Source organism: Peromyscus californicus, unplaced genomic scaffold, assembly GCF_007827085.1.
Source record: "Peromyscus californicus insignis strain IS unplaced genomic scaffold, ASM782708v3 Scaffold_6__1_contigs__length_162567912, whole genome shotgun sequence".
In the NCBI taxonomy this organism is placed as follows: Eukaryota; Metazoa; Chordata; class Mammalia; order Rodentia; family Cricetidae; genus Peromyscus; species Peromyscus californicus.
This window is the reverse complement of record NW_026294584.1, coordinates 81,604,612-81,726,507: the sequence shown is the minus strand read 5'-3', so window position 1 is coordinate 81,726,507 and position 121,896 is coordinate 81,604,612. Positions and strand designations below refer to the sequence as shown.

General features: G+C 40.1%; 1 protein-coding gene and 1 long non-coding RNA gene across 6 annotated transcripts; one reads left to right on the top strand and one right to left on the bottom strand.

Annotated features, from left to right (window-relative positions):
• Positions 1–15,914: 15,914 nt before the first annotated feature.
• Positions 15,915–53,160, top strand: LOC128098631 (uncharacterized). Of its 3 annotated transcripts, XR_008214299.1 has the most exons (5): positions 15,915–21,316; positions 22,043–22,215; positions 36,277–36,332; positions 50,722–50,801; positions 51,727–53,160. It is a non-coding gene; the product is annotated as an uncharacterized LOC128098631 (long non-coding RNA). The 3 variants fall into 3 exon arrangements; XR_008214298.1 differs by having other exon boundaries at positions 15,915–22,215; XR_008214297.1 differs by lacking the exons at positions 15,915–21,316; positions 22,043–22,215; positions 36,277–36,332 and having other exon boundaries at positions 36,345–50,801.
• A 1,501-nt stretch (positions 53,161–54,661) lies between these two features.
• Positions 54,662–104,671, bottom strand: Ndnf (neuron derived neurotrophic factor). Of its 3 annotated transcripts, none has more exons than XM_052719926.1 (4): positions 104,514–104,671; positions 71,474–71,662; positions 65,979–66,103; positions 54,662–63,995 (listed from the first exon to the last, which is right to left on the bottom strand). In XM_052719926.1, the coding sequence occupies exons 2-4, from the start codon at positions 71,659–71,661 to the stop codon at positions 62,602–62,604; spliced, it is 1,707 nt and encodes a 568-aa protein (XP_052575886.1). In that variant the 5' UTR covers position 71,662; positions 104,514–104,671; the 3' UTR covers positions 54,662–62,601. The 3 variants fall into 3 exon arrangements, with proteins under 3 accessions (XP_052575886.1, XP_052575885.1, XP_052575888.1); XM_052719925.1 differs by lacking the exon at positions 104,514–104,671 and adding an exon at positions 103,675–104,186; XM_052719928.1 differs by lacking the exon at positions 104,514–104,671 and adding an exon at positions 102,750–102,888.
• Between the last annotated feature and the right edge of the window lie 17,225 nt (positions 104,672–121,896).

Below are 121,896 nucleotides of genomic sequence, written 5' to 3'. Positions count from 1 at the left end.
TTCCAGGGAAAATAGTAATGAATCCTGACAGATAGACATCTGAGCACAAAATCAGGACAATGTCCCTTAACAAGCAAAGCCTAAAACCATGACCTACATATTGTAGCCTTCCTACTCCATGCTATGTTACCAGCATCATGGCCACAATAGTCTTCCCAGTCCCTTCCTGCTCCATGCTGTTACACCAGCATCATGGCCACAAGTCTTCCCAGTTTAGGGACTATAGACCTCAGGGTCTGTAGGCATCTAAGGACCACAGGATGCAGTGATGCTACAGAGCCCTCACACTCTCCCAACCTGATCTGACTGTACCTCTGCTTCAGGGGCCTCTGGGGTTATCCCCAACAGAAATGTCTTCCTCCTACTACTATACAGACCAATTTTGCTCCTCATTTTAATCTCAAATTAAGGCAAAACACAGGGAAAAACCCCACAGACAAACTGCTTCATTGAGTCTTCTGTAATAAACCCAGAAAAGAGATTGCTGGGAAATTCCTATTTCTCGGGGTCTATTATTTGAATAGTCTGATAGACTGAGGGACACTCTTTGGAGACATTTGCAACTATTACACTGCAACAAGTTTAAGTTTATAAATAGGAATTATCTTTGCATCAAAGAAGTTAAGATACCATTTTCTTTTTTTGTTTTTTTAAAATACATTATCAGTCTTTTAATGGGCAGGTATGTGCAATCTTGTCTTCAGGATGTTCTTAAGGCTGTGGAGAGTCAGAAGGGATAGACAATTTACTGAGATAATTCAGTTGGTGTGGCAAAGCCTCTATGCCATCTTGATAGGGAAGCACTTGAGTAAAATACAATTGTCAGTCTTTGTCTCAGAATATGCTTCTTGTCCTCTCTACTAAGTGGAGAAAAGATGACAACTTAGTTCCAATTCCTTGGTAATTACAGAGAGAGATCATGCAAGTCTGCCTTTTTAAACAGTTTTTTTTTTTAAATTGAAACTATAATTCATTTTACCAAAAGGTAGGTTACTAGGACAGTTAATGAGATATTTTCTGTCTTTCCAGGTAACATGAATCATAAGCTCACTAATAAATATTTTTTGTCTGCTTGGAGCAACAGAATCTTCCATTCCAGAGTCTGTTTTCATTTGGTCAGTATCCTTGCTGAACAGCCTAGTCTCCTGAAACAGAGAAATTAGACCCTTACCTGCAGTCAGTCAGCTGGAACTGTTGTAGATTTGCAGTTTACTAGTTGTTTAGCTAGCTAAGGAAAGCTTCTGTAGAAACCATACCCTACACTGAACCCTTTTCAAGGCCAAGAGAAAGGCCAATCCAGCTGTTTTATCAGACCATGGTCACTCACATTTGGTTCCAGACTTAACCATCTCTTCCCCACTGAAATGTTTTATATTTGATTAATATTTGTAACACTAATATTTCAAATACTATATTTATAGACCCAGGTTACCACGAGTTCCACACTCCAACATGGTAACAGTTTAATGAAGTTCTTGCAAAACACCTTGGTGGAAACTCAGGTAGGTGAGATTCAGAAATGTGGGGGACATCTCTGCTATAGCCTCACATGGTGTCTGACCACATTCTTAGCCTTTTCTTTGGTGGCAGCCAGTGCTCTGTTTGTACATCCTAAAAGACTTACCTAACAGTCACACGATGTTAGGTCACACACACAGGAAGGCAATAAATTGCTATCAAGAGGCTAAACGGTAATTTGGCTCCGGACCTGCAGCATTCCAACCTCACAACAGCTGATATTTGAATCAGTTAAGCAGCCTTGCATCAAATTTACACTTTGTAATAAGTCCTGACACAATAAGGAAAAGAAGAAAGCCACAGTATTGGGGGGAAATCAACACGTTTACTTGCCAGGCAGTTACCTAAGGCTCCTTCAGCTTCTTCACTTGCTTGGATTTTCAAAGGTATGAAATATCAAGCAACCTCACTCTTCAAAGACAGACAGACATCAGCACATTAAAGGAGCATGGAAGACCCACGACCTCATTATGGGGATACTATTTCCCTCTGGCCAAGAGAGTAGAATCTTTGGGTAGACCTAACATTCTAGTTGATCAGATCAAGCACCTACCTAAGAGACAACCAATCCCTCAGGAACCAACCTCTCAGGAAGGCATCCATCTTTTTGTTCTTTAAAAGTTGTTTTTGTTTTGTTTTGTTTTTTCCAAGTCGGGCGGTGGTGGTGCACACCATTAATCCCAGCACTCAGGAGGCAGAGCCAGGCAGATCTCTGTGAGTTCTAGGCCAGAGTGGTCTACAGAGCGAGATCCAGGACAGGCACCAAAACTACACAGAGAAATGCTGTCTCAAAAAACAACAACAACAAAAACAAAAAAAAAAAAAAAAAAAAAAATTTAAAAAAAACCCAAAGTTTTTTTTCCATTTTACATACCAACCACAGTCCTCCCCGCCCCCCGCCTCCCCCCCCCCCCCCACATCCACTCCTCAAAGATGATAAGGCCTCCCATGGTAAGTCAACAAAGTCTGGAATATCAAGTTGAGGGAGGACCAAGTCCCTCCCCGCTGCATCAAGGCTGAGCATGGTATCCCTCCATAGGGAATGGGCTCCAAATAGCCAATTCATGCACTAGGGATAAATCCTGGTCCCACTGCCAGGGACCCAACAAACTGCCCAAGCCACACAACTGTCACCCTTTTTTAGAGGGCCTGTTCGGTCCCATGAAGGTTCCTCAGCTGTCAGTTCAGAGTCAGTGAGCTCCCACTAGCTCTGGTCAGCTGTCTCTGTGGGTTTCCCCATCATAATCTTGACCCCTCCTTGCTCATATAATCTCCCTTCCCTCTCTTCCACCAGACCCCAGGAGCTCAGCCCAGTGCTTTGCTGTGGATTCCTGCATCTGCTTCCATCTGTTATTGGATAAAGGTTCTGTGACGACAATTAGGGTAGTCACCAATCTGATTACAGGGCAAGGCCAGTTCAGGCACCTCTCCACTATTGCTTGGAGTCTTAGCTGGGGTCATCCTTGTGGATTACTGGCAATTTCCTTAGCACCAGGTTCCTTCTTAACCCTATAATGGCTCCCTCTATCAAGACATCTCTTGTTCTTCCTCTCTGTCCCTCTCCCAAGTCAACCATCCTGTTCCCTCATGTTCTTACCCCCATCCTTCCTTCCCTTCCCTCTACCCCTCCCAGTTTACTCAGGAGATCTTATCTATTTCCCCTCCTTAGGGCTATCCATGCATGTCCCTCTTAGGTTCCTCCTAGTTACCTAGCTTTTCTGGGGTTATGGATTGTAGCCTGGTTATCCTTTGCTTTATGTTTAATATCCACTTCTGAGTGAGTACATACTATGTTTGTCTTTCTGGGTTTGGGTTACCTCACTAAGGATGTTTTCTAGTTCTCTCCATTTGCTTGCAAATTTCATGATGTCAGTGTTTTTTTAACCTCTGAGTAATATTCCATTGTGTTAATGTATCACATTTTCTTTATCCATTCTTCAGTTGAGGGGCATCTAGGTTCTTTTCAGGTTCTGGCTACTACAAATAATTCTGCTATGAATGTAGTTGAGCAAATGCCCTTGTGGTATGATTGAGCATCCTTTGGGTATATGCCCAAGAGTGGTATCACTGGGTCTTGAGGTAGATTGAGTCCCAATTTTCTGAAATACCGACATACTGATTTCCAAAGTGGATGTACAAGTTTGCATTCCCACCAGCAGTGGAAGAGTGTTTCCCTTGCTCCACATCCTCTCCAACATAAGCTGTCCTCAGTGTTTTTAATCTTAGCTATTCTAACAGGTGTAAGATGGTATCTCCGAGTCATTTTGGTTTGCATTTCCCTGATGACTAAGGATGCTGAGCAATTCTTTAAATATCTTTTGGCCATTTGAGAGTCTCCTGTTGAGGATTCTCTATTTAGATCTGTAGCCCATTTTTAAGTGAGTTATTTAGTATTTTGATGTCTAGTTTCTTGAGTTATATTTTGGATATCAGCCCTCTGTCAGATGTGGTGTTGGTGAAGATCTTTTCTCATTCTGTAGGCTGTCGTTTTGTCTTATTTACCATGTCGTTTGCCTTACAGAAGCTTCTCAGTCTCAGGAGGTCCCATTTACTAATTGTTGCTCTTGATGTCTGTGCTACTGGTGTGATATTTAGGAAGCGTTCTCCTGTGCCAATGCGTTCAAGGCTACTTCCCACTTTCTCTCCCATCAGGTTCAGTGTAATTGGATTTATGTGGAGGTCTTTGATCCATTTGCACTTGAGTTTTTTGCATGTCTACAGATATGGATCTATTTGCATTCTTCTCCATGTTGGCATCCAGTTAGCAGGCATCCATCTTAAGCCACGCTAAGTAGATAGGAGAATAATTAGCCTTTAAACAAGATAAGATACTTTTATTTACCGGAGGTCCAACCACTGCCCCCAGGGCAGCCACTGCAGAAATTCTGATGCGACAGCCTACCTTTCTGAATGACTCAAAAGGTGTAATCTCTTACCACCACCACCCCTTTTTTTTCTTGTTTCTTTCATGTAGATGCTGGCCAAAGCCTGACTATGTCTTTTCTGGCACTCCAGGCTTTCTTATTCTTTCTTTGAAGCTCTGCTTCCTGAAGCTCTCCCCCCTGCTCTGTGGGCGTTTGTCTACCATGTGGCTGACTTCTATGCCACCTTAGCTCAGATAACATGGTTTTCTCTATTTCTCTTTTAAATCTTCCTCCTCCAGGCAACCGCCAAGATTTACATCTTATTGCCCCAGAATAAAATTATTCTTGAGTTTCTGTTTTTTGTCAATTCTTAAATTCTTTTCTAAATGAGACTGAGAATCCCAGGGGGATGGGGGAGAATCCTATTTCCTTGCTATCATGTGATGACTGCAGTCAGACTCCCCAAAATTTCCTTTAACTATTGCCACTGAAGTCCTGTCCTTCCTACAGAAGGTGAGACACCCTCTCTAAAATGATTCCTTCTGGTGGAGAGGGCAAAGGTCTGTTTTTCTAGAACTTCACTGAAGGTAGCTCTACCAAGACTCTGGCTCCTGCAGCAAGTGTTGTCTTTCAGATTCCTCTTCCTATTTGTTTAGCAAATGTATTGTTCCTAAGAAGTGCGGCTATCAATGGGACTTAACGTATCCCTGTGCCTAGAGTCATTACCCCTGGTTGTTTGGAGCTGTCTCTGTTTTGTCTCTGTAGAAAACACCAAAAGCCTATTGTAAAAGTTAACTTAAATGTCTGGAGTCTCTTGGATTGCTCTTGAAGATTTCTCCTATCCGGAGCAGATTGACTGATGCAGTAAGAATCCGACACTCCGCAGAGCCATGGTGCCTGCACATGGTTCAAGCTGCTCTTAGCTCAGTCTGGTGCTTCCAACCTTCCTCCTTGCCAGCTTGTTTTCCTTACATGCTAATTACCCAGCATTTGTGTAAGTCCTGCTAGTCCTCTCTCTGCTCTGCTTCCTGCCTCACTTCCCCCATTATCTGCCCTTGAAAGGGCCCCCTCTGTGTCTGGTGCACCTCTTTCCTGACCACAGTCATAAATCAGGACTTTTACTTCCAGAATCTTTGTCTGAGTCTGTAAGGTGCCAGTTCTGACCTTTATCCCTGGGAGGAACGTGGGTATGGAGCCAAGAGGCATTGTTCAGTGGCTGAAAAGAAGCCCCAGTCACCACCAATTCCCCACAAGCTCAACTGCTGGACTCTTAACAGTTTACAGATGGCCAAACAGAATGTCAATGCCCGACCCATGTAGACGACAAGTAGGACAAGCTACCATCTCAGAACCTAGGTGTAATGGTTAACTGTTAAATTCAAGCTAGGAGCGGTGGCGTACACCTGTGATACCAATTTTCAGGATGATTAGGAGTTCAATGCTAGTCTCTGCTTTTTACAGCATTTGAGGCTAGTCTGGACTACAATGAGACCACCACTTACCTCAAAACAACAAAAACCAACTGAACTGAATCAAGGTTTTAAATGTAAATTTTAGTGCTATCTAATGTTAATTGGTTCAAAACAATGCTTTTGAAAAAGTAGAGTTGCTGTAGTAGGCACCCTATACATATAGCCTAGTTAAAAACAGTAACAAATCTTTGTAAAAGTGCATCAATCCTGTCAGATACACAGCTAGCTAAGAGTATTCTCCCATTCTAAAATCTGTCCTGATGTAACTACCTCCTTTGTTGTCCAGCTTTTTAATTCCATGAGGTTTCATCTGCCAATTGGAGATGGAGACCTATCCAGAAAGTCTGTGCCTAGACCTTAAAATTTTTTCTTTCCTTTATCTTCTAACAGTTTCAGAGTTTCAGGTCCTACATTATAATATTGAATCCAGAGCTGAGAGATGGCTCAGTGGATAAAAGTCCTGCTAGTAAGCTGATGACCTAAGTTCAATCCTCAGAAACCACATGGTAGAAAGAGAGAACTGACTCCTGTGGGCTCTCCTGGGACCTACACACACACACACACACACACACACACACACACACACACACACACACACACTCATACAAAAAAGAATAAATAACTAAAATATTTTTTAAATGTTTGATCCACTGGAAGTTGTATGGGGAAGAGACTGGAGCCTAGCTTCATTCTACATGTGTGGATCCAGTTTCCCAGCACTCTTTACTAAAGAGGGGTATCTTTTCTCTAATGTATATTGTGACAACTTTGTCAAAAGTCAGGGGGCTGGATCTGTCTGGATCATAGCTAGGTGCTCTGTTATTTATTTTTTTTGTACTGGTAACATATATTTTGGTCGCTATGGATGTATATATCATAGCTTAATATGATGTGATACCTCCAGCATTATTCTCTTGACTCAAGATTGCTTTGGTTACCCAGAGTCTTTTGTGCCTGAGACCCTCAAAAGCTGGGGGCAGATTCACATGCTTAATAGATAAACTAAAGAGCAAGTGGAAAACAGCCAAGTAGTTATGCATTTAATGTGGCCACTTTGGGAAGATGAACGGATGAGAGCTTCCCATATCCATCTTTAGAGATTTAGATTTAAATAGAGAGCAAAAGGTATGTAGAACTAAGTAGTACTGGTCAAGGGCAGTACTGGTCAAGATGTGGTCCTACCCATCAGGATTGTCTCTGCAGCGTGATCTGAAAAGCTGTTAGATCTGTGGGGAATCTTTTTGTTTTTTTCAAGACAGGGCTTCTCTGTGTAGTTTTAGTTCCTGTCCTGTATCTCACTCTGTAGAACAGGCTGGCCTTGAACTCACAGAGATCCACCTGGCTCTGCCTCCTGAGTGCTGGGATTAAAGGCCTGTACCACCTGTGGGGAATCTTTCCTGAAACAATTCCTCCTCTGGCTGGCAATCAGAAAAGCTTAAGGCTTTCTGTTTCTCAGCGTGAGATTCCTGGGGAAATGCCAGTGGACCACGGTTTGAATATCAAAGGGCACAGGTGGCTCTTAGAGAATCTTCATTCCTGCCAGAGTGGTTCCACCTTCACAGTCTGTTTTTTCCTTTCAATCTTGAGGTGACGGGTGGTGGTGGCACATGCCTTTAATCCCAGCACTTGGGAGGCAGAGCCAGGCAGATCTCTGTGAGTTCAAGGCCAGCCTGGGCTACAGAGTGAGTTCCAGGACAGGCGCAAAGCTACACAGAGAAACCCTGTCTCAAAAAAAAAGAAAAAAAAGAACTCAATCTTGAGGTGAAAGACACCTGTGTTTGAAACCAATATCATAATAGGAATAGAAGAAGAATACAAGTAGGAGCCAATGCCAGAAGACACTGTCAATACTAAGTAACCATATGTAAGAAGCTTTTCCCCATAATCACATGGCTCTAGTTACTTTTAGAAAGGCTAGCATGAAGGACTCCATTTTTGTCTTGCTATGAAACATAGACTGGCCTCAACTTATGGTCCTTCTGTTTAAGCCTTAAAGGCAAGTTCTACCATTCCCAGATAGACTCGATACTGATTCTTACAACTTCTCCCCTTGACTCTGAATATTATTGTTTGAAGATGTTGGTGCCTGACCTTCTCTGCTTGTCCCTCATTATTTGGATGATACCTGTCTCAGTTGGTCTGGTCTTAGTCCACACTAGGGGAGGAATGGAATAATTAATAGATGTTAATGCCTTAGTAGAAGTAAAACTCTTTATGACCAATTTTAAACAACAAAGAGTTTTAGAAGTAGTAGCTCTTCGGGTGGACAAACCTAAGTCCATTCTTGAGTTTTAAGTTACTTGTACTGTGGATAATGTACTGGCATCTCGAAAATACTCCTCAGGTTCTTTTGTCAGAAATTGTATTTCTGCAGCATGTTAACAGACAACAGTCATAAACCTTTAAAGAAAAGTAGACAGTAAGAGCAAATGTTAAAACTAACTTTAAAATTATGTATTTGTTTGTTTATACGTATAGTGTTATATCTCTTTGGCGGCTTAAGGAGACAACACTCAGGAAGTTAGAGGTGTCTGACCTTAGACAGGCAGGACCGTGTTTATCCACAGCAAGGGGGCATATTCCCACCAACATGGGTAGTTGAGAGAGCCCGTGGAAAAAGATGGCTAGGACCCTTTATGGGTGCAGAAATGACTGCAGCATATTTTGTTCCATATTCCCTCCTTTCCAGGGTTGCCTGGCCTGGCCACAAGAGAAGCAGGGAAGTGTAGTCTTTTAGCAGGACACTATCATATACTTCTGAAGTGACTAATGTCTAATACTTTTTCATTGATAGGAGCACTGTTTAGGGTAAAGAGTGTTAGGATATGCATCTCTGCATGGAGAGAATCACCAGGATCCAGTCCGGAACATATGAGCACAAACAGAAAAGGTTAGCACTACTTACAACTCGGCTTAGTGCCCACCCACTTGCCAAAGGCTTCTAAGCTTGTCATCTTGGAAGGTTTATGTAATACAACAGGCGTGTAAATACACATAAGATATAAGGGAGCCCATTAGCATCATTACACAGAAGAAGCACACAGAAACCTTTTATGTAGTAACTTAGCTTCTACATTTGGAGCAAAACTTAGACTCTTTAGGTGGCAGCATACCAGTGTACAACACTGATTAAAATCAAAATATCAGCCATGTCAATTACAAATTTAATGCTAATGACCACAACACACTCAGTTTCTGATATGTAAGTGCATCTCATATATGCGATAACAAAATATTTACTTTATCAAAGTAAATCTTTGTGGACAAGGGTTTCAAACATCAGGATTGACCTGTCCCGCGGGCCAGGTTATTGGGGAGACCCGAGGAGGCACCTCCTGAAAGATCAATGGGGGCGTGAGAGAAAGGAGACCAGGCGCATAAAAGGAAGACAGAGTCAGTCTGAGTCGCGTCAAGGTCTCGTTTATTGACTGGGTATTGAGGCTTATAAGCAGGGCTTCAGGCAGGGAGGGGGAGCAGAGGAAGCAAAAGGAGAGAAGAATGGAAAATTCCTAAGGAAGGGTGAGGTCGCCTTGGTCCCAGGCCCCTGCAGCTGGCTGATTAGCACGTACTCCAGGAAGTTGTACAGCCCGCGGTTAGGCCAGGAACCTGTTTTTTGCAAGGTTTGATAAAGTAAGGAAGGTCACACAAAATTCAAGACACAGCTGTCCGGAGTCGGTATCCAACACAGGATTACCCCACAAAGGCCAGATTTTCACCTAATGGCTCTGTTCAAACAGGAACTGGAGAGGAAGTTCAGCTGGTAAAGGACTTGCACACTAAGCACAGGTATCCAAGCTCAGTCCCTAGCACTCTGTCCAAAGTTGTGCATGATATACACATTCATTATTCCACTGCCAGGGAAACAGAAAAAGGAGGACCATTGGGACTTGCTGGCTAGACAGTGACAGACTCTTCCCCACCCCCAAAAAAAGGGGATGGCCTCTGGGGAAGGACAGCCAAGGGTTGACCTCTGGTCTCAACATGCATGTCCACACATACTTATCCATACTTGCATCGGTGTGTGTATATATGCACATGTCCACATACACATATAAATAACATATGTTCAAAGAATGCCATTGGCCATTTTATTTGTCAACAGTTCAGAAACAAAGCATTTGTCATTACACACAAAGAGCACTCAGCAGTCACTTTGCACGTACTATGCTTAAAGGTCTTTAAATCTATAAACTTTCAAAGAACATATAAATTCAGATAGAAAGATCTACATATTTCTAAACACAGATATATAGGGTATTTATTGTAGTAAAACCACTTTAAAATACTTGTTTATAAAGTGGTCACTTAAAAGATAAATATAAGCAGATATTTAAAAGATGATGCTTTGTTTAGTCAAAAGTCCAACAAAATAATCAGAAAACATATTAAAAATTAATATTGGTATTGTAATATTAACAAATTATTAAATTTGAAAAGATAATGAATTATTAAATGTAATAAGAAAATCTTGATAATTTTACAATGTACATATATAGCAAATTAGGTCTGAAAATACGCTAATGTAAGTTATTTACAACAAAATGCTATATCTATTAACAAGAACTATAGCAGCAAAATTACCCCACCTCAATACTGACAAAAGACAAGGTTGATGCAAGGTGTGTTCCTTGATCACTCTCCACTTTATATATTGAGGCAGGATCTCTCACTGAATCCAGAACTCACCATTTCATCAAATCAACAGGGCTCCAAAAAGACAAAGCCAGTCACCAAATAGTCATCTCAGAAATGGTAAAAACAAAACAAAACAAAAAACAGTTCAAAGGAACCCAGGAATAAAAGGGAGGCAAAATCTGATGTGCTCTTATCACAAAGAAATTTGCTGTGATGGCTAAACTTGCTTGTCAGCTGGATTGGATTTAGAACCAGCTTAAACAAGCCTCTGAGTGTGTCTGTGAGGGTATTTCCTGGAAGGATTAGCTGTGTGGGAGAGACCTTCTTTGAGAGGGTGCAGTACCATCTGATTTACTGCCCAACTGGCCAAAAGATCAACTGCCATAGACAAGCAAGTCAGTAGCAAAAATAAAATAAATATCGGAATAAAACTTAGCACTCCCCTGACTTACGCTTTCCTTTTATTTTGGTGATTAATATAATATGAGTAAGAAAAGTGGGAAAACAGGGCTGGGGAGACAGCGCAGTGGGTAAACATGCTTGATGCACAATATGTCAATCAAGTCCAATCCCTGGATCCCAAAGGGAAGGGGCGACCCGATACTGGATGGTACATGTGCACCACCACTCACACATGTACATGGGGCGGGGCGAGAAAAAAATCAATAAAACCAAACATTTTCAAACCCAGGGAAACATGATTTGACTACCACGCATTTCTTTTAAACACATAATTACAGCCCCCCTGAGTTGTGAAGGTGTAGGTTCTTATTTAGAAGCCCCATAATCCACTTAGCAAATATGAACACAAGTCGTGCTTCTACTCACTGCTGATGAAAACAACAAAGCGAATGAATGAAGTGATGTCAAGAAAACCACGAAACCGGAAGGAACTCCCTCACGGGAGATTTCAGTTAATGTTCAAAAGACCAATACTGGGGTCAAAAGTTTTGCAAGACAGCCCCTAGCATCATGAAGGGCACAGAGCTTCCGCCTATGCAAAGGAGTGTGTGAAGCTATGGGGCCGGTGTCTGGTTAGACCTCAGGGTCAAGGTCTGCATGTTGACAACCTAATTTAGAAAAATTGCTCCTGACAGGCCTGTAGGTCCACTGTAACTTCTCAATGCCAAAGGAGTCAGTCCCCTTGTGACATTACGAGGGATAAAGATTAAGGCATGGACAGGGCATCACTGCAGGGCACAAGCGAGGTTCCCTGATGTCCTGTTTACTGCAGTCTGCTTTTGAAACACAGACTTCGACTCCCTCTTTTCTTCCCAGTCTGGTGTTAGCAACAGGACAGTTGGGGATATAAGGCCTGGATCGAATCACATTGACATGAACTCAACACAAAACACATGTTCACTACTGATTTCGAACTTTGTGTTTCTCAAAAGAAATTCAAGACACAACCTATTTTCTTAATCAATTAACTAGGCCTTTCGTCAATACTTAAAAAAGCCTTTTCTACCCTTAAGGAAAATGTTGCCTGTTCACCCACTTCACCCCCAGTTCTAAAGAATGTCATTTTTCCTTGCTGACACTTTTGATAATTTAAAGAACACATTTTTTTCTTGTAATACATTTTAATTTGCTACAATCAAGTGATTTATAAAAATAAAAGTTGGTAACAGTTGCTTCTAGAAGTTATTTCAAAACTATTTGGCTTTAATCCTTTTTCAGTTTAGCCTATTATTTCCCAAACCTCAGAAATCATGAGCCCTACCCTTACATCAACACAATTATGTTGAATTTAAGAAATATTTTCTTGGTTAGCAGACAGATGCTTAGCAAAGTGCCATTTCCCTGTTCACTTGCTATTGACCCTAGGAAGACAAGGAAAACTAAGGGGCAAGAGCAGGTAAGGAATCCTTCACCCTGGGACATTGTTTACCCTCATTACTGACTGAGACTCCAGAAGTTAGAACACAACAGAGAAAGCCAAAATTCTAAACAGAGATAATGTGTGTTTTCCTAAAAACATCTCAGTGAAACAAACTACAAAAAAAAACTCCAAACATGACCACCAAAACAAAAAACAAACAAACAAATAAAAACAACAACCATTCAAACAAACATGTGAAATATGCTTATCTAGGGCCAGAGTGCTTGTCCCCTTGAATTTTACCATGGACATACTGTACCCTCATCCCTAATTCTAAACAATGCACCTTTTAATTCCATTGACAAGAGAGATTTGTGTAAAAGAGTAGATCCATTCTGATTTTTTTTAAATTTAATTTGTAAACTGTCCCAATATTTTAAACTCTGCTTGCTTAGCCTTGTGAATTACATTCTTATGTTGATGAATCTCTCTCTCTCTCTCTCTCTCTCTCTCTCTCTCTCTCTCTCTCTCTCTCTCTCTCTCTCTCTCTCTCTCTCTCTTTCACACACACACACACACACACACACACACACACACACACACACACGCATGCAAGCACCCGCATGCACACCTGTGTATGCCCTGGAGCAACCTGCATCTACTTCTTGCACACTGTCTTTTATGACTGTCTAAATACTTTAAAAACTCCCCAGCTTGTATCCATTCTGCCTCTTCCCAAATCTTGTCTGTAACAGCAGAGGACCCAGGCTTCCCTGGGCTGCTGGTGGCTGGGTTGGGTCTTCTGTGTCTTCTGCTGCTGCTGACAATGCCACAGGTGAGAGAGGCTTTGACTCAAATAATTGCTCAATTTGCTGGTGTGTTTTCTTCCCTCCAATTCACATTGGAAGTAATATTTCCTGTGATGTTGTATTTTCCGCCACATTAAATTCCCTAGACCTTGATCCGCAAACAAATAAACAAGTGGGATTTCTAAAGGAAACAACTGGTGACTCCTAGGAAAGGACACACTGCTCCTCCACCTGGCTATTATTTTCAAACACATTGTTCTCAGTCATCAAGCTCTTCTGCCTCCTTTCCAAATCTTAGTTACATACGTTGTAAAGAAGTTCTTTCTGTTACTGTGTGAGCAGGCACTGAGAAAAGTAATTACCATCCTCATTATTGCCTTAAATAATATCAAAAATTAAAAGTATTAAGACCCAGACTCAACTGAAATGCTTAACAAACTTAAGCTACTTTTCTATTGTATGTCTTCAAGAAAGGCTATTATCCATGCTTTACAAAGGGAAGCTAGGAGCCTAAGAGATGAGCTGACGGCTGCTGAATAAGTCAATGGCACATCTGTAGGAGATCACAGGGATACTAGGTCCCTGCCTGGATCTGCAATTAGAAGCCCAAGTTCTTAAGAATGGCTTACAGCAAAGTCTGAATGGTATACATTTTACTCAAGGCTCTTTAAAAACAATCACTTGAAACATGTATCTGAGATAGCTAGTCCTTAAGTTTGCTTTGTTGTTGTTATGGTTTCTTTGTTTTTTCTGAAAGCAGGAATACACGAAATATAAAGAAATACATGAAGAATAGCAGAAACACCAGAGTCATGGGACATCATTTAGATAATCATTATTAAAATGTCGTTGAGGGGTATGCTTTTGAAATTTGCTCTGTGTTACTAATCTGAGCATATTCATGAGTTAAGATTTGTAAACTAGTTTTTACAGATGTATCAGAATCAAAAACACAACTTGAAGACGACAGTGACAACAGTAAACATTTGGGTAAAAGGGAATTCAGAATCAGAAAAAAAAAAAAAAAAAAAAACCTGAAGGCTTTGACCATTGAGGAAAGGAGTTTTGAATCTAGTCAATGAAGCTTTTGCTCTCAGATTTGAAGAGCTCTAACCCTGAGGGCAGCTTTCCACTTAATGTTAAGATGCTGGAAACAGGAGGACAGCAAAGGGTGCCCTCGCTGGGGTCCAGGGTTCCTCCACGTGGCTTCAGGTTCTGTGGGGCCTGCTGCTTAGATAGTTGAGGTAGTAACCTCTGGGTAATGGACAAAAAATTAAATAAGAAAGTGAGACATTATTTAAAACAAGAAAAAAAAACTAACTCTTAAGCAGCTAGAAAAAAAAGACATGTTCATTTGGGGGTATAAATTATAACTCAAAATAAAATTTTTTTTTTTTTTTTGGTTTTTCGAGACAGGGTTTCTCTGTGTAGCTTTGCGCCTTTCCTGGAACTCACTTGGTAGCCCAGGCTGGCCTTGAACTCACAGAGATCCGCCTGCCTCTGCCTCCCGAGTGCTGGGATTAAAGGCGTGCGCCACCACCGCCCGGCCAAAATAAAAATTTTAAATGCCACTATAGCCACAAACATCCAGAATGTCAGAAAAACTACAATGTAGTAGACAGCCTTTTAGAGTCCTCTTCTTGCTTCACCCCTTTTGGTGGTTGCTTTCAGTGAAGATTTAGTTATTGCTTTGCACAGAGACAAGAGACAGGGCATTTGATGATCTGGACAAGCAGGTCATTCTCCAATGACAGAGTCATGAGAAGGAAAGTCTAGAGGATCCGAGAGGACAGTCCATGGGATCGGAGATAAACAAGACAGGACAAGTGGGCTCAGGAGGTCTTGCACAAGTTACGTTTTGCGCCAAGCAAGCTTAATGAGAAGCACAGCATCTTACGTACTATTTCCAGGGAGGAAACAGGACAGAGTTATCAGAAGCTGTTGTACAATGGGATGAAATCACCAGGAAGCTAATAAATCAATGTTGTACAAAGGGAACATAAGTTATCTCCGAGCATTACAGGTAACACACAGTGGCCTTGGGACTGAAAGCCATAGCCCCATATGGTGGGAAGAGTTGGGCTTTCAAGATCTGAAGCTGCAGCTCTCATAGACTCCAAACCCAGGCCATTACTAGCTCTGCCAGGCATATTCTTGATTTTAGAGAAGGAACCATGTTCCCTCTACATACATCATAGCCTCAGGGAACACCTTGTATCATCCCAGTTCTCAGCAATTCAGTCCTTCCTCCAGCACTATTGCTACAAATTTACGTATGTTATGTCAGGAACCAAACTTGAACACATTTAGCTAAACAATCGCATTGACTTTGGTTAGTGATTCATGAGTCAATCAGTATCTTTTCTAAGATAGAGAAGGCTCTTTTCAGAAGGCAGAACAGTGACTTTTGTAAGGAAGTTTGAACAGGAATAAAGAAATCACAGAGTAAAAAAAGGGAATTGGTCAACATCAGGTTACCCCAATTTTTCTTCTTCCTAGTGACTAAGCAAGGGAACGTCTTTCTTTTAATTACTTTTTAAATTTTGAGACTATAATAGCATCTCTCCCTCCCTTTCCTCCTTCCAAATGCTCCCATATACCCATCTTGCTCTCTTTCAAGTTTGTGGCCTCTATTTTCATTAATTCTTGTTACACACACACACATACACACACACACACACACACACACACACACACACACACACACACACTCACACACACACACAAACACACACGCACACACACACACACACACACAAATACAATCTGCTTAGAATGTATAATGTCACTTGTATGTATGTGTTTCAGGGCTGATCATTTGGTATTGGATAGCCAGTTGGTGTGCTCTTCACTGGGGAATAATATTCCTTCCACTCTCAACATTCCTTAGTGACTATAATATTTTGTGTCCGGTTGAGGCCTCATTAGCTTGTCCCATCCACTTTGGAATGTCTGTTGTTCCTATTCAGCTCATGTTTAAACAGTCATGTTGATGAGAATCATGGATGTAACTTCTGACATTCCTAGGAGACACAGTTGCACAGCAAAGTCCATGTTCCTTTGGCTCTTACGTTCTTTCTGCCCCAACCTTTCCAGAATGATCCCTGAGCCTTAGGTTCAGGACCTGAGGTGTAGATCTTATCAGTTGGGACTGGGTTCCACAACTGCATTTTGATTGATTGTGGTTTTCTAAAATGATTGCTGCGAAAAGAAATTTCCTTGATGAGGGGTGAGGATGATACTTAACTATGGGTTCTTATCATTTCAGCTCAGATAGAAGAGGTCACTACATATTGGCTGCTGTGAATCACTTATGTTTTGGGACACTGGTCCATTTTCATGTTCAGTTTGATTATATGGTTGGCCTGTCACTGAATTTCATCTAGATTGTTGACCCTATTATAGAATCTTAGCACAAAAAAACCCTCCAAAAGCCAAAACAAATAAACAAACAAACAAAAACCTACAAATCAGACAACATAGTATATTCATGAAATGCTAACATTAAGAAGATAAGACAGGAGGCTATGAAGTTCAAGGCCAGCCTGGACTACACAGCAAAACTCTGTTGCACATAGCCAAAATGGAGAAATAGATGCATAAATAAGTAAAAGACTTTCTGTAGATTTAACTTATTAGTTGTTAATAGTTTCTAAAAGCACTTTTTAGCAATGATGTTATACTAGCATGACATATAAATATTTAGGATTTTTGTCAACTTTAAAAAAGACTCATAGCTATGTGTACTGGAGTAGCCTTGAATTCACAGAGATCCATAGTTTTTACAGAAAACTTTAAAGTATCTTAAACTTCACATGCACACACACATGCACAAACATACGATAGTCAAGATAATCTTAAACAATAAAAGAACTGCTGGAGATACCACCCACTTTAACTTTGAGTTACATACATAGCTATTGTCTTAGTTTGTCTTCTATTACTAAGATAAAACTCCATGCCCAAAAGCAACTTGGGGAGGAAAGGGTTTTTTTTACCTTATTCTATCATCCAAAGAAGTCAAGACAGAAACTCAAAGCAAGAACCTAGAATCTGGAACTGAAGCAGAGGCTGTGGAGGAGCATTTCCTTACTGATGTGGTCCCCATGGCTTACTTCAGCCTACTTTCTTTTCTTTTCTTCTTTTTTTAATAGATTTTTTCTTTCATATAATATATTCTGATTATAATTTCACTCTCTCCTACTTATCCCAGTACCTCCCCAACTACTGTCCTGTTTGGATCCATATCCTATCTCTTATTAGAAAACAAACAGACATCTAAGGAATAATAATACAATGCAATACAATACAGTACAATACAATACATTTAGATAAAACAAAAACAAATCAGGATAGGATGAAACAAACAGGAAAAAAAAAGAGCTGAAGAAAAAGCACAAGAAACACATATAGAGGCAGAGATACATTTGAATACACAGGATTCCCATAGAAAACACAAATCTGGAAGCCATAATACATATCCAAAGGACCTGTAAGGTAAAAAGAAAGAGAGAGAGAGAGAGAGAGAGGGAGGGAGGGAGAGAGAGAGAGAGAGAGAGAGAGAGAGAGAGAGAGAGAGAGAGAGAGAGAGAGAGAGAGAGAAAGGAAGCAAGGAAGGAAGCAGGCAAGCAGAGAGATCACATCTCATCCACACACAGAAAGCAGAGAGGTCACATCGTATCTGCCCACAAGAAGCAAAGAAAGGTGAGCAGCAGTGAGGCCAGGATATGACACCTCAAAGCTTGGTACTTGTGACTACCTCCAACAAGGCTGTACTTCCTAAAGGTTCCATAACTTTCCCAGATAGCACCCCCAACTGGAGACCAAGTGTTCAATTACACGAGCCTATGGGGGACATTTCTAATTCAAACCACAGTAGGCAAATTATTTCATTTTAGTTTTTGCAATGACAAAATTGAATCTAGGGTCCTATGCTAGGCAAGCTCTCCTCCATCACCAAGCTGCAGCACAACTAATTTTGGACATAGATGCCAAAAACCTAGATTGAGTGGGGGAAAAAAAGACAATCTCTTCAGAAAATGGTACTTGGGATACTGTATGCCAACATGTAGAAGAACAAAACCAGACCCATATCCCTCACTCTGTAGAAAAATCAATTCAAAATCGATGGAAGCTCTTACTTCAAGAACTGAAACTTTCAAACTGCTCTAGGAAAACCTGGTTAGGGGAGGATCTTCAAGACATAGGCACAGGCAAAAAGATTCTGACATAGAATTGGATAGCTAAGAAGATTAAACCGGGCTAGAGAGATGGCTCAGAGGTTAAGAGCACTGGCTGCTCTTCCAGAGGTCCTGAGTTCAATTCCCAGCAACCACGTGGTGGCTCACAACCATCTGTAATGAGATCTGGTGCCCTCTTCTGGCTTGCAGGCATACATGCAGACAGAACATTGTATAAATAATAAATAAAAATCTTTAAAAAAAAAAGAAGAAGATTAAACCAACTGTTGACAAATGGGGTTTCATGAAACTAAGGAGGCTTCTGTAAAGCAAAGGAAGCAGTTGGGTGGAGAGGCAGTCTCCAGAATGGGAGAGAAATTGATGCTAGCTATGCAATTGATCAACATCTAAATATATAAAGGAGTCAAAGACTAAGTTCTAAGAAATCAAATAATCTAATAAATAAAATGATTGAGAAAATGAACACAGAATGTTTAAAAGCTGAACTGTGGATGCTAAAAGCCACTAGGGAAATAAAAACTGAAGCAATATTGAGATTTCATACCATGCTAGTCAGTGTGACTACCATCAAGAAAATAAATACGGAGGAAATAGGAGGTTGGGAAGGAGAGGGAAATATGATTAGGCTGGGAAAATAATTAATTAGTTAATAAAAATTTTAAAAGAAAATAAATAGCAAGTTCTGATGAGAATGTGGGGAAAGAAATGTGGTAGGAGAAACAACTTCATCAAGCAGAATGGAAATCAGGGAGGTTCTTTCAAAGGCTAGAAACAGAACTACTATATTATACAGCTATAGCATTCTTAAGTATAAAAACAGAACACTTCTCTGTAAGAATATCACAAAATTATAGCACATCTATTTTTATTGTAATACTATTCACAATAGTCAAATTATACAATAATTCTAAGCATCCATCAGATGTAACTGAAAGTTTTCCTGTGTCCTGCCTGGCCTGTGTTCAGGACAAATCTTTCTCACTCGCAGGTCCTGCAGCTGTTCTGACCCAAGTAAATACACACAGGCTTATATTAATTAAAACTGTTTGGCCATTAGCTCAGGCTTACTACTGACTAGCTCTTACACTTAAACTTAGCCCTTTTCTGTTAATCTGTATGTTGCCACGTGTTCCATGGCTTTACCTGTGTGCCATTAAATGCTGCTCCCTGGACAGTGGGCTGGTGTCTCCTGACTCAACCTTCCTTTTCCCAGAATTCCCCTGGTTTGCTTACCCCGCCTATACTTCCTGCCTGGCTACTGGCCAATCAGCATTTTATTAAACCAGTGTACAAAAGCATTATACCACAGCAATCAATAGATAAATTGATAAAGAAAATGTGGTATGTAGACATAAAGGTGTTTTAGTGATCCACAAAGAAAAAAAATCTATTATTTGTAGGAAAGTGGCTACAATTGGAAATCATATACTAAAAGAAATACATTAAAAAACAAATTACATGAACTTTTAATCATTATTGCATTCTAGATTTTATATAGATGCACAAAATCTTATGACATGAAAGGTAGCAACGACAATAGAAGTAAGAATATCTGGGGGGTGGGGATGGGGAGAAACGAGAGGACAAGAATGATCAAAGCAAATGATACAGCTGTATATCTTTATTATTCCCTTCACTGTGTACTAAATACATGTAGTCAAACTTTGCATTAAAAAAGAAAGATGATGCAAAGCTACAGAGGGTAACTGTAATTTTTAAGACACCATGTTCAGTTAAATCACTAGGTATCCAACATGTTAACATGGAAAGGCAAGTAACACTCACACCCCCACCCAAGAAAATCATATGAACATTTTTGGTTTCTTTGCTAGAACCATCTGAATTAAGGAATACTTTTTTCCCTGCCTCTTTTTTTTTTAACAAAGAGAGAATGAGAATCAGGTCTTTGAGTTTACTTGGTGATAAATGACAGACAAATTCTAGTACTGAAAGTAATGCCATTTCTGTTTCCCAAGTCTGAACACTGAAGACTGATATGGCCTTTCCCCTATCCTATTGTATTAAATTCCCTTCAGGGACAAAACACCTCATTAATCAGATGCAACACCCATTAAAAACCCAGTCTGAGTCCTCTGAAGAATCATTCATCTTGGGATTTTTATCCCTGGCAGTCAAAGTATTTTTTTCAAGAATCCGAAATTTAGTTCAATTTTAAATCCTCATGATTTGATCTCTTCAAATTCCCAGGGCAATACATTCATGGTTTCTAACTGTCTACTGTGGCATTACATTCATCAAGCCTTACCACTGACAAAAGAGATGGAAATGGCATGGCTGTTGTGTGACAGACTTCCTGGCAATACACACCCCACACACATCCATTCACCCCAGACTGGGAACCCACAGCATACACAAGTACAGATACCGCCAAAGTCAAAATTGGTAAACCCCAGAGTTATATTGGGGTGACTTACAGGAATATGGGTGGGGGGTTACTTACAGGAGCAGCAATTACCCAAAGAAAGCATAACCAGGACCAACTCAGCCTGAGTGACAGCTCACAAAAGCTGGGAACTTGGGAGTACACTGCACAGAGTTCAGGCAGCTCAACAAGTTGGAGAGTATCCTTTCCATGTGGTTTAATTGGCCAGAGCCTCTTCTAGGCAGCCCTGCCAGTCTTTGCCTCTTCCAGGCTGTTCAGCTGGTTTCTCTGCAGCTTTGCCCATCTGAGAGTGGCTCAGTGCGATTTGCTGGTTATGTACTCTTGGAGAGAGAGGTACCTAAAGAATCCTGTCAGTTTCAGCTGAAGCTATTTTTCGTTGTTTATTTCCTGTTATGATGTGTCCCTGGAGTGTTTACACCTCATCCTAGAACATCCTGTTGTTTCACCTCCTTGTAAACATTCTATTGTTTCACTTTTCTTTTATAGTCTGTGTCTCAAGACATTTCCCTCCAAGATGGAAAGTTTTAATCATGGAAGAAACTGTTGCATAGCAACGGTCCATCAAAGACTTTGAGGAACGTAAAAGTGACAGTAAGAATGTACTCCGAAAGCATTTAAATTATTTTATGTATCACAATTAGTCACACATGATAAGTAATCTAGTTAGATAAAAAGAAATTGAGAAATTTGCACACAGTGCAGCTATGATGCTGCAGCACAAACTAAAATTTCTTCTTTAAACCATCATTCTTCAAAACTTCTACTCTTATAGAAGGCCATACACTTGAGATGGAGTGAGGGGGAAACATGAAGGGGGTTGGAGAGAAGACAGGGAAGGGAGAGTGATGTAATTGCATTTTAATTAGAAATTTTTTAATAAGAAAAATTTGCTCTTAAAGAAAACCTGCTCATGGCCAGCTGGACACTAATGGCAGCACATGGCTACAGGCTCAGCACTTGGTCCTGCCTGGGCTGCATAGAGAGTTCCAGGCAGTCAGGGTTGAAGAGACCCTATGTCAAACTAAAGAGCAAGCAACAAACAAACAGACCAACCTAAACAAACAGCAAGAAAAAGGCTTACTCATTTTCTTTTATATTTCTTTCTTTCTTTTTTTCTTTTAAGGTTCACAGTAGGTCAAGTTTAAACTATGAAACTGCCAATGAGGCAAACTGAGTTTATGCAAAGTAACTAAGGGTAGTCTCTGAATCATATTTGGTGCTGCATCAGGGCATCGTTAACTTTGCTCCCAGTCTTAAAGAAGAAAAGTTTTTTTTTTTTTTCTCCACATTACAAATTTGACCTTCTGTTCTTGTTAGGGTCCTGGAGAAGTCCCAAAAAGACCATCATCTACATATGCAATCAGCAAATGCAAGAGCATTTATTATTCCAGCATGCTGGGGCCAACCATCCTACACAAAGGCAAAATAGTGACGACCCTAGAGAAGCTCATAGGCTCCTTCTAAGCACATCCAAAGGGAGTTCCTAGCAGGTAGGTCATTTCAGATATGATTGGCTTATGCAAGTGGCAATTATATCAGTATGTTCTAATTGGCTTGGGCTAGCAAGGGTTGGTTAAGGTTACAGTTTTTCCATTTTGGGGCAAGTCTGGACAAGTTCCAGGCTTTGTCCCTATTTGGTTATTACCCTGAACTGCTGTGATTCAGGCCTGGTACTGCACATACCAGGCCTCCTCGTCCTTGCTGTTGGGTGTGTTGGAAATTAACTTTCCTTTGTTCATGGCTTCCTCAGAAACTGCCTGCTTAGTTCCAAGAAGCAGGGACAGAGGCCTAGTTCTTAATTGAGTTATTAGGACAGGCTATCATGATATTTGCCTGGCCCTCTTATGCTGACTATGTGATAGGGCAAGACAGTACAGAGGTTACCCCTTCATGTATTCTTGCTGAGATCATTTTAGGTTTAACTAGAATTTGTTGGAGAATCTTGGGGGAAATTACCCAATATCAGAAACCCAAGGTCAAGATATTCCAGCTAATTTATCTTGGCTTCTATTAAACTGCCTACTTGTGCAGACAAGCTAACAGCTTATCTTAGCTTCTGTTAATCTGCTTGCTTGTACAAACCTCCCCCTGTAACTGCTAAGTGAAATACAGGATGTGGTTTTTGCTTTCAAAAGCTTCTTCCTCTAAATACTAAGAGCTACACTTCATTCCTGAATACCTGAGTATGGTTCCAGCCAGCTGGAATGAAGACTTTCAATTGGGTATAGACTGTGTCTGAGTGGTCTTATCTGGTGGGCTCTCTATAGCAATTATTAGAAATAAATTCATAGTGAATACCCCAGTAATAGAAAACACACTCTTAAAATACCCCCTCCAAATCCTATTATTCTACTTTGTATTTCTTTTTTTTTAAAGTTTTTTTTTAAATGTATATTTGGGTTTTCCCTGCATGTATGTCTATGTGAGGAAGTCGCATCCCTAGAAAAGGAGTTACAGACAGTTGTGAACTGCCATGTGGGTGCTGGGAATTGAACCTGGGTTCTTTGGAAGAGCCGCCAGAATGGCCAGTGCTCTTAACCACTGAGCCATCTCTCCAGATCCCTACTTTGTATTTCTAACTCACTTTCCACCACATAATATTTCCCCCCACCTATATCCCTAGTCCCAGCTGATAAGCTTCCACCATCCCGGGACTTCTTTTGTGTATACTACACTTGAAGCAGAATAGAGAAGAAAACACAATAAAACACATCTTTTGCAAATTGGAAAGCACCATGAAACTTGAGACGGGCGGCAGAGACCTTTGGCACAACTAGTGAAGCAGTTGACTTAATGGTTACTTATTTGGGGCACATTCCTGCCTTGAAGTACCAAAGGCTAGCTTGCAGGACTTTGTGTACTAGAGATACATGTAAATTTTGTCTGGAGGACAAGGTACCCCCAAAGTTAGTCATCCTGTACAAGATATTAAACAGTTTAATATCTCACTGATTAATTTAGCTTTACATTTCTTTTTAAAAAATAGAGAAATTATATATACATATATAAATAGATGTAACACATATATTTCATAAGTATTTGTTTGAACTCATCATAATATCAGTTTCTCACATCTTAATAAGCTAAATACTTGATTGTGTTCATTTTATATTTGCCTATAGTCAAAATTAAGCTATTTGATAAATATATTTAATATATCCTAAATTGTAATTTTATGATAATAACCACAGACAATAACAAGCTATTAGTACATAATTTTAACATTCCAAAATAATGCAATTTTAGGGCTATAAGGCACCAGTAATTTCCTGTTTTTCTTTCCCTAATCTCAGCTGATGTTCTTTTCCTTGTTACCAAAATGCATCATTTAAGATATTTTGTTACATTATTTATTTATTGTGTGTGTGTATCCTATTATTTTGCCATGACTGTTTATAAGTTCCAAGAATTTTCTGGAGTCATTAGGGTGTTTTAAGTATAATGTAATCTTCAAATGGGTTTATTTTAACATCTTCCTTTCCTATTTGTATCCCTTTCATGTCTTTCTGCTCTCTTAGCCAAATGTTCAATATCAAATTAGAGGGGTGAGAGTGGGCACCCTTGCCTCATTCCTGATATTACAGAAATTGTTTTTAGTTTTTTTTCTCATTGAAAGTTCTTTCCTCTGCCAATGAGTTCAAACTTATTTCTTACTTTCTCCTTTATCATACTCATGGTATCAGGTCCTACACTGAGATCCTTGATCCAGTTGGAGTTGGGTTTTATGCAAGGTTAGAGATAAGGATTATGTTTCATTCTTCTACATGTTTGTCTTAGTTTGGGTTTTCATTATTGCTGTGAAGAGACACCATGACCACGGCAACTCTTATAAAGAAAACATTTAATTGAGGTGGCTTGCTTACAGTTTCAGAGGTTCAACCAGTTATCATCATGGCAGGGATCATGCCTATATGCAGGCAGAGGTGTTGCTGGAGCTGAGAGTCCCACATCTTACAGGAATAGGAAGCAACTAACACAGTGGGGGGTGTCCTGAATATATGAAACCTCAAAGCCCACCCCCATAGTGATACACTTCCTCCAGAAGGTGTAATCCAGATTAAAGGTGTGCCCTCCATTAAAGGAGTGTGTCATCTAGCCTTCTCCAACAAGAGGACACTTTCTCCAACAAGGCCACACCTCCTAATGGTGCCACTCCCTGAGTTTAGGGGGGTCAAACACATTCAAACTACCACAATGTTGCTATTCAGTTTGTCCAGCACCATTTGTGGAAGATGTTATCTTTTTTCCCCCCAAAGTGTACTGTTGGTATCTTTGTCAAGAAATAGGTAGATATACGAGTGTGGGGTTATACATGGGTCACAGTTCTATTCTATTGATCAATGTGTTTTTGTGCCAGTACCATGCTGTTATTACTATAGGTCTGTGATACAATTTAAAAGATGGAATGGTGATACTTGCAGCATATCTTTTATTGTTCACATTGTTTTTGGCTACCTTGGGTCTCTTTTATTTCCAAATGAAATGTAAGAACATTTTTTTCAATTTCTGTGAAGAATTGCACTAGTTGCATTGAATCTGTACAACGACTTTGCTCAGTGGGATGGACATTTTCATGACTGTCCTACTAATCCACGAGCATGGGAGTTTTTTCCATCTTCTCATGTATTCTTCGATTTGCTCCTTGATTAGCTTACATTTTTCAATGTGCCAATCTTCTACTTTCCTGGTTTGATTCATTCCAAGTTGTTTGTTTGTTTGTTTGGGGGCTATTATGAACAAAATTGTTTCCTGATTTCACTCTCAGTGTGTGCGTTGTTTTTGCATAGGAAAGCTGCTAATTTTTGTGTGTTGCTACTAGGTTGATGAATCTATTCATCAGTTCTGGTGCAGTCATTAGGTTTTTTATGTAAAGAATCATCTCATTTACAAGTGAGGATGTTTTGGTTTCCTTCCTATTTGTATCTCCTGACTCATTTGTCTGATTGTTCTAGGTAAGACTTCAAGTTCTATATTGGACAAGAATGAAGAGAGTGGATGTGTTTGTTTTGTTCCTGACCTTAGTGGAACATTTCTGCTTTGTTTTGTTTTGTTCTTGTTTTTTTCCACTTAGCATGATGTTGGCTGTGAATTTGGGGTGTGATGTCTTTATCAAGTTAAGATATATTTTTAGGTTCTCTAGTACTTTTATCATGGAGGGATTTTTGTCAAAGTCCTTTTCTGTATCTGATAAGATGAATGGGTGATTTCTGTCCTTGAGTATATTTATGCTAATAAATATTTAACATTTTTTTTTTGTTTTTTTGGGTTTTTTTTTGTGTGTGTGTCTGTCTGTAAAAAGTTGAATGGGGGAGTTGAATATCTATTCTATTGACTAGTCTGATGTTGAATGCTCAATTCCACTCCACTGAGTGATGAAAAAGAAATTTATTTCAGTAAAATTATCAAACTGCACACATATGAAATACACTAAGAATTGATATATCCCACTAATAAACCACCAATGACCATAAAATGGGGAAAAATAATATAGAATACACCATGAAACCATAATTTAGTTACAAGAAATATAGAAATACTAAATGAGTGGAAAATTGGAGGTAGAATGGAAAAGAGAAAATGGAGGGAAGCAAGGATAAATAAATGAAAAGGAAAAGAAGAATGGAAAAGAATTTTATAGGGAAGCAGAGTGGACTAAGAGATTAGAATGTATGAAAAATAAAACAAAGATTTCTCAATAATAATAAATCACAAAATTGAAAAATATGAAAAAGGGAATAGAAAATAAAAGCACGTATTTAAGAAAAATCAAACCAAACCAAACCAAATAATCCATTATAATAAAAATTGAAATATTACTAATAAATAACAGGAAAAAAGAATGCCCAATAATGAACAATATGTAAACAAAATTATATGACTGGAAACAAGAAATAAAACATAAATTAAGCCGGGCGGTGGTGGTGCACGCCTTTAATCCTAGCACTTGGGAGGCAGAGGCAGGCGGATCTCTGTGAGTTCGAGGCCAGCCTGGTCTCCAAAGTGAGTTCCAGGAAAGGCGCAAAGCTACACAGAGAAACCCTGTCTCGAAAAAAAAAAAACAAAACATAAATTAAAAAATAGAGTAAAGTTAAAATACTGTAATACGGTCAAAAGTGCAACAAAAAAAGAAAAATGCAAGGACAAAAGAAAAACGATGAAATGATGGGGCAACTTCTTTCTGTGTCTTCAAAAGCTGAGATTGGCACTTTTAACACGGCACAGGAAAGGCTGCAGAGCTGTCTTTCCTACGACTGATGCTGATGGATTGGACACAGGTCCGATGTGCACTAAAATTATCTTGGCCTTTCTTGATTTTCTGAGGTCCTGTCCTGGACACACTCAGTTTTGCAATCTGTGAACTGGGCAATTCCTCTCACTTTCAGCAACTTCAGCTTATAGGGACGACTGTGTTCTAGCTATGATTTATAGAGCTCATTTCCACACATCACCGTTCAACTCCTCTGAACTTTTCGGAGATCCTATCACTACCTTTGGGAATTTCTGGGGCTCTTTCTCTCTTGGGAATAAAAACTATTGATGATGATGATGATGATGATGATGATGATGATGACAACGACGAGGACGGCAGTTCCTTACCCAGTCACGCAGAGGCAGCATATAGCTTGCCAGATTTCAGAAATACTCTATTTTCACATGAAGTAATATTTGAAAGGCTACCATGACTAAATGCCAGTCACTCGTGGGCAAATCTAGTCCTTTGGAAATGATGGCTTCTTGTATTCATATTTAAAACAAATGCTAGATTTTCACATGGGCAACAGAATGGTAGCCACTTATGAGAGAGACACAAGAATGGAATGCTGTTTTGGCTTTTATGCAGAATACAAAACTGTTCTGACAATGCTAGAACAAAAACTTCAGCCATTTATTTTTTTTAAGTTGTAACAATCAATGCACCCTGGAAGGTCAAGTTTCTTTTTATGGTAGTCCACACGAAGTTGACAATTTATCTCAAAGGGCTCAAAGCTGAAGGTTTGATAAATCATGGCAAAAGCCCAGGGTCATGTATACTTTGCTAGACAAGAGAAGGTTTGCCTCCATAGAAACCATGAGGGCATTATGCAGGAGGAAAGGAAGTGAGAAGAGCAGATGGTTTTAACAAAAGGCTATAGGGACCGATGGCCCTGTGATTGACATTTAAGGCCCCACCAAATATAAAAGCTTTCTCATCTCTCCCACTCCTCTGAGACACCCCTTTAGTAGTCTCCTTTTCTTCTTAGTTGGCATTATGGAGCATTCCTTTTAAACAAGTTTAACTTCTACATGTTTTAAAAGGAAAATATAGTGTGAGTTTCCCTGGTCCTCTGGATTTCCCAAGTCAGTGTTACCCTGATCCACTCATTTCTACTTATAATCTATTAGAAACTTGTTGTGGGCTCTTATATGAGTTTGTGTTTTAGCCTGCTCATTTATTCCCCACTCAATACATAATGCTACCACCAACCTCTTACCAGTGTGTGTGAAATGAGATTTAATGTGTATGTGTGTGTGGGAGAGAGAGAGAGAGAGAGAGAGAGAGAGAGAGAGAGAGAGAGAGAGAGAGAGAGAGAGAGAGAGAGAGACAGACAGAGACAGAGACAGACAGAGACAGAGACAGAGAGACAGAGAGAGACAGAAAGACAGAGAGACAGAGAGACAGAGAGAGGCAGAATGTTCAGCAGCATCTCCCCACGTTCACTTCAACTAGGACAGCACACAGCATACAGCAGAACCCCACACCTAGGAGGTCCTCACAATCAAATATGTTTAGAGCTTTTGCATAGTTACTCATTATTTTAATTATCTTCCTATATCTGAACCCTGTTTTGTCATCTATTGAGAATGATCATCTTTCTTTTTTCTTTTCTATTTTGCAAGTTGGGACCAAGGTTAATTCAGAAAATATGATGCTTGTTAGATGACCTTAATGTGCCTTTTCTGCATTTTAAGCTGATTTTTAATGATTTATTTATTTTTAAAGATAAAAAATACTACTATGTATTACTATGTGTATGCTCATGAGTTTATGTATATGCCCACATGCCTGCAGGTGCCCTTGGAGGCCAGAAGAAGGTGTCATCTGACACTGGAACCACAAAGTACATAAATGTTAGAAATTGAACACTGATTCTCAGGAAGAGAAGAAAGTGTTCGGGACCACTGAGACATTCCTCCAGCTCCCATTTTATTCTTATTATGTGGATATGGTTATACATGTACAAGTGCATCCAAGTGCTCATGGAGGTTGTATGAGGAACTCTGATCCCTGGAGATACAGGCAGTTGTGAGCTGGTTGGCAGGGGTCGAAGGCCAGTCCTCTGTAAGAAAAGCAAGCATTCTTAACTGCTGAGCCATCTCTCCAGTCCCTCTTTTAGCCATTTTAATTCATATTAGCAACAGGTATGTTATTCACAATTTTTATATTCAAAATTCTGTTAGATAGGTAGATAGATAGATAGATAGATAGATAGATAGATAGATAGATAGATAGACAGATAGGTAGATAGATAGATAGATAGATTTGTAGGGTTGCAACGTAGCTCATAAAGGAACACATATTTGGTATGCACAAAAATCTAGGTTTCATCCTAGTAGAGCAAGAAAAAAATGTAGAAAAAAATCTCTCTTCTGACCTTGTAGTTCAAGTAATTCCCTTTTGGAGATCAGTTTGTATTAGTTTGTACGTGTGCCTCTAACTTTTATGTTCATGTGTGTTCTCAGGTGTTGACATGCAAGGCAACATCTGATAACTTACCTCTCTACTTTCTTCTTTTCACTAACAATGTATCTTAAAAACTTCCCATATCAGTAAAAATAAGGGAACTGCTGTTTCTCCCTCCACCATCCCTCTCTCTGTCCCCTTTTCTTCCTTTCCTCTTCTGCCTTCTTGGTGAGATTGTGTATGGTTTCATTCTGTGATTGAACATAATTTATCAGTGCTCTGTTGATGGACTCTAGGGAGGTTTGTGCTTTTAAAAAATCATGATGAGAACTTCCACATTCTGTGCCATTTTCTGAGAGTTCAGGTAACTCAGTATTGTACATTACCTGTGATAGGCTTGCTGACTTAAATGACAGGGGAGTTTATAATTTTAGTAAAGTCCAACAAATGCTTTCCATTGCAGCAACATTTTGTAGCCCACCAGCAATTTCTCAATGTTTTCATTTCCCTTTACAAACTCATGAATTTTACTAAAAACTGTATGTTACCACAGCATCATTTTAATGTTCCCTAGCTCTGTGAGTAAAACCCTATAATGCCTTTTCTTAAAAACTGAAATCAAGTTGATCTCATTTTTTTTTTTCTTTTTGGTTTTTCAAGACAGGGTTTTTCTGTGTAACAGTACTGGCTGTCCTGGAACTTGCTTTGTAGACCAGGCTGGCCTCGAACTCACAGGGATCCACCTGCCTCTGCCTCCCAAGTGCTGGGATTAAAGGCATGCACCACCACCTCCCAGCCTTAAAATAATTTATTTAACTTTATTTTGTGCACATTGGTGTAAGGGTGTCAGATCCCCTAGAACAGTAATTACAGACAGTTGTGAACTGCCATGTGGGTGATGGAAATTGAACCTGGATCCTCTGGAAGAACAGCCAGTGCTCTTGACCACTGAGCCATCTCTCCAGTCCCTGATCTCATTTTTTTTTCATTTTTTTTATTAAGAAATTTTCTACTTACCCTACATACCACCCACAGATCCCACCTCCTCCTTTCTCCCAGGCCCCCAGCCTTCCCTCCCAGGCCACCCCTCATCCCCACATCCTCCAAATCAAGGTCTCCCATGGGGAGTCAGCAGAGCCCAGCACATGAGCCAAGGCAGGTCCAAGCCCCTCCCCACTGCACCAAGGCTGCACAAGGTGCCACACCACAGGCATCAGGCTCCCAAAAGCCTGCCCATACACCAAGGATGGATCCTGATCCCACCCCCCCAACCCCCCAAACAGCTCGGGGTAAACAACTGTCTCCCATATCTAGAGGGCCTACTCTAGTCCCATGGTGGCTCCACAGCCACTAGTCCACAGTTCATGGGTCTCCACCAGTGTGGCCGGTCTTCTCTGCACGTCTTCCCATCATGATCTCCACGTCTCTGGCCCATAAGGGATCCTCTCTCCCATCTACTGGATTCCCGGAGCTTAGCCTAGGGCCTAGCTGAGGATCCCTGATTCTGCCTCCATCAGTCACTGGATGAAGGTTCTATGATGACAGTTAGGGTATTCACTACACCGGTCACTAGAGTAGACCAGTCCAGGCACCTCCTTGATTACTGCCAGCAGTCCAAGGTGGGGTCATCCCTGTGGATTCCTGAGAGCGAGCCCGGCACCCTGCGCCTTCCCACTCCCATGATGTCTTCATCTATCATAGTATCTCCTTCTCTGCTCTCCCACTCCGTCCCTGCTCCAGCTCGACCCTCCCATTTCCCTAGGTTCTCACATCCCCAATTCTTGCCCTCTACCACCCCCCCTACCCCCAGACCACTCATGCAGATCCCATCCACTTCTACTCCCAGGGTCTCTCCTTATCAGCTAGCTTCTCGGGAGCCGTGGGCTGCAGTCCAGCCATCCCTTGCCCTACATCTAGTTTCCACTTATGAGTGAGTACATACCATGTTTGTCCTTCTGAGTTTGGGTTACCTCACTAAGGATGATATTTTCTAGTTCCATCCATTTGCCTGCAAATTTCATGATACCATTGTTTTTTACTGCTGAGTAGTATTCCATTGTGTATATGTGACACATTTTCTTTATCCATTCTTCAGTTGAGAGGCATCTAGGTTGTTTCCAGGTTCTGGCTATTACAGATAATGCTGATATGAACATAGTTGAGCATGTGTCCTTGTGTTAAGATTGAACATTCCTTGGGTATATGCCCAAGAGTGGTATGGCTGGGTCTTGAGGTAGATCAATTCCCAATTTTCTGAGAAACCACCATACTGATTTCCAGAGTGGCTGTACAAGTTTGTATTCCCACCAACAGTGGAGGAGTGTTCCCCTTGCTCCACATCCTCTCCAACATAAGCTGTCTTCAGTGTTTTTGATCTTAGCCATTCCTGACAGGTGTAGGATGGTCCTGATCTTCATTTTTATATGTTTTCTTTAACTACAGATTTTGGATTTTGAGTCAAGGAAATATCTTAGTAAAATTGGAAATTCATCAATAAATATATAGGAAATTCTGAAATTTCATATTTATATGTAAAATTCATTTAGAATTAATTGTATAGAATCAGACCCAAACTTCATTTCTGCAACTGTACCAATGCCATGACCATCATTGCCTTGATAAAAGGTAATACCTTTGATATCCTAGCCACCTGTATTCATTTGAGTCTATTTATAATTTTTTGTTTGGCATTTTTTTCAGTAATCAATCCATCTGTTTCTTTCTTAGTATTAGGCTGTTTTATTTATGAAAGTACTGTATTTTGTTTCATCATTGTTGACTTTAGTGCTGGAGGTGTAACTCAGAGACTTATACATGCTTGGTACATTCTGTAGCTTTACACCTTGTTATAATAACTAATGGGGTTATTCATGTTTTTCAATTTTCCTAGTCACTTTTACTTTGTTTATTCCTGAATAATGACCTCAGGATTAAAATAGAATAAGTCTCAAAATAATAAGTATATACCTCTGAAATTTTTTAAAGTAATTTTATTTTGTATTACATAAATTTATAAGTTAAGCATGGAATAATATCAGATGTTGAAATTTTTCCTACAAGGAACATGACTTTTTAAAATTTATTTGGAGTTATCTGATCTTCTTCAGGAGTCATCTGAAGTTTTCCTCCTAAAATACTCATGTAGCCTTTTACTCCCCTTGCTTCTGGGTAGTACCTTGTTGCAGATATTACAGGTATCAGTTATATATTTAGAGATATATCTTAACATTCTGATGCAGAAGGAGAAAAACAGTTCTTTTCACCCCATAAGCTCGTCAAGTTCTGTAAACAGGTTAACAAGAGAAGAGTGTAAGTTTATTCAGTTTTCTATGACATTAGCCCATTCCTAAGGAAATGACTAAATATTTTGTATACTAGATTTAGTGAAGGTTGGAAACTTGTAGGAAACAAGAGCTATGGGAACTTAGAAAACTCCTCAGAGGGCCCCCATCTTTGGAGATAATGATGCTCTTTCACTCTAGGGATAGAGATGTTAACTGTCACACGAAATATTTTCTCTCAAATTCTCTCTGCCTCACCTCAAGAAAAAAGTCTTAAAATATTCCTTAGCAGTCATAATCCATGGATCCATGAAAAGAATTATATATATATATATATATATATATATATATATATATATATATATATATATATATATATATATAGTATATGAGTATTTTTCCTGCATGTATATATGTGAACAATGTATGTTTTATGCCAACAGAGGCCAGAAGACACTGTTGGATCCCCCTGTAACTCGAATTACAGATGATTCTGAGACAGCATGTGGGTGCTGGAAACCAAACTCAGATCCCTTGCAAAAGCAACAAGTGTTCTCAACCACTGAGCCATCTCTCCAACCCCTTTTGTGAAATTCTTATGATTCCTCCAGGGAAGGTGCAAAGCTCTCTCTAAACCTACCATTTCTCAGAGTCTCTCCCCTTAAAACATTTTGTGTACCAAGTTAGCATATTTTGGGATGCCTTGTTTTTTGTTCCAAGACCAATAAAATAGTTTTATTTTAAGTTGAAAGCTCAGGGACTTTTTGGTTTATATCTGATGGTCTACAAGAAGGAACAGGTCAGCTCCTCCTGTTTTGTATTGCTAATTGGTTTCTCTAGTTTATCTACATTGGCTAATAGCATCAGTATAACAGTAAGCAGTGCTGATGTTACAAAACATCCTTTCCACTAAATTTAACAAATTTACTCTTTGTACAAATACCTTATCATGATACATGCAAAACGTAGTAAGGAAGGGCCCATCAATTTTTATTTAAAATTATTATATTATTGAAGCTCTCTTTTAAAACTCAAAACCTAACATTAAATAATTGTCTTTAAATACAGAAGTGATTTCTTGCAAGTTGCATGATACACTTTATTAATGTATTTCATTGCCAAACGTTTTTTATAGTCTTGAGTGAAATGGTTTAGAATACAATGGCTGCAAATTATTCTTCTCCTGGATCCGTGGATTCTGACTGCTAATGAATATTTTAAGTTTTTTTTCCAGTGATAGCAGTAGGCATAAAATACAATTTCTTTTTTCTGTACTTTTGTGAGGTTTCAGGGAGTATTAGTATACTTATGTCTTTAAAACACATAAAAATGTGCACATTAAAAGAAACAAGAGATTGAAGAGATAGCAACCCATGGGGCGGGAGAGGAGTGTTTACCAGTTGTTTATCTGACAAGGCATTTGTATCTAGGCTATATAAAGATCTCAAAAGTTAACAACAAAGGAACAACTAATCTAAACAATAAACAGACCCTTTTCTAAAGAAATATGAAAGGCAAAAATATATGAAAAAATGCTCTCAACGTCTTTAGTCATTAAGGACATGCAAATCTAAATTGTAGTAAGACTACAGAAATGTGATCATGGGGCCTATAATTCTCAGGAGACAAAGGAAGAGGGAGTTCAAGGCCAGTGTGGGCTCCACAGCACCGCAAATGAAGCTCTTTGTCTTGGCCTGGTTCATGCAGTGCCATAGATTTGATCCACAGGACCAGAGCAAACAAGTGATGAAAGAAACAAAACACCTCCACTGAGATCCCATCTCACCCAAGCCAGAGTGGTTCTCTTCGGAGAAACAAGAATGCACACATGCTGCTGAGGATACATAGAAGAAGGAACCTATGACCACCTTGGTTGGAATGTAATATAGTTCAACCACTGTGGAAATCATCATGGAGATTCCTTATAAAACTAAAAATAGATTTGCCATATTAATCAAAGTCAGACAATACAGACACATCCTGCACATCCATGATTCTTGCCCAGTTATCTTCCTATGTGAGAAAAGTCGACCAGAGCAGAGACTATCAGGGAAGGGGAGGTGCTGGGGGAAGGGAGGATGGATGTGAGAGAGGACAGGGGCAGTGAATACAATCACACTACATTTTCTGTGCATATGAAAAAGTCATGATGAAACCCTTGTTCTGTGCTATTAAAGAGACTATTAAGAACAGAATAATAATCAAGCAGCTTTTTTTCTGTTCTGAAACATTCAAAACAAACTGAAATCACCTTTCCCATAAAGGCTTGATAGCATTTTTCTGAGAAATCATCAAGGATTAATGCTTTTTCAGCAGATAGGACAGATGGATTAAAATTTCATAACCTTCATGGAAGTGTTTTTAATGTTTTTTCATCATCTATGAGAAAATTGGTGATGAATTTTTAATATTTTCCTTCAAGGTATTTTCGGAAAAAAATCTGTGCTTCCAGTCCCATTTCAGTATTCTTGTTAGCAGCAATTTCTGGCGGAGGGGAAAGGGAGGCAGGCAGTAATCCGGAGCTCCAGGCTCAAGGGCTCTCCTTTCCATTGTCAAATATCCCCAGAGGGTGAAATTGCCCCTAGTGGACATCACTATGTTCTTAGGACAAGCTCGCTTGCTTACTTTTTCTTTCTTTCTTTCTTTCTTTCTTTCTTTCTTTCTTTCTTTCTTTCTTTCTTTCTTTCTTTCTTTCTTTCTTTCTTTCTTTCTTTCCTTCCTTCCTTCCTTCCTTCCTTCCTTCCTTCCTTCCTTCCTTCTCTCTCTCTCTCTCTCTCTCTCTCTCTCTCTCTCTCTCTCTCTCCCTCTCCCTCTCCCTCTCCCTCTCCCTCTCCCTCTTTCTTTCTTCTTTTTTTGTGGGATCCTTCTGGGTAACTATCTCTCTCTGGTCTCCAAGTTCAGAGTTTCTATTGCTGTGAAAATACACTGTGACAAATAGCAACTTGGGGAGGAAAGAGTTTAGTTTACAGTTTAATAGCCCACTATGAGGGGAAGTCAGAGCAGAAACTCAAGGTAGGAACCTGAAGGCAGAGGCTGAAGGAGCACTGTTCACTGGCTTTATCCCCATGATTTTCTCAGCTTGCTTTTTAAATACAACTCAGGATCATCTTCCCTAGGCTGACACCACCCATGGTGGCCTGTGCCTTTCCATATCAATCATTAATGGAGAACATGCCCTACAGACATTCCCATAGGCCAATATAATAGAGACATTTTTTGAACATAATTTCCCTCTTCCCAGATATATCTGCATTTGTGGCAAGTTGAAAAAACTAACCAGCTCAAGGGCCATATCTGAGTCAGAAGGAAATTTGCCTCCAACCCTATCCCAGAGGCCTCCTGTTGGCCTCTATCAAAGAGACAGCACATCAGTTTCCAAGATGCCATTTGAGTGCTCAGAATTTATTTTGCTAGATCTTCTAAGTTTTTGGAGTCCCAGTTTTTTTCAGTTTTATAGGAAATGCAGTCTGTTGGAATATTTATTTATTTATTTGCATTTTTCATCTGTTTTGTTTTATTTAGAGGAAATAGTAGACTGAGTATTATGTTATCTATACTCTTATTAAAACTGGAGTCCTAAACATGTCCTACAATGCTTACTTTTATAGAACAAAATCTTCTGTAATGGACACAGCAGATGGATATCCGTCTGAAGCTCTATCTGGTGAGTCTCCCATATTCCTGACAGCCTTGCCCAATGGCTTTGGATGCTGGCTTGAGGTCTTGAAGTCTTGGCTTTCAGAAATAGTCATGCAGAAAGGAGACTGTCAGAGGCAGAACACCTGCAGGCAGGCTGAGCAATTGTGGTGATGGACTATCAGGGTTAGAATGTGAAATGAAAGGATTTGATGGTGAGCTTGCTCTTCTCATTTCTACAGAGATATAAAGACAGAAGTAGAAGGCTCAGAATTAATGCCCTTAATTCAGTTAAGGGCAGAGAGCCAGAGATCTGTTCTGAATGGCTGAAAAAGGAAAACTAACTTAAAGAACTTGAGATCTGCTAAGACCCAAATCAGACACAGAGATCAATTCCATATAGTCAGTTGAATCCATGCTTTTTCTGACAAACAATAGTTTTACTATGTTTAGATGTTCTCTGCTCTTAATGACCTCTTTTTTTATGATGCCATTAGTTTAGTTGATCAGGAGGATGGATAGCCTCTACCAGTTAACTTCCCATGGCTGTGACAAAATACTTAACCAACACAACTTGAAAGATGAAAAATTGCTATTGGCTTATGACTTGATAGGTTTTCGCTATGGTCATTTGGATGGGTTGTTCCAAGTCTGTGGCAAAGCTGTTCATTATGGCAGGAGTACAGGAAAGCTGCTCACTTGGCCGTGGCCAGGAAACAAGGAAAATGAGGGCAAGGAGCTGGGTCCTGTCTTAGTTATTTCTCTATTGCTGAGATAAGACATTATGGCTAAGGACACCTATAAAAGAAAGAGTTGAATTTGGGCTTACAGTTTCAGGGGGTTAATTAGAGTCCATAATGGAGAAACAAAGGCATGGTGGTAGTAACAGCAGAAATTTTACACCATGATCTGTAAGTAAGAGTGAGAGAGACACTGGGAATAAAGGTCTTTTTGAAACCTCAAATCCCACCACCAGTGACACACCTCCTCCAACAAGGCCATACCTCCTAATCCTTCCCAAACAGTTCTATTCACTGGCAATCACATATTTAAACAGAGGAGCTTTTGGAGGACATTCTCATTCAAACCCCCAGTCTTAATAGTCTTTTCAAGGGCACATTTCCAAATTACCTACTTCCTCTACCTAGGCCCCACCTCTAAAAAGTTCTGCCACCTTCCAAGTACACAGTCATCTATGAGCAAGTCTTGAACATGCAGGTTTTCATGAGACACTTATGATCTATAACATCCTTTTGGGCTGGTTGTTTTATTAAAATGGAATCTAAATTTTAGTGTGCATAAAACAAATGATGTTTTATTTTTGTTCAATATCTCAAATGCTTAGAACTTTTCTTATACATAATAAGTACTCATGAAAAAAAGATGTAGTGAGAGCAAGGCAGAGACAGAGAAGAGGTGAGGAGCAGCTAACATCTAGAAAACAAATTATTACAAAATCCAGTGTATGATTAACCCTTGTACTAAGACAGGAGTGACAAGATGGTTATATTGGTTACCTTTTTGTTGACAAAAAATCCTTCTTTTCTCAGATTCTCATGGTTTTTATCATGAAGTATTGGACTTTGTTAGAGGCCTTTCCTACTTCCATTGAGATGATCATATGATTTTTATTGTTTTTCCTATGTTGGATCACACTTTCATTCCTAGAATAAAGCCCATCTAGTCATTCTGAGTTAACTTTGTATGTGTAGTTAACTTGGTGTGGTAGTTTGAAAGAAAATGACCACCCCCAAAGGGAGTGACATTATTAGGAGGTATGGCCTTATTGGAGGAAGTGGGTCACTGTGGGGGTGAGCTTTGAGGTCTCCTATGCTCAACCTATTCCCAGTGTCACAGTTCACTTCCTGTTGCCTGTGGATCAAAATGTGGAATTCTCATCTTCTACAGCACCATGTCTGCCTGCATGCTGTAGGATGCAGCATGATGATAATGGACTAACCCTCTGAAACTGTAAGCCACCCCAATTAAATGTTTTCCTTTATAAGAGTTGCCATGATCATGGTATCTCTTCACAGCAGTAGAAAGCCTAACTATGATACTTTGGTTTGAGAGTATTTTATTAAGAAATTTTTAGCCTATGTTAATAAGAAAGATAATCAGATAATTTTCTTTGTAAGGGTATGTGCCCATGTCTGGCTTTGTAATACTTCCTTCATAAAAAGAGTTTTGTAGCTATCATTCTTGGTTCTCTGTTGCTGTGATAGAACACTGACCAACAGCAAGTTTGGGGCATAATTTTACTTTACACCTCCTCCAGGTAACAGTCCTTTACTGAGAGAAGTCAGGGCAGGAACTCAAGACAGAAAGCTGGAAACAGAAACCTTGAAGCAATGCTACTTACTGGCTTGTTCACTTGCTCACTCAGCTAGCATTCTCATGTAGACCAGGCCCACCTGTCTAGGGATGGTGTTGCCTACAGTAGACTGGGCCCTCCCATATTATCACCTATCAAGTCAGTCCTTCACAGACATGGTCACAAGACAATCTGACCTGGACAATCCATTAACAGAGACTCACTCAGATGACTCTAGACTGTGTCTAGTTGACAGCTGAAGCTAACTATGACTATGACAGTAGCTTTCTTTCCTTTTCTGTTTTAGATAATTGTTTGGGAAATATTGGTATTTGTTATTCTTTTAAGGTAGGCAGAATTCAGCAGTGAATTCTTCAAGATCTGATCTTTCTTGTTTGATTGATTAGAAGACTTTATTATTGCTTTAATGTCACTGTTTGATATTAGACTATCAGGACATTAACAATTATAGTTATCATTGAATGGGTATTATTAATTCTATTTATTTCTTTAGTTTTGTACTATTCAGCACTTCCCCAATTCTCACTGCATATTTATATTTATATTGAGGTTCATTCTTTCCTGAGCCCAGGGTGTGTTTATCTTTTTCTCAGTGTTTAGGGTCATTTAAGCATCTTCTACAATGCCTGCTTAGTGGGAATGAATTTCTTTAGCTTGTACTTATCATTTCTCAGGTCAATTATGAAGAACAGTTTTGCTGTACATAGTAATCTAAGTTGACAACTAATTTCCTTCCAGGGATTGAAATGCATAATCTCACCTCTTGGACTTGAGAGCTTGCCTTAAGAAACCCGTTTTTCTGATAGGTTTGTCATTGTATGAGACTTCGTGTTTCTCTCTTACAACTTCAATTTTACTCCCTTTTTTTTTTAACCACAGTATGAAATATGGAGGTTTTTTTTTTCTTTTCTTTTCTGTCTTGAATGTTTGATGTTCTAAATGCTTGGCATCCAACAGTCATCTCTTTCTCTAGTTTTGGGACTATTTTCTGTGAATTTCTTGAATATAGATTTTGTGCCTTTAGCTTCTCTTTTTATGACCACAGTGGAAAGATTTGATAGTTTTGTGTGTCCCACAAACTTCATACGTTCTGTTCATACGTTCTTAGTACTTGTCATTGTCTGAAACTTCTGATACTTTAGGTTGTCATCAGGTCCAATAGTCTGTCTCCTACTGATCCTTTCTACCAGAGACATTCCACTGGGTTTTCATTTGTCTAGTTCAGCTTTTTGTTTCCAAACTTTCATTTGAGTTTTTAAATGCATTTATATCTCTTTATTGAATTCAAATTTATTCAGATCTTTTATTGACTTATTTCCCTCAGATCATTGAATTCATTTATAACTTCTGTGTCCTTTTTAAAATTGTCATTGAACATTTTATAATCAATCTTTTAAATTTCCTGTCAGGTATTTCATTCAATTACCATTCTTTGGAGTCCTTTACTGTGGATTTAGTCATTTTCAGAGGAGTCAAATTCCTTTAAATCTTCATATTTCTTGTGTTTTTGCTTCAGTACTTGAACATCTGGGATTAACTTGTTGATTGAATTTCAGAGGAAGTAATTGCAGTGCTCAGATGGGATTATTTGCAGTAGCTATCCCTAAACCTTCTTCAAAAAATCATTTTTTTCCAAAACATAAAATTATTGTACAAGTGAACATACATGGTTAAAATGTCATGTAAATTATCACTAGTCTGGTAACATACTATTTACAAGTTAAGTTATAATCCATTAGTGGTCAGTAAGTTTACTGTGTTATGCCTAGTATTTTCAAAGTAAATGAAATATGATTTAAAAGTATGACAAAGTTAATGTGAATCATGCATCTGAAGTATAAATATTATTTAATAGACTGATTTTTCAGAAGTGCAAATGTGTATACTAGAGTACTCTCTAAACATACTCCCTAATATGGCCAGAATTTTCAAATAAAAAAAAATAAAAACTTTTATTTTGATGTCTAGACAGCAGACTCCACATTTTAACTTTAGTTGTTCCTTATTAATAACATGAAGATAACTATAAGCCAAAAAGGGAAAGGTAGCGTCCTTTGTGTAGCACTTTCACAGAATATCCAGAAAAAAAAAATAGTAGTTTGGATAGGAGAGACAGCACAGTTTATAAAGTGCTTGAGTTTGATTTTCCGAAGCCATGTAAACAAGAAAAGAAGAGCTAAGTGTGATGACATGCACTTATTCCAGTGTTGGGGAGGCAGAGATAGGCAAGATAGGCAGACCCATAGGGCTTTCCACCCAGCCAGCCTCATCCACTCTGTAAGTTCTGGTTCATGGCAAGCCCAGCTCAAAAAAAAAAGTTGTCAGCATTTGATGAATGAGAATGACACATGAACTTGTCTTTGGGCCTCCAAGGACATATACACACACATATGTATTTGCACCAATTTGCATCTGTACATATAAACATGCATACACACACGTACAAGAATTGGTATCATAATAATGCGCAAATTAGCATAATTAGAGTGAGTTGTTTATTGGTCTCTTACACTAGCTTGCTGATCTCTTGAATATAATTAAGTAAGTTCTACAAAGCACTCTACAGAATATTAATAAAAACATTAACAGAATGATTTCTGCTACGGGAAAAGATAGCCTTATGTCTATTTTTAACTCTGGCTATGACTTGAACACATCTACTCAAGTTTTGAGGGCTGCTAATCAGATAGCATGAAGGGGGGCTTCAAAGATAAAGGAGGACATCCCCCTTGTAGGTAAGGCTGTGTGGCTTGCCCGGCTTCCAACGAGCTCTCTCTTGTCCATCCTGCTCCTGCCAGCATGCAGCAAGTAAGCCTTTATTAGGCACCAGATGTCACTTTGCTTCCAGGGCTTTGAGGGGAAAAAAATCCTCATGTTTGTGAGTTACCCACTCTGTGGGATTCTATTATGGAACATAAAATGGATTAAGACAACCTCAAAGTCAAGGCCACTGACATGTCCATATGCATTTCAACGTGCTTACTGGTTAGTTTTGGAAAGAAAAAAAAAGCTGAAGATAGACTTTATGATGAGAATAAATTTCATGTGCTTGAAAAGGGTATCTGAGTGAAGTGTCTTCTCATGGCTTAGCTGGATAGCTGTTGAGCCTTACTTGCAGGATCCGCTTGGGCACCAAGTCCAATAACTTGTTAGATTTTCTTTCTTTTGGCAGTAGAGAAAAGAATTTTTACCTTTCAAAATTATAGTGTGCATAAAAAAATACTGATGAATATTTGGGAGGAAAGTTATACAGGCCATTAAGAATACAAGAGCAAATAAAATTAGCAATAAAGAAAGATAAATAGGAAAACATTGGTTCCAGAAAAATAAACACATGGTATCATCTTTGATCCACTTTGTTATTAGCTGGAATTAAAGAACTGTGGTTGGCAAGTCTGTTTTGAATACTGGCTTTTGGGAAAAGTCTTAAGAATCGTTGCTTGCTTAAGGTCTTCTGACGATGTTGAACAGGGTCTAGGCATCAGAGGCTAGAGCTTGCCATGGTGCTAACATCAGCAGTACCTGCTGCTCTCTATCAAGGCTGGAGGGCAGTGTTCCTCCAGCAGCTGAGATCTTTGGACTGAGTCTTGGTGTCTGCACCGTAGGATGTGGTGATGAGAATGTTCATATGTTCTAAGACTGCATATGTGCTTGAATTCATTACAGTGCTTGATCCTATCAACTTGCATGGGGAATTGAAGGTGAAATCCTTAAGTACTTGGAGTTACCCACTATTTATAAGATGGAAGCTGATGAGTCCAGGTGATTATATTGTTAAAATCATGACATAACCAGCTTCCGGGGACTGGAAGCATTACTCATTCCAGTCTTAAAGTTTCATCAATTTTTTTCACTTTTAATGAAGATGGCAGATAAAATTTTTGTTAGTAAAAGCCTTTGAAAGGGGCTTTGAAAATTTACCAGTAAGAGTTGCTGTGAAATTTGTGTCCTGCCATAGTGAGGTATGTGTTCAATTTCCCCATACCAGGGACAAAATAAACAAGACAACAACAATCAAACATTTTTTCCACTACCACAAGAGCCCTTTTTCTTAGCAAGAAAATGTCTCATTTAATCCTGAGTAAACAATGGCAAAATATATTTATTGTCCAATTTTAGGGCAGCAAGGGTTGGAAGTGTCTAAAAGGACTTTGCAATTTGATGGTTTCCATTCCCCTCTTTACAGTTTTGCCAGGATTGTGCTGTTGGCAAGTGTATCCTGGACATGACCTTAGCAGTCCTCTTTGAGATAGATACATAGCCAGTGATGTTTCAACAGCATGTTCCACTTAAGAATGTGCCTGTGGATAGCACACTGAAGCGTTTTGCTAACCCCAGATTAGTTGGTCCATGTACCAGTTCATGAAGAGCACAGTTATTTTTAAGTAATGTATTTTCTGAATGCCCCCATGGGTTTCTATTTGTTTGTTTTTAATGAGCGTGCGTGCGTGCGTGCGTGCGTGCGTGTGTGTGTGTGTGTGTGTGTGTGTGTGTCTGTGTGTGTGTGTGTGTGTCTGTGTGTGTGTGTGCCTGTGTGTGAGAGTTTGGAGGACAGAGGCCACATCGGAAGTCTTCCCTTTATCACGGTTTGTGGTAACATATTGTGCACCCCAATAAAGCTTACCTGGGGATCAGAAGACAGAGCCAGCCACTAAATTAGACACAGAGGTCAGAGAGTGATGGCACACACCCTTAATCCTATCACTCGGGAGGCAGAGATCCATCCAGATCTCTGTGAGTTCAAGGCCACACTGGAAACAGAGCCAGGCAGTGGTGGCATACACCTTTAATCCTAGTACTTGGAAGCACACACACCTTTCATCCCAGGAAGTGACGGAAGGGCAGAGAAAGGTATGTAAAGCATGAGGAAACAGGAACTCCATCTCTTGCGGCTGAGGATTTCAAAGAGGTAAGCTAGTGGCTGACTATTCTGCTTCTCTGATCTTTCAGCTTTCACCCCAATATCTGGCTCTGGGTTTTTGTTATAAGGTTCGTGTTACAACTGTCCACCTTGTTCCTTTTAAACAGAGTCTCACTGAACCTGGATCTCACTGTTTCAGCTATACTGGCTGATCAGCAAGCCCCAGGACCCACTTGTTCCTGCCCTTCCTCATGACCCCCACACCCTCCCCAGTGCTGGTGTGACAGCCACACACCACTGCCCCCAACTAATTATTTTATGTAGGTACTGGACATCAGACTTCAGGTCTTCTCTCTCTGAGTCACCTCCCCAGTTCCTCCTGTTTTTTGTTTGTTTGTTTTTCTCATGTATTAAGGCCTATCTCTGGCTACTAATGATATCATTTTTTAAAAAAAATCTCTCCAAGGATCTTCCTCTTGAAGTGCTATGAGTGCAATCATTTCAGGGGATGCCGCTTGACTAGCATGGCAACAGTGAGATCATTATGCTGGAATTTGGGATCATTAGACTTTAAATGAGGCTCCACTGTTATGGTGTAAAGTTTAATTTGTTTCCATCTTTCAAGCAAGTTTCTGTCGAGATCAGGATGTGCATTTGATTGTAAAGCATTAGCAAGGCAGGGGCCAGCCAACAAACACACTTGCTGTCTGCACAGACTGTTCGCAGCTTCACCCTTGTTACTTGGTGGTTTCAGCAGGGATTAATTTAGTGATAATTTTGGCTGGTTTTAGTTTTGGTTGAAGTTCATATTCTAAAAGCAAATTCAGATCAGTGATTGAAATAAATATAACCTGCTTAATATTTTGATGTCCTATCCTGTGTGTGTGTGTGTGTGTGTGTGTGTGTTGTGTGTATGTGCTTTATGTGTATGTGTGCACATGCCTTTGCCTGGGCAGGCTTATTTAGAAGTGGAGGTTAATGTCTGTTGTCTTCCTAAATTGCTTTTTCTACCATTTTTTTTTCTTGGAGACAGGGTCTCTCACTGAACCTAAAACTTTCCATTTTGCCTAGATTGGCTGGACATCAAGTCCTCAGGATCTGCCTGTCTCTGCCTTAATCCCCAAGATGTAGGTGCACACTTCCATATTAAGCTCTTATGTAAGTGCCGAGTATCAAACTCAGGTCCTCAAGCTTGTGCAGCAAGGACTTGGCCCACTGAGCCATGTCCGCAACCCTATATTTCTAATTCTTAGGCACAAACAAAATTAAATCAGAATTGTCAAAGGAAGAAGTTTCAAAGGGCATTTTTTTTTTTTTTTTGCAGAGCTCAATTAAGAGATTGCTTTCCTTTCTTGGGTAGAGAAAGGAGAGTTCTAGAATATTAGCAATGGGTAGATGAAATATTTGAAAATACCTGGGTTTTTTATTATAAAACATTTTAAGATTCATGTTACAACTGTCCATCTTGTTCCTTTTAAACAGTCTCACTGAACCTGGATCTCACTGTTTCAGCTATAGTGGCTGATCGGCAAGCCCCAGGACCCACCTGTTCCTGTCCTTCCTCATGTCCCCCATGCCCTGCCCAGTTGCCCCCAACTACTTTTTGTGTGGGTACTGGACATCAGACTTCAGGTCTTCACTCTCTGAGTCACCTCCCCAGTTCCTCCTCCTGAACCCAGATATTCAGCAGGAAATAGGGTATTGCCCTATTAGAGCTCACAGTCCACCTGTGATGGGGAATCATATGTGGAGACAATAGAGTATATCAACTGACAGTTTTCCAAGCTCTACCACTGCAGCTTTTACAGAGGGTAGATGATACTGCCCAGTGGATGGAAATAAGCAGCAGGTTTCTCATCCTCTGCTTGTGCTTAAATTGTTATCACGATGCCTGCCCAGAAGATTTATAGCTAAAGAACCACAATTGTAGCTGAAAGTTTTCCTGTGTCCCACCTGGTCCACAGTCCCGTAGCTGCTCCATCCCAAATAAACACACACAGGCTAATATTATTTTTAAACTATGGCCGTGACAGGCTTCTTGTTATCTAGTTCTTATATTTTAAATTAACCCATTTCTATAAATCTATACTTTGCCATGAGGCTTGTGGCTTATCAGTATCTTTACATCTTGCTTCTCATGGCTGCAGCTGGCAGTGTCTCCCCTGCTCTGTCTTCCTCCTTCCTCTCTCTCTCTTTAGAATGTCCCGCCTAACCTTATTCTGCCTCACCATTGGCCAAACAGCCTTATTTATCAACCAATCAGAGCAACACATTTTCACAGCAAACAGAATGACATCACCTATCACAAAATGTTTGTAATTAGCAGGTGTATCTGAGCTTGATGGGTCTGTTCATAGAATAATGTGCTATGTAATTCTCTTACAATTTTTTCATCACTGTGACCAAATACTTGGGAGAAAAAGAACCTGTCTAGAAAATTCAATATCTATGGTTTTACGACTTTCAAGAAATTACTATGTGTGGAGGGGTGAGATTGTTTCCATTCTGCTTTTAAATTAAGGAGTCATCTTGTTTCTTTCATCATGTGAACCCATGTGTTTCACAACACTGCAGATTTACAGGCAGTTTCAACAGCACTGGTCTTATCTGTCTTACAAATGTGGATGGTCACAGAAGATTTTGAATGCATTAAGACTGAAACAATGGAGCATTGCATAAGCATCCCAGAAGAGGCATGTGTTAAAGAGACTAATCACAGAAGTGTGACTTATATTAAGCAGAACCAAAAGAGTGGTATTTACACTCTGTTGCAAAGAGGCATTCTCAGTGGTAGATGTAATGCTTGGATAACAAGTTAAAGGGCAGCATTTGCCGGCTCCTGGTGCATGAGCAGTTTTGTTAGCACACACTTTTTCTTCTTTTATCAAGTGATGACATTTCTCCATGATTATTTTGTGATGTAGTCAAGGGAAGTCATCGAATTTGTACAGATTTAAAGTACTTATACTTCCCAGACTCTGCTACATCTGTGTTTCCCAGACTCCATCCTGGTTTATAATTAAGCAAAGCCAATGCAAAAAGAAGCTTGAGGGGCAACATCAACACAAAGGAAAGCCTTTGGAGGCTGAGGATGTCTTTTATCTGAAATCACGTTTCATTTTAATGGAATTTCTTCTTTTGATCTTGCTGTCTGCACTGGTGTTAGCAACCTTGAGTTTATTTATGGCCTGTGTCTGTGATGTATTTATGTGCCGAAGCCTGGTACGAGGGTTCCCTAAATATGTTCTTGCTAAGGGTCAGCCCAGAGCAGAATTGTGAAGGATACAGCTAGTTTCCTTGCTCCAGTCTGGTTTAGCAATCATTGGGCCTCCAGAAAAGAGGAGCTGTTGGATGTGGATTAGTGAATTTGTCTTTCCTAGTCATGCTCATAAGCTGGCATTATGAGCATTCAAATGGTCCAGTAAGGAGATGGCTGGGGTTAAAATGTAAGGACATAGGATTGCAGGGTTCTTCCAAATGGCAATTTTGGTTTTAGCTTTAGTCCTACCACCAAGGCTGACGCTCTTACTGATGGATGGAAGTCATCAACACTGCAAGGGCCTCTGCCTTCTTGAGATTCTGACATCTTAGAATCTATACCTAGTAATTAAATTCAGTGATTCCATTAAATTTTAACACTCATGGGAATTTCTTAAATGATACGTCTCCTAAATGGGAAGACCACATATCTGAGCAGTTTAAACTGTGTTGATAGTCACATCTCCTTTTGATCCATGGAAAATGATAAAAAGGTATTTGTTTGCGTTTCCAAATTCCCTTTGCTCTGTTAAAACAACACTGCAGCCAAAAGACTCTAATGAAAGCTTTGCTGTGACAAGCCTGAACAGTGAACCAATGGGAACGAAAAACCCAGCTAATGAGAAAATGGTGTAAAGGCCAGATTTCTGCCTTCCCAGAAAGCTTTTAATTACAGAGAAATCAACAGATGTGCCAGGGGTAGCACAAGAGTGCTGGCCATGCAAAATAACACCTTGGAGTGGAATGAATTTGGAGTAAATGGACTGGAAATATTGGCTTTCCAAGCAATCAACAACACATGAGAGAGAACACAGGGCCCTTAATTTGGGTAAGTGTACTGATCCCAAACTTCTCTATAGTATCTGAACACGTGTGTGTGTGTGTGTGTGTGTGTGTGTGTGTGTGTGTGTGTGTGTCTATGTGTCTGTGTGTGAGTATATGTGGGGATGCATGTTTGTGTGCATGTGTATCTGTGTGTGAGTATATGTGTGTGTGTGTGTGCATGCATGTCAGTGTGTCTGTATGTGAATATGCGTGGGGATGCATGTGTGTTGTACTTGTGTGTGAGAGAGTTTCTATGTGTGATTGCATGTGTTTCTGGGAGGGAGGCTCTGTGTGTCTATGTTCACAGACACTTCTGATCCTTAATTAACTAAAAAGGAATATTGGCCATGAACTCCTAGTCATGGTTTGAGAAATCAAGGTGATGTCTAGTCCAGAAACTCGTACATTTTTTTCACATATGAAAGTAAATGGTCCCTTGAAACTATGAATCATTACAGGAATACACTATTCTTTATTGTTTCATTTTGTATATCTCACTTTACACAGAATATTTTCAACAAACATTTTTTTCCATTTCTCTAGAAAGTTTTTTTTTAATCTTCCTATTCCTTTCTCTGTGAAGATTATGGTTCAAGAACCTAAAATATACTTTTATTAATCAGCACAAGGGTACGTTTTAGTTATCTGCAATATTGTTGTATGGGCCAGTAGAGTCAACTAAGAGCCAGTTTCTAATGTGCCCAGGACAGTAAAATAATGGAAAATCCAAAGCAAGAGAGTGTGATGATTAGAAAATAACCTAATATCCTTGGAAGCTGACTCTTACTTTTCTTCTTCTTTTAAGAAGTGTAAGGCAGTTGTGACTTAAGGGTGGTTCTCACTGCAAACTGACAGAGTCCCTTATAGTGAGGTAATGGGATAACATTTTATTTCACCAAGATGCAGCCCTCTATGCCCACTCTCACGATTTCCCCCATGGTAACAAGGAAGAATCCCTGATTGTGAGGAATGGCACAGCTCAGTCCCTTGGAGCTCTGCTCAGAAAGGAGGTTTGGGAAGCTTGACAGAAACTGGGATTAGAGTCCCCCTTAAATTCAAAGTTCAGCTTTGGTGTGTGAACTCTGCAATTTGTCTTAACCTTTTTGGAGCCTTGATTTTCTAAATAAAGCAATTCACTCGAGGTGACACTGTCATTGCTAGTGGGCAGAGGCATCCATTGTGGAACTTCAGGCTATCTGACTGTAAGCCTGTACTAATTTAGCTTTTGATTTATTGGTGAAAATGCATGTCTCACATATAAAGAACTCGGCTGGCATAGACACTGACTTCACCTGCTTCCTTCTGAAATGTTTCTCAAAGGCTGGCTCCTTCTCATGTCTTACTAAGACAGCTATACCTGGAGTGCATGGTTCTGACCTCCAGCACTTGTGGCTGTGTCCTCTCTGTACGTGACTTCTCTATTTACGTGACCCAGGTTGTGCTGTTGCTGTATGTTGGCTGATGCAAGAATCCAAGGAGGGAAAGAGTCTCCTGAAGTTAGGGTGTCAGAGCCTCAAAGATGGTGGGCCTATGAAAAACAGGACTGTGCCCTGAGACCTTCTGCTCTCTTCTAATGTTAGCATAATTTTTTAAATTATTTATTTATTTATTTATTTATTTATTTATTTATTTATTTATTTATTTATTTATTTATTTTTAATCAATGATTGAAACTTCTTCTAAAGACTTGGGTGCCTCCTCCTTTCCTCACCATGAGAAAATTCTCTGCTCTGCATTGCTATTGCTGGGTCACCTCATCAGGTACTTGATTCCTCTTGGATATCAACAGAAAGTAGTTTTGTATTCAATTGATTCTACTATTGGTGAAGGGAGTGGCTATGCCCAGTTTTCCCTATTAGATACTCAACAGCTGGCACGGGGCTCAGTTCTTGGAGGCTACTCAGCTGATGTTTACTTTGAGGAAATAAGTCTTCTAGTTTGCTTTTAGTTGCTGTTATAAACATCATAAGCAAAAGCAATTTGAGTGGAAAGGGTTTATTTCTGATTACAAGTTACAGTCTGTCAGCCAAGGCCAGCACTCAAGGTAGGAACCTGGGGGCAGGAACTGAGGCAAGGACATGGAGGAAATCTGTTTACTAGTTTTCTCCTCTGGCTTGCTCAACAACCCTGCCTGTACAGCCCAGGCCCACCTGTCTAAGGATGGCACACCCTCCCCCTGGAGTGGGCTAAGCCCCCCTACATCAATTAGCAGTTAAGAAGGTGCCTTACTGACTTGCCCATAGGCAAATCTGAGGGAGGCAATTCATTAGTTGAGGGTCCCTCTTCACAGGTGTTCCTAATTGACAACTAAAGCTAATGATATGACAAATCTTTCTATAACTGAAGGCTCAAGTATCTGTATTAGTCTTTCTAAAGTCAGTAACCTCATGTGATACACAACATTTTTCTAGATGCTTAGCGCATTCATATATAAAACTTTCTGGTGAATTCACTAGAAAATGTGTATTTTTAGTCTTAGAATGTTAGGTGATATTTATGATTTTTTTTCCCTAAGGACACGGGAAACACGTATTTTCTAAAGTTTACTTTTAAACTTTATATATTTTTAGAACAGCTCACAGGAGAAAAACCATTATAAAAAGTATTAGATTGGAGTTGATGGAAATGAAAGAAGGGAGTAGGAAAATGTCTCCGTCTTTTAAAGGAAAAGGATCCACATAAATTATTTGAAATTCTGCCTGGAAGATTTGTCTCTCATCCCCAGCCTGGAAATTCGTTCAGCCCTTTATCCTTCTTATCAGAATTCAGAATGATGATAGAAATCACTGCGTTGGTTCATTTCCTCCCTATTCCCAGCAGTCACAGTATGGAACCTATCAGTGTGTCCACCAACAGACAAATGGGTAAAGAAAATGCAGTTCATACACACCATGGAAAAAAGAATGAAGTTATGACATTCCCAGGAAAAATAGATGGAACTAGCCATCATTTATTAAGCAGAATAAGCTAGACTCAAGAAAACAAAAATAATGCTTTATTGTATTTATAGTGTGTGTGTGTGTGTGTGTGTGTGTGTGTGTGTGTGTAACAAAAGGAGGGTCACATTGCATTCAAGCCAAGAAGGAGAGAGAGAGAGAGAAATAATGCTGCTCAGCTTACATCCTTCTTTTTATTCAGACCTTGACACAGCCTATGAATGATGTCTCCCACATTCAGGATATCCAGCCTATGAATGATGCCGCCCACATTCAGGATAGGTAGGCATTCCCACAACAGTTCAAGCTCTCTGTAAATGCTCTCACAAGTGTGCCTAGAGGAGATCAGTCTCTTAAGATACTCTACACCCTCTGTCCTATCTTTTTCTTTCCTTGTAAATCTAACAATAAATGAGGAACTCAAAAGGGTGGTGGAATATATATGTTATGAAAACAGGGAGAGAAGTGTTTGTGAGATGAAGGTACATAAAGGCAGAACTGACTACATAAAGCTGTTCTCCACTTACCACATGTTAGTCACATAACCCCCCCCACACATAATTTTGAAAAGCCTTGGGGACTATAGAGATAGCTCAGTGGGTAAGAGCACTGGCTGTTTGCCCAGAGAAACCTGGTTCGATTCCCAGCACCCACATGGCAGCTGACTAACATCTGTACTTACAGTTCCAGTGAATTTCATCCTCTTCTCTGGCCCCAGTGGGTACCAGGCAACACACGGGGTGAGTGCATGGACATACATGTAGGCAGAATATTGATACATAAAATAATAAAAATACTATAAAAGGCTAAGTTCACAAAGATATACTAAAGTGAAAAATTACAAAAAATAAGTAATAGAAACACAACTTTATAATGTAAATATATATTTATAATATAGAACTAAATGTAAAGCCAAATTAATGGAGTAATTGTGTATTTGATAAATCTACCACCATTGAGAATTTTAATATACTACTCTCAGAACTTATTGAACTAAACAGAACAAAAAATTTAAAAAGGCGTATGCAATGTTTGAAATACATAATTTGCCAACTGTATGTATAGGCATTCTATCTACGGAAATTCAGTAGCCTGAGGCTACCCATTCTCAAAAAGCCTCAGAGAGCATTTACAGAAATTGAAGATGAACCAGTCACAAAGCAAATCTTCATTGTTAAAAAAAAAGTCTCTCTCTTTCCCTTTCTAGAAAGCAGTACACAGAGGGTTAGAGCTTCACGGTGATTTGAAGATAAAGACATTTTCACTGATAACAGAATTATTTGCCAAAAAAGGGTGCAAAGGAAAATCTCTTTTCTTCCTTCACTCGTCAACCCTAACAGAAGATGTTCAAACTCTTCAGGTTGTCTGAATATGGCTCAAATGCTTGTAGATTTGCCCTATGGGAGCATCAGCTGCAGAGTTGCCTTATGGGAGTATCAGCAGAACATCACAGCATGGGAAACACAGGAAGATGTAAACACTAAGATCACGGGAAAGGGGAGCCACACTTTCTACAGCAAAGGATGCTATCAGAAATCAAAAAGTGACCTCCAGGGTTCCTATTACAGAGCAAGAACCCATGAAGATGCAGACTCTAAGATACACTCAGAACTCCACCAACACAGCAGGCAAAAACCAAGGACAAGATTAATGATGGGCTATGGACTTGGATAAACCTTTCTCTCTGGACGTCATGGAAATAGTCAAAGAAACCTGAAAGCATGCTTGCATCACTAGTCATCAGGGAGATGCAAGTCGGCCCCACCTCACATGGCTATTGTGAAAATAAAAGGTGAGTGTACATGTTTGTGAGGAAGTGGAGAAACTGGAATCCTAGCATACTTGATGAAAATGTAAAACAATTTAGCCAGTGTGAAAAACCATGCAAGTTATTAAAATACTTTAAAGTACTATGTAAATCACCAATCCTACTTTGGTGTTTTTATCCTATTGATTCAAATCAGGGCTTTGAAAGGATGTTAGGGGGAAGGGAGACTCCTCTCAAGCTTGGTGACCTGAGTTGGATCACTGGGACCTGCATGGTAGAAGGAGAAAACTAACTCCGGCAAGTTGTCCTCTGGCTTCCTCATGCATACTTGGCACACTTGTGCCCCACACCCAATGAAGAAATGTAGTTTTAAAATTACAAAAAGAAAGAAAAGATGGTAATAGTCTCCTGCTTGTTTAGGATACTGAAGCAGCTGAGCCATTGAGACAACCCGAGTGTCGATGAACAGATGGCTGGAGAAACCAAGGTGTAGCAAGTGTGTATGATGGAATAGGATTAAAATTCAGAAGAACAAGTAAATTCTTCAATGTACAGCAACATGAATGAACTTTGTGGGAATTATGTTAAGTGAAAAAAAACCACCACCACCCCCCAAAAAAGAAGAGAGATTTTCAAGAGCAGAATAGAGGGGTGCTCGGGACTGTAGAATGGAACATTAGGGGGATTCTCAACCATCGCTAAGTTTTCAGTTGAGCAAGACAGATTCAACTCTAGAGATTTGCTGCACAAACTGTACAAATAGTTAACAATAATATTGTTAGCATAAAAAGTCATTAAGAGTCTAGATCTCATGTTGAATGTTTTACCACAATGAAATAAAATGGAAAAATAAAATGCTTGGTTTTGCCCTTACTGGAATGTATTTGGGGGTAAGTCACAGGTTCTGTGGATGACAAATGAGAAGCCAGGGGATAGCCTGCTTTTAATTCAACTACTAAGTCCAATGCATACAGGAGAAATTGGTACCAAGAGTGTCAACTTTACATTCCAAATGCTGACTTGATCAGTATGAACAAGAGATAAGGGATCAGTCCAGACAGTAAAATAATGTAAACGTTAAAGTAAAAATCACTGAACTGGGGCTTTGAAGTAATTTTCTTAGAATTGATGTCTGAACATAGGAGTCTGATTTTAAGAATCATGTTGTCCGGGAAGCATTGCCCCCAAGGTGCTAACAGACTGAAAACAAGCACAGCTTTTAGAAGTAGTTTCTCTGCACATGAAGGTTCTGTGACAAAGTGGACATAGGAGAGGTTGACTTGAAGTGTGACTGATTCAGGCCTCCACCATGTGCTCACACTACACACACCTTCACATGTGAGGACAGTGTCAGGGAAAACAGACTGTTGAAAAATGAGGCCAAACTGAAATAGAATATGGGCCAAAATATGTGGAAATGGAAAGCCAGTGGAAGAACTGTGTACTTAGTATAATTCTGAATAAGCTAGAATTGAAATGGTTGGTGTGTGTGTGTGTGTGTGTGTGTGTGTGTGTGTGTGTGTGTATGTGTGTGTGTGTGTGTTGAAGAAAGTACAAGAATTCAAGTCTAATTGTTAAAATATTTTCTTTGTGGAAAAGAATCAGAGCTAAGAATCACGTTTTGTGGTACAAGTGGCAGAAATGTAGTTTGTACATATCTCCATACATACACTTCAGCAATTAAAAATGGGTTCAAACTGGAGCAGGCAAGAGAGGCAGCAGAGTTATCATCCACCCTTTATCATTGTCCAGAAAAGTAGCCCATGAAACCACAGCAGCTGACTCAAAAGCCACAAAGGCACTACCTAAATCCTGTGCCTGGCCTTCTCCTTTTCCGTTTCTGGATCAAAGGCAGTAGCTGTGTGTGAGCTCCTTAGATGAGGCATGGAAGAATGTATGTGGGAACAAAGGTTCAATATAGCAAATGAGAATCTCACCAGCAAGCACAGGGTGTGTCATCCAAGCAAGTCCTCTAGAAAAGTGAGTGGCCTCACAAACTTAGAGTTAGTTACTTCCGTGGAAGGCAGATGGATGATCTTCCAGAACCAGCCCATCCAGTATCAGCTTTGTAACCAGTTATAGGGCTTGACTATGACTGAACCTCTTATTTGAAGCAGGCAGTGGGGAAGATTCTCAGCTCCTCTGATCTCGGGTTCTTTAGCAGTGAAATATAGAAAACAACAGAATCTGCATCAGAAGTTGGTCATGCGGATCAAAGATACAACTCTTAAGTTCAGGATAAAGACCTCAACTCCAGACTTGGCAGCTGTGTGGTGAAACCCCCCAAATATCTCTTATTAGAAAAAAAAAAGCAGCAACAAAGAACAGCAATATGTACAAAGGCAGGACAGAAACAAAGGCACCCAGAGGCAGCTGTCTGTGTGCCGAACAGCAGCATTAAAGAAACCTTTATTAACCCATATTACAGACATTCACACCATGTGTAAGAATTACAGCACATTCTATAGCATAACAGACAGAATAAAATACCAACCTATTTTACACAATTTGAAGAACTCAGCAACAATTTGTCAACAGTGTCTCTCCTGTTTCTAGTTGTCCATATGTATGAATTCATCTCACAGGTAACCTGTCAATGTCCAGGGCAAGCTTTGAGCATGCTAATTTCTCCCTCTGTCCTTCAACTGGCTTCTCAGTTTCCTATCCTAATGAAATTCTGGCTCACAAATAAGCACGACCATTCATAAACATATGGGTGGGCAGAGAGATGCATGCATTTAGAACCAGAAGAATCTCACATATTCAGGTTCTACCCCATCTAACCTTGTGGCCTTGGGCACACTGTGTAGTTTCTTTGTTCTTTCATTTTGTTAAACAAGAACACGATCCTGGCTGCATGTGATCATTTCTATGAGCCCTGAACTACTATGTTTCAAATGTTCAGCACTCAGTGTGGACTTTGTTTTCCCAGAAGGAAACATGGTGACCATCACCGCCATCCTCATTTGACAAATAAGGAAGTTTAAGTCCCACAAGTTTAAAAGAATACTCAAAGTTTCAGTTCTACCACTCTCCTTTCTCTTATTAAGCCACATAACTTCAGAAAAAAGAAAACTCAGTGGAATAAAGATACATTGTCCTCTTTTTAATATGAGCAAGCTACCAAGCCTTTGAAAGTAGGAGTGAGCTTTACAAAGAGCAATAAGCAATCCAAGAACACTTTCAAGTCCTCAGAGACATTAAAAACAGTAGTTCTGCGCTTCTACGATTTCCATAGCAGAAATGAACATTCTGTATGATTTGACACTAACATTTCCAGAACTCAGTACACATCTGCCCACTTCAAGTTGGGCTTCCTGGAATGCCTACACATGGTAGTGGCTGATGGGTTGTCGTTTGATATTGAGAGCAGCTAAGTTTGTTCAGTACACAGTTGTTTTTGAAGCACCAGTCTCTACCAGTAGTCACTCAGACCTGGACAAAAATGAATTGTTCATGTTGTGACTCAGCATGGTGTATGGTAATATTTTATTTGTACTGAAATGTGATTTTATTTGTATGTTAATAAATAAAGTTGCCTGGGGGGTCAGAGCTAAGAGCAAGCCATAGCAGAGCTGGGCGTTCATGGCGCATGCCTTTAATCCCAGCACTTGGTAGGCAGAGCTAGTTAGATCTCTGTGTGGTCAAGAATACAGCCAGCATTGGAGACACACGCCTTTAATCTCAATACCAATCACAGAAGATCTGGAGGTCTGTACAAACAGGCAGTGACGAGGCGGTCATGTGGTTGGGTTTACAACCAATGAGAAGGCAGAACAGAAAGTCTATATAAAGACAAACACACAGGAAGTAGGTCTCTCTTGACGAGTAAGGCTCTTAGCTCTGATCTCTTGGCTTTCTTCTTTGCATTGGTTCTGTGTTTCTTATTTAATAAGACGATTGGTTACATCTACAATGGTGCTTTCAGATTTCTGTCATTTTCCCATACCTGAGCACTGAGTCTTGTGTTGATGGAAGGGTGAGAAATTCAACAACCTGGAGCTTACAGCTGGAAGGCAGATTGATAAACTTTACATTCATTAAAAAGGAGACTGTAAAAAAGCCAATGTAAATGGCTTATAAAACAACTGTCATGATAAAACTGCTGGAATATTATTTCTTTATTTAAGCAAATGTATGTGTGCTCATTTGTCTCACTCACCTAAAGTTCTTAGTACATCCTGAAAACGTAGCAAGCGTTAAACATTCTAAGAGTTAGCCACCGCTGGGCTGCGTGGCAACCAAGCATTGGATTACAGCAGTGCTGTTAACCGCTGTAGCCCTTTGTGCCTATTGTTATTACTATAGGAATGGTTACGCCACAATCTAGTTATTTTACATACAGAGACTCCTTTTTAAACCTAATTTGCTTGTTTTATGTGTATGGATATTTTGTCTGCATAATTTCTGTGCACCACCTGCATGACTTCAGAGGCCAGAAGGAGACATTTGATCCCTTGGGACTGGAGTTACAGATGGTTGTGAGTTGCCATGTATGTGCTGGGAATTGAACTCAGGTCCTCCAGAAGAGCAGCCAGTGCTCTTCACCTCCAAGCCACTTCCCGAGCCCCAGGTAGACAGACCTTCCTCAGTGGTTCTTGGGGTGTCTGTCTAGCAGCATGTGACTATTCCAGCCAGTGCGGTAAAGGTACTGGTGTGCTAAGTCCTCCTTGAGAGTTCAGAGCACATTTTCTAAAACGCCTCAAACCCTCTGTACTTCAAGTACTAAATGCTTGGTTCTGCTTAGTATAGATATTTTTACTCAGGAGCAAAATCCTGCTAGAATAATAATTAAATATAGACACCTCAGGGCTTCGTAAGGTTCACCCTGAAGCAACGGCTTATATTATCCTGTGCTATTATGTTTTCACAGTCAGAGAGATTTTACCAAGAGACAATTGCAGACAAGAACTGCATGGTTGCTTTTTCCAACTCATAATTTGATTGGATTCTGATCTTAGGCAGTATTTGTGAGAAGAGGGAGAGAGGGACAGAAAGAGAAGAAGATGGGAGGAGAAAGGGAGAGAGAAAAAAGAGGGTAGGAGGGAGGGAGGGTGAGACTATGATTAGAAACTGCTGCTTAAACAGCCCAGTTTTATGCCAGGGCCAACCTGAAACAGCAGGCCCATTCAACATCTCATTTTCAATTTAGTCTTGTTTTCTAGGCCACACCATCTGCATCCCATCACTCTCGATCAACACTGATCCTCCAACAGCTCTGATTTACACCTTTGTGTTCACTCAAAAACTATTCCCATACCTGATGTCTCGGGGCAAGGCTCTATCCCAGTAGGTTGCCTTATATGTCTTCCCCTGGCTCAGTCTCAAAATTACATTTCTAACAAGTTTCAAGAACACTCACTTTCCCAAAAGTCTTGGGCAGCTTAGTGAGTAGTGGCTACGTTCCAGTAGAATCCTTGTCTGTAATTGCCTCTTGTTGTAATCCCGCCAACTGTGAAAACATGGTAGTGCAGAATAATATAAACATCCTTGAATTTTACTAGGACCCAAGGTCCTTTCTCTCACCAAAACTGGCCCCTTTCTGTCTCTACTGACACCTACATAGAGACAATGAAGCCATGTCACTGTGTCTAAGACTCAATTCTTCAATCTTGGGCCAATTATTTTTCTATGCAGTGCATCAGAAATCTCTCTTTCCCTTTTGCAAGTGAGAATACTACAAAACTATCTATGAAAGAAATATAGGGTAGATCTGTAAGGTCATCCTATTAACTAAGAATAGTTTTCACAGGTTGGAAAGAAGGGTGTAAGGGAAATTAAACCAATCACATCTGTGCACATGTTTGGGCACTCCTAGGAAATGAAAAGTGTCTGTCAGTAGGACACAATTCTAATAGAGGATGGTGATTTGGGTCAGAATCTCCAGTGTGAGTTGCATGTAGGACAGCATGCAAAATCTTAATAAAACAGATTGTATTACAACTTTTACTTCTCTTCATCTCTGGGGCCTCTCAGAATAGGAAATTAGATAAAACTGCCCTTCTTTCTGTACTCTACTTTTTGGTCTGCTCTTCCCTCTTGAACTTCCCATTATCAAACCAATAGCAAAGGCCCAGATATCACAGTAGTATGTATATTTCTGGTCAAGGATCTCTGGAGGAAAACAAATGGTGAATGTGCCCTGACGCCTCCCAGGCCACCCAGAAAACTACAAACAGATTACAGCTGACATCTGCATGTAGTTACCTTGGCTTGGTCCTGGAAGAGAAGCTGCAGATAAGTTCCCCACAGATTTTATCTCTATGACACACCATCAAAGTGTGACAGGAAGCCACCACAGTGAAGCCCCAGAAAAGCTTGTTCAAGTCAGCCACCAGGTTTTGTTTTGTGGCACTTTTGAGACAGCTGCTCTGTAGAGATCAGTTGGGTAAGCTGTTGTCTGCTTCCTAAAGCGAAGTCAGACTTTAAACCAAGTCCTGAGTAAGCATTAAGTTGGGAATGAAGGAACCTGGGTTCCAGTCCTGGAGAGCCCTCAAATTCCTCATTGTAAAGTATGATGGCCATGTTAGACGTTCTGTGGAAGTGTTGGGAGGAAATTAAGGAACGTGGGTTGGTGTCCTGAGCTCTCAGTTCCCGCGTTGTAAGGGGGACGGCAGTACTAGTTGACATATGGAAGGGTTTGATAAAGTGCTAGAAGGGATCCTGGATTAAATGACACCTAATCATGAAATTATAAGCAAAAATGTGTTTGTGTGTGTGGTTTAACTGAGTACCCCCCACCCCCAACCACCCCAAAAAAGTAAGTAAGAAACATTAAGTTATGGGTTTGGTGAGATGGCTCTGTGGTTAAGAGCACCTGCTGCTCTTCCAGAGGACCCAGTTTCAATTCCCAGCATCCTCATACCAGTTCACCACTATCTGTAACTCCAATTCCAAGGGATCCAATGCCTCTTCTGTCTTCTGCAGACACAAGGCACACACATGCACACAGAACAGCCATACACATACAATAAAATAACTTTTAAAAATTTGAAAGAAGCATTAAGTGTTGCTCAAATTCAAATTCTAAGTTTTAATTGAGTTCTCATGACTGCACTTGACTATTCAGGGCATGGAAAATATAGTTACTTCAGATGTGTTTTGGGCAACAAAAATTAAGGATGCACATGGTTTTTCTTTTCAGTCCTAAACTTTGAATGCATCTTTAAAAACTAATCTAGGGACTAGATAGATGACTCAGTGGTTAAGAGCATTGGATGCTCTTCTGGAGGACCAAGGTTCACTTCCTAGGACTCACATAGTGACTCACAACCATCTGGACCTACAGTTCTAGGAGATCCAACATCCAGTTCTGGCCCCCACAGGTACCAGGCACATACTTGGTGCACAGATATACATGCAGACAAAACACCCATATACACAAAACAAATTAATGTAGATACTGATTACAAATTAACAAAAAATTTGTTATATATTTTATAGAGTCGTAATAATTTTAGACTCCAAAATCTAGGTTTTACCATTAATACACAGACTAATAACCTTCCCATATTAACTTTATGTATGCAAACCTACATTAGAAATACTTTGTCTCCAAACAAGAAAATTAGAAATGACTGGGATTAAGATATTACTCTTTAAAAGCTAACCTAAAATGACTTTTTTCAACCAAATATCGGTGATTGATATTTGGAAAGGATTTTGAAGTCTGCATAGTAAATCGCTTAGCTGTTTCAACTATAAAACTGGTTTTTTGAGGGGGAGGGAAGGGGGGCATTTGTTTGTTTGTTTTGTTCTCTTCTGTTTTGTTTTCTAGACAGTGTCTCACCTTGTAGCCTGGAACTCACTAAACAGACCAGGCTGATCTCAAACTCAGAGCTCTGCCTGCCTCTGTCTTCTGCGTGCTGGGAATAAAAGAGTGTACCCCTACACCTTGGCAAAGCTTATCTATTTTTACTTCTCTTGTTTTAAATGTATTCTGTTCTTTCTCTGTCATTGCATCTGAAAAGTAAAGATAATGAGCTAAATACCCCCAAACCCTCTCTTTTCAAATCCATCTACACACAGCATTGTGTAACCATCCCCCTCCCAGTATCTATTGTTCACTTGGAGATTAACATAGGCCTGGGTTTTCATTCACACTAGCAAGGTTCTAGTTCTTTTGTTAATGTGAATGAGTCTTTCTTTCTTGTCCCTGATCTTAACCGGATGCTCTTGAAATATTGGCACATCAGTAGTAGCCATGATTGTCATGGATTCCCCTTTGTTACAAGCAGTAGACATTTCACGATGGCTGTTTCATTTTCCTTAGTTTAAAGGGCAAATTTTTCTAAGGCCATGAAAAGATTCCTGTATTTGTCCAGAATATGAATAAACCACCATCACAGCTAGTGGAGAAGCCAACTTGGGTTAGATCAACTCAGCCTGGCTCCCAGCTATAGGTGTTAGGCAGCACCCAAGAGCCCAGACTATCAAAGCTGCAGTAAAGCTGGTCCACTATAGTCCCACTTACAAGTCACTCAGCAACATTAGGAAACGGTTTCTCCCATGTTTACAACTAACTATATTTTCTCTGGGTGTTAATTGTCAGTCTCTCCTTGTACAGCAGTTGCTTAAACAAAGCATTGGGTACACAGTCTTCTGCTATCAAAAAATTATCTCAGGTATCATTTCTGCCTTATGTGGATGAACCAGTTTTGCTGAAAAGTTACTGTGGAGGAGTTAGAGGGTCTGTCCTAACTGTCATTACTCTTAAGGAATGCAGAGCACATGTCACAGGGACTGTGAGTAGCCACATCTCAGCCACCTTATTCCTCTACTCCATAGCAATGCTGCCAGTGAACTCTCCCTGGCAAAGGTTGGCCTGGCATGTAGCAGGCAGCAAAGAGAGTAATGGTGTGCCTGTCCCCCACTGCAGCTGTAGAATGTAAGGATATAGAGCCCGAGTTTTATAAACGGCAACTTCTTCTGACAGAAGGCATCTAACAGAGTCCCTGCAGCTACATCTACTACCACCTCAACTTTATAAACGGAAAAGGGGGATGGTGGGCAGCAACAGATTCTCCTACAGGCATATTGTTTTTGGTGATTAAGAATGACAGGTATTTCTGAATCTTGGTCTTGTGGTCTCATGATGTCTTGGTATTTATGAATAAAACCTACAGAGGATAAAACTGCCCTCATGCTGTCCTGGTAGAGGCTGTAGATGTTATCCGCTAGACTTGTGTCTCACACTTCAATTACCTTTAAAGATGAGAACAAGATGAAAACTCAAAATTAATGGCAGCAGTGGTTTGTGAGTGTTTTAAGCAGCAGCTGTAATGGTCGTGTTCTGACTGACTAAAGTCCTAATCAAAATGTTCTCAGTTGCTTCAACCAGTAGTTAAAAAGATCTGCAAATATTTAAGCAAATGGAGTACTTATAATATCTCAATTTTACCACTTAAAATAAGTGTTTAAAATGATTGATTATCAGGCTGATAGTGTTTGGCTTGCCTATTCTCCAACAGGTCTGTTATGGTGCTTCAGCTCCCACAGAGGCTGGCTCCCACTTGGTGCCCAAATCCAGACTTGAATAACTGGCTCCTAATGCCAATAAAGGTCAAGAAAAGGAATATTCCATTGTAGCTACTAAATAAGAGCAAATTTTGGTGCCAAGTTACAGAAAAGCACAGTTTTAGGGACAGATAAAAATTGAATACACCACGGTACTGCTTGGGAAAAGGAACAGTGTAATAATCTAATATTCTTAATTTTATGTACATAAATATAATGTATATCAACTTTTTACATGAGATACATATAGCATTAAACATTTTACTGAACAAATAAGAATTTACAACCACAATATTACTGCCTAGAGGGCAATGTGATCTTAGATTAGATCTATACTTTGACAGAGAAAGAATTTAATAGCTTACAATAATAGAAACACCAACATTTAAAACAGAATTTATAAAATAATTTATATATATATTTATATATTTTCCCCTAGCATCTACAGAGAGGAATGATTTGCATTTGTGGATGTGTGCAACAAATGGCATATTTTTAAATTTTTAGGTAATAAAATAATTTAGAAGCAGTTCATGCAATGCTCAAAGCAAGGGGTGGTATCCATCAAGATACCCTCTTCCTTTGACATCAACCAGCATCAGACAGATGGACCCTAAGTACCACAGGTATGTGTGAGTACAAGTCTCCATGTTGCATTACACGGACATCAATGTCCACGTGTTGGTATCCTTCCTTTCAAGCACAGGTCACAACTTTGGTCCGCCATGAGAGTAGTCAGTTTACAAAGTGATTCCGTGTCTCTCCTGGAGTCCTCCACATCTTCTTCACTCAAGTTAACTAACAGACCTTCCTTGTTTTCACAACTTTACTCTGATACTTCACAGAGTGTCCCCCATGTCCTACGACATAAACATCCAGGAGGTAAGATTTGCCAGGCTGCAGATCTTTGATTGTCTCTGTGGTCACTGCTTTCCGCAGGTTTTGGCTGTGGAAATACTTGCAGAGGACCTTCTCTGACTTCTTCCTGGTGTCTGGTCCCAGGCACCGGTTTTGCTCTCTTCTCTTCTGGTCTTCGCTGTAGTTCCCATCCAATTCTTTTCTGTAGATACAAAACTTTCTCCTTTCTTGGGTGCCTAGCCAAGCCACTGTGACCGAAGAGCAGGTGCGTAGCTTATCAAAGGCTTTGATTCTCGTGTCTTGCGGAAGAGAGGGGAAAGCCTGCTTACTGGGCTTAGTGGTGGCCAGTATTTTCAACATAGATGCTCCTTTCTTGCTGCCTTTCAGTCGAATGAGGTATTTTGCTTTGGGTTTTCCTCTTAGCTGGAACTGCCGAATGCCTTCCACATTCTGGGACAGAAGCAGCTTCCCATCTCGTCTCACTTGGACTTGAACAGCATCCAGACAAGAGTGAATGAAGAAGCTGGCTTTTTGGTGAGAGGAGACTGGAGCAAATCGCAGAAACTTCGTTCTCTTCCTTTTAACAAACACGTCTGTGACCCTCCCATCTTTTAGCTCCACTGTTTTCTGTTTCGCTTCCTCCTTGGTCTTGGCAAAAGTACCCACATAAGCCGTGCTTAGGTTGCTGTTGGTATTGACCACGAAGACATCGAAGTAGTACTGTGTGTCCGGCTTCAGGTCAGAGACTGTGAAAATGTTTTTATTTCCTATGCAGATTTTCTGAATGTCAACCTTGGGCTTCCAGTAGACGTGGCGCCCCACTTTGGGAGAAGGCTTTGCCAGGAAGCTGCGATCTTTACCCAAATTATCTATTGGAAATCCAAAATGGGCGAAGTCAAAGGGGCTAAAGTCGAGACCAGGTTTGGGTGCCATCATGAAGGCGTCATCTGCACTCAGCTTTGTTTCCACCGCACAAAGGCTTTTGAAATTGTGCTCCTTGTTGATGACCACGCAGTACTCGATGGGTTGTTTCAACACAGAGCCTGTGGGGCTCGGCTTCCAGACCAAAGTTACCGTGGTACGTCCGAGGGAGGTCACATCGACTCTAGGGTCATATGGTAATTCAGGGTATGGCTGATCAGATTCTGGAGTGGTGGTAGCGTATACTTTGAAATGTGTGTCTTTCTCTGTTGAAAGAAGCTCCAACTGATACAAACCAGATGGAGAACTTGAAGACAGAAAATACTCTACGTCGTTGCCCTTGTAGGAGAACAGTTCTGTGCCCTCCATGTCAGTCATCTGCTGCTTCTGCTGGTCAAGTGGTTCTGGGTCACCTGGAGAACAAGGGAGAAGAATAGGCTGAGTGCTACTGTGGCTTGCCAACCTTAGATTATGTTTTCAAACATCTTATCTTCATGTCAAAGAGATGACATAGTCCTAACAGACAATGGCACCAAAGGAAGCAAGGTGAACATAGGAAAGTCACTAATTTCTCACCATAGTCCTTTCTTACTCCTGTGTTGTGGAATATTAGCTTAAAATGTGTTATATTCCTTTATGCAGTGGAATATGTGTTTAATGATGCAAACATGTTTTGCATTCTTTCATGTTGCATTTGTTTAACTCTGTAAAACTGTGTTACTTTGTCTATAACACCTGATTGGTCTAATAAAGAGCTGAACAGCCAATAGGTAGGCAGGAGAGGGATAGGCAGGGCTGCCAGGCAGAGAGAATAAGTAGAAGAAGGAAGGAAGAACAAGAAAGGGAGAAGGAGAGTAGAATGCCAGGGGCCAGTCACGGAGTAAGAAGTAAAGAAAGGTATATAGAATAGAGAAAGGTAAAAGCCCAGAGGCAAAATGTAGATGGGATAATTAAGTTAAGAAAAGTTGGCTAAAAATAAGTAAGAATAAGTCTCAGTATATTTATTTGGGAGTTGGGTGGTGGGCCCCCAAAGAGGAAAAAACAAAACAAAGCACCAACAACATTCTTATACTTCCATCCAGTCTTTTCTCTTACACTTTTTTTGAAGTTAATGTTATTTTCACCAATTTCTATCCATAACTTAATAAAATATATCCTCATCCTCATACATATGTGAATCTAGATAAGTCATTAGTTTTAGAACTCAGTTCTTACTCATGTCACAAAATAATACTATTGGTTTATCTTTTCCTATTTCAAGTGATGCTCATATTTGAGCAAAGCTTTTCTTCATTTTGATTATTTCTGTGGGGCAGAATCCAGTTAGAGGAAAAGTTAGGTCAAACTTTCTAAAGACTATTAATCTGGTGTGAACCAAAATGATTCAAACATGCTGCTTGCAGATGGCCAGCCATTGTTCTAATCTCGTGACTGTTAGTGGGACTGGATGACCTGATTAAAATCCAGGGTGTAAAGCACCAGTACAGGCACTTAAGGACCAGTGGTTAGAACTGGTTCCCAGGAGCAGTACAGAGGAAGTCTTAAAACTAAGGGGATTTTTTTCCCATTAAAATATAAAACTTGGCTACTGTTAACATCAATACTATGCAGATATAAGCATAAGATATCTAGAACCCGATGGAATGCTGGGTGACCAGAGTGAACAGCTGTTTTCCAGCTTATTACCAAAAGTTGAAAGTGTGTTGAATGACTTATTCCAGAGTTAAGGGAAGAACAGAACCATACATCCATTAATGTCAGAGATCCTGTACTATATAAGTCTGACTGCTTCCCCATGGGCTCTTCCAAGATTGCCCAAGTACTGTAACTCACAAGCATCCTTCCCAGAGGAGCAGCTGGCAGGCCTTTATCTTTAAGGTAAGATGCCCTTAGAAGGAGCCACTGTTTTTCACTCATTACCTGCTATCTGCATTCCACCTTCTCTGTCTTCTTTAGGTGATTAACCCTTTCCTCCTACTGACTTGCTTGTCCTTCTGCCTTTAAATATTGTTAACTGCTTCTCTACTTCTTTGCATGCACCCTTTATTCCCCAGAAATGAAATATTTTTAACCTTGCCTGAGCCTCAAAATCACCTATGGGGAGCTTTTTATACCCCACAATAATTAAGCCAGAACATCTTGAGGCTGAAATCAAGGCACCTGGGGTTTCAGATGCTGCACATATGCAGACAGGCTTGCAGATAGCAGACACAGGCTGTCCAAACCGCTCACCTCCACACTCCCTTTTGCCTCATTTATTTTACCAAGATCAATGTCATCTCATGCCATTTCTCCATTTCCGGTTCCAGCTTCACATGTGCATCTGGGCTGTTCCCCTTCCTTGCAGAAGGTTGTGTGTTTCAGAGCTCTGAGGCTAGGTGCATCCTGCCCCTTACCTGATCCATCTGCGCTCGCCTCCTCAGGCAGCTCCTGAAGGCTAAGCTTCCACTCCAAAGGAGCATCACAGGGTGTCACAGTGACGGACAATGGGGTGTTATCTTCCTCAACCATGAAGAAGTACCTAGGGGTAAGTTTAGACCCTATGATGATTCTAATCATGACAATCGAGACTTACCAGAAAAGCCACTTGGTTTTCATTTTTACTCCTTTAACACATTTCAGAGAAAGCATAAAATTATGAAAGTCCAATTGTTCAAAGTCTAAATTCAATTTGGCAGCTAAACTGAACATCAACAAATACATTAAACAATATAAGCCAAACATCAACAAATACAAGGAAGGTACTAAAAGGATATTCAACCAAGTGTTGTGAATTCAACACGAACTCTTGTCCATCTGTAGGAGTTCCCACCATAAAATAAGTCACAAGCACTAAGCATTCCCTGCATGCCCTATACCACTGAGCTTTGACAAGTGTTTGTGCTACCTTGAAGGCACTTTGACATGTCACCTGCTGTGTCAAAATATCAGTTTACAACATCATAGTTCTAAAATGTACCCTTGGTCTCTGGCAAGACAATAGTGTGTGTGTGTGTGTGTGTGTGTGTGTGTGTGTGTGTGTGTGTGTGTGTTTATTTACTTATTACTAAAACATTGAATTAAATACATTACTAATTTTAAAAGAGTTTTTTTAAAAAAAAAAAATTAAAGCATTTTGCTCTGTTCTTTTACCTCAGACATTTTTTATGGTACCTTAGGAGACATTTTATGAAGAATAAAAATATCATTAACCTATAAAAACGATGCATATTCTAACTTCAAATTGCCTTCATGATTTCGCTTAATTATCTTTCAAAGACTGTAACCCTGCAAATGAGGGAAACTGGTTTCAGTGCTGGCTAGCTCAGAGGTGCCTACTACTGGTTCTATGGCCAAGGAGGTGAGTGGACTTCCCTTCCTGTATGCTGTATCAGCTCAGCATTCCTCACGTCATTCTCATACACCCACTACCAACACACATGCCCAGTTGACCACATTACCCTCCCCTACTGACTCTGCTCACCTCCCAAGCACCTAATCTCTCTAGTGAGCCTCAGCCATCACATGGATGTCCCTTTTCCATCGGTTCTTGCTCCCATATCACCTCACCCAGACGCCTGGCTTTACCTTTTGTGTGTTAATAACTCTCAGGTCTAAAACCTCAGCCTGAACTCTTTCCCTCTTCAATAAGACAGTGGCATTTCAAACCTGAGACATCTAATCTGAATTCCTGTAGCCCATCCGATTTTAGTAGATGACAACTCCAAACTTCGGGTCACTCCAGACAAATATTTTAGAGTCACTCTTGGCTTTTTTTTTTCTACCTGACACATAATGTATCAGTATTTTCTTTTTATTTTGTCTTTGGAATACATGCAGACACTACTGCTTTGTCCTAGCTTATCTAAGTCTTCATTCCTTCTGGCCTGAGCCTTGCTGTGGCCTCCTGACTAGGCTCCCTGTTTTTACTCTGGAACCCTTTGGTTTTGCAAACCTTAAACAAAGCACTTCCCCACTCAAAACCCACTGAGACCCGTGCACTTCAGAGTAAGAGCCGCAGAGCTTACAGTACCCCACACGTCCCTTCACGCTCAACCTCAACTGAATCTATTCTGCCATTACTCCTTTCGGAGCTCTGCTGTCTGTGGTACATGTATGCCAGCTCCTGCCTGGGGTCTCTGAAGTTCTGCTCGTCTGACAGGCAGAGTACTCCTCTAGACAGAGGCCTGGGAAGACTTAGATGCTTCCTTCAGCACTCTGCTCCAGCACCATTGTGGGTCCACTTGGATTCCATATGTAAAATATTTCCTTTTCATTGTTAAAGTATGTATTGACACCTAACATATTATACGTTCTTTCATCCTTTTTTAAATTCTCTGTCTCCCTCAACTAGACTGACAGCCACAAGAGGGCAGCCAGTTCTTTCATTGGTATACACTCAGACACTGAAATAATTCAAAATATTTGTTGAGTGAATTAATCAATGGTGATGTCTACCTTTAAATCATTTTATTACTTCCAAATCTTTTTCCATTGAAATAGGATTGATATCTATAAAATATCCTGTTCAACGTTTCTAGAACTTGGTGAAACTCTGGGCAACTGTAATGAGAACAACCTTTTTCCAGCTATTACCCAAAGTTGTAAGTGAAATATGTAGAATTTCTTGTTCCCAAATTAAGAGAAAAAACTCAAGCAACAGATCACTTTCTTCTGTCTAAACCTCATCATTTCTCACAGGCTCCTGTACCACTTCTCAGGCGCTGTAACTCACAAGTATCCTAGGCACAAGAGCAATTGTCAATTGTTTAAGCTAAGGCACCCCCTAGAAGGAGCCACAACATTGTCATGACCCTGTACAGACCTTGCATTTTACTCGTATGAAACACACTTTTTTTTTTCCAGCTTTGAGCCTCTTTACAGCTTCATATTTCAGCATTAAGTAAGTTTTTAACTGATCTCATGGTCAAGCGTCCACAGGGGGGTCCTGCCTTCCTCACCAGGCTCTGTTCTTGTCTCCATCTCTCTGGCTTTTCATGCTGTAAACACATAGGATTTCTGTTGTCTCCCAAACACTTCCTCTTCCTGGGTCTTTGAAATACGTTTTTTTGATAGTCCCATCTCTGCCTTACTCATATTTAAATTGTGGTTCTTCAGAAATGCCCTTCCTCACTCATTCCAGAAGAGATTTGCATACAGTCTCTCAGGCACTGTGCTGCTCAGATCTCACATTCACTGCAATCTGTGACTACATGCATTTCTGTGATTACTCGCTTTCATATTCCCCTAAGGCCCACTTAGGGCTCATCTTCTGTGTCGCTGTATGCCCTGTGATGAGCATGCTAGTACAGATGTCTGCATAGAGCAAGAACTTGCTGGACATTTTGAATGAATGAATTACTAAGTCAATGAACAAAACTCAACAATCTTGACAGCAATCTCATTAGTCTAGCCTGAGGATATTATATCCAGAATCTGTTTCTATTTGAGTACATAGAATCTGAATAAAAATAGCAGGTTTTTCCCTATACTATTCAGAGATGAATTTGGAAATGGCAAGTGATACGGGGCAAGACAAGACAGACTGAGGAGCATATTAAGCAAATGCAAGGGCTTAAAAATAATACTAGACAATCATCTAAAAAGACAACTAGGTGATTCAACTGTTTTAATGTGTAAAGTCGGATATACCACAGCCATCCATACAGGTTATTTGATATTTAATCTTGCCTACTTTCTGAAGAGAAGTTTGGTTTTTTGTTGTTTTTGTTTTTTGATCTGTTAGTAGGGATGACATTAAACTGAGCCTATCATATCACAGAGAAAGCGACATCAAATAGTGTCCGGAATTTTGTAGTGTGTTTCTTGAGTTTTTATTTGAGCAGCACAAGATAGCAATGCCAAAGCCAAAAACAGTGCTCAAGCAGATCTGCCTCCTGCTTTCTCCCTTTAAGAAAACAGTCTGTTCTCTTATGTAAGCAACTCAGTGTTAGTAACTTGATGACAAACAGGAGGATGTCTGCATCCCTCACAGTGAACATTGGGCGTGTACAGCAGCAGGACACCCCAAGATAACACTTTCATCTGAAAGCTTGCAAGTTAGGGATAAATGAGAATCTGAACCAACTCAACATGTAATGCATTTGTTAGTAAGTGCTCACAGAGCACATGTAGAACAGTGGTAGGGCATGACCTGGGTGTTCAGATATGTACTACCAAGTGAGGCTGGAGGAGATGAGATGAACGAGGAAGCATAAATGAGGGATGCACACTATAAACCATCCATCTCTGCAATGTTTGTGTAAACATGAGAACAACTTGTACATCTGATGTCTTTTCCTCCTCCCACAGACAAGCTTATGAGACATTTCATTCTAGGTAGAACATCAACAATGACTGTGTGTACTTACCACTCTATATACCCAACTCCAAAATTAAATTTCTTCTTGGAACTACAACTCTACCTAACTATATAAGCAAACATTTCACTCATTTGTAAATACAAAGGGCCTTAAAATTTTGTTTTGGAAAAAAAATACAAAACTAAGAAATTAGTAAATGGAAGAAAGAAAAGGTGAAGGAAGATGTACTGATGGTTATGTAGTGTCCTATAACAAAAACATGTGTTAAAGAAGAAAACGTCCCCGGGCGGTGGTGGCGCACGCCTTTAATCCCAGCACTCGGGAGGCAGAGCCAGGCGGATCTCTGTGAGTTTGAGGCCAGCCTGGGCTACCAAGTGAGTCCTAGGAAAGGCGCAAAGCTACACAGAGAAACCCTGTCTCGAAAAACCAAAAAAAAAAAAAAAAAAAAAAAGAAGAAAACATCATTTTTAATACCACTCTTAGAATTACAATTTATTTAATTTTTAGAAGATCAGAGGATAAGCCATTTATTTGATTAAGTGACATGATTGTATAATTGGAAGCTGTATTTAAAGACTACTAAAAGAGAACAGAACCCAAGTGTACTTGGGAATTGAAAGTTATGCCTAAAGAAAAATTTTGGTTTGGTCTCATTCACTCAAAAAATTCAAAAAATGTAAACTGTGCTCAATGACAGTTCAATTAATATTAAGGATTCCTCTGAAGTCATGCATGGCTTTGTGTATCAGTCTTACTTCTCATAGACTGAGCTTTTGTGCAGACCATGGCAGCAAATTCCTCCATGTATTAAACATTTCATCTTATGTTTTCAGACTCATAAATACGACTTAAAGGTTCATAATTATCTACACTTTGAGTCAGTTCTTAGTTTGTCCCATTCCTTCAAACAAGTTACTTTACTCCAGTAACTTGAAACAATGCCCATTTCACCTGTAAAAACTGATCATCTGTGCTCACCCGACTGACCAGAGGGTGAAATGATGGGGCCTTTAAATAGAAAGGGTTTAGAGTACCATTCTCCCTCCATGAAATTGATGACATAGAGACGCCTCATACCTCAGTCTCTGCAAAGTGGATTAGTGGTGTGAAGCAATTCTACATCTTAGAAACCAATTTATCTCATGTTTAAAGGATGAATTGTTTTTGTAAAAATTCAAAAAATTAACAATGAAGGGCAGAGAAGATTTAAAACATGGCAGTTTGATAACTTTAAATATAATTAGTTTGTAGTATATCATTTCTATGATAATATGGGTATAACTTTTAAAGATAGGCATATTTGGAAACACCATGTTGTTTAAAGTGGAGTGAAAGAAATGACTGCTGTCAGTTTTTCACTATTGGAATCTCTCAGAATTTCATCCTATCTCCTGGTACTATCCTTCCACAAATACAGATGTTTGAAGAACCATGTATGTTGAAGTAATTTCAGTTTCATCCTACATATCATACATAATCCCACATAATGCTGCTCAGAGGTTGACTCTCCAAACTCCATCTGGAAGGTGACTGTCTTCTATGGAGCCTCTGTTATGGACATAAATCAGCAAGCACAGCAGGGACAATACCTTCTAGGTGTATCTTTAAAGAGGTAACTGCTGATCTCAGCTCCATCTGGAATCACGGATGAATCGTGGAAAAATGCCTTATCCCGGATCTGCATCTGAAAAAGCTCCTCATCTCGGGTGGGCAGCTTTTGGGTCCTCGAGGTGAGTGGTAACAGGAGCCACAGCAAACACCAATGGAGCAGCACCATCCTGGGCACAAGAGACAAGTGTTTTAATTACTTCTGCAGGCAGACACTGGGTCAGGTAGGAAACTTCCTCAAGAGTTGATTTAGACAGAATCAGCGATATAGCATGGGTATTGGATATGCACATACAATTTTGACACAATTCTCCTGTCTCATTTTTTTCTTCAAACTATTTCATAATATTGAGAATAGATTTATTAGCTCCTCAGATATTAAAGAATATTTTAAAAATAAAATAACTCTTTTTTTCATTACCTTCCCTGGGTCTTAAGAAAGCAAATCAGTACTTTTATTATGACAGAAGCTAACATCATCCTTACTGAGGAAGCCCTGTCAGTGTCTGGAAACTTATAGGACCACCAAGGGTCAGTCCTTTCAAGTTTTACAAAACGTACACCAAAGGTTGCCCAGAGTCACTGCTCAGCAGCGAAGTTTCTAGTCACTGACATGGTTGAACTCCAGCCTAAGTCAAGACACCCACTTGAAGGTGGAAATACTTTACACATTTTTTAAAAATTCTTGCTCAAATGTTGACTCAGAATTTTGTCTAATATTTTACTTATAACACTAGAGTTTCATAAATTAGTGATTTTTTAAAAAAAAAGATTGAAATGCTTAGCTCCATCATTTGTAAAACAGTATGTTCAAAGCCATAAAGTGAGTTATTGTATTGATGTCTAACTGTTACAGCTAACAGAAGCACATTTGCATGCACACATATTTGCATGACAGAAACTGCGCCTCAGATCCCAGCTACAGAACAAGCCACTCAAACCTTTAAGCCCTTGGTCTTAACTTTTGAAGAATCTTTCCAAATGAGTTATATCATGGCCCTGTCATTGACTTCCATCCTGGGTCCCTATCAATACAAGGCTGATCCTCTACTGTCTACACAGACAAGGCTGATGATCCTCTACTGTCCACACAGACAAGGCTGATTCTCTACTGTCCACACAGACAAGGCTGATCCTCTATTGTCTACACAGAAAAGGCTGATACTCTACTGTCTACACAGACAAGGCTGATGCTCTACTGTCTACACAGACAAGGCTGATCCTCTACTGTCTACACAGACAAGGCTGATGCTCTACTGTCTACACAGAAAAGGCTGATGATCCTCTACTGTCCACACAGACAAGGCTGATCCTCTACTGTCTACACAGACAAGGCTGATCCTCTACCGTCCACACAGATAAGGCTGATCCTCTACTGTCTACACAGACAAGGCTGATCCTCTACTGTCTATACAGACAAGGCTGATCCTCTACTGTCTACACGGACAAGGCTGATCCTCTACTGTCTATACAGACAAGGCTGCTGTCAAGGCCACTGTCTTCCTCGTGACTCAGTTTTCTGTAAGATGGCCAAGATAGGCACAAGAATTGACATGATAAGTGAGGATTTGTTCCTCTGATAAACTGTTCTTTTTTTTTTTTTGCCTATAAAATTATTTGCCTGAAGAATTATTTCCCAGGAATTTGAGTATTAGAAAAATATATTTTTTTTAAATTTACACTTAAGTACTTTCCATAGTGAGAAAGTTAAATACCAATGTTTGCAATAATTTGAAATGACATGGATCCTAGTATCATTTAAAATAGCTATAAGTTTGACTAATTGGCCTTGGCTTTAAAACATAGTTTGACTTTAATTCTATCTTTTTTTGAGTATCATCAAAAAGAGAGATGGGGGGCTGGAGAGATGGCTCAGAGGTTAAGAACACTAGCTGCTCTTCCAAAGGTCCTGAGTTCAATTCCCAGCAACCACATGGTGGCTCACAACCATCTATAATGAGACCTGGTACCCTCTTCTGGCCTGCAGGCATACATGCAGACAGAACACTGTATACATAATAAATAAATAAATCTTTAAAAGAAAAGAGAGAGAGAGATGGTTCAGTGTTTAAAAGTGCTTACTGATCTTCTAGAGAAGCCAAGTTTTGTTCCCAACACTCACATAGGGCAATTTATAACAGCCTATAACTCCAGTTCCAGGTAAGCCAATGCCCTATTCTGGTCTTCTGGAACACCTACACATACTTGGAATTTAGAGAGAGAGAGAGAGAGAGAGTCACACAAGCACACGCACATGCACATAAAAATAAAAAGTTTTAGATAATTTAAAATGATTTTTAGAACCAATAAACATTTTAATGATGGTATGAGTAGTTTTTCACAATCATCATGCCCAAAAAGTTCATTTTAACTTTTACAATTTTTTTTGTCTGCTTTGTATATATTTTCCCATTCAAAATATCAGCAGTGATGGAGTTACTGCATGCAAAGCCCCTTTCTCTGACTGCCTTCCTCTATTTAGCAAACCTTATGACAGTTATTCCTACACTGGGTTACTACATTGGTCAAAATCAGTATGAAGTAGGTGCTGTTACCATACAAAAGGAACTGGTTACATAGCTAGAGAAGGGATCCAATTGCAGGTAGAGTCAACTGCAGCACTTAAACTTTGCAGTATTTCTCATGAAAGCTGTGGCTTTTCATCTTCTATCCCTACTTAGTTGCACTGAAATTGAAAGAAAACTTGACAGAGAAATGAGAAAGCTAGCATTTAAGTTTTAGCCTTTTACTAGATGTATAATTTTAGGCAAATGAACATTCTGGAACTCAGTTTTCTAGAGGGCTTGGCTACATGATTCTTGAACTCCACGAATGGATGGGATCCTGTCAGTGAGATTTAAACTTATCATCTGGATCAGCTTGCACTTAGAAAATCACCAGGCTCCCTTGGATGCCATTAAAGTCTTTCTTTCAAATACTCGGTGCTTGTCAAAGAGAACTAGAAGGGACGCTGTTGTCTAGGTGCAAGCTTTTGTGAGACCCTGATAGAAGTCTACAAGAGTCATCTGAGTGAATTAAGTCAAAACTCAAGTAACTTGTTCCTACCAAACAGGGTCATGGTGGGCTGAGCTGGATAGGTGCCTAGTCCCCTTTCTCTTCCTCACTACTGCTGGGGGTGAAAAAAGTGGAAAATCTGAATAGCATTTGGTATTTGCTAAGCATGCAATAAAATGTGCTTAGGAAGACTTGCTATTTTAACCAAATAAAACATACTTGGTCATTCTTCTTGGGGTAGTACTGTTCCCAAACTTGGCCTCCTGAGAGGAGATCCAAGACAATTGTTTAAGTCTCTTCAGAATGGTAAGGACTTGGCTACTTCAGGGCAGCACACCTCATTCGGCTCCCTGTCTGTCCATAAAGTTGTCAACTGTACAGTTCCACTTGTGACTCAGCCCCACTAGGCGAACCAATGTCTTGGAGTATTTAGGAAAGTCACAGATTGAGAAAACTAGTGCACTATGACTGTCAGGAATAGCCCAAAGGTAAATTTATATGCTAAATTAATAATTTTGTACATGAAGTAAAGTTCATTGTGTGGTATTTTTGATGTGTGACATCATGCTGGGACTCAAAACATTCTATATTTTTGGAGAATTTCAAAGGTTTTATTTTTGAATTAGAGATGCTTGGCTTGTCAACTGAACATCCCTGGAAAATAAAGCCTTGGGATACAAAAGTGAGAACAATCACTGCACATTGTCAAAGATGCGGAGTCCCTAAACTTAGCTGCCTCTTTGAATCATCTTGTGGGGATTAGGGTTCAGGAAGCCACTTGAAGAAAACGACACCGTATCTGAGGCTGTTCCTCTGAGGGATACAGTGTCTCCGACCCAGGAATCTCACACCTTCTTTAGGCATCCACAAAACTATGACAAACTAACTGTTAGCTTGAATATTATAGACTCCAACTGAGAGAATAGACTGTTAGCTTGAATACTCCAACTGAGAGAATAGACTTAACTTTTTAAAATAAAAACAGCCTCTTTCTTCCAGCACTTAGGATATATTACTGAATTATTTCAGTAATATATGGTGCTCTGCTGTGCCATGAACACTTCTATATTGTCTCTTCTATCTAGGATTTGGTATTCTTTATCTAACTTTCATCTAGACTCCTCTTTTTTTATCTATCAAAATATCACATTTCCTCCTCAAACATAATCCGATCAGGCATGCTTTTAGTTTCTGACGACCGTCATAAGTGTCATGTCCATTTTGATGAGCAAGGCAGACTGTTTTTTCAGAGAAGTGTTTAAAATTTGCATAATCTCAAAACACAGGTATGGTGATATTTTATTTGTATTAAAATGTTATTTGTATGTTAATAAATAAAGTTGCCCGGGGGTCAGAGATATTAGCAAGCCATAGGAAAGCAGGGCAGTGGTGGCGTACGCTTGTAATTCCAGCACTTGGTAGGCAGAGCTGGGTAAGTCTCTGTGTGTTCAGGGATACAGCCATTATTGGATACACATGCCTTTAATCTCAATACCAATCATGGAAAACCTGGAGGCCTATACAGACAGGCCGTGACGAGGCAGTCATGTGGTTGGATTTACAACCAATGAGAAGGCAGGACAGGAACTCTATATAAAGACTTTAACACAGGGGTAGTTCTGGTTCAGAGAGGTAGGACCACCACAGGAGGAAGGGTAAGGTTTTAGCTCTTAGCTCTGACCTCTTGGCTTTCTTCTTTGCATTGGTTCTGTGTTTCTTATTTAATAAGAAGGTTGGTTACATCTACACACAGGGATTTATATTCTATCACACTATTGTTCAACATTTTAAACATACATACATTTATTTATTTGAGGTGGGAGAGGACACGTGTGCCATTGTGTGTGCTCGAGCGGCAAAGGTCAAAGGACAATTTGGGGGAGTAGGTTCTCTCTTTGAACCATTTCTGTTCTAGAGACTGAACTAGGTTGTCTGGCTGACCATTCAACATTTTCACATGACATAATTGAGGAGGGAAAAGGTACTCTGATGAACATTTGCCATTTGTCCAATTTTCTCAGATTATAGACAGGATTTAGTTTTAACAAAATGTGTTTTGAGGAAGCACCAAGTGTAGTCAAGCATTACTTTGAAAGCACAATATGTAGATTTTTCATTCATAGTTTACACTCACTGATCAAAATAGATTCATTCAGAGATTCTTTAAATGGAGGTCTTAAAGTTTTATAGTTTCTTTAACCCATATGTTCTCTCTAAAGTGTTCATTCTAAGAACTGGCCACTTCGAAGTTTTTTAAAATTAGCCTACAAAGTAATAGATCTCGTTGCCATGTTTTTGCTCCTGTGTATCATTACTCTTTGTGATTATCTAAGGCCTCCCCACTCCCTTGGCCCATCCTGCTGGCCCCTTCCTCCCTTCATCTAGTCCCAGGCTTTCATGTCACATGTGAGGAATTAGCCACTTTAAAAGAACAACTGGAAATGCATTCTTCTTTAGAGTAAGCCTTGCTAAGCTGGCCTCTAAGAACAGACTTCTAAAATTACAAAAGTGCCCTCTAATGGTGTAACTCCTCTTGTTTCTGTTAGCTCTTCATAGCTTTGACTTATCTAGATTTAAAGTTTGAATTCAATAACACTGATCAGGCCAGACACAGTGGCATATACCTGTCATTCACAACACTTGGAAGTGGAAGAGTTTGAAGGAGGAGGATCAGGAGTTCAAGGTCATCCTCAGCTACACAACAGGCTTATGGCTACCCCAAGCTACAATGAAACCTTTTGTCTCACAGAAACAAAAATTACACCCCTTTCCTCTCCCAAATAAAATGAAACAAGCCCCAAAGCAACAATAATTAAAAACCCACCAGTCAGAATTCCACTTTCAGAATGACTTCTAATAAAGCCATCTGGTGGATAATTTGGGGAATGTGTCTGTATAGCAATTAATCTTTTATCTTTCTACCACAGAGTGTAGCTCAATCAGATGTAGAACATTGCCAAGATGGCTCCACATTGATATCACGTACATATGCAAATGCATATGCAAATACACACATATGTATATACATTACATGAGGAAAGTCAATCAGCATGACTGTATAGACTATTCATAATCTAGGAAAAATTGTGTGCTACAATCCTAAATACTTAGGGTCATTGTCATGGTTTAGACTGGAAATTTCTGGTGCCTGGAACATAGAGATGCTAACAAATCTCTGGCGGTGTTCCTGTTGTTAAAAGCCTTTTTATTAAACAGCATCCACCTTCCTGTGGAGACTGAAGAAAGAAGAGTACTGATGTCTGGATGTCCCAAAGTCTTTGTAATTACAGGCTGCTGACACATGAGATAGTTTTATTTTTTGGAAGGACAATCTGTGTCAGATTAAAAGTTATAAAAAAAAAAAGCTTCTTTTTCTCTTTTCCTCTCCTCTTGCCCTTCCACCTCCATATCCTTCTCTCTGTCTCCATCTCCATTTCTTTCTCCATCTCTATTTCTACCCCATCTCTATCTATGTCTCCGTCTCCATCATCTCTATCATCACCTCTACCTCTATCTCCATCTCCATCATCTCCATCATCATCTCTACCTCCATCTCTATCTCTGTCTCTTGGGAACTGAGGAGTGGAGATAAGTTGTTTCTGAAAGATCACCTCAAGATTGCCTATGCATTCTATACTGAGAGAGATGTGGGGGGTCTGGGGATATTGTACGGTAAAAGTTGTATATTTAGTTGTATGTGATACATGCATGCATCTCTTCTTCAGGTCAGAGTACATAGAAATTTACAAGTGCAGTTAGTTGATGCAGAAGTGAAAATCAATGAGGAGTAGTCCTAAAGGAAGAATCTGTTCCATATAAAATGTGGCATCTGCTGCTGCTGCTGTGTGGTGAGAAGGCAAACACCACAGGGAAGCAGGTGTGACAACATTTTGCTTCTCTATGCTTTAGAACTTCAGTGCAGACTCACATCTACCTCATTTTCTTTTACTTCTTCTGAACCCTGAGAAGCACAGATTGCAATGGATGAACTGAAGACCAGTTTTAAAGAGTAAGCCAGTGAACAAACAGATACTTTGTTTTTCATTATGTGCACATGTGTATCTGTGTATGAGTATGCACATCCTAGTGCAGGTACCCTCAGAGGCCAGTGGCTTCCGGTTCCCTAGTACTGCAGCTATAGACAGATGTGATTCACCTGATCACAGTTTTGGGAGCCAAAACCAGACCCTCCACAATGGTACACACTCCTAACTGCTGAGACATCTTTTCAGTCCCAACCAATGAAAAGCTAGGAACCATTTTCATTGTTCTAAAAAAACCAAGGAGAAGGGCAAATAATGGGAAGTTGAAAACACATAAATTAAGATATTCAGCAATAATAGGAAATTCTTATTCTTTTGTAATATTCATTTATTACTATTCATTCATTTATTTGTGTATGTGTGAGACTGTGGGGGGGGTTAGATATGGGTTGGTGCATGTGTGCTGTGGCATGACTGTGTGGAGGCCAGAGGATAACTTTTGGGAGTTAGTTTTCTTTTTCTAACATGTGGATCTGACTCAAACTATCCAGCTTGTAGCAGGATACATAGAGCATCCCTGCACAGCCTGTCCATGCAATGCACCTGCAATGATGTAAGGTGGACTGGTCCACCTGGCAGTCCTGAGCAAACCATTAGCTTGCTTCATGAACACAATTTTGTATTTAAACTGCTTAAACAGTAATAGCAAGCCAACAAACTTTGATATAGTTTTGCTATAAAATAGACATTCAATGGGTTTTAATCACAAATTCTGATGAAAATCTTGAGTAGAAATCTTGCTTAGTATTTATAGACTGCTGTTCTAGTTTGCTTTCCAGCGTCACAGTTAGCACCATGACTGGAAGCAACTTGTGGAAGAAAGGTTTCGTTTGGCTGACAACTCTAAATCACACTCCATCATGAAGGGAAGTCAGGGTAGGAACTCAAGGCAGGTACCAGGAAGCAGGAATTGAAGCAGAAGCCACAGAGGAATGCTCCGTATTGGCTTGCCTTTCATGGCTTACTCAGCCTGTTTTCTGATATAACCCAGGACATCCTACCCCGGGGTGGCACTCTCCACAGTGGGCTGAGACCTACTGTGTCAATCATTAAGCAAGAAAATGCCCCCAAAGACTTGCCTATGCATCAATCAGATGGAACATTTTCTCAATTGAGTTCCCCTCTTCCAAGATGATTCCAACTTATGTCAAACTGACTAAAAACTGAGCAGCAGACCTACTGCTAGTTAGCTTTGTAAGTTACAATTTGTGAGTGTGGTAAATAAAAACTATCTGACTTGTGACGTATCTGACCAAGAGTTTCTGACTAAAGGGCTGCATGGTGTAAATTGAAGATACCAACCTTCCTCAGCCATGAAGACTCCTCAGAACTGCCACCAATAGCTCTCTTCAGTGGTGTTACTAGAATCAAAGCAAACTCATTCTACCTCCCTTCACTAGTAATCAAGGTCCACAATGTCTTTGCAGAAACATAGGAACATATTTGCAAAGAATGGCATCAGGTGAGGATAGCCATTCCATACTGTGGTGGTATTGTGTTCCCCAAAATATTGTGCACCCTAATAAACTTATCTGGGGTCAGAGACAGAACAGCCACTAGATACAAAGGCTAGAAAATGGTGGCACTAACACCTTTAATCCTAGCATTCCAGAGGCAGAAATCCATCTGTTCAAGGATACAGCCAAGCATGGTGACTCACGCCTTTAATCCCAGAAAGCAAGACTTTAATCCCAGGGAACGATGGTAGAAAGCAGAAAGATATATAAGGTGTGAGGACCAGAAACTAGAAGCATTAGGCTGGTTAAGCTTCAGGCTTTCGAGCAGCAGTTCAGCTGAGAGCCATTGGAATGAGGACACAGAAGCTTCCAGTCTGAGGAAACAAGACCAGCTGAGAAGCTGGCCAAGTGAAGTAGCTGTGGCTTGTTCTGTCTCTCTGACCTTCCAGTATTCACCCCAATAACTGGCCTCAGGTTTGATCTTATTAATAAGAACTTTTAAGATTCATGCTACACCATACTATAAAACGTAAGATCAAATCCATAAATATGCTACACAAAGAATACAATTTTAAAACACCCATGTCAAGATTCACTTTATATTACTTGAAATAAATTTAAAGCAACCCCCAAGCCCCATAAAAGGATGAGTATTCTGAATGACTTGAAGCAGATACATCTGGAATAAATGAAATTTAATGTTTAATTACAGAGAGTAGAAAGTGCATGATTATAATTGAGTGAGGATAATTTCAAGGAATGGTATGCCACAAAGATTTCTGTTATTTTCTTTTCATGAAAATATTTATAGTCTTTTTAACTTTTATTATTAAACTTGAAGGTATTTGTTTGTATTTGCATCATCTAAGCAAATGTGATAAATATATATTTAAGTGCTTGACCTAGCTGTAAAGGCAAATGTGGTATTGATCTAAGGAAGGGTCCTTGTGTCTGCACCAACCTGCTGGCAACCAGCACAGTACCCTAGAATGCCAAAAGTTGCCTCTAGGATACAAGCATCCCTTCAAGCCAGGAATGCAACAGTAAGAGTTAAATTCCACCGGGCGGTGGTGGCGCACACCTTTAATCCCAGCACTCGGGAGGCAGAGGCAGGCGGATCTCTGTGAGTTCGAGGCCAGCCTGGTCTACCAAGTGAGTTCCAGGAAAGGCACAAAGCTACACAGAGAAACCCTGTCTCAAAAACAAACAAACAAACAAAAAACCCCAAACAAAACAAAACAAAAAAAAGAGTTAAATTCCTAGAAGTGGTTCAATTTTGTTGTCTTTTCAAACAAGAAAGATGTTGACTAAAGTTAATTGGTTGTTTGTAAAACTCCAAAAATATACCCTGTTTTGGTTGAAGATTCAACAAGGAAAAAGTGCACTGTGCTTTGGTTTTTCCTGTATGTAAAAAGAAAGGATTGCTGCAGGAGGCTCCTGGTGTGTCTTGTGCTGTGGTCTCAGCAGGTGAGAATGGTACTTTGTGGAGATAGCTCTGATCACAGAATCTGCTGTCACTCCAAATAGTGCCATAATTATGAAGGGCTTTCGAGTTCATTATACCAGTGATTCCAACCTCCTCCAGCACTTCCCTCAATGACTGCCAACTTTCATTCTGAAGGGAAATTGAATTAATATAAAAAAAGCAATGTAAAATTAAAACCTGCCAAAGAGTCAAATAAAGTTTCCATTCTGTCATCCATCTGCTCTGATCCTCCTGGTGCACAGTTCATGACAGGGCCAAAGTCAAGGGCATTCTAATTTTAAATGGCCAAGTGTACAGAATCAGAACTACATGAAGGGAGAACACATTTTAAAGTAAGTAACCCTGTCATCTCACTGTTATTAAGGCCAAGAAAAGCACAATGGTCAACAGAAATGGCTAAAATAAATGCACCATAAATAGCTATAGCCTTTGGTCTGGGAAAGCAGATTTAGTTTACCAAAGGAAAGAAGGCTTAAAATGCAGGGGATGGGTCACTACAAGATATGACAAAGTCCAAAAGCAATGTATAGGAAAATGAAAAGTAAAGCTGAAACAAAACAGTGAATGCTTTCTCCCTATCAAAATGTCCTCTGGATTTGCAACTGAGATAGCTGGGAGAACTCCCACCATCTCAGGGCAACTAATGATTCCTAGAATGAAGAGAGCCTGTGGGGAGGAAGGAAATGCTTGGTTGCTTTTCTTGCTTTTGTTGGACAACCAAGCTATTTTTTTCCCCTGTAGATCTGCAACAAAATGAAAGTGAATTCCTGTGCAATGTTCCCAAAGCAGTCCATTCCTTGCACATCTCATTCTCTGCAGAGATGGAGCAGAGGCTGTTAGCCCCAGCACATGTCAGCAGAGAAGAGCAGGTGGTGGCAGCAACCGTCTCAGTTGCCACAGACTGTTCTGCACACACCCTCAAATTTGACTTATAGTTACTTTAGCTGAGATGTCAACTTACCAAAAATTAAATTTGGCCAAAAGGCTAATAAAAAAATAGCTAAGTTGCTAATAAATGTCTTGCCAATTGCTAATTTAGTACTCCAAACTGAGTTGGGTGATGGAGGGACTCAACAACAATAACAAAATATCCTACAAAAGCTGTTTACAAAGACAAGTTGCATCAATATTTTCACCCATTATTTTTAAATTCAAAGTCTTTGTAATGAGTGCTTGCTATACATCAGGTATTCATTTGGGGACCTACCATAAAGTTCATATTGTAGACATAATGATGTATAGCACATAAATATAAACAAGAAACCAATACTGGCTACTATTCATTGCCATGCAGAAAATTAGAATAAGCTTATGTGGAAAAGCACATGGTGACAGCAACTTCAGGCTGAGTATTTAGGCAGTGGTCATGAAGAAATAACATTGACATTGAGATTTTCACAGAAAGAGAAAGCCAGAGAAGCAAAGGTCAGGGCAAAGAGCATCCTGGGCAGAGAAATGTCTGGTGCAAAGGTCCTGAGCTGGCACTAGATTGGGAAATTGAAAAAAGAAAAGGACATCAGTTGATCACAGAAGAAAAAGAGATCAGGAGACAAGGTGCAGGTTTTTTACAACCATATTAAAGACTTTGGATTCTACATTTGAAGGTGATGGAAAGCTCTCTAAGCAGGACAGGATCTCTGGCTAATCCATGCTATCTATCTATCTATCTATCTATCTATCTATCTATCTATCTATCACCTGTCTGTCTGACTGTCTGTCTTTCTGTCTACCTATCAGTTCATCTGTCCATCTAAGCAATAACTGCACCGTGTAGGGATGAGTTTTAGGGAAACGGTAATCACAGAAGCAAAAAAAAAAAAAAAAAACCCAAAAAAACACAAAAAACAATGTAGTCCCTTAAAAACACAGAGGAAGGCCCTGGCAGCTGCTGATGGCAGAGGGACGATGATTTGGAAAGAGGATGAAGAAGAGTGGGGAGATTTGGGATACGTTTTTACAGAATAGATCACAGAGAGTACAGAGGCGATGAAGACAGGATCAGGGTGAAGCAGCAAAGATAACATGCTTGGAAGAAACTCAAGAAATCAGAGCATATAAATTAGGCAGGACTGACATAATGCTTGCATTACATCTGTTTCTTTTATTTTTATTTTGTGCATGCCACAGTGTGCATGTGGGGGCGAGGGTCAGAGGAAAATTTGCAGAAGTAAGTTCTGTCCTTCCATTGTCCTGTCAGGGATCAACTTAGGTGGTCAGCTTTGACCCACTGAGCCATCTCTCCAGCCAAAGCAATTCTTATGTCAAATAAAATATTTGAGCATAGGACAAAAGGGGAAACCATTCTCTTTATGTGATGAGAATTCTATGCAATGGAGGAAAAGCTAAAGTATGAAATAGTGAGATGTGTGACCTAAAAAGTGAAAGTCTTGATTTCAATTGTCATAATGCAAAATAGGACCTTCCAGAAATAGGAAAGGCTGATGAGACATGCTGGGAAATCAATTAGTGTGTACACATACACACACATGCACACACACACAAACACAAACTTGTAGCTTAAAAATGGCATCCAACGTGGTGGCAAGAGTTTCCACCTAAAAACTGAAAAAAAAGATTCTAAAACGGAGCTAAAAACAGCTCCTAGTTGTCTCGTTTAAGGTAGCAGCAGCCTGTGTGTTTGAGCTACTATGGCGGGTTCCTGGTGTGCATGCTCGACCTGCAGTATGGCGGGAATGAGGCCTCTACAAGTGGCACATTAAGCTGCACGGTGGATTTAGACTTTGCTAGTACAAAACAAAAAAAGAGGTTTCTGGGCTACACGCTGCTTGGATAAAAGCATAGAGACCCACGATAGCTCCCAGAGCTGACAGAAAACCACCACCATGTTGGGAAGCTGAAGTGGGCAGAGCCAGCAGCCATAGTGTCAGCGCCGTTTCAGGCTTAGAAGGCTGCAGTTTAAAGCAATAGGCTCAAGCTAATATAAAAAATAAGCCACGTAAAGATGGCTACCACACAGAGAATCTGGATTATGTTCTCTTTGATATTCGTAACTAAAGAAAAACATTTGATTACAAAAGCTGTTGAGTTATGCCAAAATGTATATTTTAAAGGTACCTTGACTTCAAAATTTGGATGTAAAGATAGGTTGCTTTGGAAAGGAGATTCTGCTTTTGTTTCCACAGAAAGCCAGAGGCTATGGATTTGTTCCAGATTAAGATACATCAGGTTTGACCAGCCAAGACCCCCTGAAAGGTCTCCAATGACACCATGGCCCACATGATCCAACATCCAGAACCGTTTCAAGGCAACTGGCTTGATACACCCTCATGGACTACTCCATAATCCTAAAATATTCTTTGTGTCCCCATAAGATACAGCGCCCCCCTCCAGCAGGAAGTAGTAAGAGAAACTACGCCCAAATTCCCAAATTATATGTAATTTTACTTTGTTAAGGTTAAAACCTTCCTTTTTGAAAAAAAAAAAAAAAAAGAGAGGGGAAATGCTGTGGGATGGTCTGTATGTCAAATGTGTTGCTGATTGGTCAATAAATAAATCACTGATTGGCCCGTGGCCAGGCAGGAAGTATAGGCGGGACAAGGAGGAGAATAGAGCTGGGAAGTGGAAGGCTGAGTCAGAGAGACACTGCCAGCCGCCATGATGACAAACAGCATGTGAAGTACCGGTAAGCCACGAGCCATGTGGCAAGGTATAGATTAATAGAAATGGATTAATTTAAGCTGTAAGAACAGTTAGCAAGAAGCCTGCCACAGCCATACAGTTTGAAACCAATATAAGTGTCTGTGTTTACTTGATCGGGTTTGAGCGGCTTGGGACTGGCGGGTGACAGAGATTTATCCTGACTGTGGGCCAGGCAGGAAAACTTTAGCAACACAAACTGCTCCTAGTGAAATAAATTTCAAGTAGAAGGATGCAAAATATTTCAGGTGCAGAAATTTATCAAAAGTACCCAGAGAACCAAGAAGCCTGGAGCTGTGTTTTAGTTCAGTGTATTGCTAGTTAGCAGGAGACAAAAAAGAAAAACAGACACAGAAGTTATGAAGAAATGGACTTGAAAAACGACAGACCAGATCTCTTTCTAAGCTGTGTCTTAACAGATAGCCAGGAAATTTCTAGGAGCCCTCCTACAAATTAACATCTGCCTATGTCACCTAACTTGGACTTGTCAGCATTTTTTAGGTAAGGATTCCCAACATAAGGAATTATATAATACCCGCCATGTGATGAAATGGGAATCCACTGGGTCTTCTAGGCCTAGGTTTTCACCAAGGAAGCAGATGGCTGCCTAGGAAAGAGTGGAAGGGATCAAATATCATCAGGGCCAGAGACAGTCAAGGAGCAACGCGATACACCATGGAATGGTAACACACTGAGGGGACGGACAGCCCAAGATGGGAAATAAGGGGCCCCTTTGTATGCTCTGTAGTAGAGCCAGGTGCTTACTAAGCTCTACTGGATAGTGTGGCCTCATGGGCTAGTCACTGGACCCTCTGAACTGTGATGCACTGGTCTTGTTTGTGAGTGAGAACAACAACAAAAGTTAGACTAACAGAGACAACTATAGCAGGAAAGAAGAGCCCACAAAAACTCGTGGACTCTTCTCTCCTCTCATCCATGAGCAACGACCTTAAATCTTCACCCACTTTCTGTCAGCCTCAGGTGTCACTTTCTCAAAAGACCATAAACATTCTACTCTTCACACTAACCGACAAAACAAGGCATTTAATTATTCAAGTTCAAAGATATCCCTGTTTGTATGACAAACCTGGTTTTGAAAAATGCTTTGGTGATTCTCCAGCTGTGTCTGCTGAACACATGGGCTGCATCTTCCATAATGCTTTGATCAAAGAAAGCTTTTAAAAGGCAGCTCCTAGTGATGTAATTAAAACCAAGGCCCACCAACAAGAAGAAGCTGCTTTAGAACAGCAAGCATGGTGGAACCACAGAGCTCGATGGGCAACTGGCCAAGCACTGGTTGGGTAAAGAGGCTGTGCTAACATCTGGCTGATGGACCGTGATTCAGCAATGAACAAGATTTGTGAAGTGTCTGCACCTGTCAGGCTCACACAGCGGTCAAAGAGACGAAGAACAAGTAAAGAATGATATTGGCTTAATACGCCCATTCCAGAGAGGAATAGGCCCCATACAGAAAATGGAACCTCCAAAGGGACTGGAGAAGACAGGGTAGGAAGGGACTTTGAACGGAGCACACTCTGAGGAAGACAGAGGAGCAGAACAGTGGTCTCTTAGGCCTTACACTTGGGAATCTGTTCATCTATGTGTTAACTGCAACTACCAGCCAAGAAAGATTTGCTGTAGGCATTGTATGAGAAAACTTATCCTGGGGAAACACTGCACACACACACACATCTACTCACCCCAAAGAGGGAGCCACGACAGACCTAAGTATGGAGACCACCAAAGTCCAATTTGGTGAACCAATGAGTTTTACTGGGGTTACTTACGGGAGTATGGGTGAGTATGAAATGACTCAGACAGCTATGTCATCAAAGTCCACTCCACCATGAATGATAGCCAGCAGAACTGGGAACCTGGAGCATGTGGCTCAGCCCAGAGGCAGCTCAACAGGTGAGAATGTCCTTTCCACGTGCCTCAGATGGTCTCAACCTCTTCCAGGCAGCACAGCTGGTTTCTTCTTCTGGGCAGCTGGTCTGCTCTCAGAGTCTCCTTTGTGGTTCAGCTTCTCTGAGAATCTTCTTTGCAGCTCAGCTCCCTTCCACCGAGAGGGATTCAGCTTTTATTGCTTACTCTGCCAGGGTACCCTGTGAGTCTGATCAGTTTCAGGAATTTCCTGAAGCCATTTTGAGTTATTTACCTTTCTGCTTGAGGAGCCTTCCACATGATATAATGTTTCAATCTTGGAGGAAATGGTTTCATAACTGCTACAGTAGATCAAAGGGCCAGGAAAACAGGTCCTGGCTCATGTCAGGTGAGGAATAACAGGCTAGAGCTAAAGCGAGAGTAAAGCGATGAGGCAGAGGAACCTCCCAGCTCATCCCAAGGACCCAAAGGAAACAGAGATGAGACTGCAATGAAGTACCATCAAGATGTACCGGCATGGCCATTCTGCTTAAAGGAATTGTTTAAAATGTCAGAGCTACTGGAACAGTACAGGGATGCTCTACAACCTTCGGGAGTCAGTCACCCAAACAGTGCTCTATAGACTACAGGAAGCCTCTTAGGATGATGCCAAGGAGCTATTCACTTAAATGGTTTCTTATCTGAACCCCCTCTGTACAATGTCAGTAACCCAGCTTGTGTTTATTAGGCGCCTATTGTGTGACAACCCCCTGGGGGTGGAGGAGGTGCTTCTCTTTAGAATTGGAAGTATTTTATATGTATTTTTGCCCCTATAGAAATGCTTTTTATGAGACTTACAAGACACAAGTTTATGAGCAGAAATTTCTTTTTATCTCTCTTTACATGCTTAGGTGGTTATTTTTAGTTTGCTTGCACAAAACGGTCACGTAATAAATGTTTGCTGAGTTTAATACAATCTGCTTCTGAAGTGCTAATATCAAAGACCAAAGTAATCCAGACTGTCTCCTATCAGAAAAATCCTGAAAGTTTCTGGCATGAGAGAGGAACGTAGCGAGAGCAGCTTGCTACAGTCCCTCAGTTCATCCTGAGCTCTTAGACCCTCATTCACTCTGGTTGCCCAGGAGTGGAAAATGGCACAGCTGCAGCCTCGCTTAGCCAGGCTCCAGAGTCAGACTTGAATTTCTCTCTTTTGGCAGAGTGTCCCTGTGCCGTTATGACTGTGGGTAGAGCATGGCCGTGCTCTTAGCCTCAGAGTCCTTGTTTGATCACGGAGGTACAGGTCTTGATGAGGCAAATGGAGGACTGAGAGGCTGTGTGAAGGTCAGAGTGTGCTTCACTAACAACTGTAGATTGATCCACGAAGCTATCAATGAGGAACACGGATAACATCCATGTTCTGTTAACCATCAAATCCTGCCAGCCCACCTGCTGCGTATGCCGTCTCTCCTATCCAAACCACCAATGCCAAAAGTTAGCTGCATATCTCTCTGGCCTGCTTTTATACTTTGTATAATATTCACATTGCTATCTTCATTTTTAAAATTAATATAATTTTATAATAGTAATAGAATAATTATATAATAATATAAAATTATAAATAATGTAATTTTAATATAACTTGGAGCAAAAAATGGGGGTGTCAGATGACTTTCCATTAACCTAAAGCTAAAATCCCTGCTGTATGAGAGTCTAGTCCTCCAACTCCTACTTCCTCTGAAAAACTCATTTCTTCAACTTTCTCCCAGTCTGCTTTGAACTCCCAGCACAGGTCCCAGCAGAGGCCATTCCTGTGCTGACACGACTTTAACCATTTCTCTGGAGGCAAGAGTCTATTTCTCTTGTAAGACTCAAGCACTGATAAAAATCAGGGCAATCCAGTCGTACATTTTCACAGACAACCATTTTAAATTCTATTTGTACACATGAGATCCCTGAGTGTTCAACAGTTAATAATGCTAATCACAGAGCTCAGCATCAAAATATTGAAATTGACTTGTTACTGAAGAATAGAATTATTTTACCATGGAATAACCTGATCTGAAGAAGAAAAAAAAGGAATATGTGCTTTTAACAATTTTATAATTGCCAAATGTATAACAGGTTACTATGTGGAACTGAAGTAGCTGGGATGTATATCCTTAATATTTTGAGGTACATCTCAAGAGCAGCCATTGGCAAGTCTGTTGTGGGCAGGGGAGAAGGCAGATGCCCCAGATGTATGCTGGAAAGATGTGTCTTCTCTCCTGAAGAACACAGAAATATTCTGGCAGAATAGAGAACAGTCTATTTACTTGGGGAGAGGATATTTGTTTCCTGTGACATGTACTGGAATACATTCTGATCTGAGGATAGGAGTGCTATATTCTCAAGCTAATAGACACAAATCACTCAGCTTTCCCAGTACAGTGCAGTCTGGTTCAGCAGACATGGAGTTGGTCCTGAGAATGGCCCAGTAGCATAAGGACGCTGGTAGCTCCTAGGCTGCACTCAGATACTCAAGTTGTAGATGGCTTTGGCCCTCTGAATCTTTTGATTTTCATGCATTTTTATTTTGAAACTCTTAAAACATTAATATCTATCATCTTATTTTTAAATAACTAAGCTAAAGATAATGAAAGCCGTAGATGAATGAGTAAATAGGTGAGGGGCCTTAAATGGTTAAAAATGGTGACACTCTACTCTTATTTCTGGAAAAAAAGAAAAAAGGAGGTAATACAGAAATGTGTCTTGTTTCTGTGAAAAGGAGTTTAAAAGTAATAGTTGTTCAATATGTTTTTCTTTTACAAAAGTCCAGCCCCTTCCCCTGAACAAAGACACATTTCGGAAAGATGAGATAATATCCTCTAAGGATGCAAGTTCTGACCTCCTAGTCACTCTGAGAACATAGTGGGAACCCAGCTTTCTTTTCCTTTCTCTATTTAGCTCTTTCATCCAGTGTGTGTCTCCACATCTCAGATCCTTCCACATCTTATTTTCTCATCAATTCAAGAGATTTTCTTACAGGTACCTGACTTAAGTACAGGCCTGTTCTATGTCCTTTCCCATCCTTCTCTACCATGACATTTTTACAATGATTTATGTATTCAAGTTTGAAGAGCTGAAAGATTGTCAAAACAGAGTGAACAAAAAGAAAAGATGACTAAACATGAGGTAAAAGATCCAAGGTGCCCGAGTGGTGGCTAACTCTCGGTCAGCTCTTGAACGTGAGCACATCCCTGACTCCTGGTCTTCACTTCCTCATCAAGTGTGGAAACCACGATTCTTCAAATAAATATGAATGCTTTGAAACTAAAACTGCTCTCTATTTACACACAAATCATGTAAGGCAGCTGCTCAAACTAGCTGCACAAATGGATTCTTTTTTTCACACTGGGGACTGGGGAAGAAACCCAGGGCCTTATGAATACTAGGCAAGCCCTCTACCACTGAGCTACAGTCTTAGCTGTCAAAATTGTATTGAACAATAAAAGACATACTTAACATACTTTTTAAAAACACCGATATGAGGAGGAGTTTCAGCATCTAATTGGTCTGTCTTTACTGATTTACCTGTCAGATAAATGGTTAGGGACCCTATGTGGAAGGAGAGAAGGGCCAAGATACTGGACTTTGTTTGTGTGTATGTCTGTGTCCATGGACATGCTTATTAGCCTCACTAAACATGGCATAATTATACATAATAGAAGACTGAGAAGGCTCAATTTTCACAAGAGAAAATTCACCTACATCTGTGTTTTAAAGCTTACAGCCTATGTTCTGACTCATCCCACAGAATTAAAGTGATACATTTTCTCATTTTTTTCCAATGGAAAAAGTACACTTCCTTATGTACTAGTAACTTGGATTAAAAAGCTTTTATGTGTTTGAAAGATTTTTTTAAATTTACTTTGAATAATATCATTGAGGATTTCATGGGTGAAAGTATTTCTTAATCAAATCCCCACCCCTGCAGTCTCTCCCTTCCAGATCTTCCCATTTTCTTCCCCAATTCTTCCCTTCCAACTTCACATACTTTTTAAGTCCACAAAGCCCATTCTTACTATCAGCATGTGCACTGGTGTAGGGCCATCTGCTTGAATATGAGTTGCCTATCAGGAGGCCACATCTGAAATAAGTTGATTTTCCCTCCCCCAGCAACTATCAGTTGCCAATAGCCCTTCAGAATGGGGTGGGACTGAATGAGCCCCTCCCCCATTGATGCTGGAATTTTGACTGGCTTGATCTTGTAGAGGTCTTGGGTCTTCAGTCACAGCTAATGTGAGTTCATATCATGCAGCATTCCTATCATGGCCAGAAGACACTTTCACAGAGGCCCTCTATTATCCTAGGCACTTACAATTTTCTGCCCTCTCTTCTGTGATATCCCCTAACCCTTGGGGGTAAAGCAAGTGATATAAATGTTTCATCTATGGACAAGCATTTCACAGTATCTTGTTCTCTGCATTTTGACCAATTGTGAGTCTCTCTATCAATTGCCATATACTACAAGAAGAAGTATCTGCGATGAAGGTTGAGAGCTGCACTAATTTATGGGTATAAAGATAAACATTTAGAATATAGTTTAATACTATGTCCATTTAGCTAAATAATGGTAGTAAGTTCTTTTCTAGGGTCTATGGCCTATCTAGGCACAGGTTCTTGGCTTAGTTAAGAGTACACGCATGGGCTCCATTTTCTTCAGCAGGCCTTAAACCCAACTGGAAAGTGGTTGGTTACTACTGTAATATTTGTGACACTATTGCACCAATAGACATACCTTGCCAGGCCACTCATTATGGTAGCTTGCTTAGGTCACAGTTAAGTAAGACCATTAATAGCTTTTCTCCTTTAGCACCCCTTTCCAGCACTATGAAAAGCTAGCCAGTAGAGATAAAGCTCCCAGGTCAATGACAGCTAGATTTCTCAGTCCTGTGACTCAAATACATGGTGTATTCCACAATAGAGTCTTACTATCAAGTACTGGAAGGTAACCAAGAGCAACATAATGACCTGTATTGCTTTTGGAGGTCTGCTGACTGGCTAACAACTTGAAGGGAGGGAACTTATATCTAGTCCTGGGCTTCTTACTTGATAGCATATGACAACTGGGAGAGGCATTATCCTCTCAAATAGGGTCATTCCATTTCAACTCTTCTTATGTATGCTTCTTAGGAAGCTTCTACAGTAGTAAATTTCCATACAGCCATTTCAAGTTCAGTCTTAGTCACCCCATGTTGTTGCCCTCCGACCACTACCACTCTGCTCCATTCTCTACTCCACTTACCCTTCTCTGCCTGCTTACTTCCTTTCAAGGCAGAAAGGATAGTTGAACACTAGGGGGAAAGGGAAAGACTTGGGGCTTTATAAATAACCACAAAGTAGCACACCCTTAGCATTCTTTCTCCACTCTCTGTCCACCAGGATCTCTGCCGGTGTCCACAGCACTCACTATACATTATTGGCTTATAACTGGACCACTAATGGTTCAGACTTCCCACACAGTAGCTCTAGAACAGAATTTAAGATGCACATGCTGAGATTACATTGCTAAGGATTCTGCATTGTTATTTCTGGATTAAGAGATAATTAATGTAAAAGACCCTTTCAAAAAGCAGATGATGCAAACAGACCCAACAGTTACAATAATGATGAGTTTAAAACAAATAGTGATGAAGCAATATAAGTAAAGTGTATGAATAGACAGCTGACAAACCACAAATCCTGACTCAATATGGGAATTCTGACTCCAAATCAAGTCACCTTCTTCTCCCCAAAGCAGTAACATATGCTGTTAGGTGTGCACTTTCCTATTTATTGCTTTTTAAAGGAAAGTACTGTAGGAAAGGCTAGTAAGACCTGTGGTCTGAACATTCAACCATCACTACACAAGATGGAACTATCAAAAAGGAAAAAGACATAGAAACTTATGTGTGGTTACTGCTGCTTTGTAAGTCTGAGCAAACTTGAAATGTCGACCTCAAAAAAATTACAGATCAGGTTTGATGCCACCATGTGATATGGGTGTACGCACAGACTTACAAGATGTGAACTTTTGTTTCATTGTGTTTTTAAGGGCCTTAAGCCTTCAGAATGTCTGGAGTTTGTTGTTGTTGCTGTTGTTGCTGTTGTTGTTTTGTGTCTGTCTACAACTGTTCTCAGTGCTCTGCTGAAATGTACAGTTTCAGCTACGTTTTTAGAAATAATTTCTTTTTTTTAAATTGTAGAACTCAACTACCTTTAGTCTTTATTGCTCAAAAACATCACAGTTAACAGAATAAAGTAACTGCTGAACTAAATACAATTAGTTTGTAGGAGATTGGATTTTTGTTTTCCAGTGATACAGTTACTACACATAAATTAAATGTTTCAATATTATAGGTTACATATCTCGAGCAAATGTCCAACTCATTTTTCTAATCCTAATTTGCCTTATTAGTTCCTACTTACTAAACAAATTATTTTATGTCTTTCCCTTCTGATAAATTCTATGGTGTTTGAATATTTTTGTCAATTATAAATAAATACATACATGTGAATGTACATACATATGTACACACTGACATAAAAACAACAATGGAGAACTGACAAAAAAATAGCCTATCTTGCAGCACTCAACACCCAGAGACTTCCAAAGTTGGTCAGTCAGACTGAAGAGCAGAGAAGAGAGCAAAGAGCCAGGCCTGCAAGAAGAGACTTCACAATCACAGGGGGATTAACAGCAACTGAAGCCTTCTTGGCTTTCTGGGATGGAGCCTCCTCACGTGTGTGAAGACTGGCTGGGTCGGGGGAGGTGGAGATTATGTCAGCATGCACGTGTTCACAAGTGGCTGCCCCATTTTACTTTCAGTGATTTCCAGTCAAAAAAGGTTATCTTTCTAGAAATCAACATGCACACCAATATTTATCTATTTATCCTGTACGCCTTCTGTGTCTTTTGGAACCAGAGTGTCTATTTTTTACTTTTAAGAATAACTTACACATTAAAAGTTAAAAAGTTTCCCTTAAAAATATTTAATAAATTATTCCCTAAGCTAACAAAAAACGTTTAGTAGACAGCACAAAGCTATGATCTTGCAGACTAAATCAGGAATACAGTTTTTAAAGGTTTTACTTTTATCTATTTGTGTGTGGGGCTGCACACATGTCTCTAACACACGTGGAAGTTAGAGAACATTTGCAGGAGTTGATTCTCTCCTTTCACCATGTGGGGCCCAAGGATTAGAACCCAGGCCTTCAGGCTTCCTAAGTAAGTAATATTTTTGAGTCAATAAAATATAAGGAAAAAATTTCATTTACACAAATTAAGTTGGTCATTAATTTCAACTCAAATTTTATAGAATTTTTAAAAACCATTTTGTCTTTGAACCAAAGAATTAGTGCTGTATTTTAAAGAAGTTTTGTGAATTTTTGTGTCCTCATTGAGCTAATGCCTTAGATTTCTCATTAGCAGGGAGGTACACTGGAAATCAAGGGATGTGGAAACACTTTGTAAATATCCAAGGCTTATCTAGAACAATAATAATGTTAATGGATATAAACACTGGCATCTATGTTTAAAATTAAAAGCACAGAGACAACTTTAATATCAGTTAGTAACCGACAACTTTCTAGAAAACCAAATTTTCAAGGAAAGTTTCAAAATGCAACACAGGTACTACCTATGGTGGGACACCTTGCACAGCCTTGGTGCAGTGGGAGGGACTGCGCCTCAACTGAGTGTACCAGACTTTGCTGACTCCCCATGGGAGACCTTACCTTGTTGGAGGAGGGAAAAGGGATTGTGTTGGGGGGTGGGGAGAATGCTGGGGGATGGGAGGAGGGAAGAGAAGGGGATCCGTGGTTGGTATGTAAAATGAATAAAAAATTTCTTAATAGTAAAAAAGTGCAACACAGTTTGCATGAAAAGGTAGAAAGTGATCTTAAACTTTCAGAACACTGGAGTTTTCAAATTATACTGGCACAATATCTATTTATTGATAACTGGAATTATAAATGCTTATGCAAATAGGTACAACTATTCTTCACAATAATGGCAAGTTTATTCTGGGGCATTTCGTCTTCACTTATTTCAACACTCTCAGTTTGAGTTTGTAGTTTTCTGTCTACATGTTAGATTGCAAATCTAGAGTGTTGTGTTACATATGTGCTGTATCATATATGGTGTGTTTGACAATACAGTGTCCTACGGTGAACTGAGTATCATCACTAACTACACTAGAAATCATGGTGCATTTCAAACGTGCCCTGGTCTGTTTCAAGGGTGGTTTGTGGACAGGGCTGATTACAATTCACTAACTTGCCTCTTGCTTTCACTTGGAAAGGTCACAACCTTTGGAGTGACTACCTGACACATGCTGAGGGTTTTCATTCCTTTGTACAAGTACACACAGTTTCACTCTTTCCATATAAAAGCGAATTTAAATAAATCTTTGTCATTTCGTTTTCACATCATGGGGAGACACTTGTGCCTTTGTAGGGACATCTGCTTTACAAAGTTGACATTATCCCAAGCTGTGAGTCAGTGGGTTTTACAGACTCTGGAAGCCTCTACATCAGTGGTTTAAAAGAGCGTTTATATCTTTCACTGTTCTTAAAATTTAAGTTCTTAAATGCTAATATTCACTGGACCTAACCTTGCAGATAATTTGTCCTATTTCTGGACATCAGAACATTTTGTCTCAAATTCACACCAAAACAACCCACAAAGATGAATTTGTTGGGCAAATATAAAATGAAAATATAGGGGAAGAATAAAGCTCCTCACTCAAAACTCAGGGCTCGGGGAACTCTGTCGGAAAGGAGGGAAGAAAGACTGTAACAGCCAGTTGGGATGGAAGATGCCAAGGAGACAGTGCCTTCCAGACACAACGGGATGAAACACATATGAACTCAGAGACTGTGGCAGCATGCACAGGGCTGTCACAGGTCCAAGACAGATGGCATCCCAGAAATGGAGGGAAAGTGGACACAATCTCTTATCCACAACCAGAACTATCTGCAGTTGACAGCTGCTCACAAACAAACAAACAAACAAAAAAGTTTTCCCCAATGGAGTCTCACTAGGTACACAAACCACACTTAGGGACCGGCCCCATGCCAGAGTAAGTGGGCAACACAAAAGGAAATAAATGGTATTTTTGGAGATGTTTTCTCTCATAATGCTTTTGGGGAAAATTCTTTTTATTTACTGCTAATACATTTTTGCTATATACTATGGTTTCCAATTTTGTGTTTTTATGGAGCTTGTGTGTGTGTGCATGCGTGTATGTGTGTGTGTTTCTCATGATTTTTATTTGCCTTTTTCCTGTTTGTTTACTTGTTTTGTTTAATTCTTTGGTTTGTTTTTATTTGCCTGTTTGTTTCCTAAAGAAAGAGAGTTGGAGAGGTGGGGAGAATCTGTGAGGAGATGAGGGAAGAGAAACTGTGATCAGAATATATTTTTTTTTAATTTCCTGAGGACATCAACCATGAGGCCATTGTATTTGTATGTGTGACCTATGAAGCTGGCCCTAGCTGTAACTTTTGTAAAATACAAGAGACAGAATTATTAGAAGAGGAAACTAAGGGAAGATTGGTTGCTCAAAAAATAAAAAAACATAAACTTTAGGGCATGTATGCATGTATAATAAAATGGTCTCCTTTCTGTTTGGTTTTATCTATCTTTTTAAGATCTTAGCTGATATAATTTTGCTGTTACTGTTGATGCATTTTTGTAGTTATAGAGGGCCCTGAAAATAAGATTATTTTAAAATTAATATAAAAGTCTTTTTCTTGTCAGTCCCTCCTTCATAACAGCTGGGCAGGGAGACTTAGCCTCATGTCATCACATCTTAGCTCATTTGCGAGGACAGAATCCTGCTACAAACACGGTTAGTGTTGGTTTTTAATCTCCCATTCAAGAAGCAGCTTCATTTCTTCATAAAAAAAATTAAGTTTTCATAGCAGATTTCCACAAATCACTTTGAACCATCACCAATAAAGCTTATAGAAGGAAACAAAGGGGTAAAAATGAAACCAGGTGCCCAGCTGGGGCGCCAATACTCCTGCACCTGATCTTTGTCACTACTGTAGCAACAAATGTCTCTTCAATTATTTGGTCCACAAATGTCAAAATCTATCCAAATTTAAAGCTCTTGGCAATGAATTCTGGTGAAGGTATGTACTGAATGACACCAACAAGCACATGGCATTTGGAGCTATATGAAGACATGTATGTACACACTGCTGCCTCTATGGAAGTGAGACTGTACTTACCATGTGTGTTTTAATGCATTTTAACATCAAGATGGATCATGCAACTTTTTGTTTGTTTGTTTTTGTTTTTCAAGACAGGGTTTCTCTGTGTAGTTTTGGTGCCTGTGCTGGATCTCTCTCTGTAGACCAGGCTGGCCTCGAAGTCACAGAGATCCACCTGGCTCTGCCTCCCAAGTGCTGGGATTAAAGGCATGCACCGCTGCCGCCACCACCACCACCACCACCACCACCACCTGACTGGATCATGAACCTTTATATTGTGTGGATTCACTTGTATGATAATATTAAATACATTTTATTTCTGTAATAAAATATGCAACATGCTACTTGGCCGTGCCTATATGCTTCGTGTGCATATGAGCTCAACGTAAGAGAGTCATCATCGCCACCTCAGGATGGATGAACTGGCTGTGGATTGTGTTTTACCGCAATGTTCTGTAAACTGTAACTATCCACGTCCCAAAGTCTCTTGACACTTGCAGCCTCTAAGCTGGGGAGACCAGCCAATCCTGAACAAACAGGCCTTTTCAAGTTAGCACTGTTTCTCAAACATCTGCTGCCGATAAATAGCAAAACACTTAAATACCTTTGCCAAAGATCTGAATCTCACTCTGTGTGTAGCAACTTTGTTCATAATTATTATATTATAATTAAAAAATAGGCGTGGTCCTTCCTAAAGCAAGATACAATAACACTCCACAGGGTATTCTAATTGTGGGGACAGACCTTATTGTTTATTTTATAAAAAGAAAATCTCAGCCAGGCTGGTGATACATGCCCTAAATCCCAGCGTTCAGGAGACAGAGGCAGGTGGATTTCTCTGAGTTTGAAAAACAGCCTGTTCTAGGACAGCCAGGGTGATATAGCGAGACCCCGTCTCAAAAACAAAAACAAAACAAAATAACAGCAACAACAAAAAAACCCAAACAGACAAACATAAAAAGAAAAGAAAAAGAAAACATCAGTCTTACTGTTTCATTTTATCTCCATCTTTATACATAAGTCCGCTAACTTGGGCTGGTGGGGGGCGGTGTTGGGATACAGAAATAATGACTTCTAGTTGTGGATAAAGTGTACACTTAAATACACTACATATTTTACTGCACCTTTAAACTGCAGCCTGTCTCGGACAAGGCAGCTGGAAGAGAACATTCACCTCGGTTCCCCTTAGAGTCATTGGCCCAATCGTCACCGCACTTTGTGTTCGCAGCACTCAACTCCAGGTCTGTAAGTTGGCTAAGTTCAAAAAGTCCCCATGCTGCAGAGCCAGTGTTTAAGAGCGCCACTCAAATGAGTTGATTTCTAAACATACATAATCATATTTTGAAGACCTTCCAAACTTTATATAATCCGTTATTCCTAAAAACCTTTTACCATTCTCACAACCAAAAAATTTTTTTTTTCAAAAGAAGAACTAAAGCAGATGTTCGATAAGTTAATCATATCCATTTTGCTGCTTTGGGACTGTATCGTCTTTCTTCGACAGAGAATACTCGCTTCAGAGTTTTTACCAGGGAGACTAATACACTTTGGAAAATATATGTAAAATAGTAAATATGTGTCATTCAAATTTGAAGTAGGAAAGACTGGCAAATGAAAAACTCAAATTATTTACCAACTAAGTAAAGTCTATTTCTAAAAGATTGAAAGAACGACAAGATTCAGTCCTGTGACTCTAGGTGCCTTTGTTATAGTGCTGAGAACCATGGACTTTAAAGGGAAGCGTAGATGGAATCTCGCTCAGTGAGTTCCTTGGCAACAGAGACACTGCAGCAGGACCCAGTGTTCAGCTCTTCTGTGGTCAGACCTGTTTCTTCACCCCAAAGGCGTGAGTCCACAGAGATATGCTGCACCTTATTCCACACCCATCAAACGTTCTACTCTTAAATTGTAAAGTGCAAAACAAGCAATTTTTTTTGTATTTGGGACATTTATATTATCTATACAATTTATGCTTGTAGACTATTTCAAAAGAGTGAAATTTGTGAAGTTGGCCTTTGCAGGTTTTCATTAGACTGCAAAGAAAGAGAGAAGATATGGGTCTCTCTAGATTTGCAACTTAAGAAGTCAGCAGCCTACAACAGACTTCTCTGAGCAGCCCTGGGCAAGTACCAGGTGACATCTCAGAAGTGTCAAGAGATATATGAATCTGTACAAACACACTAAAATGTTGTGTCGCACACTCTGAAATTATGGTCTATGTACTACTATGTGTTACAAGAAACTACATTTCCTGTATTTACTTTTCTTCCTAGATGGAAATCAACAAGGAAGCTTGACTCTATACATCTTGTCATTTTATAATTTTCTTATCACTCGTAATATATAGGAAGTAGAAACCCTCCAGACTACGGGGCATAAAATGCATAGTATTTTTAAAAGATGTATTTATTTTATGTTATGTGTATGAGTGTTTTGCCTGTGATATGCATATGCACCACACACGTGCCTCCTGCACTCAGAGGTCAAAAGAAGGCATTGGATTCCCCGGACCTGGAATTGTAGACTGTTGTAAACCACTAGGTAAGTTATGAAAACTGAACTCAGGTCCTCTGCAAATGCGATGAGTGTTCTTAATCACTGAGCTGTCTCTCTAGCCTTAATACAGGGTTTTTTTTTTGTTTTTTGTTTTGTTTGTTTTTTGTGGGGAAGGGTATTTAAATACTAGCAGAGTAATACTCTAAGATCAATTTTAAAGCAAATATTGTGGGTTGTTAACTTTTAAACAACTCAGCTGTGCTGTGTCTGCACGTAAGGGGATGAGCCGACAGGCAATGGATAAATTATATTTTTCAGAATAATCATTCCAAAGTCAGTGCTTAGAGACCATGGAAACTGTTTCAAGGATCGTGAATTGGTGGGATGACTTTGTATTGGTTGTGCTTGTCTTTGAACCAGCACAAAGGACTGTGCCTCGTATGTTCTTCCTAGTGATTAGCAGGGATGATTCCTTAATGGATGCTTCTGTGGGGTCACAGTTCTCAAACAAGACATGACAAGAAAACAGAGGGAAAAAAAAGAATACTTATGAGAAAGTATCAACAACCTCATCACAGAGAAAAAGAGGACAAGACGCTAAAATAATAGAATCTGTGCAATTATGCGGGATCCACATACTCTTCGTGTTTTCTGATAATCACTCCTCATCTGTCCCTGTGTTAGCTTGAAAAGCCCTCATTCTAAACACAGTGATTGGAGAGAGTGGGGAGTAACAGTCAGCTTTAAAGTAGAGCATTCTGACCTCTGGGTCGGCAGAATAGAACGGCTAAGAAATAAACACGAATACCTTCCCTTCATTTCAAATAATTCGTTAGAACTTTAAAATATAGGTTTTTTTTTCCCCCCACAACAGGCAGAGTCTGGTTGATTAAATCCATTCAAGGAAACCTCAAGTCAAAAGGGCCAAGTGAAAAATCTCTAAGTAACCGGAAGATCAACCTGTTTGGGCTCCTGGGGTTGTTGCATTCCCCTGTACCACATAACAAAGTTAGGACGTGAGGTTTTTCTCTCTAAGATTCATACCTTAGCACAGGAACGCTAAGACCCGGGACAAATAAACTAAGGGTGAGGCTTCTCTTGTTCATAGAGGGATGGTTTGAAATGACACATTATGTTGCATCCTTAGAGATAAAAGCTGTATGTGCAAGTGATTAGAAGATGTTTTCGCTCCTGCTGAAATAAATGCATAACTTAAACCACATATAATTCATAGCAATTTAGGCCCATTACAGAGTTGCAGCTCCTTTTTTTTTTTTTTTTAAACTATAGTTCCTAATTAAAAGAGTGTTGCTGCCATGAGCTGGAGTTTTTGACATAAAAGTTTAATGAGTAAGAGGGCCTGACATAAAAATGAAAATAGGAATACAGACAAAGCTGCAAGCTGTTAGGTTTCCAGTGTATGGTGATGATTAAGGACAGTCACTAAAAACCGTGCAGAGCAGGAATGAGTAATGGCTCTCTATCAAGGAAAAGAGAGTTTTTGTTGTTGGTGGGTTTTTTGTTTTTTGGTTTTTTTTTTTTTTTGGTTTTTCGAGACAGGGGAAAAAGAGTTTTAAAGTTTTATTTATTTTAATTTTTGTGCATGTGTGCATATGCACACACATGAGCACTTAAGGGCAGGTGCCAGGGAGGACACAGGGACTTGCAGGGAGTTGTGAGTTGATCACTGTGGGTGCTGGTACAGAACTGATGTCCTTTGCAAGAGCATCCAAAGCTCTTAATCTCTGAGCCGTCTCTCCAGCCCCCAGAAGAAGAGTTTCTGATGGAAATTTGCAACAGTACTAATCTGTCTAACTTCGGGGGCCCAGCATTCCCAGTTGCTCCACCATCCCCCAAACTGGAATGTAATTTCACGAGTCACTTTTAGAGAATGAGTGATGGGATATTTTAATATAATCCTGAATATAGGTTTAGATTGAAAATGGGAATTGGGACCATAATTAATTATGTTGCCAAGTTTTTTAAACTCTGAAAAGGCAAAGTGATGAAAATGACATTTCGTAGGGCTGCAGCCCTCTGCAAGTTCACACGTTAAAACTGGTAAAATGACAGTATCTTTTTTGACAGTTGATTAGTCCCATATGTGGAATGAGTGTGGGGAAATGAATACAGTTGTGGTGTTGGCGCTTTCGGAAACCACTGTAATAAGAGATTGACATAAAACCAAGTGGGTGTAAACACAGACTTCAGCGAGGGTGATGGCCTTATTAGCAGTCTTAATACTTAATAATGAATAATAATAAAACCGACCTCCCCAGCACACTCTGCTCCGTATTCGCATTGCCTCTTGCTCCCATCCATCACTCTTTCAGGATAATAAAACAATTCAAACGCATCCAATCCTCAGCAACAGTTCCCTCGGGAGGGAGGGACGCTTTATCTGTTTTATCTCTACTTGAATGAACCCAGGGAGGGTTTTTCTTGCTTGAAGGGGGCGGGGAATGGCGTGGGGGTCCTGTTTATTTCCATTGATGACTCCTCTAGTTCTCACAGGCACTCAGGGACCCGGCGGGAGGAGATGGGGAGGAGTGGAGACCCTCTTCTCAAAAAAAAAAAATAAAAAAAAATAAAAAAATAAAGGAAAAGAAAAGAAAGAAAGAAAAAAGAAAAGAAAAAAAAGGGGGCCACAAAGCACGGAGAAGGAGGGGTGGAGAGAGAATGAGAAAGTAATGTGTTGGAGAACTGCAGCTCAAGCAAACAAATAAACTATTCCCTGTGATTTAACGGGACTGAAAAACAAGAAGTAAACAAATTGCCAACCCAAGTAAGAGCTCTGCTTTAAAAAAAAAAAAATCAATACCAGAGACTTTTCCAAGGTTCAATCTTCTACTCAGGGAGCTAACTGCCCCCAGAGCAGAGAATGGACAGCGCCCTGAAGGGCCAAGGAGGAGGGCGGTGACCTATAGAAGACTGGGGTGAACCAGTTTCGAGGTACTCCCGCCAGAGAGGGCCTGGCCACCCTGCTGCAGCTGGAGCGACCTACCTTGGGAACTGTCTCACACTTCAGCCTGGGACGGCGAAGACGGGAAGAGTGGGAACGAAGTGCGGGAGAAAAAATGGAAAGGGCACCCCACATCCAGCAGTTTGAGAAGCGCTCGAAAAGAGCGGAGAGGGTCTGAAAGCTGGCGTTCAGACAGTAGTCGGAAGGTGGTTCCGACTAGAACGCTCCCTGGCTGGCACACAGACTAGGGAGGTCACCACACAGGGTGGCCGCTGCAGCAGGAGGGCGTCCGGACCTCCGAAGCCGCTCTGCTCTGCTGCGGAAAGTATGCGCGGGACCCAGACCACCCAGCTTAGAGAAGTTTTTCTAAGGATGCCGGCCTGCGTGGCAGAGGACAAATGAGGGGAGAGCCCGGGGTCCCCGGGCGAGTCCCAGAAGATGCCGATCACCGCCGCGCCATTACCGTCTGCGGGGAGCCCGCCTCCACGCTCCCTGCCGCGAGTCCCGCAAGCTTCGCAGACCCACGAGGGTGCCCCCCCGTCCCCGCAACACCCAGTCCCGAAGAGCTAGAGTCGGGGGAAGAGGAGGTCCTCGTACCGGGGGGAGGAAGGCAAAAGCCCACCGGCAGCAGGCCAAAAATCAGTGTTCAGGCAGGGGTAGGATAAAGCCAGCGGTTCCGAGGACCGACTCCAGCCCGACACCGCGTGTCCAGCTCCCCCGCGCCCTAGCTCTGTGTCTGCCCACCTAATGCCTCTCACGGAGGACAAGCCATAGACGGGCCAGACAAGCCCAGGGAGAGATGTCCATGTCCGTGTCCTAGGTGCTTCTGATCTCGTCCATCCCAGTGTTAGGACGCGTCTCAACCCGGACCTGAACCGGCCCGTGGGTGCAAACGCGGTCGGACCAGATCTGCCCCGGCGCACGCAGGCGTCGGGGAGGAGAGGATTGCTTCATTCTTGCTCCTTACCTTAAAGAACTTGTTTGTTTTTCCTAGCGGGAAGAGGAAAGTTTGTTTAATTTATTTCTCCCCGAGGGTGTGGTGCGCGGGGAAGGTCCACGTCCCGGGATTCCACCAAGATGTCAAGCACCAGGATCCACGAACCGAGGGGACCCGCACGCTAGGGCAGAGGCAGATGAAAGAGCAAAATTCAATTGCCCAAGTGTCCCAACTTTGTGGCGGGAGCTGCAAACTTCCAAGCGGCTGCAGAAGTTGCAGCGAAGTGTCGCAGGCAGCAGCGCCCGGCCAGAGGTCGCCGGGCAGTGCGAACTGATGCCGGAGCCGGGTGGCGGGAGGATGCTGAACCCGCCCGCGGAGCTGGCGCTGCTGGACCGGCGGGCTCGCTAAGCGCCGGCACGGGCTGCTGAGGCAGAGCCCGGCACACCGGCGACAGAGGCGGCAGCTCGTACGCGGCTCGCTTAGCTCTGCTCTCTGGCGGCTCCGGGCAAGGAGTGTGCTCTGGCTCCGAGTGTCACAGCAGAAGCCTGAGCCTCTGCCCCTCCCAGCCCGCCCGCCGCTGCCCGCCGCCCCGCCTTCCTCTGCCCGCCGCTCCCCCACCGTGCCTCGCGTCCTCACTCCCGCCGCGCGCCAGCGTGCAGCACACACACACACACACACACACACACACACACACACACGTTCCCTCGCTGCCTCTCTCTCCCATACATTCCTGTCCAGCGACCAAGAGCTCCCCTGGGGGGAGGGGGACGCACACAGGACACCTTGCTCTCTTCAGGTCCCTGCCACCGGGGTGGGGGGGGGGTGGGGGGGGTGGGGGCTCATCTGAGACCTCCGCAAGGATGCACAACCTGGCCAGATGCACACGTGGGACCGTCGCACTGTCCAGAAGCCAAGGAAGCACAATGGAGAGAAACTCTGGGCTTGGTTAGGTATAGGAGAATGTTCAATCCGGAAAGCTGGAGGTTGGAGGAGAGGAAAGCTGAGCGCAGAATGCGACTCTTCACCGACTGCCTGCCCCAGCCTTCTTCACTCGGGAGCTTTTGCGAACCTCTCCAGCTAGAAACTCGGCAGCTGTCTTAACAATTGAAGGGAAAAAAAAAAAAAAAAAAGACCCTACAGGACCAGTGAGACTGGGCAGAAATTGTCAAGTCATTAAGGTTGACTAGGTAATTATGGTAAGAAGTTACTTAATTAGCAACCTGGCCTGAGCCTGGGCGTGTGTGAGGGTGGGGTGGGGGTGGTTTACGGAGCTATACACATCTCATTTTTGTGGCTGAATACCTAGTCTAGCAAGACTTTTTCTTTCTTTCTCTCTCTCTCTCTCTCTCTCTCTCTCTCTCTCTCTCTCTCTCCCCCTCCCTCCCTCCCTCCCTCCCTCCCTCCCTCCCTCCTTCCTTCCTTTCTCTATCCCTCCCTCCTTTCCTCTCTCTCTTTCTCTCAAGACTTTGGCCTTTAGGGTATTAAGCTCCAAAACTATATTGTCCAGGATTTGTTAATAGCGTCAATACTGAAAGCATGAAAAACGCTTGTCTATTTCCGTTGCCACCAAAGCAAAGGCGAAAGACAACCTTATTGAAATCATACTTAGAACTATGAGCTTTCTGTTAAATGCCTTTGAAACACGAACATCTTACAGAAGGCAGTCCAACCCATCTTCCAAAGTTCTGAGGCTAGGGAGATTACTACCAAAGGCGGATTTGTGAAGTGCTTCCCTGCCGTGACATAGTTTTGCAAAAGTCAAAATTTAAATAGATAGGTAGGTAGGTAGGTAGATAGATAGATAGATAGATAGATAGATAGATAGATAGATAGATAGATAGATAGATAGAAACAGTCTTGGGAGGTGCTCAGGGTATAGATTTCAGTGCGGAACTCTGGAGAATGAAGGACTCCAGGCACATAAGGATGAGGGAGGGGAGGAGCATTCCACAAACATAAGTGAAAAGGTCAAGGAAGTGTCAGAGTACATGGGTACCCTGGGAACAGGGAGGAGTTAGGTGTGGCTGCATTGCAGGTGAAGTGAGCAAGGTCTCCCACCCCAGGCTCCAGCACATGGAGACAGAACTTCTGAAGGTGACTGTTGTTTGGAAAATGATTAAAGGTGTTAAGCAAGGGCAGATCATAAGGTTTGTTAAGTGTCATCGGGTCCACATTCAGAAAGGTCACTCTGATATCTCTTTGGAAGACAAATAGGAGTGAGTTAACAGTGAAGACTTCCACAAGGTGGAAGCGGAAGTAGGTCTCAGCCAAGGAAGCTGGGAGGCCGGGGTCACTTCAGATACATTTAGAATTTGCAGACAGGGGTGAGTAAGTACTTAAAGGAAGATAGGAGGAGAGGGTTTAGACTGATTCTAAGTTTTCTGGGTGGCACAAGACATGTCATGGTGCTAATAGCCAGGAGAAGCAATGTGAGGAAATATATATACTCATAAATGTATACACACATACAACATATATGTACATATATATATAGTAATATATTCTGCTTTATGTGTGTGGAGTTAGGCTGCTGGTGATGTCTGAATTCAGCGTTGTGTAGGCAGCTGGAAAGGGAGGGAGGCTTCTGAGGGAGGTCAGGCTGGAATTAGGGGTCATCAGCATTCAGGAGTTCTGTATGTCTGAGAAGAAGGAGAAGGGAGGCATCAGGGGTGGGAAAACAGGGGGGATTGGCCATGCCAGCACAGGAGTGTTACAGAAATAGGGAGAGGAAAGAGAACCTGGCCAAGAAAAAGAGAGAGAGACCAGAAAGAAAGCCAAACTGGTAAGCCAAAGGAGTTAGGGACTGGTCACTGTTCTAGGATGTGACAGATTAATATAATCTGACTGAAATGTGGTTTTATTAAAAATAATTAGCTTAACATACAGAGTAATGTTTTAAAAGTCTTTAAAGTTTTTAGTTTTTAGTCATGTGTATGTGTGTTGCTATGCACAAAAGTATAGTCCTTGAGAGGCCAGAAAAAGGTGTGAGATCTTCTGGAGCTGGAGTTAGTGGTTGTTAGGACACACCCAACATGAACACTGGGGACCAAACACCAAGTCCTCTGCAAAAGTAGCACACCCTCTCAACCACTGAGCCACCTCTGCAGGCCCAAGATCATGGGGTTTGTGGTGACATTCCCCATACATATGTGCAGTTTCTCCTTGTTCTCATGTGTCTCCCCACTGTTCCCTCTCTTCCCTTTACTTCCTCAGTTACTCCCCTCAGTTACATATAAACGCATACATATCTGCATACATATAAATAACGTCAAATCTAGCTTCTACATGTGAGAGGAAACAGTATTTATCTTTCCCAGTCTGCTTATTTTGCTTAGCATAATGATTTCCAGTTGTATCCATTTTTCTGCAGATGTCATGATTTCACTTTTCTTTATGGCTGCATAAAATTCCATTGTATATATATATATATATATATATATATATATATATATATATATATATATATATATACCACATTTTATCCTCACATCTGTTAATGGACATCTAGGCTGCTTCTCCTTTTTGGCTCTTGTGATTACTGTATCAATAAACACGGATATGCAAGTATCTCTGTGGAATGTTGACTCAGGGCCCTTTGGGTACATTCTCAAGAGTGGTGTAGCTGGGTCATAAATTAGTTCTATTTTGGGTTTTAATTAATTAATTTATTTTTTATGTGCATGGGCATTTTACCTGCAAGTATGTCTAGGCACTACTTGTGTACCTGATGTATGCAGAGACCATAAGAGGGTGTCACAGCTCTTGGAACTGGAGTTACATGTGACTGTTAGTCACCATGTTGGTGCTGGGAATTGAACCCAGGTCCTGTAGAAGAGCAGCCAATGCTCTTAACCACTGAGCCATTTGTCTAGCCCTAACTAGTTTCAGGGGTTTTGTTTGTTTGTTTTGTTTTGTTTTGTTTTGAAGTGGCTATACAAGTTTACATTCCCATCAGTGATGACTAGAGTTCTTCTTTCCTAAACCCATCACCATTTACGCTATTTTTGTTTGTTTGTCTGTTTGTTTATTTGTTTTGATCATAGACATTCTGACTTGGGTGAGGTAGAAACTCAAGTCAGTCTTAATTTGCATTTCCTTGATGCTTGAGGATGTTGAATGTCTTTTAAAACATATATTGTCCATTTATAATTCTTTTGAGAACTGTATGCTCAGGTCATTAGCACATTTATTGATTGGATCATGTCATTTGAATTTTGATGTTTAGAGTTTTTTGTGGTGTTTAGATTTTTGCAGTTCCTTATGTATATTCCATTTTAGTTCCCTGTATGATGTGAAGCTTGGAAAGTTCTTTTCCCTTCTGTAGGCTGTTTACTTTGCTCATAAGTTTCTTGTGTTGAAAATTTTCTTGATTTCATTTAAGCCTGTTTGTTAATTCTTGGGATTATTTCCTTTACAGAAATTTCTTGCCTATATCTTGAAGTCTTTCCTCCTAGTGGTTTTAAAGTTTCAGATTTTACATTAAGGTCTTTGATTCATTTTTAATTGGCTTTTGTGCAGGGTGAGAGATATGGATCTAGTCTCATTTTTTTTTTTATGTGGAACACAATTTCCAGCATTGTAACTTAAAGCTGTCTTTTCTCCAATGTATGCTGTTGACATAGGGGGCTTTAACTGTGTGAGTTTCTGAATCCTCTATTATAATCCTGATTCATTGTTTACTACATGCATGGATGATCTTGACATCTCTTTTGTGTTGCCCATGTATGAAGTATCCATCCAGACAATAGCAGAGAGAGAACTAAATTCATCAGAATAGAGACTTTGGTCTCATTTGTTTCACTACCTGACCATTAGAGGAAAGAGTTATGAGGAATACATTTTTGTAACATTTGTCATTTTTTATCTTCTGTGAGTCAACTGGCCTGGATTACATGAGGCAGAGGAAAATCAGGAGGGCAAGGAACACCTGAAGATGCAGGAGAGAGATCTACCATTTCTCCAAGAGTCCGTTTCCAGGTCAGTACCACGGAGGTAGCCAAGTCTACCAGATCAATTTCATAGGATGTGTGGAGTGCTCAAATGAGCCCATAACTCTGGAATTATTCTAAATTAGGAAGAAAGTCTAAAAGACATTAAAGGGACTTATTAATTCTGCACCTAAAAGACAGACCTGAGTCCATGTAGGGAAATCTGTAAGCACTCAGTGAATATGTTTTTGAATTTTCCGAAGCTGAGGACCGAACCCAGGGCCTGGTGCTTGCTGGCAAGCGCTCTACCACTGAGCTAAATCCCCAAACCATGAATATGATTTTAATGGGAATGCATACAAACAACCATTCCAAAAGTCAGGATTTGCACTTATCAATGTATTTATTTTCTTAAAAAATGTATCATCAAATGTTTCATTTCTCAAAAAACTGAAACCAGTGGCATTGTATTTTTATATTCACGTGTTCTCTGTATGTTTTGAAGACTTAGGTACTATGCCATATTAGATAGAATATGCATTATTTTAGCCAGTCATATTTAATTCTAATCTTGAGTATTAATGTTTTCAGAATATAAAATATAACAAGTTATAACTTATATGTTTCATGGAATAGTATTAAATATTAAGGTCCTTCATAGGTATTTGCTCATTTTTGCCCAAATTTAACTGTGGAAATTACAAAATTTATATTCAATGAATTGAAAAATATTAGAAAATTCAGAGTGGACATTAAATTTATTTGGGAGGACTCTTAACTCAAGTCTGTGTGTTAGGGTCAGTCCCCCAAGTATGTCTCTGCCTCCTTTCAGGGGAGACTAATTTTAGGTCAATTGTAAGATACTGATTTGCCCTTTTTCCTGTAGTGATGTTGGTACTAACAGTACCAAGACACTGGTGGGGAAATCTGCTAGTACCTGATTGAAAGTAGCAATGCCATGAAACCTTTTTCATGGTTATTTCATTTTCATTGCCACAAATTTCAGTTACCCTTAAGAACACCTTTGTTGCAACAACAAAAATTATTCATTTATTGAAATTTCAGCTCTATGTATTTTTAATAGTCCCTGTGGCAAAACAGGCAATGCACATAAGCTCTTCTATTGCATATTGAAGTACACACAGTATCTATCATGAAATAAAGTATTTCAATAATTGAGTTGTGAGATGAAACTGTTTTTTGCCTGAAATATAGACCTAAAGAATAACTGGTAAACATTCTGTGCTATTTTGATTTGTATACTGATGGACCTTTTTCAAATTAATGAAATATCCGTCTATTCGAGATAATAAGCAGCAGCATTTATTTTCAATGAAAACAAAATCTGAGCATTTACAGAACTTGAGTCTGTCACAGTGAACTTGATAGCTCTCTGTACTGAAACTGAGGTTATTTTGTATAATCAAATGTATCCATATTTGCAAGATTTACATAAAACAGCGAGCCAGTATTTTCCAAATGATGAATCATAGAATCAGCCCTGAGTTAGAGTCTTTCAAAGTGCACAATAAATCACTGGGCTCGAATGCAACACAGTGTTAGAAGCTAACTGAAATAGCTTCATTTTTTTACATTACAATTATCAGGTTTAAGAACCCAGTACTTGCTGGGTTTTGGTGTCACACTGAAGAAGAAGATTATCCAGATTTAATGAAGAGGCTATTAAAATGTTTTTCATTTTCCAACTATATATCTGTACAAAACTAGAATTTGCTCATTTACTTCAAATGAAAGTAAACATTGGAAAGACTGCGTACACAAGTGATATGAGATGCCAACTGTCTTCTATTAAGCTGACATTAAGGAGATTTTTTAAGATAGAAAACAGTGCTTTTTTGTTGTTAAATTGTTTTCTTTGGAAAAGACAATAATTTTTGGTGGAATGCTTTTATTGAGTATGTTTTAAATTTATTGTGATTATTTTGAAATGAATATTTTTCATGAAAAAATTTATGTCTTGATTCATAAAATAGAATGTTGATTAAAAATAGCTCATGAAACTAAAGCTCCTTGGGGACCCTTCATCACATTAGATGATGTAAGAACCATTCTAAAGTGATAAAAGGCAACATCATAAGAAACAGTCACAGTCACAAAGATGAATTGAAAGCTCCTCAAGGCTTGAATATCATCATCTCCATTGTAATTTAATGTATTTGTTACCCACCCACCCACCAAATGTAAGTATGTCCTTCAGTATGCAAACATATTTCTTTAGCATGTAACAGTTGACATTCTTCTCTGGGGGGCAATGGGACAAGAAACAGATTGAAACCATCCTCCAAGCTGTGAAGCTTGCATAATATAGTCTTCCTCCTGGCCTTGCTGGCAGAGGGCTTGCCTGTTTGTGCACTCAACTGTCCTTCCCACCATACACTGTCTTCCCCTGCACAGCAGGGACTGTAACTCTGTTCTCTACAGTTCCTTCAGCTTAATCAAGATTTGATCACTCTGACACAAGTAGCCAATGTAAAGGTGAAACAAGTCCCAGCCACCATTCAGGCTTCCTGAGGATGTTCAGTCCACTTAACAGACCCAGCATTTACTATGTGCCATATGCTGAGCTGGGAGTGAAAGAAGAAATGAGTCCCTTTCCTTGAGGAACCTGCAGGCTAGTGGAGATGTATGGAATTCGCAGGTGGTACAAGGAAACAATGAGATACTGTGCAAATCTAGGAACAGCTTAGGAGGATGGAATCCCGGGAGGATTGTTAGAGAAAGTAACATTCGGGGGTGGGAGTGAAAAAGTAGCCCAATGATAGAGCCCTTCCTTACCTAGCATGTTGGAGGAAAGGGCTTGATCTCCAGCACCACTAGACAAATGTCTCACTCCCCAAAATATAAATAGAAATACAAAAGATGGCTCCATGGTCATAGGTGCAAAGATTAGAACAAGAAACAACATAGATTTTGACAAGTTCAGAGACACTTACTGCTCTGGAAAAATTAACTACTACTATGGAAAAATCACCTAATATTAAATATATGGATAATAATATATTCCGTTGAGTCTTAATTTGATTAGAATGTCTTTAGACATTATGGTATGTTTCATTATATTATATTTCATTTAAATCAGAATGCTATGATCTTATAGAAAGAATCATTGCATTAAAAAAGAAAGATTAAAATTTTTATTTAAAACCTCAGATACAATCTTCACAGATTCCGGGGGTAACTCAATATCCCACACAGAATTTTAAATTATGTTTTAAGGTATTGAGCTCAGTACTTTGTGCAAAGTCCTTGGTGCAAAGAAATCTAAAAACCATATTTTGCCCAGAAATCTGTAAAGTAATACTGGACATACATTATTTCATCCCCTCAGACATTTAATAAATATGTATTAGGTGTATATTATCTTACATAGGATTCAGGGAGCACAGTGCATAGCATGGAGGCTAGCTGGCTTTTAACCACTGGTCACAGCCTCCAACAGTGAATGATAAGTCCAAAGGAAGAGGAAGAACACGGGACGTGACTTCTTTCTACTGGAAATGGTTTGAAATGGCAGGGAAGAGGTTGAGAGTAGAGAGATCATAGAAGTGGTATGCGGGAAAGGCTCAGAGAGGGGAAGAAGTGGTAAGGCACGTTCGAGAGGCAGTGGACAGACTCGTTTTGCTGCAATGGATTTAGTCAATGGAACTCACAGAAGAAGAAATTGCTATGTAGGCTGAGCACACTGGAAACACCATGTTAGAAGCTTGGGCTTCATCCTCTTGGCAATGAACAAAACCTAAATATAAAAAGCAAGAAAACAAATACCATTTTCTGCACTTAAGAAGGATGCTGATGACTTAAAAAGGAGGTATTCTTTTGATTTCAAGTAATGAGTTTCTCACACATAGAATTACTATTTGTTTCACTTCAAAGAGTATATTCTCCCATTCAACCCATTTCCTGTGGACATTTTTATTAATTGATGTATTATACTCTATCAATTACATGGTAGAAACATTCAAGTGTGTTTGAATGTGAATCACATTTTCCAAAGCCTTCTCTGTTCTAGAGTTCTTGATGGCACCAAGTCTAAGCCTCTGGTACCCCAGTACTCTCTTCTGGTGTAGCACTGTGTTACTCACACAAAGGCAGATCATGAGGGGCTAAGCTAGCAGACCTTCTGTGAGGCCGCTGAGGATACATACACACAAATAAGAGAGGAGAAAAATACAGCACCAGTCTAGAGCATAAAGAGGTCCAAAGGAAGTAGAGGGAGAGTCACCTTCCACACAAGTAGGACACAGGGATTGTGTGACAAATAACAATTCCATAATTGAATTCATGTGAAGATGACCTTATTTTATCCATTTTGTTTAGATGCAGCTAAGGAATACATGCCTTTCACGTGAGAAGTTTGGGCCAAGTCCCTCAAAGTTACTTGCCAGTGATGTCATTCTGCCTTTAGGCCACACAAACACAAAGCCTACTTATTTTTAAATGTCATATGTCTGAATGGACATAAATGGAGTGGATAAAAAAAGCACAGGCTTCTGAGCCAGAAGTCTTGGGTACCATTTCCTACACCACTATTCAAATAGCTCTGGAGCTGTGTGAACGTGGAAACAGGGAGTCTCTCAGAGCTTGTTCTCACTCATCTGTAAAGTGGGGCAATAACATTTCCCTCATAGTAGTATTTTCAAGATTGACAATGTATTTTGTCAATGTAAAGCACCTAATAAATTATTAGTACTCAAAAATTGCCAGTTCTTATTCTCTGGCTTTAATTTCCCTAAAACGCATAGACCATCTGTCTCTTCCTGGTTAGAAAGAAAACCATCTGTAAAGGAATAACAAAATATGAGAATCACTTGGATCTGGCACACTGGACACCCAGATGATAGCTTCAGTTTTGACAAAATACACCAAGACTTCTTCCTTTTACAAATTTGGTCTCACATCCTTGACACACTGTGAGAAAAGCATAGTGATTTGTACTTGTTGAATGATGAAGCTAAGGCTTCAGGCCGTTGGTGGCTGAGCCAGGATCTGAGACACATTCAGTGTGACTCCCAATACGGTGTTCCCAACCAACTCAGTCCAGGGAAGGTGCTTGGAGAATTATCAACTATTTTCAGATTCACTTTTCTTTTCTTGGTCTTCTCATGTTAATGGGCATAAAAAGAAAAGACTTGACCACAAAACAGGCCTGAAAGCCCCTTGCTGGCACCTGATGAGAATGAGCCAAGCACAGACACTGTTTCTGCCAATCTGTGCCAGCTATCAATGCCAGCTACAACCTTTCAGACCACAAGTCCAGAAGATTAAGTCACAGTGAGGCAAAAACATCCCATACTGATTTGTTTACCTATGTGATTTCTGCTCTTTTATTTGAAAACATTACATTCTGCCATTGCCCTAGTGTGGATCCTGAACACCTTTAACTAGCCTGTCTATGAAATGCACTTTAGATAAGAGGGCAAAGGCAATTAAAAGAAAAAAAAAAAAAAACAACACATGTCCCTTGTAAAATGTATGCATGGGATTACATATTTGTTCCCTTGATTAACCAATTTCCAATGCAAGTAACTTGGTAGCCTTGGAGCTTGGTTATTTACAAAGAAAATGTCATCTCTACAGTAATGTTTCGGCTGTTTAGTCACTGTTATGTATTGGGTGGCATGTTCATGCCCACTACCATCAGATGTCAAGAGGCTCCAAGAAAGCCATTTTTTATTCTGAGTCCCATTTTTACAAGACTGCTCAAATTACTCAGAAGAAATTCAACTTAGGAAATGCTTTTAGTTAATTCCCATTCACTCCCTTTCCCCCCTCCCCTCCCCCCTCCCTCCCCTCCCCTATCTCCCCTCCCCCCTCTCCTCCCCTCTCTCCCTTCCTTTCTCACCCTTTCTCTCCTCTCTCTCCTCTTCCTTCTCTTTCCTTTTCTTTGGTTTGCATGATATCCCCGTGATAGCCCCGCCTCCCAGATGCTGGAGCCAAACATATGCTGCTCATGGTTTTCTCCTCTTTGGGGGGGAGGGGAGGATAGATTTAGGGTAGTTCCTCACAAATGTGGCAAAAGGACTAGAAAAATGAATAATAAACCAATTTTCATCACCTTAACAAGTGTTGTAAACTATTTCTTGGTACTTTGGCATATAAAAATTGCCATATCAAAAATAAAACAATAGGATAGTCTTATTCTAAAATTATGTTAAGCTCTCCATGTGTGTTATCGGACTCAAATATGCTAAGGTTATTGCATTAAACCAACCAGCATAAGCTTTGCCCCATCTCTACTAGGAAGAGAATGTGTTTATATTTCCCTCATTGTGCCAAGTCAGATCCTCAGATGACTCCATCAAACATGAACACTACACTGCAGATTTCACAATCTGTATGTGGAATGTAATAAGGAACAAGGGTTTGTGCCTGTCCCCTGAGCATAACTTCTCCCTCCCCCAGGAGCTGAGGACTGATCCCAAGGCCTTGTGCTTGCTAGGCAAGTGATCTACCACTGAGCTAAATCCAAACCCGAGCATAACTTCCCAACCTCATTATGCTCTGTTGAAGAAAAAATTGTATTATTTTGGGCCACTTCACAAGAGTAAAACCATTTTGCCTGAATAATAAATTGTAATTGAATCCTCAAGTGATTTTAGCAAAAGAGTTTCTGTAACAATAGAGTCTGATGTGACTGAAAATTACTGGTATTCCAGAGGGAAAAATCTGATTTTTCTCTAATATGTTTAGATTAATCTAGCCTGAACCCCCTTCATTTCATTGGTTTAATCCTTATATGCAATTTTCTCTCCCCAAATACAAAGACTTGCATTTCTTTCCTTCCTGTTCTTCTTTTCTTGGTACCTTTGTACATTTTTTTTGAAGCCATGCATTTCTAGTAATGTGATAGTCACAGTATTCTGTCACTTCTCATGTCCAAGCTCAAACAGCTCAACCAAAATCCAAGGGAGTTCCAGTTCAAAGAGACACTAAAGGTAATACGTTTTCCTGTAATTAGGGAAAAATAGCAAAATGAGAATTCAAATAGGTTTGAATCTCAGATGACTGGAATATTAAATTTATTTGTGCATCTGTCAAAACAAGGGAAAGGCATTTTGATTTGCAGGAGGAAAAGACGGAAAAGAAAGAAGGAAAACTTGAAACAACTCACCCCTGTGAGAAACTGCAAATCACCTTCTTAATGATGAGCAAGTTGTGCTAAATACAGAATGTCATTCACAAACTAAAGGCAAACTTACATCCAATCAACTCTGGGCCAGAGTTTTCAATACTGTGAATGTTCTTGAAGGAGGAAGCCATACCTACACTCCAGCCATGACTCAAATTCAGACAGAACTTCAGATCTGCAGCAATGTGACTTTCTTCCTCTTTTCACCAACAGATTCACTCACGAATCCATTTTCTCCTTATCTTTACTTCAAGACAAGGCATAAAAGTAGTGAAAAAAACACGATAAAGTGAACAATACTGCCAATGAGTGATAGCAGATTTATGAGAAGAAAGGGGGGAGGATGGATGAAAAGGAGATAATAATTAAGAACTAAAAATTGTCATGATAAAGTAAAGGCAGATAGGTGAAATCATGAGCAGCACTAAGGATGAACAGCCAAGATCCTTGAGTAGAGGATGTAGAAATGAAGCAAAGATGGTCTCTTTAATAACTAGATATTCCAAAGAAAAAGGCTGAAGTCTAGTCCCCACCTCTTCTTACAATTTATAAAGGTCAATCAATACAAAGTGGGCCAAAGAACTAGCTCAAACCACTCAGGGAAACATTTCAGGACATTGGCATAGACAAGAGCTTTCTGAATGGGACTCTAAAAGTAGTAGGAATTGACAAATGTGATTACATGAAATTGAAAAGCTTCAACACAGCAATAGAAACAATTAATTGAAGAAAGAAACAAGTCTACTGAATAGAAGGAAATCTTGGACAGCTATTCATTTGACATTGATTCATATTTAGAATATGTAAAGAAATGAAAAATGAAATGCCAAAATAACATATGATGAAATCAATAAATGAGTAAATTAATGTTGAATAGACATTTCTCAAAGGAAGTAGAAACAGCCAATAAATATATGAAAGGCTGATCAACATCCTCAGCCATCAGGAACATGCAAATTAAAACTGCTTTGAGGTTTCATTTTACTCCAATCAGAATAGATCATCATCATCAACAACCACATATCCCAACTAACAAGTCCAAGATAGAACAATGCTATATAGTTAGTTAGTCAGCACCACAGGTGGTGCTGCCAAAAGGGGTCATAGATTGAGATGTGTGAGGTGGGGTGGGAAAGACAGACATGGCAGAGAGAGAGGGGTCCATAGAATAGAAAGTGTGAGGTGGGGTGGAAACACAGACATGGCAGAGAGAAGGGTCCATGGTCCATAGAATATAAAGTGTGAGGTGGGGTGGAAACACAGACATGGCAGAGAGAGGGGTCCATAGAATAGAAAGTGTGAGGTGGGGTGGAAACACAGACATGGCTGAGAGAGGCAGAGAATAATGAAGTGAAAATACTGTAAAACCTTGGACCAGAATGCCATAGTCATATCGTTAGGCTCCCGTTGATGCATCAAGAAAACACACTGAAAGCACAAGGCAACTGCAGCCGTCACAGAACAAGTTAGGAGATCCTTAGAGGTTGGAAACACAGAAGTGCTTAAGTCAGAAGAGTCCTTTCAGTGAAAAGAGAGAAAGTAAATTGGATTGTGGATTTGAACCAAATGGGATTTAAGCCAATTTGCCTTAAGGTAGAATTTCCCCAAGGTTTTCTGTATTTAAACACAACGTCTACTATTACTTATGTGATTGCTTTGTTTAAGATGTAGACCCCCTCTCTATGAACTCGCTTATTTTAGGAGGAAATTAACAACCTAAACAGCAATATCAGTGTCATGTGCTGGTTATGTTTTTTTCTTTTCCTTATACACATTAAAATAAACATTTTATAAAAATGGAATCCCTTTAAATACCCTCATGTCATTGTTTCTTGTGTGCGTTAGAGGTGAGATACTTGTAGACTGTGAGGAAGGTGGAACTCTTGTCCGGCTTCTGCAGTGGTGAGAAGTCTCTGAAAGAGCTTAAGGAGGCAAGAAATACAATAGAGCTATGGGCAGAGTACTAAGTCTGCAATGGGGGCATGGCTGGGCTGAGGGGAAGGAGGCAAGGAGAAAGGCCCCTGAGATCTCATAGAGAGAATAGACAGGACTGGTTGCTTTTGTACCCTTTCTGGTCAAAGCAACTCACAAAGATGGTCTGATTCCAGACACACGGAGTTAGACTCTACCTCCATGGAAGAACAAAAATATTTGGGTTGTGTTTAGTCTACCACAGCTCCTATAATCATATGCTAAAAGCTCAGTCTAGCTGAGTACAGCATCAGCAGCATAACTGAAGAGGTTCTGGTAACTTGAAATGCCATTTCTGCACTCCTTTAAAGACATACCCTGCTTTACAGAATTAGGTAATGAAGAAAAGGGGGATTTCTGTAGTTTTACTCTATTCAGCTGGGGATGCCAGTCTCAGATCCTGTCTCATATGTATACACACATAACTTCTAAGCATTATTTTGTTTGTATAAGGTAGAAGACCATACTTATACTACAGATGGAAAGAACCAAATTAATAATTTAATTTATTTCAATCTGAATAAAACACAAACTACCTTGCTTTTATTTAAAGACTCTCAGTTGGGCAAACAACTATTCCAGCCATCTGAGCAGACACAATCAGTAGAGTAGAAACTATGCCTTAGTGTCAAGTTGGAGGGAGGACATAACTCACTTATTAATTCCTAAGCACAGAATTAATTACTATGATAGTGCTTCACTGAACACTCTAGCATGTTATTGACATCTCAAAAGTATAGAAAAAGTGACAGTGTTGAGGTTTTACTAACAAATGTTTAAGAAGCAATGAGAAGTTCCCAAGTCTGCTTAAACCAATAAAACGTTTTATTTTTTAAACTTCATTTCTAGTTTGGAAAGGGTTCTTTTTCTGCTTATTTTTTTTCAAAGTCTAAACACTCAAAACGCTTTCAAAAAAAATTTCTGTACCATTTTGTACCCAATGTTAATCTAATTTTACTCTGTTACAATATACCTCTAACACTCTGCCTGGTGGTCTTAAGGATGAACTCTGTATAGCATATTTCAGCTTTGCTTGCTCTGTTAGACTCTTCCAGTGACCGGTGATGGAGGAGGAGCACCAGGTTGGAGCAGATTTTTTCCTTGTCTCATTCTTGAACCCGTTTTGACTACCTACTGCCATTTGCTTCTCTGTTGTGATGGTTCTTCAGGCAGTGACAATATTTTGTAGACTACAGTTGATGGGTGTTTGTCTGTTTGTTTGTTTTCCAACATTTATTACCAGCCTCATCACAATTCCTCAGAGATATCAGTACCAAATGACCAGTACTCTCTCCTTGGGGGCTCAGTGCTCTTTCAAGGATCGAAAACAACAGAAATAGGTAAATAATGACTTAGCTTCGGAGATCATAGCTGGACCTCACATGGGCTCCATGTGTCCATCTCCAGGCTGGGGGCTCTAGCACTTTCTGTCTTCCATCCCACAAGTTGCAACATCTTTCCCAACTGCATCCTGTGTGGTTATGTTGTGATCACCTTTTGCTTTTCAGTTCTTGTAACAGATCAGTGAGAAAAAAAAAAACTTTTAAAAATAGTTGTGGTTTCTGTCTTATGGTTGGAACTTGACAGTTACATCTTATTTACTACATGAAATGCATTCTTAATAACCCAAAGAGAGCAGTATGCCATTAAGCCCTATCAGAATGCAGAGGTGAGAAAGACACATATCTGACTGACCTTCAACCAAAAAATGCCAAGGATACACAGTGGAGAATAGCTGCAATAAATAGTATTGGGAAAACCCACATGGAAGAATAAAATTAGATTTGTGTGTCATGTCGTATACTAGAACCATGTAGCTAAAATTGATTAAAAATGCAAATATAGTCTTAAAACTTTTTTTATAGATTTATTTTTACTTTATGTGTATAGGTGGTTTGCCTGTATGTTTGTCTGTGCACCACGTGCATACAGTGTCCACAGAGGCCAGAAGAGGGCAGTGGAGACCCTGGAATTGGTGTTACAGATGGGTATTAGCTGCTATGTAGGTGCTGGGAATCAAACCCAGGTCCTGTAGAAGAGCAGCCAGTGCTCTTCACTGTTGAGCCGTATGTTCACCCTCCAGTCTTGAAACTTTAATTGTATTGTGAAAATACCAATGATATTGATATGATCAATGATTTGAGGGCATGACTCCCAAAATACAGGGGAAAGTAGCTAAATTGAATCGTAGCAAGCTAAAAATTATTTGCACAGCAAACAACCAACAGAATGAAGATAATCTATGTACAGGGAGAAAAAAAATTACAACCCATATGTCTGATAAGGAGTCATTCCTCAAAATATGTCAGGAGCTCAAAAATCTCATTTGCAAGGAAAGATGTGACTCCATTAAATATGGGCAAAGGGCTTGATATTTCTCAAAGGGTCAAGGGCATAAATGATCAACAGGTAAAGAGTTCAACAGCATTAATCATGGAAATGCAAGTCCAAAGCTCAAGAAGATACAATATCAGACTCTTTAAAATAGCTATTATGAAAAACAAACAATAATAACCATTGGCAAAAACATGGGACAAAGGGACCCTCTACATTTGAGTACTCTCACTTTTGCAGTATCACTACTTACAATAGACAAAATACGGCATCAACACTTGAATGAACAATGTGAACACATACACACACTCATGCATACACTATAATGAAATACCATTCAGCTGTAAAACTAGACTGTCATTTACAACAGATGGACCACCCTCTGTTATACCTTTAGTTAGCAAGACCTAAAACTGAGGCAGAATAAAGTCTCATGCAATAGTCAACTTTATTCAGAGCACCAGACAATTTTTACTCTGAGGGTTAAGCCTTTAATCCCAGCAGAGGGGGGCAGAGGCAGGCAGAGATTTGTGAGTTTGAGGCCAGCCTGGCTTACAAGGGGAGTTCTAGGACAAGGCTGTTAAACAAAGAAACCCTGTCTCAAAAACAAAAACAAAAGCAAAGTATCACCCGAGTAAAGTATACAATCACAAGGACAAGCTGCATCTGCTGAAAGCATGCTTCCCATAAAGGCATATGAATAAGAAAAGTTGAGGTAAATGCACTCCTGTCCACTACACCTTGGAGGGGCATGAAAACACATTGCAAAAACAATTATGTGATTTGGAGAAACTGAGGTCATAAGACATGTCTTGTTTTATTGGAGTTTTTTCAGAAGCACTCATAATTCCCTTCACACAGCTTTATTCATGGACCATCTTCTGACAACCCTCCAGGACATTATGCTAATTGAAATAAGTCATAGACAAAAAGATACATCCTGTCTGATGTCACTTATATGGGGCATTTAAAAACACCAATGTTTCCATGAGTTCAAACTTATAATAAAAAATAGTAGAATGGCTGCTGCTTGGGGCTGGGATTATGGCGGGAAAGGAGAAGATGCTGGCAGAGGGTTCAGAGTTTTAGCTCAGTGCAATGAATTCATTCTGCAGCTCTACTGCATATATTGCAAATGATAGACATACTTGAAAACTGCTAAGATACTAGATCATAATATTCTCAGCATAAAATATGTGAGATAATGAGCATGTAATTAAATGAATCTCATGTAGTGATTTCATAATGTAGAAGCACATTAAAACCTGATGTTATATTCTGAATGAACTACTTTTATTTGGTAACTATACCCTATTAAAAGGAGAAGGATATGACTAAAAAAATCTAAAAGTATTTTAATATTAGATAGACTATAATATTAAAGTCACATACAACACATAGGGGTAGATTTTATAATATTGATATCTGTGGTTAATCTGCCTCTTAGCCTCATGAATATAATGCAAGATAAATAGGATACACACAAACCAGGAAATATAAAATATAGTTTCAAATAAGTTTTTTTCTAAAAACTATAGCAGAAAATCCAAATTTATAGGTTTTGTATGCAACTAAGTCAAGCAAGGGATTATAGAAGAAAAGAAGTCTAATTTCAGGGTACTGAGATTCAGTCCCTGCTGGAGTATGTGGAGTGAGGGACACAGATTAGTTATGGTTCCAAATAGAAGAGATCTACCACTTTGGGCTTTTTTGGCCTACTGTTCCTGTAGGGGTGGGGGAGTGGGAGAGTGGTCCTGTGTAAATTGAATAATGTCTTTTGCAGACAGAATCTTTCTTCTTGACTGAGAGGCTCTTAATAGTAAATGCAGTTATCCATGCAAGAAGGCCAACTGTAGGTGTCAGCCATGG

What these genes read in the sequence shown, in the direction of transcription:
- Ndnf (XM_052719926.1), bottom strand. Translation starts at nt 71,661, where the DNA reads ATGGTGCTGCTCCATTGGTGTTTGCTGTGGCTCCTGTTACCACTCACC. An exon ending in TTTAAAGATACACCTAGAAG is followed by an intron (nt 66,104 to 71,473) that starts GTATTGTCCCTG and finishes ACTTACCCCTAG; the next exon opens with GTACTTCTTCATGGTTGAGG. An exon ending in GGCGAGCGCAGATGGATCAG is followed by an intron (nt 63,996 to 65,978) that starts GTAAGGGGCAGG and finishes CTTGTTCTCCAG; the next exon opens with GTGACCCAGAACCACTTGAC.